This window comes from Gopherus evgoodei, chromosome 2, assembly GCF_007399415.2.
Source record: "Gopherus evgoodei ecotype Sinaloan lineage chromosome 2, rGopEvg1_v1.p, whole genome shotgun sequence".
Classification (NCBI taxonomy): domain Eukaryota; kingdom Metazoa; phylum Chordata; order Testudines; family Testudinidae; genus Gopherus; species Gopherus evgoodei.
In genome coordinates, this window is record NC_044323.1 from 258,291,013 (window position 1) to 258,410,911 (window position 119,899).

Consider the following 119,899-nt stretch of genomic DNA (forward strand, 5'->3'; position numbering starts at 1 on the left):
TGTGCTGGTTTTCTTGCACCTCTTCTAGGGGATTGTCTTGGCTGGAGGCTACTCTTTTTAAAAGTTCCTGAAATTGTTTCAGATCATCCACTGTGGTTGGAGGAGGTGGTATGACTGCCTTGTCAGGGGAGGAAGATTAGTTGTGGGCCGGTGAAATGGCTTCATGGTCTGTCTCATCTTCCTCCTCATCTGCGATGCCCTCAGGTGCCTTCGAGGTATCCCTGCTTGGGGATGGAGGAGGAGAGCAAATTTCTCCTCAGGCTGGAGCTTGGGCCCTATATGCCACACAGGGATGCCAAGGGGGCCATTAGTATAGGAAAGGGCATCAGTGGACAAATCCAGGGTTGTCCGTACCATTGTTGCATCTCGCAAGATTGGTGAGACTTGGTCTTAACAGCATCCCGTGGTGGTCTACGCTCCATGGGTGAAGAGTGTTAGGAGGAGAAATGACTCCCCTGTACATCCTCCTCTTCATCACTGGATATGAGTTGGGGAGCAAGTGAAGCTGGTAGCTGCTCTGCTATTTGGGCCGGAGGTACCTTGGTGCCGAGCAGAGGAGACTGTGGCATAGAAGCGATTGCTATGTCCTTGTGCTGAAAAAACTGTTGCGGAGCCGTCTGTTTCTGTGCCAGCTGTTGAAGATAAAGACATTGCAGAGACCATTTTGCTGGTAGCCTTGGTTGAAACAGTCAGTGCCATTCTTGGTCTGTCCATCGGTGGCAACAACTGAGTTGGTGCAAGTACTGGAGGCATTACCGGTGGTATCAGTCTCGGTGCTGACTCCTGCACTGGGGTGGTGGTGCCACGGAGGAGGAGCGCCTCGACTCCATGTCGGTGAGGTGGGTCTTGGCAGAGGTCCACAGAGGGATGGTACCGGAGGTTCCTGGAGCCTCAAAGATGCTCATTCCAGTCGAGCTTGGCATCTTGCCGGTGACCTCTTCTTTTTCTGAGTGTCCCTATAAGGAGAGGTTGTGGCACATTCCTGGAAGTTTTGGAAGACTGAGCACTTCCATTAGCAGCCGTTTTACTTGGGGAACCAGCTGCTGGTGTTGGTTTTGGTCCCTGAGAGGTAGGCTGAAGGGACTTCTCCACTAAAATCATCTTGAGGCAGACATTTCTGTCACACCATGCCCTAGTTTTCAAGTTACTACAGTGGGCACATTTTTGAGAGATATGAGTCTCCCTTAAGCAACAGACACATGATGAGTGGCCATCAGAGACTGGCATTGCCTCATAGCACAAGTCACAGGATTTAAACCCGGGCAAGCTGGGCATCACAGCTGATAAAAGTTTTCCAAATAAAGAGGGGAAAATTGCGGGGGGAGTGGAAAGTATGTCTAACTAAGTAACTGAGACTTACTAAACTATAACTAATCTAATAATTTCTCTATAGAAAAAACAAAGAGGCAGCACTGCCATTGAGCTCTGTCTGCAGCCAAGGATGGTTGAAAAGGAACTGAAGAGTTGGTTTGCACGTGCACTACCGACCGGTGCCAACGGCACTGTGAGATGGCTACTGTGCACATGCACCCCAACCGAGCATTGCTAATGAAAATCTCCGATCTGCAGTGCAGGGACACACCGACACCGAAAATGAAGCACCCAAAAGAGACACTACTTAAATAAAAACTAAAAAGTTGTGAGCTCCAAAAGAAATCTTGGGCAAGTGATCTTGGAGAAGGCAGATGTATTTGAGAGTGGCAGCCATTAACTTTCAGGATTTGTAAGATACCCTATAAAGTCATGATGGACTCAGCCCAAATCCAATCAGGATGCTTGCTAGAGGCAGGAAGACAGAAGCACATTTCTATTTAGGTACTTTCCGACACAGTACTTAGAGGGCTGAAATTTGTCATCAATATCCTAATCAAGGATGGTTCAGAAAGGGAAAGCAGGAAACAAATACATTTCCTACTGTTCTGTATTCAGAGCAAGTGCAGTTGTGCTACACACAAAGAGCAGAGATCTTGTTATTGATTCATATAGAGAAGAGTTGAACTGCAATTGCTGATTTTTTACAGTTTTGCCTTCTTCATTATTCATTTTTCTATGAAAACAGAAACAAAAAGGAAGGGAGTTAGGCTGCTGAAACAATCACTGTGGTTTTTCAGGTAGAAAAAAAATCTGTGTGAATGACTAATAAATGGAATATGACAAAAGATTGATCTAGATACTTACAAGTCCCTCCTGACGAATGCTGACGAGGTGTTTAAGTAAATCAAACTTAAAGACAGAATAAATGTTGATGTTATTACTGTTTTCAGATATTTTGAGTTACAGTATAAAACCATTAATGAAAAGTTTATATGCTGAGACAATTCAGAAAATTTATTACACAGATTTCTGTGATCTCTTCTGGTCCTGTAAGTGAAAAAAGAATAATCAGAGATACTGAAGCCATTTCATTTTCCCTCATCTAAGTCACTTGAGGCTTACAACTGGGCTTCACAAGAAGAATGCCAAAGCATTGGAAAAAAAATATAAAGTATGCTTGATATAATCACACAAGAGGGACATGACTCAAAAGAGAAATACATGGAGAATGCTTAGTTTTGGAGAAAGAGTAAGAGAAAAATCATTAAATAGCCAAAATAAATAACGTAGAAATGTTTTATAAATTGTGAAGCATTTTAATGGTTTTTCCTTCTTTTTCCAGGCTGTAGTTTTCCTTATGAAAGGGTTAGACTTCATACAGCCTTTTCATGGTTCATCTATTCTTAAGTGTTCTTCTGTATTCAAGTGGTCTCCTTTATCTAAATGAGTCCAACTTCATCTCTCCCCTTATATTAAGTGCTATTAGGTATTTTCCTTAAGTAGAGAGCTGAAAGATTACTTAGTAGCAACCATGGCTCTTAAGATTAAATTGTCTACATAGGCTGCTTCTGAAATGTGGATGCCCTTTGAAGGAGCAAGCTATCTATACTGAGAACTACTGCTTAAATTGTCAATACATAAGCTGTTGACTGAATCAGCAAGGGCTGGGGCTGTAACATGGCGCATCAAGGTCCTGATCTAACTCCCATTAAAGTCAATGGAAAGACTTCCATTGATTATAAGGGAATTGTATTGAGCCCCAAATGCACACTTTTCAGGAGATTTCACAACATACACTTTTTTAAAAAAAGTGAAATGCAATGTAGGACCCAGTGTGTTACCCTGAAAATTAGATTTGGGGACACTGCTATAACCACCTGCCTATCTCCCCCTTAGTCTGTTCTTCCCAAGGTATACATTTCTGGGGTTAAGGAAACACTAAAAGACATGGATATAACCCCCCCAATAAAGTAATTGATGCAGGCAGCATTCTTTCCAAAACAAAGTATTTTTATTAATGTAAGTAATAATCCCTACTACATTATGATCTAAAAATCCTAAAAAAGGCACAAAATCCTTGACACCAATCCCTTACGCCAAGTTAAAGAACATTCGAATTACAATAGAATATAATTCAAACGATTCTAAGTGAAGTGATTTGTTACAAGTGTCCAGTTTGCAACAAATTGCTGACAGCAATTCTTAAACATACTTTAAGTTTTACATAAAAAATATGATTAACACACACATTCCAAGCATACACATTAAATACTATGCTAAAACTATACTATTCTAAAAATTATATCAAAATCTGGCGAGCTGACTTTATAAATCCATTGGTATTTCTTTAAAATCACTGTTGCTGCTTTTAAAATCCTTCATCATCTTTGTTCAGCTCCTGGTCAGTCAGCTTTGCTCTGCCTGTTTTCTTCTCTCTTTTTCTGCAGCAGCTTTTCTGACTTCTTTACAGCAGCTCTCTCTTTTCTGGCTTCCAGTTCCCGGTCATCTTCCGATCAAATTCTCTCTCTTTCTCCAGTCCAGATCTTCTCTCCCCATCAACTAACTGCTCTGCTTTGTGTCTGGCCTTTTACACTCTCCTAGGACTTCCTTAAATACCCTTAAGCAATTACTCCATTCACACATGCTCAGTACCTACCATTACCTCAGAATTATGATTGACAGCTCTGACCTTTAAAACGAGTTGTGACCAGTATGAGTGGGCTATGACGAGCTAGCTGATAAATTAACTGACCTCTCTGTCACTCCTTACTCAAGAGCCATGCTTAATAGCAACCCATGCTCAGTAGCCACCAATCTTGCACATGCCCACTGTGGTCGTTTATCTCAGAGCTGTGATTCTGCCTGTGGCCCCTGCGCAAGGACGACATGCAAATTGGTGAAGCGTTCCACATACACGCATACCTGTCTCTTTGCCAGGGCACCATTTTAGAAATCCTAGGTTTTCACTAAGCAGGCCAGGGTCCGCAGCATCCATTTCAGGGTGGAGCAATTTTTGCTTATTCAGAATAGAGATCAGAAATATGAAGTAAAGACTGGAGAATTTCCCTAGGAATAAGTGGACTGAATGGTATGATAACATGATGCTTGATTCTGCGTTGCAGATACCACTATGCCCCTGTATCATATTTGCTTGTACAGCAAACATTGCTGATATTACTATTTGCTGCATTCACTTTAGAGTAAGGAAGGAATTTGGATGCATAAAACCGGTAATTGAGTAGAGATGGGCTTTCCAACTGGGATCTTCTCTTAAACCTAGTAATGGTACCAGCACATTATAGTAACCTAATGTTAAACAGCAGCTACTAACGTTGAACATTTTTAAATCTGCAGGACCAGATAACATTCAAGAGTATTAAAATAACTTACTATTAATGTTGATTTTTAAACAAATCCTGGAACACTGGGGAACTTCCCGAGGACTGGGGGAGAATCTAATGTTGTGCCAATTTTTAAGAAAGAGAAAACTGGATGACCCAGGTAACTGTAGTCTGACATTGATTCTGAGCAAAATCATGGAAAGGCTGATATGAGATGCAATCAGTCAAGAATTAGAGGATGGTAGCATAATACCAATCAACAAGGTTTTATGGAAGATTGTTTGACAAGACCTATGTCTTTTTTTTTTAAATGAGATCACAAGTTTGGTTAATAAAGGAAATTGTTCACATAACATATTTAGACTTCTTAAGACATTTGACGTAGCCACAAATGACATTATAAAAAAATTAACACTATACAATGTAGCCAATATTAAATAGATTAAGAACTAGTTAATTGATAGATTGTAAAAACTATAAATGGGAAATTCACATCTAAAAGGGGTGTTTTCTATTGGCGTCTCACAGGGATTGTTCTTGACCCAATTCTATTAAATATTTTTATCAATTGTCTGAAAGAAAATATAAAACCATTATTAGTAAAATTTGCAGATGACACAAAAAATGGTGGAATTTTAAATGATGGGAACAAGTGAGTATTACAGACCAAGCTGGGTCACTTGGTAAAATAGGCTTTTTTTCCAGCAACATGCATTTTAATACAGCCAAATGTAAAGTCATACATTTATGAACAGAGAACGCAGATCACACAGGATGGGGGATTGCATCCTGGAATGTAGCAACACTGAAGACAAATTAGGGGTCATGGCAGCTTGCAGTTGCACCTAAGTACCAAGTGCAATGCCATAGCTAAGAGGGCAAATGAGATCCTGGGATGTAGACGCAGCAAAATATCAAGTAAGAATATGGAGATGTTATTACACGCCATATATTACATTAGTGTGACCATAACTGGAATATTGTGACTCAGTTCTGGTACCCACACTTCAAAAACGAAAGCTGAAAGATTAAAAAGGATTCAGAGAAGAGCTACAAGAGTGATTCAAGGTCTGGAAAGCAAGTTTTAGCAAGAAACTCAAGCTCAATCCATTTAGTTTATCCAAGAGAAGGTTAAGTAGTGACTTGCTTGATCACAGTCTGCAGTTACCTACATTGAAAGACATTTCTGATAGATGTGATAGATATTGCAACAGCACACAGTATTGTGGGGACCATATTGTTTTAAGTTAATGAATGGTTTCTGTGTCACTGTGAGCCAGGGATTGTGTGCAGCTCCAGTGGGACAGGGTTATTATCACTGCTTCTCCAGGAAATAAGAAGAGTGAGTGTGGGGGTGATTAAGATGAAGAATGCAGGCTGTGAACACCTCTAGTGAGGTACCATGCCCTGAGGAGGTTTGCATAGAGTGGTTCAAACTGGGTTTTCCAGAGACTGACAGAGAAAGGGTTTTTGGTATAAAAAGGCTGAGTTTAAACTGGTCATAGGGCCTTCTTTTGATTCAGCAAATGAACAGCAATTTTTACCCAATAGGGGGCCCCTGGACCCTTGCGGAAGGATTTTGGTCTACTAGGGCCTATAAAACTGATGGGTGAGCTCTAGTAAGCTTTTAATGTGTGTACAGGAACTTTATTTTTTTTTTTTAAGTTTTCTCTGCAATATTGTTACCACAAGAATAAATGTAATTTTTTGTTTAGAAAATGTAGAGCTGAAAGGGACCTCAAGAAATCAATCAAGTTAAGTCCCCTACAATGAGGAAAGACAAAGTCAACCTAGACCATCGACAGGTGTTTGTACAACCTGTTCTTAAGAGCCTCTAATAGAGATTCCACAACCTCTCTTGGAAATCTATTCCAAAACATTACCTCTCGAGTTAGAAAGTTTTTCCTATTATCTAACCCAGGGTTTCTCAAACAGGGATTGCCGATTGAGTAGGGAAAGCCTCTGGCGGGCCGGGCTGGTGTATTTACTTGCCCTGGCCGCAGGTCTGGCCGATTGCGGCTCCCACTGGCCGCGGATCGCTGCTCCGGGCCAATGGGAGCTGCTGGAAGCGGCGGCCAGTAAGTCCCTTTGCCCCTGCCGCTTCCAGCGGCTCTCAATGGCCCAGAGCAGCAATCCGCGGCCAGTGGGAGCCGCTATCGGTCAGACCTGCGGCCAGGGCAGATAAACATACTGGTCCGACCCTCCAGGGGCTCTCTACACACAAGCGGCGACCCCTGTTTGAGAAACCCTGATCTAACCTATACGTAAGTTGCTGCAGATTGAGCCCATTACTTCTTGTTCTATCTCCAGTGAACATGGAGAACAATTGATCCCTGTCCTCTTCATTAGAGCCCTTAATGTATTTGAAGACTGGTATCAGGTCCCCCTCAGTCTTGTTTGCTCAAAGCTAAACATGACCAATATTTTAATTTTTCCTAGGCCTTATATCATTTTTACTGCTTTCCTCTGGACTCTCTCCAATTTATCCACATCTTTCCTAAAGTGTGGCACCCAGAATTGGATACACACTTTACTCCAGCTGAGGCCTCACATTGGCAGAGTAAAGTGGAAAAACTGTCTCATGTGTCTTATGTACAAAACACTTGTTAATATGCCCCAGAAGTATATTAGCTTTTTTCACAACTGCATCAGAATGGACTCTTATTCAATTTGTGATTCACCATAACCCCCACATTCTTTTCAGCAGCAATGCCACCTTGCCAGTTACTCTCCCTTGTGTAGTTGTGCTTTTGATTTTTCCTTTTATGTGAAGTACTTTGCACTCACCATTATTGAATTTCATCTTGTTAAATTCAGACCAATTCTCCAATTTGTCAAGATCATTTTGAATTCTAAGCTTGTCCTCCAAAGTGCTTGCAACCCCTCCCAGCTTAGTATATTCTGCAAATTGTATAAGCATACTCTCTTCACTTCATTATCTAAGTCATTAATGAAAATATTGACTAGCATCAGACCCAGGACCGACCTCAGCAGTACCCCATTAGATACGCCCTTCCACTTTGACAGCAAACCATTGATAACCATTCTTTGAGTTCAGTCTTTCAACCAGTTTTGCACTCGCCTGATTGTAATTTCATCTAGGCCACATTTTCCTAGTTTGCTTATGAGAATGTCACATGGGATTGTGTCAAAAGCCTTACTAAAATCAAGATATAGCACATCTACCCCTTCCCACTGATCCACTAGGTCAGTAACCCAGTCAAAGAAGGAAATTAGGTTGATTTAGCATGATTCGTTCTTGACGAATAGATGGCAGCTATTCCTTACAACCCTATTCTCGTGTAGATGCTTACAAATTGATTATTTCTTTTTCTTTCCAGGTATTGAAGTTAAATTGATTTGTTTATAATTCTCTATGTCCGTTTTGTACCCTTTAATTATTTAAAAAAAAAAAAAAAAAAAAAAAAAGGAAAGAGGCTAATATAGTACCATTCTCCAGTCCTCTGGGAACCTATCTAACCTCCATGAGATCTTAGAGATAATTGCTAATGGTTCTGAGATTGCCTCAACTAGTTCTTTAAGCACCCTAGGATGAATTTAATCAGGCCCTGCCAACTTGAACACACCTAACTTATCTAAATATTCTTTAGCCTGTTTTTTTTTCCTGTTTTGGCTTGCATTCCTTCCTCCTTGTGGTTAATATTAATTGTGCCGAGTTTCTGGTCACCATTAACCTTTTTAGTGAAGATTGAAGCAAAATAGGCATTAAGCACCTCAGCCTTGTTGATGTCATCAATTATTAGCTCTCCTTCCCTGCTAAGTAGAGGACCTATGCTTTCCTTTGTCTGTCTCTTGCTCCCAGTGTATTTAAAGAAGGCTGGTTAGTAACCGGTATACACTGTTGCAACCCCTAGAGCAGAGGTTGGCAACCTATGGCATGGGTGCTGAAGGCAGCACGCAAGCTGATTTTCAGTGGCAGTCACACTGCCTGGGTCCTGGCCACCAGTCCGGGGGGCTCTGCATTTTAATTTAATTTTACATGAAGCTTCTTAAACATTTTAAAAGCCTTATTTACTTTACATACAACAATAGTTTAGTTATATATTATAGACTTATAGAAAGAGACCTTCTAAAAACGTTACAATGTATTACTGGCACGCAAAACCTTACATTAGAGTGAATAAATTAAGATTTGGCACACCACTTCTGAAAGGTTGCCGATCCCTGCCCTAGAGGAAGGTTAACCACAGGTGCTGGTTCCCAGTCAGACCTTCTGGGGAAATCACAGTGAGGTGCAGAAGTGGGACTGCAAGAACTGCAAGCCTAAATGCCCAGTCTTGAGGGAGAGAGATGCAGGTCTCTGTCCAACAGAGATGACAGCTAGGAGCCTGAAACCTTAAGTGGGTGCCCTCGAGGAAGACTAGAGGCAAGAGGTGGGCAAGGTACAGCTAATCCTGAAACTGTGACAGATGGCTCATTAGCAGAAAAAAGTATAAAGTCCAATGTATGGAAGTATCAGAGGGGTAGCCGTGTTAGTCTGGATTTGTAAAAGCAGCAAAGAATCCTGTGGCACCTTATAGACTAACAGACATTTTGGAGCATGAGCTTTCTTGGGTGAATACCCACTTTGTCAGATGCATGTGGTGGAAATTTCCAGGGGCAGGTATATATATGCAGGCAAGCTAGAGATAATGAGGTTAGTTCAATCAGGGAGGATGAGGCCCTGTTCTAGCAGTTGAGGTGTGAAAACCAAGGGAGGAGAAACTGAAATATATGGAAGCTGATTTTAGACAAATTCAGACTAGAAATAAGGTGCATATTTTAAAAACAATAATGGTTATTACCCTCAAGAACAACTACATAGGTGGATGTGGTCAATTCTCCATCACCAGAAATCTTTAAATCCAGACTAGATATCTTTTTTAGAAAGATATGCTATAGCTCAACCAGAAATTATGGGCTTGATGCAGAAGTTACTGGGTGAGGTTCTTCAGCCTGTGTAATACAGGAGATAAAACTAAATTATCATAATGGTCCCATCTAGCTTTAAAAAAAAAATTGAATAGTCTATCTTAGAAGCATTGTCTATTGACTAGGTGGTAGTATTTCCTCTGAGTCAGTGCTTATCTAATGCTTCATCACAGCATGTTTTTAAAAACTGTAGTTTTAAAAGTGTCTCATAACAAAACCTATAGAAAATAAAGTTTTAATGATTCATTCTCTTTAATTTGCCACTGAGACAAGAATCACAACTTTAAATTTTCAAGTGATATAAAATAGATATTTTAGAAGACTATACTGAAAGTACTTTATTGAAAAATTAAGATGTTGGAAGTGTCTGGCTACATGACGGGTAAAACAAGACATTAAAAGTTTAAAATTTTTTTCACTTTTTTCAAAAAAACTTACAAAATACACTAAGTTAATTTAAGATATGTACATGAGAAATCATCAGCTTAATTATTGGGCAAAATGACAATATTACTTTCAAAATATGCATAATTAATAAAAATATAGACAAGATCAAAAATTGAGAGAGAGCAGGGAAATCTAATGTTCCTGATAAATTTAGAGTCGTTTTAAATTTCTCTTGCTTTGGGCACTTCCTGGAAGAGCATCTTTTTTATTTTGCCGCTTTGCAGATGAACTACTGCATTCTTTTGATCCGTGGAAGGTGCACAAACACAAAATACAGAAGTCAAATGCACAGGCTTCTCGGCTACATAGTCCCCTTTTCTTTAAGGGCTGATACTTAGCTGGGCACTGACACCTTGGACAAGGTTTTAAAGCTTCATCAATAAAAAGGGTTTTGGCAATCTGTGTCAAGAGGGGAGAAAACAACATTTAATACCTGCAGTTCTTGACTGCACATCTTAAGAAGTCTAAGATTCGTCTTAAGAAATCTTTATTTTCAGTGCTAACACCTGACTGCATTGCTTACCTTAAGGTACTCTTCCTGTTTACTAGTTGACTGGGGAACAGAACTGCATCCTGTAGGTGTTAAAAGCTCATTGCAAGAAGGTGGTGTTTGTGACACAGCAGTTTTAGCTTGAGCTTGAACAGGTCTTAGAGCAGATCTACTTAGAATATTAAGTCTTGTGGCAGCATCTTCAACATGCAAGAGACATCCCTGTTACAGATAATGATTATAAGAGAAATCATCTTAAATGAGTACCAAGATAACTAGGGCTTTGTTTAATATAGCTTTGTTTGTTTTTGTTTTAGAACTATTTTTATTTTTCACAATAAAGAGGTACAAAATGTGTAAATTTCTTCAAGTACAAGTTTAGTATTTAATGGACAGGTGGACAAAACAGGAGGAAATACTGTGGTCTATAAATATCAGTTCAGGGTGACCAGATCGATTCTCCTTTACCACTTAGAAGACCTCATCTCTTCCTGCAACTCTCTCCAATATCTTTCCTACTTCAGAAATCTGAATAGGAAATGCTTCCAACTGCTTATAGGATAGCCACTTCACATCAGGTCACTTTAAGGAATCCCTACCCTAGGGGTAAGTTAAGCCACAAAGAAAAAAAACCAAGTCAAACAATTGGGAAGGAGTCACAATTTTAGTCTTACTGGACCTGCAAGCAGGGATTAAAATGGAATAAGAAAAAAAGGAGGTGTTGAAATGGGGCATATGAGAGATTAAGAGGAAGGGACAAGATTTTAAACCCAAAACCTGGTTCGCTTTAAGTTTGTTATAATTTGAGAAAAATCCTATTGATTCCAAGTACTACATGTTTTAAACATTCTCCTTGAAGTGTGGCTAGAGTAAAAAAGACTAAAAATGACATTTTTTAAACTCAGAATAGGTCTCTGCATGTATTCTGAGTCATACCTACTGGGTAAAGATTTTACAACTCTCATAGTCAGCTGGGAGATTCCTGCAGTTTGCTAGGCTCTTTACATTCTTTCCCCCTCCCCAAATCTTTCCAACAAGCCCTATATTTAGAAAAATACTCCCTTTGGGAGACACATTACCCCAGCTTCCGCCTTCAGCTGTTTTATGTACAGCTTTCTCCTGAGATATGCATTTTTGTCTTGTATAACAATTTCACGCCAGTTCTTGCTTACTTTCCAAATACTGAAACAAAACAAAAAAATATCATCCACCTTTTAAATCTTGCTTAAGTTTTTACAAGTGGTATAGTTAAAGACCCTAATACTAAAAATTAACTCCTTCAATTTTATCATGACAAAATGAATCTTGATCATTTTGCAGAATGTTGCAATATACTGTAACAAACTCCACTTTACAGACTTGACTTGAAACATAACATTGCCTCACATATTCTTCTCCATCATCATGTGGAATTAAATACAGGAGATGGGGTAAGGGAGGGCTCATCTCCTGAGACAGAACACAAGGTAAAAAATCATTGACTGCTTTGCATGAGGTAGGAAAGTGGGGCAGATTGAGAGCTGAGGGGAAGAGGGTTGGAGAAAAACTAGGGGGCTGGATCAGAGCTGCTGAGCATGGTGGGGGAAGGGCTGGAGGGGACCAAGGTGGAAGGATTGCATCAGGCCTGGGGGAGCTATGGCTGGACTGAAGGAGGTAGAAGCTGAGGGAGAAGCTAGGTATCTGGATAGGCAGGGAGCTGAAGAGGAGCTAGGTGACAGGGGTGAGGGGGCTGGATTGAGGCGGGGGGGGGGGGAAGAACTGGAGGGAGGCGAATTTTGGAACTGGGAAGGGGGCCCCTAACCTATTATAACACTAGAAGTCTCTGAGGTCTTGTTATGCTACTGATATTTCTTACTAAACTAATATTTTAGACTTACAACAAAATATTGCACCATCATAAATTGGTGCGCTGGGAAATGAGCTGAGCTTAACATTTATTAATATTTTCACTGATTACCAAAAAAAAAGGGAATTAATACCCTAAGTTTTTATTATTAGATAGAACTTAATTACAAGTGACATTTTTTCATCTCTTTGTTACTTCAAACGCATCAGTAATAAATTAATGTTATTTTTGTTACATGGGAGTAATACTGTTCAGGCCATTGTTCTAGCTCCCCAACTCATTAGCAGGGAAAAAACCCTTATTTTCAAAATTTTGAAAAAAAAGAGTATATAGTCGTATTTCTTACCTGCATAGGCTTTCCACAGTCAAAGCACCTAAAACTATAGCAAGAATATGTTTTAAATCTCTGTATTTTAATTCTGTTAAAATATCTAATTTTTCAAGGCCCATTTTCTTGCCTATGAGTCCAGCAAGAATGTATTCTAATACAGACATTTCAGCTCTTTCAGTGTTCTCCAAGAGTCCATTTTGCTCTGGTCTTTTTTTTTTGCTTTGCATGAAGATTTCATGGACTACTTGTAAAGCAGGTGTTCTTGATAAATCCCCAAGATTTAGAATCAAATCTCCACTATTCTCCTCATTAAAAACCAATCCACTGTTTTCACTGTCAGGGTCTCTTACTACTTTTAATTTATATTCTGAATTAATTAGCTTAGCATCATAGTCTTCCTCTGTCTCTGACTGTGAACCCCGTTCCGGAAGGGTGGATAACCTCCTCACTCGGTCTAGTTTTCTTAACTTTCTTTTAGCATCCAGAAGTTTGCAAACTTCCTTTTGTTTTTGAAGGAGTTCTTGGAAAGATCCCTCATGATCTGAAGAAGAAACTTCTGATTTATCTAAGCCAAGGGAATTAAACCCACTGTCTTCAGGCACTGAAAGGTCCAAGTCACTTACCACATGAGAAGGGGGAGTATTTGTGTCAAGTAAATCAAAGTTAAAATCTGCTATTAGGTTGCTGACTGGAGTCAGAAATTTATCCTCATTTGTCTCAGATAACATACAAGATGCAGGGGTTCTAAGCAATTCCAGGTAGGTGCTTTCATCACTAACGCTCGTAAGGGCACTATCACTGAACTCATTAGGAGTCTTATCAATAATAGTGTCCTTAGAATTATTATGGTGAATTGGAGATAAACATTCAGGTTCTGACAACAAGTTGTTTTTACATTTGGAATCATCTACTGTAGAAGTCCTTTGCTGTGAAAAGGCACGCCTCAATTTTTGGCAAGCAGGACTAAACTCCTCAGTTTTTAAAGTGCTAGTAGCTAGAGGTTTGTATGTGTTATCTCTTGGAGAATATGAAGAACTTTTTGAAAGTCTTTCTTCAAAACTGAGAACATGAGATAATGTTTTTCTCCTACTGCAATCCAAAGAATTGGCTTGTCTTTCAAAGCATCCTACAATGCCTCCCAAAGCAGTTTTAGACAGAAGCAGTCTCCTACGCAGTGATGAGTCTTTTTTACTTACTTTAGGAGTTTCAAAATAATCTGTAGCTACATTTGCCTCTTTTCTTTCAGATAAGGAGATAGAATTCTTTCCATTTTCGATGGGAGACGACACTGGAATTACTAAATTAGGGTGTGAATGTTCAGAATACTCATGCAGTAATGATAGTTGTCTTGCACTCAGTTCATCTTTATGTTCTGCATCAGTATGATCAAAGCTAGGGTCTTTTAATGATACATTATATCCACTATCATGAAATATGGAGGTGGAACAAGAGTCTTTAAAGCTGGAGTATTTCACATTGTTGCTGGGAGAAGTCAACCTTCCTCTTTTAAGAATAGACAGCACTGAGCGACTTTCTGACATCTTTCACTTGGAATTTCTCCGATTCTGTAAAAAGTGAAGACAGCATTTTATCTCTAGAATGAGCCATAAAGAACTTATTTTAAATACAGTTACCAATGGATATCAAATTATATCTGAGATGATTTCTTTTCATTTAAATATTTTCACCATCAAAATAGTAACCATAGTGAAAAATATTTTTATTGCATCTCTGTGGAAACAGCACTCAAACTCTAGCATGATGGATGCACTATTGATATTTAAAAAAAGATCAATAGATAGTAAATATTTTACCGATGTAAAATAATGGGGATGAACAGCTTAAAAAACATGGCATAAGAGAAACGAAGTAAGTGAAAAAACACATCTGATTAGATAGCTGATTTACCAATCATCATCACCATCCATGGAGAATGGGTTCAGTCTGATCATAGACAATTGGCAAAATTTTGGCCCCATTGAGGAGAATAGCAAAACTCCTACTGACTTCAATAGGGTCAGAATTTCACCCTTCATGTACATAGAGTCCCTCTACTTTCTGCCAGTTTAGTTCCTGAGAGCCAACAGGGAATTGAAACTCATGAATTAATCTATTTTATTAGTGCTGATGGAAAGATGGGGGAAAAAGAAAAAAAACTGCCACAAAGGCTTTTGGTTTGTTTAAAGAAAAAAGGAGTCCTGGTGGCTGATAATCCTAACTAATTGTCTAGAGAGTCAGCAAGGTTCCACAGATTTATTCAGATCCTTCAGTCCTTCAACACTGGAAACAGTTGAGTTCCAGTTACACAAAAGGGACAGCCTAGTGTTGGTCACTACGCTGCTTCAATACATTTTCTTTACAACTTTGAACAGAAACCACCAAGAATTTCTGCTCAGTCTCTTGGTGATCTGGGGTAATACAGCTCCTACCTTGTGATTATACAATTTATGGGCACTGAAGAACTAATTAGCCTTCTCCCCATGTATGTGGGAAGAAAAAAATAATCTGCCTTATGGTAATCAGTTTTTTGCACCGTCAGAAAGGACACATTCTTTTCAAGGGAACTACAGAGGCTCTTAGGTACTTATGTGATTTCTCTCTGAAGGATATGATTACCTGAGGCATTGATTGCTATTTCTATAACAATATAAAAAAGTATTCCCTCTCCTTCCCAGGTCAGACTGGCAAGGACATAGACCAGGTTACTATTTTGCAGGCCCAGGACACAGCTGACATAAGAATATTTTGAATAATTTAACCATAAGGACAAAGATCTCATGAGCGACCAAAGCTAGCAAAAAGTTATACATCTTTTAATTCCGAGCTTTGCATTGGTGTATAATAGTTTCTAACTCTAGTAAATTGGGAAATATACCTAGAGATTGTCACTGGTCTCTCATATCAGACAAAAATATGTCTTCATGGGCCATTTACCAGAGTGGGATGTCTTCAGTGTATGAAGAACCCTGAGCCAGTTGCGCCTCCCACTACTAGAAAAAAAGAAGTTGTGCCACCCTCTGTTATGCAGAATTATCCTTTGATGGATTTGGGGCATTGAATTACCCAATATCCCAAAGATGAAAGGTTATTTTTTGTGTGTGTGTTTTTTTTAAATTCCATTTGCTAGTGGTGGATGTGTAAAGAGGAGAGTTTTTCTTTGTAGTAACAAGGCCACAGCACACAGTGTTTGGGGAACTAACGTTTAGGTAAAGGGCAAGGATAAGGCAGACACAGAGTACTGGCAGGTGATGAGGCAAAAAACTGAACAGTAACATGGAAGATAGGGTTTTACCAGTAGGATAATAAATGCTTGTAAGCGTACGTTAGAGTAAAGAGGAGATGATACATGAACAGGCTTGTATTGGGACCAACAGAGGGGGAGGACCACATGCAAGAGGTCCAAACACCTCCAGAGTAAGCAGATCAGAACAGGACACAGGGATTTGGTAGACCTAGATGAACATGTTGGGAGTGCTCAGAGCAGAGCCCCTACAGAGTACACAACAGAAACATGCTGAGGGAAGCAATATGAATCAGCCAGATGCATTAAAAGGCACTCTGCCCGCAAAAAGATGCAGAAAACCTTCTAGAAGGGAAGGAGACAAATCTGTTTTAGACTTAATAGTTTTAAATAGCTTTTAAAATAGCCATTCAAGGCTCCAATATTGCAAAAACTTAGATACTGTACAAGCTTACCTTTAAACACATTTATAGTTCCATTGCATTTAATGAGACTATGCATGCACTCAAAGTGAAGCATGTGCATAAGTGTTTGCAGGATCTGGGCTTTGCTTTCCAATACAGTCAAAATACAGCGGGAAAGGTGGAGGTGTGGGGTGGGGAGGACAATATTTACTTTTAGCTCTAACATTACAAATAACTGAAAGCAGAGGATATCAAAAGCTGTAATTCAGATGCTATACTTTTAAAAGAAGTAAAAGTTGATCATTTCTCTGTCTCAAAGGTATAAAAAGGTGTGTGGGGGAAGAACTCATGTAATACTGTTACAGAAATCTGAACTGGCAGAGAGATAAGGAAAAAATTATTTTTGTCACATTAAAATAATATCCCAAAGCACTACAAACTTAACCAAAAAATGTGGGGGAGGGAGGAAAAGGGGGGGCGAAGAGAAGAGCACTTCTGAGCTTCTTATACACTTTCTTGGATTGCCAACACTATATATTCTTAAAATTGTAGGAGAGAAGCACTGCAATTGAGCAGACAAACAGAACATGATCCATTATCATTCTCAGTAACACTTCCTAACCTGCACTACAATCTTGCAAACCTTTATGCACGTATTTGATTTTTATTTCAGTGGGAATACTTACAGTAGTAAAGTTCAGCTTGTGCATAAGATTTTGCAGGATTGAGGGCATAATGTTGCAAATCCAACATTAAAGGGGAAAAAAAACCTTTTCAAAACGTACTAGTATACATTTAGGCATCAAATTCATACAAAGCAAGTCTCATTTCATTTGAGGATTGATATCTCCCACTGGAGTGAAATATTTTTTCTTGTAATTCAGTGAGACAGTTTAAACCTCCCTTAGTAAAACTTCCTTTTTTCAAAATTTTCTTTATTCAAGTTATTCTAGATTTGGTGTTTTCATAAGAGAGTTCTCTTTTAACAAAAGGAAACATGTTTAAATCCAATAATTTAGTAGCCTAATGATACTTAGATGGTACACTTCACTTTTCAACCATAGATCTCAGAGTACTTTGCAAAAGGAAGCATCATTATCCCCATTTCACATGTAAGAAAACTGAGGCATGGTGAACCAGTGGCAGATTAGGGCCATGCCCATTGGTCCCAGCGTATGGGGGGGAGCTGGCCAATTGGGGCTCATGCCCCAAACCACTCAGCACTCCTGCAGGGAAGCTGGGTCAGGGCACTGGGGCTTACCCTGCTCCAAGCACCTTCCTGCTGGGTAGGGGAGCAAGCTCCCATGCCCTGACCCCACTCCCCGGCAGGAGCACCAGTGGCTCTCAAACACAGTGGCTCTCAAGTGGTGATCAATGGACCACCAATAAGCCACAGAGTGCTTCCTGACAGTCTACAGAATGAAATATTTAGAGAACCAAGCTATGGGAGGATTAGGATGTCTAGAGAGGACAAGTTCCATGTGGAGATCCCTCTTATGAAGTGGCTCAAGGGCAATGATTACTGGGAAACAAAAGAGCATAATTGCTAGAACAAAGAACTGCCACAAGCTTCTTTTAGATTAGTAATACAAAAAGTGTACATTACCGGCATCACCAAACTTATTTCTGTCCTCCTTTCACAGTGCACCTGCTATTTTCAACAAAGGGATGGAGAAGCATTCTTGGTAAAGAAATGAAGAGTCTTTTCCGGTATTTAAATCAAGTCTGGTCTCTGCAGCAAACAAACTTTACCTGAAGATGCTCCTACATTCATCAAGCTGTGCAAGTATCCCAATCTAATTGACCCCAAATGAGTCATTACAACCCAACAATATTAATTACTCTGGAGGATGCAGTAGCTAATCCCCCCCTGCACAATGGATATGCTACTTACTCAGCTTTGGGACGCAATTAGAGATCCTGGGCTGACGAAGTACTGTGTGATGCGAACAGCCGTGGAGGGCAAAGGCAGGAGCAAAAACAAATCAATGCATTCCAAAGGTATTAGGCAGCTCAGAGGCAAAATATGTTTAAGTCACAAAACAAGTGATTTAACCAGTTAGTCTATGTATTTATTAGCTGTAAGCTCCGCGGTTAGTGCCCGCAACAGCAGCAACGAGGCTAATTGACTAGACCAACCACCTAAGGAATAACACCTGGAGGACACTCAGTCACCTTGAATGATGGGCCCCAGGAAGGCAGGAGCTTCACCCCCGCATCCTTCTCCGGCAACTCAGTGGGCAAAGGGAAATCTCTTCCCCACAATCATGGGGCTTCTCCGAGCGGGGTCAATGGGGCTGAGCGATAGGGACTGAAGTTAACAACATGCTGCAAGCGGGACTGGGAGCAGTGAGGGGCACCGACCCTGCAGTCCCCGCGGGGCGCTGCTCTCTGCCTCCTGGCGAGGCAGCGCCGAGCCTCTCTCCCCCCAGCCCCACCGCGTTGCCCTGGTGAGGAGCCGCCGCCTCCTCTAGCCAGCACTAGTTCCCCGCATGCGGCTGCTGTTGGTTTCCCTCGCTTGGATTTGAACTGCCCGCCCTTATCAACCGCTGTAGCTTTCCCTCCTCCCCCTCAGTGCTGCCTTCTGGCTCGGGGGGCAGAGCAAAGAAGGGCCCAGGAGCAAACCCAGTAAAGGGAGTGGGAGATTACCTCTGTAATTCCCCTCCACCCCCCAGTAGTCAGTCAGGAAATATACAGTGCGTGTGACGGGGTCGGGGGCATCTGAGGGAGCTCTGTTGCAGAGACCGACCCCCATACTTCCAGGACTGTGTCCCTCCCCATCCCCACTGCACCTTCGGAGGCTTTTTGCCTCCTCGTTTCCTCCCCTCGGCTAGGCTCTTTTTCCTACTTCTTCCCACATGTGTAGGGCTGCTGCTTCTCTCCCCCTCTTTCCCGCACTTTTCTATGCTACATCTCCCCCTTCTTCCCCCAGCACCTCCAGTCACCCCAAGCGGATACTGCTTCTCGAGAGCCTGTCTGAGGTGACGAGGCTTCACCCTAGTGCGAAACCTTTAGGAGCCTAGCTTCGAGCGTGGCCAAACAAAATGTTTTTTAAAGGAGCTAAGCTCTGTCTACACGACCAATATATCTATACTATAGAAATTGACTTGAGTTGGATGATTGCCAATTCACTCAAATTAGCCAACACATTTGTACCTGATAGTCCCGCGACAAACATTTGTGGAGTATCCAGACTAGAAGTAAACATGACATATCAGGGTGATTTAGACTAATAATATATTCACCTCAAAACAAAAAAAAATCTCATATCTTTCTCTTTTATAAAAGGTGTGAAATAATCAGCTTTCCAAAAAGAAAAGCAAGTTTTTTTAACTTTTATATGCTGAATATTTAAAATAAATGAAGCAGTGAGCATTTTTAACCTTACTCTTCACACACCCCTCCAACCTTCTTCTCTTACAGATCCAAAGCACATGCTTTTGGCACTTAAACTACACCAAAGGGAATGTCCCAGCTAATTACACATGTCAGGGCAAAGTTTGTAAGGAACATGTTTAGTGTCAACTCTTGACACTAAACTCAACTCTTGAGGCTTTTTTCAAACCCCAAGTTCTCTCAAGGGAACAAGTTAGATAATTAATCAATTTATTGCTTAATTTATTAAACCTCATTTTCAATCAAACTATAAGGTTAAAGTGACTTTTCTTAAGGTTGAATTATGAATAAATTACCTTGACAATATGAATGGACCCTGAAGGAGCAATACTGGAGGAGGACAATTTATGAGTTTGTAAAAAACTCTAGTTTAATGCACTTAAAGTGTACTGGAAAGAAATAATGACTGAGCTAATTGGAAGAGGCTGAATGGACACTGCTGATACTGGTTAAGGACACTTACAGAGATTGGCTGGGTAAATCACCACTTTTTATTGTTAGTGTGTGACTGCAAGAGTGCACTTTAAATTTTTTCCCTCTATCAAAAATTCTGGATTATTTTAAGACTTGAAGTTTTGGTGGGGAGAGAATTTTGGTGCTATGGTAAAAATAAATATAATAATAATGGAAAAGTTATTATACATGTGAGTTGTGTGAATCTTAGCTCTGTTTTTACAGTACATTTCCTACTCCTTTGACAATATTTTAAAGATAAATTCAAATGTAGAAAACATTTCAAAAAGTTTGATAATTTAATTGGACGAAACTAAGTTTCTTTCAGCATTCTGGAATGCTGGTAGAATTCTTAATGGAAGTGCTGAATGTGCACTGAATGTTCTACAAAATTTATTTAGTATTTTGTAGTGGAAAATTTAATTATTGTGGCATTGAGATACCATGGCTAAAACTACATAATGACCATCATATACACAGGATTTATCCTAAAATTTGTGTTGAGCTTGTGAATAAGAGAGCAGTTGGCTTTTTTTTCACATTTTAGTTTGTGACTGCTGATGTATGCACTGAAACTGTTGAAAACTGATTTGATAACAAAATCCTATTCTTTTGCATTGAAAATATATTTGTATTTTAGCTTGAAAGTTTGTCTTAATTAATGTGGGAGAATATGGTAAGACACACACAATATACCTATATTTTCATTTACTTGATCTTTCTCTGTGGAGCTTAAGTGATATACTTCTGAAAATAAAAAGGAGCTTCAGGCAAAGACCAGCCATCCTTGAGTTAAAATTCTGCAGTCATGTGATCATGTCTGAGTCACATGTTTGCTTTCCACAAGCTATATAGACCAGCTCAGGTACAGTCAAATATATTCTGAGGCCAGTAGACTCCAAATTCATTGCAACTTGTAGTTTCCTTTGCATTTGCTTATGCAATCCATGTAGTTATTTATATGGAAGCTTATATTTCATCATTTTTTTCCTGTTTTCAAAATGAAAAATGGTGATACTCCAGCATCAGTTGCCTCAATTTCCCTCGGTGTTATGTGCTCAGTAAGCCAGATTCACTCCATGCTGGTGTGGACAATAGTGCAGAGATCAAAGGGTGGTGGTGGCTTGCTGGGTACTGGCCTAGCACCCTTGCACAGGTTGAGGCAGCCCTTAATTTGCATCCCTGCTGCAATCACCCTTATGAGCTGTTGTGCAGTATTTCATATTACTCGAAGTATTGGTTTGCCCTTGCCATGGCAAGCCTATCTCCGCTAGTCCCTGAAGTATCCTCCAGAATGATCCCTGCACTGGGGAGCTCCTGCAAGAGAAAGGTGACACTGCTATGCCATCTCTGTGACTTCTTGAAAGGTCCCTTAGTTCTAGGATGGTGGTGGGAAATTCATGACTGCGGTACACCTGTATATTCCCCACAATATTCTTTTTCTTGTTCAGGAGACTGATAGTGTAATTGCACTAGCATATTTGTATTCTTATGGTTTGTGATTTTCATCCACACAGATTCATCTTTATTCTCCTCTCCACTCAGAAATTTTATCTGATTACATTCTGAGGAATCTATAAACTTAAATGCACATATGTATCATGATCATAAAAGAAAACGTGATTGTAATGCATATGTGTAAATCAAGAGAGTTGAGAGGGTTGCTGTCAAATCCTTAACTTTGCTTTTCCTACTTTTATATAATTAAAATCACAGCTTTGGTTTAATGCATAGTTATATTTGCATTTATCCGGGGAAGCTTTGTCAAATTGTCTGTTACATCACCTCAAGCAGATTGTTATAATAGTTTTGGAGTTGTAGATGGTACAGAATTGCCAACATTCAACAAACATGAATCAGCCACCCAAAATCGCAAGTGACTTAAAAATCAGGGGATTTAAAATGTTATAATAAATGTGAGGCTCTTTTTATTTGCTTTCTGGTTTCTGAACCTTTAGGGTGTACTTGCTTCCTATTTGCAAACTTTTCTCCACAACCATGAACACTAAAAAGCTACTTACCAAAGTAAATTAATTAATAATAAAGTTGAGATTCTCATGAACTCTCTTGATTTCAGAAGCTGAGCCGTAGAGAAAATCATCAAATATCAGGAGACCAATGATAAAATCATGAGAGTCGGCAATACGTATTGGTATTATCCGCTGACCCTTTTGCTTCGTGAAGGAGCTACGCGGGGAGTCACTATAAAGATGAAGGGGGTTGAGAGACAGGAACAACCCACGGGAGAGGAACTGCTCAGGAGCAGTCAGAGCCCCAGGGGCAGGAGGTCTAGGGTGAGACGCGAGAGTGTAGTGGGGCTGAGAGGTTGCAGGGCACAGTAGCAGGTAGGAAGCGGTCTTCGGATGGGGATGCAGACAGCCCCAACGCGAGGGGGCTGCGGCTAGAATAACACCGCCCCGCAGCAGCTGGAGCGATAGCACCTCCCCCATGACCACCCGAGCTCGACTCCTCCTCGTCCTACGTCACCGCAGCTTGGGGCGGAGCTAGTCCCGATTGCTGCGTTTGCGCGTTTGGGGAAGAGGCCTTGCGACTCGTGTGTGCTCGCAGGGGTTTGTCGCGTCCCCCAGTCTGGGCCTGAGAGGTACGGAGCGGTTTGGGTGTCTCTTCTCCTCCCCGTTTCCTCCTCGAAGCTGGGCTCCTCCCGAATCACCCCCGCCCGTCCCTTGTGGCCCTGCTGCTATCTAGGTCTCGCCGACTACTGGCCCCGTCTTCCCCAGCGGCGGTGCCCTGACCCCCTCTTCCCTCCCCGTGCCTGGGGCGGGCGCCTCTCCTCGCGAGTGAGGCTAGAAGTGTCTCTGTGCGTGCAGCAGGGGCGAGCGGCGGCATCCTGCCCCCACCCCGCTCTGGGCACGGTCTGCGCGTTTATTCAGCAAACCAGCGATTGTCCCCTGTGCCGCGCTCCTGCCGCCGGGGGAGGGTGCGGAGCAGAGACCCTCGCCCCAGGAGCAGACGCTGGTTCTGCTGGCAGGCCAGGTTCTGAACACGTGGTGAAGCTGCTGGGGTTCTTCAGCTCTGCACGGGGAGGGCGCTCCGCAGAGGAGCGTGGTGGAAGTGGTGCAGGGTCCCGGATCTGGCCCTGTGAAGGCAGAGGCCACCAAACCGTAGGCACATAGGAGCTGCATAGGGGTCAAGCCAATTTGTGGTACAGTACTCTCACCGAAGTCTCACCCGTGCAGCAAGTGTCTTCATAACACATGATGTGTGTCTGAGCTTATCACCTTGGCTAACTACGTTCATATCGGTGTATTCTTGGGCAGCTACTGAAGGGGGGAGGGTTTGCCTATAGAACATACATTGACAAGATGCTGGCATAACGTTTAACAGAGTCTGTAACCAATTAGGGAAATGTCTGACTTTAAACATGGTTTGTAGCCACACAGTGTGGCTAATGTTTGATAAATAATGGCAGCTCTTGCTAGTGTGTTCAGTTGGCACATGGTTGTCTACCATTACCAAGTATATTATTTTGCTGTAGGGATAGGATCTCCTGTATAACTGAGTTAATTGGTCCTCTTTCCAGATCTCAGTAACCATGGTTATAGACACCACTGTGTTTAGAGCCAATGATGCAAGGAATTGTTACAAACTCTGTTAAAAGTCTGTGGAGTAGATGGGACCTAGCTCCTCTGTGCAAAAATATCTTATTCTGGCATTGTGAGGGCAGACTTTGTCCTAAATGAGTTCAACCTAACTGATTCAATATAATTAGGTGTTAATGATTATTTAAAAGTTCCTGTTAACTATTTCACTATTGATTGGTTTGGCAGTCAGATCCAGCCACCCTAGGATTGGGAGGCAAAGTACTACTGCTTTTCTGCCTGATTCTCTCCCCTGGTTTCTGTCCAGCATCTCCATCAAAGGTAGTGCAGGATTAGACAGTGTTTTAAGTGGGTGGAATAGTATGGCTGGGTTTATCCTGTATATACAAGTAGTCATGTTGTCCATTCCCGAAATGACGATAAGATAGTGTATCGAGATTTGAGTGATATATAGTTGATTATATTTTTTGTAGTTGTAGCAAAATCTTTGATTAGTGGGAGAGGAGACTAATGCTCCCCAAGCTTTATCCAAAGAAGAATATCTAGCATATTGAATGACAGTGGGGCTGGTGTTAGGGCTGTCTTCAGAGGTCTTTGTCTCCCAACCCTCCCTCTCTAATCAAGAGCATGGATTTTTAAAAAAAAATTTTCATTTTTTTTATTGACAGAATATGGATTCTCAAAAGGATGTTCAGCCTCCAAAGCAACAGCCAATGATTTACATTTGTGGAGGTAAGAATAAAACCTAACATTTAATAATATTTGTTGATCCCCAGCTTAGTCCTGCTAACTCTTGTATAATAAGAACATAAGAATAGCCATACCGGGTCAGACAAGAGGTCCATCTAGCCCAGTATCTGTCTACCAACAGTGGCCAATGCCAGGTGCCCCAGAGAGAGTGAAACTAACAGGCAATGATCAAGTGATCTCTCTCCTGCCATCCATCTCCATCCTCTGACGAACAGAGGCTAGGGACACCATTCTTTACCCATCTTGGCTAATAGCCTTTTAAGGACTTAACCACCATGAATTTATCCAGTTCTCTTTTAAACACTGTTATAGTCCTAGCCTTCACAACCTCCTCAGGTAAGGTGTCCACAAGTTGACTGTGCGCTGCGTGAAGAAGAACTTCCTTGTATTTATTTTAAACCTGCTGCCTATTAATTTCATTTGGTGACCCCTAGTTCTTGTATTATGGGAATAAGTAAATAACTTTTCCTTATCCACTTTCTCAACATCACTCATGATTTTATATACCTCTATCATATACCCTCTTAGTCTTCTCTTTTTCCAAGCTGAAGAGTCCTATCCTCTTTAATCTTTCTTCATATGGGACCCTCTCCAAACCCCTAATAATTTTAATTGCCCTTTTCTGAACCTTTTCTAGCTCTAGAATATCTCTTTTGAGGTGAGGAGACCACATCTGTACACAGTATTCAAGATGTGGGTGTACCATGGATTAATATAAGGGCAGTAATATATTCTCAGTCTTATTCTCTATCCCCTTTTAATGATTCCTAACATCCTATTTGCTTTTTTGACTGCCTCTGCGCATGCATGAACATCTTCAGAGAACTATCCACGATGATTCCAAGATCTTTTTCCTGACTCATTGTAGCTAAGTTAGCCCCCATCATATTATATATACATAGTTGGGGTTATTTTTTTCCAATGTGCATTACTTTACATTTATCCACATTAAATTTCATTTGCCATTTTGTTGCCCAATCACTTAGTTTTGTGAGATCTTTTTGAAGTTCTTCACAATCTGCTTTGGTCTTAACTATCTTGAGTAGTTTAGTATCATCTGCAAACTTTGCCACCTCACTGTTTACCCCTTTCTCCAGATCATATATGAATAAATTGAATAGGATTGGTCCTAGTACTGACCTTTGGAGAACACCACTAGTTACCCCTCTCCATTCTGAGAATTTACCATTAATTCCTACCCTTTGTTCCCTGTCTTTTAACCAGTTCTCAATCCATGAAAGGACCTTCCCTTTTATCCCATGACAGCTTAATTTACATAAGAGCCTTTGGTGGGGGACCTTGTCAATGGCTTTCTGGAAATCTAAGTACACTATGTCCACTGGATCCCCCTTCAAAGAACTCTGATAGATTAGTAAGACCCAATTTTCCCTTTACAGAAACTATATTGACTATTGCTCAACAGTTTGTTTTTCTATGTGTCTGACAATTTTATTCTTAACTATTGTTTCGACTAATTTGCCTAGTATCGACGTTAGACTTACCGGTCTGTAATTGCCAGGATCACCTCTAGAGCCCTTTTTAAGTATTGGCGTTACATTAGCTAACTTCCAGTCATTGGGTACCAAAGCCGATTTTAAAGGACAGATTACAAACCTTAGTTAATAGTTCCGCAACTTCACATTTGAGTTCTTTCAGAACTCTTGGGTGAATGCCATCTGGTCCCGGTGACTTGTTAATGTTGAGTTTATCAATTAATTCCAAAACTTCCTCTAGTGACACTTCAATCTGTGACAGTTCCTCAGATTTGTCGCCTACAAAAGCCAGCTCAGGTTTGGGAATCTCCCTAACATCCTCAGCTGTGAAAACCGAAGCAAAGTATCCATTTAGTTTCTCCGCAATGACTTCATCGTCTTTAAGCGCTCCTTTTGTATTTCGATTGTCAAGGGGCCCCACTGGTTGTTTAGCAGGCTTCCTGCTTCTGATGTACTTAAAAAACATTTTGTTGTTACCTTTGGAGTTTTTGGCTAGCCATTCTTCAAACTCCTCTTTGGCTTTTCTTATTACACTCTTGCACTTAAGTTGGTAGTGTTTATGCTCCTTTCTATTTGCCTCACTAGGATTTAACTTCCACTTTTTAAAGGAAGTCTTTTTATCTCTCACTGCTTCTTTTACATGGTTGTTAAGGCATGGTGCCTCTTTTTTAGTTTTTACTGTGTTTCTTAATTTGGGGTATACATTGATGTTGGGCTTCTATTATGGTGTCTTTAAAAAGCGCCCATGCAGCTTGCAGGGATTTCACTTTAGTCACTGTACCTTTTAACTTTTGTTTAACTAACCTCCTCATTTTTGTATAGTTCCCCCTTTTGAAATTAAAAGCCACAGTGTTGGGCTGTTGAGATGTTCTTCCCACCACAGGGATGTTGAGTGCTATTGTATTATGGTCACTATTTCCAAGCGGTCCTGCTATAGTTATCTCTTGGACCAGTTTCTGCGCACCACTCAGGATTAAATCTAGAGTTGCCTCTCCCCTTGTGAGTTCCCGTACCAGCTGCTCCATGAAGCAGTCATTTAAAGTATCAAGAAATTTTGTGTCTGCATTTCATCCTGAAGTGAAATGTTCCTAGTCAATATGGGGATAATTGAAATCCCCCACTATTATTGGGTTCTTAATTTTGATAGCCTCTCTAATTTCCCTTAGCATTCATCATCACTATTACTGTCCTGGTCAGGTGATTGATAATAGATCCCTAATCTAATATTTTTATTAGAACTTGACATTTCTATCCATAGAGATTCTATGGAACATGTGGCTTCGCTTAAGATTTTTACTTCATTTGAATCTACATTTTCTTTCACATATAGTGCCACTCCACCCCCTGCATGGCCTGTTCTGTCCTTCCGTTATATTTTGTACCCCGGAATGATTGTGTCCCATTGATTGCTCTCAGTCCACCAGGTTTCTGTGATGCCTATTATATCAATATCCTCCTTTATCACAAGGCACTCTAGTTATTTAGACTTCTAGCATTTGTGTACAAGCACTTTAAAAACTTGTCCCTGTTTTTGTCTGCCCTTTTCTGATGTGCCGGATTCTTTTTTATGTGACTGTTTATCATCTGATCTGGCCCTTACATTATGCTCTTCCGTCCTCTGCTCCTGACTATAACCTGGAGATTCTCTATCATCAGACTCTTCCCTAAGAGAAGTCTGTGTCCGATCCACATGCTTCTCTGCAGCAGTCGGCTTTCCCCCATCTTCTAGTTTAAAAACTGCTCTACAACCTTTTTAATGTTTAGTGCCAGCAGTCTGGTTCCACTTTGGTTTATGTGGAGCCCGTCTCTCCTGTATAGGCTCCCCCCATCCCAAAAGTTTCCTCAGTTCCTGATGAATGTAAACCCCTCCTCTCTACACCTATAATATTGTTGCAAGTCTTTGCTTTAAAGGCTGTTTTCTGGAAGTGGTCCTGAAAGATGAGTGTATGGTCAGGAATGACACTGAGGTATATTGGCTTTGGTTCATAATGCACAGTTTCACAACCAAACTTGACAGTGAGTGTTTTTGTGTGATTCAGTTGTCAAGGTGGAAAAAAGTAGAGACTGCTGATTTTGGTTTCAGCTGCCACGTTTGAAAGGACTCCTTCATGATCTTATAGTCAGATGTAAGAGTCACTTCAGGTTCTTTAAAGCTATGGGCCTTAGTTGGAAGTGCACTGCCCTGGTGCTACAAACATCGGCCTTGACCCTGGTGTATCTAGTTGCAGAGTACTGTACATTGATGTGGACAAGAAGCTGTCGTATCCCATTGGTGGGTAGGCAGGTGAATCGAACCATGCGAATCATCATGGGGACTTTAAAATCAGTGCTTCTACCATAGCTTTCTCTATTAGCAAACATAGAACCTCCAGCTATCCATCAAGATATAGTTTGAAAATCAGAACATAAACATGCTGAAGACTACCCAGAACTTCCCATCTGTCAGGCTATGGACAGCGTCCCACAACGATGCCTGAAATCGTGAAAACCACTGTGGACCACACGTCTCTGGGTCTGGCCAGGGAATGGCAAAGTTTCTGGACCTCATCTAAGTTCCAAACAAGTACGTTATCACTGACCCAATAAGCCACTGTCCCCACCTTGCAGACTATGGACCATGCTGAATCTCATCTGAACAAAAATCAGACATCCCTTCCTGTGACTGTGGTGAGAACATGCCAACTATTGAACACATTGTAACACAGTGCACCAAAGGTGAATTTGATGATATCCACAACTTCAGAGAGAGCACCTTGGAATGGCTTGTGGACCTACAATGGCATCTGTAGAATGTTGCTATGTAGATGCCTTGTGTGTGAGAGAGAAATAATATCTGCTGAACCTAACATCACTATTAGTAGTAAGGTGTGGTATTTGCTCAGGGTGGCATGCCATCTAACTGCAAATGGTGCAGAATAATTATACTAAGATGATGGATTTTTGCTTCATGTAGTGATGATGTGGAAATAGCTCTTTAGAACTTCCATCATTGGTTATAGGTCACACGTTGCCATTTTTTCCAAGTACCTTTATAATCCTGCTCTGTTTGTAATGTGGTGCAATGTTTGTAGAGCAAATAAGAATAAAACTACCATCACATCTCAGAGAAAAGCCTATGTGGTCACTTACTTTTAGCCAAAATTGTTATGGGCAGAGTTCAAATGCAGTAACTTGTAAACAGATTACAATACTGTTACAATTTGAGTCTGAGATACTGTCTTCTGGGGGCATATTTTTTGAAATACTGTATCTTCCATTTTGAGCAATCAAAAGGCAAAATAATTTTGTCCTTCAGAAATATCTTTGATCCAAGGAGAAGCCATCCCTGCAGGTGGTTTAGCATAGGGATGGGCAAACTTTTTGGCCCGAGGGCCACATCTGGATATGGAAATTGTATGGCGGGCTATGAATGCTCAAGAAATTGAGGTTGGGCTGCAGGAGGAGGTGAGGGCTCTGGCTGGAAGTGTGGGATCTGGGATGGAGCTGGGGATGAGGGGTTTTAGGTGCAGGAAGGTGCTCTGGGCAGGGACTGGGGTTTGGAGGATGAGAGGGGGAATCAGGGCTGGGACAGGAAGTTGGGGCACGGGAGGGAGTCAGGAGTGCAGGCTCTGGGTGGCACTTATGTCAAGCAACTCCTGGAAGCAGCAGCATGTTCCCTCTCTGGCTCCTATGTGGAGGCACAGCCAGGTGGTTCTGCACATTGCGTTGTCCGCAGGTGCCACTGCTGCAGCTCCCTCTGGCTGCAGTTCTCAGTCAATGGGAGCTGCTGGGGTGGCATCTGTGGACGGGGCAGCGCATGGAGCCCCCTGGCTGCCCCTGAACGTAGGAGTCGGAGCAAGGACATGCTGCTGCTTCTAGTACCTGTGGCATGTGTGCTCGGAGCAGCACCCAACCCTGCTCCCTGGCTGGAGTGCAGGAGCAGGGCAAGCCTCAGACCCTGCTCCCCTGCAGGAGCTCAAGGGCCAGATTAAATCAGCTGGCGGGCCAGATGTGGCCCAGGGGCCATAGTTTGCCCACCCCTGGTTTAGCAGCAACCAGAGAGGGGTTGTACTCCACAAAACATATTTCTTAACGCCTCCAACCTTTTAGAGTGAGTAATGGTTGTTAGCATCACAGGCCCTGCTGCACAGACAGTCACTTTGGTCAGCTATATAATATTTTAGATTGCACTATGTTAATACCACTCAGCTGCTAGCATAGTATGGGCAATTATTTTGTGAGCACATTTTTGTAATATCTCCATAGATTTATTCTAGGTAACTTGAATACAACATACTTTGTCATCACTAAAGGTAATAGAACGAACATTGTAACCTTACAAGTTAGCTAAAAGTGTTTATTTACCCTGAAGAAAAATCAAGCACTTGATTTTAGCAGTAATATTAATTCACTAAAGTTGCTTTGTTTGCCACAAATGCAAATCTTTAATTTTTGTTACCTTTTCCAAAAGTAAATTATAACATCTTGCATTTTGTTTTTCTTGTTAGTGATCTAAGATTTATTTATTTTTCTCCCCCAGAATGTCACACAGAAAATGAAATAAAAGCAAGAGATCCTATCAGGTGTCGAGAATGTGGGTACAGAATAATGTACAAGAAAAGAACAAAAAGATGTATCCTTTTGCACATGCCTATTAAATTGTTTGAGTGGGCAGAGGAAGACAGTGGATATAAATAAAATTAAAAATTGGGGTAGTACTGAAGAATTGGTCCAGTACCAAAAAAGTCTTACAAACTAGTATTTATGTGAGGAAGAACATATAACATCTTAATTATTTTCAGGGATCTTGTTAATTAAAGCACAATACAATAAACTTTTGTAGTCTTATATTGCAGTGCAAACAGGTAAAAAGTACACTGGATAGAAGATACTATCATGCATGCAAAATATATTCCATTTTTTAAAAGCGTACAAACAAATGCTAACTGTGGTGGTAACTGAAAAATGAGCCTCAATGCATTTTGCATGACTGATTTGTGATTTGTATTTTTTAAATTTTGTTTTCCCCCATCATTTTCTTTAACTCTAACTATTACAGTGGTTGTCTTTGATGCCCGGTAATGTGAATTCAAGATGTAGCTGTTTTGGCCTGGTTCATTTTAGTATACCGATACGTTGTGTTTGTATACACATCTCTTGTGGAGAAATATATAGTTTTTCATTCTGAGATCTGTTGTAAATTATTCAAGTAGTTAAATAAAGCTTTTAATATCAAATATTCAGTTTCACTTTTGAATTCAGTGGAGTTATGCTTGCTTACACTAGAGCTAAACTTGGCCCAATATGTCCAAGTTCCCTGATTTTTCTATTCCCATCTCAGAACCTCACTAAGACACCATTCTTGTAGAGACGTTAAACATGTTTAACTTTATATACAGAATAGTCCCATAAACTTCAGAGAGATGACTTGCTGCATAAAGTCAAACGTGCATAAATCTTTGTAGGCTTGAGGGCTAAATCTAGGCAAAAGGGCTGTAGAACAACAAATAGTGTCAATGTATGATGTGTTCTTTATAGGATGTTAATTGCAATTAACTCAAATTAATCACATTGTTAAACAATAAAATACCAATTGAAAATGTAGAAAAAATCCAACAATATTTAATAAATTTCAAATATATTGCTATTACAACACAGAATACAAAGTATACAGTGCTCACTTTATATTATTTTAATTACAGATATTTGCACTGTAAAAATGATAAACAAAAGAAATTGTATTTTTCAATTCATCTACTACTAGTACTGTAGTGCAATCTCTTTATCATTAAAATGCAATTTACAAATGTAGATTTTTTTGTTACATAACTGCACTAAAAAAAAAAATGTAAAACTTTAGAGTCTACAAATCCACTCAGTCGTACTTCTTGTTCAGCCATTGCTAAGACAAACAAGTTTGTTTAACATTTACAGGAGATAATGCTGATCACTTCTTAATTAAAATGTTACCTGAAAGTGAGAACAGGTATTTGCATGGCAGTGTTGTAGCTGGGGCATCGCAAGATATTTACGTGCCAGATGCACTAAAGATTCATACACCTCTTCGTGCTTTGACCAGCATTCCAGAGGACATGCTCCCATGCTGATGATGCTTGTTAAAAAAATAATTTAAATTGATACATTTGAAAATGTAGAAAACATCCAAAAATATTTAATAAATTTCAGTTGGTATTGTTTAACAGTGCAATTAATTGTGATTTTTTTTTTTAAATCGCTTGACAGCCCTAGTTCTTTATCATCTGAAGACATCGCTTTTCTGTGGAGAAGAAAAAAACGTACAAATTAAGTACCCAATGGTCAAGATATTCAGAGTTGAGTTTGAATAATCTGAGAATTAGTTGGTCACTTCATCAATATGGTTACAATGGCACAGATCCACAAATCTACTTAGGCACATAAGTCCTAATTTTAGGCTCCACTATGATCCACAAAACTTCCCTCACACCCTGTAGATACCTAAACTGACTTGGTTTGGTGTCTGCTTTCAGGACAAAAGTTCCCTTTGTGTCTAAGTTTCTGCCTCTGGGCATGTGCACTTCAGGCTCAATCTAGGGAGCTGGGTGCCTAGCTCCCACGTAAGAACATAAAAACAACCATGCTTGGTCAGACCAAAGGTCCATCTAGCCCAGTCTCCTATAGCTGAGTGTTTACAGCACTGCCTTTGTGGGGTATGGGAGACCCTTGTTCAAAATCTTCCTTACAGGGCATGTGGAATTGAACCTTGGTCTCCTACATACCAGGTGAGTGCTCTAACCACTGGGCTTAAAAACTATAAGGTAGTTAACACTTAACTCCTTGAGCTTTTTTGTGTGGAATGAGGCAGGCACCTAATTCATTTTCACAAGAAATACCTTAGGCCTTTATGTGCCCTGACTGCAGAGAGAGGGGTGGGGCCTGCCTGTGACCCCAGGCTTTGATGCGTATGTCCATGAAAGGGGCAGCCCTTATAACAGCTAGTATTATAAGGATAGAGCAATTGGACACAGGTACTAGGAATTGGGGAATTGCATTCTAAAGCAATTATCTTCCCCATTCATGGTTTAGGAAGCCGAAGCACCTAACTCAGACTTTGTGAATGCCAGTGTTCCTAGGATTTTCTAGGCACCAAAGTTAGGTATTAGGTGTTGTGACACTGAACATCATAAGTCTCTTTGTGGATTTGTGCCAATGTCCTTAATTGTTCATTTTCTTTCTTTTGAAAACTTGAATTTTGTAAATGATCCATTTTTCACTAATCAATTTTTTTTTAAAGGGAAACGATATTTCTAGGAGCTCTTGTGCAGCTTCCCAGTGGTGTTTTATTTTCCACTTTTCTGTTTTGGCTAAAGAAAGATACCCTTTAATTTTTTTTTTTTAATGGGACAGTATATTTCATCACCTTGCTAAATTAAGGTAGTGAGAATTGCTGCCCCACTCTGCTCCTTCAGGGCTGGTATTCTGTCCCCTGCTCCTGTTTCTTTCAAAATACACCTGCCAAAATTCATTCCATTAAGTAAAGTATCAGAGGGGTAGCCTTGTGTTAGTCTGGATCTGTAAAAGCAGCAAGGAATCCTGTGGCACCTAGACGTCTGTTAGTCTATAAGGTGCCACAGGACTCTTTGCTGCTTCCATTGAGTAAGACAGGCTAGAGTAATGATGGCTACTGTGGAGGTTTGCTTTTTCTCCTGAAACACCAGGCTTTTCCCTGACGTTGACTGGGAGATCCTGGGCTAGGATGCTCTTGCACCATAATGTTGGGATTTCTTAATGAAACATCACCCTGACATCTCCCTACCCAGTACTGAAACATCTTCGACTCTGGCCTGCCAGGCACCGTCTGTCCAGAACGTGCTGCTGTTGCCCCGACATCCGTGCATCAGTTCCCTCACTTTCCTCCCGCGCTAGAGGGGAGGACGGCGCCCTGCTCAGCCCCGCCCCCGCGGCAGGCTCTGGCTCCCCCATGTAAAGCAGGCTGAGGGACGCCTCGCCCCGCTGGTGGCAGCAGAGAGACCTGGGAAAGTTGCCGCGATTGCAGCAGCGTCTCGCTTTGGGGAGACAGGCAGACACTCGGCCCGGCCCCCAGCTCTGCGGGCGCGCGCAGCCCCGCGACTCCAACGGTAGCGCTGCCGGGCCGACCCCTTGCGCATGTGCCGAATGGGCGGGGGAGGGTCCTGCGCCCGGTTGCTCTCTCCGGACGCAGGTTGAGGGCGAAGTCGTCGACTGTCCTCCGGAGTTAGTGCGGGCACCTGGGCAGGTCGGTCGGCCTGGGCTGCCTGCCCGCTCCTTCAGGGCTGGTGTCCCGTCCCCAGCGCGACGCCTGACCCCCGCCCGTCCGCCGTTCTCCGCTGGAGCCGGGCCTGGGGTGCACGGGCCTGGAGAGTGGGGTGTGCGTGTGCAGGGGGTAGAGAGGCTGTGATGGGAGGGGTAACAACTCGCCGTGCGCTGGAGCTGCGGGCCCGCCGCCCAAAGCCCTTGCCTCGGTTGTGTGTGTGTGGGGTGGGGGGGTCGTGCTCCCCGCACAGCGTGTAGCCCCCTCCTGAAGGGGTGGATCCTCGTGGCAGCTACTGCCCTGCTGGCTGTTTCGCTGTGTGTGAAAGGGGATGGGGGGCAGGACAGCGTGACTCCTGGTGCTTCCCGATCCTCTGTGGAAGGGGCCAAGCTGCAGAGTTTATGTGTTATCTCCCCTGCCACGACCTGGCTGGGTGGTGAGATTTGGGCCTTACGCCGTGCTACTGGACTCCCCAGAAGCCATGCTGTACACAGAAACGGTTGCTAGGGTAGGGCGGGCTTTGCAGGTCTATAGTCTCCTGCTAGGGAGAGAATTTTTCTGGGATGATTCCCTTTGTTGTGAGAGTTGCAAAGATTAGCAGAAACACACGTTTGAGCTCAATTCTGCTGATGTTACATGATAACACTTCTACTGACTGGCGGTCCACCTATGCTACTTAAGGAGAAGAATGTGGCCCATTGTCTTTATTATAATAAAAGATAGAACCATGAAAAGTCTGATTGTAAAAACACAAGAAGGTTGCACAAATACATAGGTGTGAGAAGAATGAACGTTGAATATTCAACTTGTGTGTATCACCCAGTGCAAAAGAAGAGTAAGCATATTATTTGTGTTACTGGAGTGCTTAGGAGCCAGTCATGGACCAGGACACCATTGTGCTGGGTGCTGTACAAAAGATCAGAAAGAACCCCCTGCCCTAAAGATTTTACAGTCTAAATAAGATAAGAAACAACAGATGGATACAAACAGATAGATGGGGAGTACCAGGAAACCATGAGAAAATATTGGTCAGCATGATAGGTGGTGGCATTAGTGCACAGTAGTCTAACCATTGTCAAGAGTTTTGAAGGCATCGTGGCATGCGAGAGGTTTAAGGTAGAATTAGAAAGAGGATAATGAGAGCTGGTGAGGGGAGTGGTGATATGCCTCTTTTGTATTGTACAAACTTAATTTGTTTGGTGAGTCTTAATTTGCCACTGGGAATTTCCACATTTTATAAATTAGACGTTTCCTATTAAAATAGCATGGCATTTGGATTTTTTTAAAGATCACAAGAAATATGTCTGAAGTACAGCAATATTGACTCAAATTAACATTTGTAGACATTTTCACATATATCTGCAGCAACTCCATTTAAAAATGTGTGGCAGTCCCACAAAAACTCCTCCAAGTTATTCTCATCTATGCCTGTGGAATGTAAATTAGTTGCCTCAACTTGCTAGTAGTTTTAAGATTATTTTTCTTCAATACTTTTCTTTATGAGGGACAGAATAAATTAGCAATATTCATTTAACAGATATATTACCTTGCATGAGAGGAACAGAAGCCAAAAGGTTTTCCAAAGGAGAAACTTGAATATGTAGTCTATGACGTTTCTAATTTTCTTTCCATTATTATAATTATTATTTCTGCAATGCTATATGTGTTTGTGGCACCTTGTGGTCACAATAGAAGAGAGTGGTTTTTTGCCTAAAAGAGTTTACAATCCGAGATCTCAGTCCTGCAAGCTGATAGATCCTTGTGCCCACCCAGACCCCCAGTGAATTTAGTGGGGCTCTGGACAAGTGGAGTAGTTTGCCAGACCAGGGCCTCAAATTGGCAACTCCTTCATCATGCCAATGGGACTATATGCATGAGTAAGGATTAAGTGTGAATTAAGGGCTGGACTATTTCTTAAAATCAGATTTGCCTCAAAGTATATCTGAGTACCACTTCAGGCAGCAGAATAATTAGTTTTATCTTAAAAACATTTTAAGGAATGAGTGACCAGCCAGTTTCATCTTTGTGGGATCAGGGAACAACAAAAACATATCAAATTCCTATTAATCATCTGGACTACAAATTCATTGAAAAGTGCTCAGATGTTAAACACCTGGAAAAAATTCTCAGAATATTGAGGTAAATATTAAAATTTTATCTTCATTATTATTTACATTATTGCTTTTTTAATTTTGTTTTTAGTTAATAGTTTATCTATTGGTAAGATTCTGAGGATTTGGCCCAAGAGTATTGGACTCGGTACTTATCTTAAAAGTGTTGGTGACTTAACATAAGTTAAATCTCTAAATTAAAATAAAAAAGGTAACTAATCTTGTGAAAGGTTCCTTATTGACAGCACTGAAAATAGAAGTTCTATGTTAAATTCATAGAACAGGTACAGCTTGAGTAGCAGCAGTGGAAGAGTCTTCTCATTCCACCACTGTACCTCATTTGTGGCAAGGAGGGACTTGTGAGGGGGTGTGGATATTTCAGACACTGTGCTGATTTAATCCTTGCAAGTTTTGGTGAGAGTGTCAAGAATATTTGTATGTACAGTGTTCTTGTAGCTGTGTTGGTTTTCTAAGAATATTTATAGTTAGTACTAATTGCAATACTTTTTGTAATGTGAATATTTGCCCATTAGATGCTGGACTAAGGCCACCAACTCAATTTACAGTTGTCATCAAACTTCTGTAAGATGGTAATAACAACTTTCAATCACTAGGAAGTAGAAAAGTCCTCTGTAGTCAGTACTACATCATTCATATACATGAGGAGAATGCAATATTGTTTATTTGTTTTGCTCAGTTTTTAAATGATGTGAAATCGTTTTACCTTTAAGGTCTGGTGAGGAAGGATATTACCCTGATCTTACATTATTTTGTGAAAAACGCATTGAATGTTTAGCTCCAGGGAGCAGAGCCCTGCGAAAAGATAAACGTCCAGCCTCTGCATCTGACTTTACAACTGAAGAATGGGAAAAAATTAATGATGAAATGAAGGTAAAGTATAGTTTTAATTTAATATGATATGGCAATGTAAATTTATTCAAGTAATTAATTAGTTATCAGATTTTTTTTTTAGTAAATCTGTTTAGAATTTGATCGTCTCTGTTGTTCTCAGACTGATTACTGATTACGTATCAGTAATGCAGCAATTTTCAGTTGCTAATAGTTCACATGGCCTTGCACATTAGGACCTGTTTCATTAAGTGAGGAAATATTGACCAGAACTCTCTTAATTATCCTCTTTATTTGAATAGGACCCTTGCATCTTTAACTTCCATCTAACAACCACAACAAATAATGACACATTTATACACCACCTTTGATTCAGAAGAATCACAAAGTATTTACAAACTATATTCAGGGAAATGCATCACTCTCAACTGAAAAAATGTAGCATCTGATTATGTTGGGTCACATCAACACTGCATCACATGTTAGGAAGGAGTTGAAGAATTTCATATCTAGCTGAAAATGTAGAGGGAACTTAGGTGGAAGAGCCTTTAGCGTTAATGTTTTATCTTAAGGACATCAGTTCTAATAGTTTGGCATCTCAGCAGTCACAACTGGATGCAAGTCCAAGTCCTAATGTGAAATATGAACCTGTGATTTTCTGGACTGGAGTTGAATATGCTACTGAGTCCTATTGGGGTTGATCCTGAGAGGTATCAAGCACTTGTGGAATTTTTTGAATGTAATAATATGACCCCTTTGAGTTCTCCTATTTTTGGTTAGAGATTTAACAAAATTTTGAGTTTTAACATGTAAGAGATGGTTTGGAAAGGGATTTCTTACAATAATGATGTATGGGTTGATATTTTGTGTTGTTACTGGATTTTTTTATCACAAGTCATGTATATATTAGTCTAATGTGTCCTAATCACATTTACACTGTTTCTGGTTTTGATTAATTATTGCCATTTTCCCCAAAGAGGATCCGCTAAGCTCTTGTCAAAAACATTTTTTTTAAAAATGTTTTGTTCCTGCCACTACTCTCCCAAATCCCAGCTTATGATGACTATCATAGTAACAGAGAAGTGCTGGACATGACTCCAACTGGAATTCATCAATATCATTCTTTGAGTTGGGTATATACAGGGCAGTATATTATATTAGATCATCAGGAGGTCTGCATTTACTATTTTGAGGTGCAGTGATATCTGTTTCTTTTCAGAGCTGGGTGACAGAAATGAAGAATGATGATTATAAAATACAATTTCCTGTAACAGAAACACTTCATGAGAGACTAGACAATTTGCCAGCAGTTCGTGGTTCAAATAGCTGCCTTCATGGTGGCCAGGTATCTCTTTTCTTAAAAATATGTGTAACAAAAGCAGTTAAATTTTTTATTTCTGAGATGTATGCCTTTATACATAAATAATGTGTTAATTGATCCTTTCTTGACTGTTTATTGTAACCAGCGGAGTATCCGTGAGCTTAGTACTGGATCCCTAGAAAGCATAGGTGTAGTTTGACTTCTATATATGGGGAGGCAGAGCCCCATGGGGCTCAGGTCAGATCTGCATGGCAGAGCCCAGGGAGGGAGCACCACCTCTGTGCCCTGACTCACCTCAGCAGGCCACCCAGCCTGTCTGGGTTGGGGGATGACCAAAAAGTGTAATTCAAAGGTGGGGCAGGGAGGGGTCAGCCCATCAACTTTGAAAACTGCTCTGGGTTCAGGGAGGGATGTAGCTAGGAGCTGTTCCTCTGTGCCCCACTAGGGGGCTCTGGCTGGTGTGGTGGAACTTGGGAAGGGAGCAGTGCCAAATGGAAAGCAGAAATCTGCCCCCCTGCCCCAGTGTCACCGGAGGTTGCAGTTTTAGGAGGCAACGCCCATGCTTGAAAGTGACCAAAATTAAAACAAACTATCTCTTTAATACAGTACTCTACTTCTTCACTTTGTATACCCTGAGTTATTTCCAGTGCCTTTTTAGAGACCATCACTGTCCTAATATAACCATGACATATTTAATAAATTTCACAAAACATACACAATAAGTAATATTTTAAATATTTCCCTACAAAGTGCAATACTGTAGAATGGATTGAGAGAAAAATATAAGTTGCCAATGAGATGTTTGAATCCGGGGGTGTTGTTATAAGTGATCCTATCTAATTCCCATCCAGCATGCAGATTTTTGGAGCACTGATAGACCCAACTGACTCTAAACTCTTATATGTTAACAGTATTTAAATTTCTGATTTGTGTCTTTTATATAGAAGTGTTCTTTAAGTGATTGCTAGATTGATTAATTGTCTGAGAATGCATCTGCATTAACAAATTAGTTAATAATTACATGTAAATAAATACATACAGATCACATATACCTTTAAATGTCAGTTCATTAAATGGAAACTTTTCATGGAAATGAACCAATTTTGAGGCAATTTTAGTAGGAAAGGTTTTTCAGGTTGAGAGTGGAATTTCTGGTCAAAATGAGAGACAGACTGACAAAGTGACTAACGAGTAGCCCAGTGGTTATGGTATGTACCTGGGACATGGGAAAGCCAGGTTCAAGTCTTTGCTCTGTCTGTTCCAGGCCAGGTCTCTCTCTCTTTTGTTGTGAAAAACTTTAAAATGTCTCAGATGTGTCCCAATGCAGAAAGGGAAAATTTTCTGAAATTTCAAAAATGTTTATGGGAAAGGAAAATTGTTTCCTGCCCAGTTCAAGTAGGGTATGTACAGGACAGTGATTCTGAATTGTTTCCCCTATGTTCAGTGTAATTACGAGAAGAAAATTAATGTGAAGGTAAGTTTGGGGTATCAGCAGCTGAGGTGTCCCTGTTGTTTTGTTTCTATTGAGGCAGCAATTCTGGATGTGGGAACTAGGTTCCCAAGAGCATGAGGGCCTGGTTGTTGAGGGCTCTTAGGTTTTTGGGATTGGATCACTGGCTCATTCCACAAGAGGGCAAACCCTGTTTCCATCTTCTCATGCTAGAACAATGTGGAGATAACTGCACAAGTGAAACCTCACTGAGTTTTCTTCCTTTGGGTTTCACCATGTGATTTGGGATGCTTTGTCCTTAAGTTTTAAGTTTAAGACTTTCAGGTTGAAAAGAAACCTGATGATTGATACATGAGTGAATGTATAGTGTTGGAATCATGTGTATCAAACACCTCACTGATTTCCCTTAAAACAAAAGTCAAAACCAGGAGAGTCTTGAAAACTAGTGAAGTTTTGAAAACAGCTTCATGCTGGAGACCAATCATGAATAGTGTTGACCCCAGATGAGAATAACTATGGGAACAAAAAGCGGAACGGCCAGTCAGGGAATTTGTTAAATAATGAATTCTCAGCCTCTTTCTTTTCCTTTTAGAACAAAGAAAATAAACAAAGAAAGAAGAAAAATATACCACGAGATTACAGGGAATGGGACAAGTATGTTAAATCATCTTTTAATTTTGTATTGAACTTCTTTGTTTGAACTGTACTAGGTACCAGATTAGATTTTTTTAAAAAGAGAAACCTGTTTCATGCACCTAATAACATATTGCATGAAATTATAGGAATACAGGTGAGATATGTTTTTATTTAATACACCTCTACCCCGATATAATGCTGTTCTCGGGAGCCAAAAAATCTTACTGCATTATAGGTGAAACCATGTTATATTGAACTTGCTTTGATCTGTCGGAGTGCGCAGCCCTGCCCCCTTGGAGCTCTGCTTTACCGCATTATATCCAAAGTCGTGTTATATTGGATTGTGTTATATCGGGGTAAAGGTGTATAAACATTCCCTTTACAAAATAAACAGTGTAGCATGGAGCCAGTACTTGAGAACAAAAAGTGAAGCTGCAAAGTTTTATTTGTTCAAGCTAGGTATATAGACCAGAAAGTAAGCAGACAACATAAATAATAAGTAATTTAATTTTTCAAATTTCATTTTTAATCATCAAGACTTTAAAGTCTAAGGAGATATTAATAAAACAAGTAAGGACATTTAACATGATTTTTTTTACCTTAACTTTAAAAACAAAACAGGCAATACTTATTTTATGTTCCTCAATGTGGTATTTGTGTGCGTTTAGTCCTATTTCTTCATTAAGACACCAAGCAGGTGGATTCCTGCTCCTGCACTGAGCTCCATTAACCTCATAGACTTGGACTTGGTGCAGGCACAAAAGTTTGCCCTCAAACAGTCAGTTGAAGGAGCAGGGTCTTAACGGTATCTGACCATTGTATAAGGCTCTGATCTTACAAAATGTACTTATGTGCATAATGTTTACAAAAACAAGGCCTTAGTGTTTACAAGTGGTCTAGAAAATATATTGCCAAAAGATAATTTTGACAAAATTCACTCTTGTCATGTGCCCTCTAATGGGTGGCAAAATGATTTGTCAATCAATTTAAGTTTCAAATAACCTGTGACAGAATAACCTGCATAAGAATAAATGGAGCAGGTGATTTTTGTTTTCCTTGTTCACCTACACACTAGAAAGGAGCTGCTATATTTATTGCTGTGAAAAATACAAGATGTATTATAATACTTTAGTGTAATATCTCTCATATTTATTGCAGTTTTACTTATCTGCTCTGTCTTCCAGTCCTTGAATTTAATTGGGTCTACTGAAAATAATTAAATTTAGAGCTGGTTGGAAATTTTTAAACAAAAAAATTTTTTCTCAGAAAAATGCCAGTTCGTAGAAATCAAAAATGTTCATGGAAAGAGACAGTTTTGATGAATTTCTCATTCTGAAAACATTTGAAAAATAATAGATTCAAATGGTCAAAATCTCATTTTGACATTTTCTAAATTAAAAAGTTCCATTTTTCAGTTTGAAAGGACTTTTCACTTTGAAATTTAAGTGAATTTAAGGTAAAACTCTTTTAAAAGGTCAACGTCAAAATGAAATATTTTGATCTGATTTGAATTTTCTAAATTTTTGGTTCAAAAAAACTGTCAAGATTGACTTGATTTGGGTCAGGAATAAGTTTTGAAATCTTGAAAATTCTTGCAAGATGGAAAAATTTGTTTCCCGTCCAGTTATTATTAGAATGGTCTTCATTGTTTGTAGGTAGTGGATGACTTGGTTCTGACTGCATTTCTTTTCTTTTGTTGGATTGTGTTACAACTGTAACATTTACTTGAAATTAATTAATGAAATATCTTCGGAAAAAGCAGCTGGAAAGCAGCTGTGGAGTGGTGGCTGAAGCATTGTTTCTTCTTCGAGTGCTTGTTCATGTGGATTCCATTTTAGGTGTGCGCGTGCCCACATGCACAGTTGTCGGAGATTTCTGCCTTTGCAGTATTCATAGGGCCCACTGAGACTGTTGGGCCACCTGGCAGCATGTATTTATGTGGTCAGGCACGCACAACTTCGCCTCAGACCCCTTCGGGTGTGGCTGGTGATGGTCTGTGTCCCAACTTGGCAGTTCATTTAGTGGCAGGATCCCGCATTGGTGCTGGAAGGCGTTCCCTTCGCGGCCTCAGCCTCATCAGTGACCACTGTCTCCAATGCCTTGAACCTGGGATGGGGAGCCCACCTGGGCACTCTCAGCTCTCAAGGTTGTTGGTCCAGTTACGATTGTTCCCTGCATATCAATGTCAGGGAACTCAGGGTGGTTCGACTAGCCTGCCAAGCCTTTCTACCTCAGGTTCAAGACAGAGTTGTTCAGGTCCTGACAGACAACACGGCTACATTCTTCTGTATCAACAGGCAGGGTGGAACCAGGTCGTTTGCCCTCTTCTAGGAAGTCCTCTGGCTCTGGGACTTCTGTCTGCAGCACAACATCCATCTCGTTGCCGCTTATCTTCCAGGGACCAAGAACGATTTTGGCAGATCGCCTCAACAGGATGTTTTCATCTTGCCATGAGTGGTCCCTTCATCTGGAGATGGTCTGCTCCATCTTCCTCAGGTGGGGAACTCCCCGGGTGAACCTGTTCGCATCCCAGCAGAACAGGAAATGCCACATCTTCTACTCAATTGGGGGCATGGACAGAGGATCTCTGTCGGATGCTTTTCTGCTCCTGTGGTTGGGGGCTTTGATGTATACCTTCCCTTCAGTGCTGTTGCTACCCAGGGTCTTTACAAAGATCAAACAGGACAAGGCGAGAGTCATCCTCATAGCGCCGGTGTGGTCGCTCCAACACCAGTTCAGCACTCTGCTGGACCTTTCAGTGGCGACCCTGTTCCAACTACCGCCCAGGTTAGACCTGTTGTCCCAGAACCACGGCAGTCTTTTGCACCACTGCCTGGCAGCATTGCGTCTGATGGCCTGACTGCTGCGTGGCTAAACGCGCAGGAACAGCAGTGCTCAGCTGAGATTCAGCACGTGCTGTTGGGAAGTAGGAAGCCGTCCACCAGAGTGACATGCCTGGCCATGTGGAAATAGTTCATCTGCTGGATTGCGGACGAAGGTGTTCGTCCTGAGCAGGCTTTGCTTATTCTGGGCTACTTCCTGCATTTAAGATCCAGGGCTTGTCCCTCTCATCAATCAAGGTCCATTTAGTGGCCAACTCTGTCTTCTACCCATTGTTCGAGGGCAGGTTGGTTTTTGCTCAGGATATCACGGCCAGATTCCTTAAAGGCCTATCTCACGGGTCCTCTCTTCGAGCCTCTGGCTCTCTGCTCTCTCCTTCTCCTTTCCTGGAAGGTCGTGTTCCTGGTTGAGGTGATGTTGACCTGCCGAATATCTGAGATTCGGGCACTCACCTTGGAGCCACCATACACGGCCTTCTACAAGGACAAGGTCAAGGTCCAGCTAAGACCGCATCTGCCTTTTCTTCCCATCTGCCTTAGTCTCTCAGTTTCATTTGAGCCAGGACATTTACTTACTGGTCTTCTTTCTGAAGCCGCATAAGTCGGAGGAGGAGGAGCGTAGGCTACACGCCCTAGATGTCACAAGGGCTCTGGCCTTTTACATTACGGAATGGCTTGGTCCCGTCAAGTTGACATAGTTATTCGTCGCTGTGGCCAACAGCATGAAAGGTTGCATTGTATCCACTTGAAGAATTTCTTCTTGGATCGCTGCCTGCATTTGCTTCTGCTATGACCAAGTGAAGATGCCACCCCCAGCGATCATCACTGCTCACTCTACAAGAGTGCAGGCCTCTTTGGCAGCCTTTCTGCCTTATGTGCCTATCCAGGACATCTGTAAAGTGGGCACTTGTTTGTCTGGCCGTACCTTTCCGTCCCACTATGCACTGACCCAGCAGGCCCAGGACGATGCTGGCTTTGGTAGGGCAGTACTGCAAGCTGCTAAGCTGTGAACTCCGAGCCCACCTCTGTGGATTCTGCTTGTGAGTCACCTAAAATGAAATCAACATGAACAAGCACTCGAAGAAAAAATGGTTACCTACCTTTTCGTAACTGTTTTTCTTCAAGATGTGTTGCTCATGTCCTGTAACATTTCCCGCCCTTCTACCCCTCTGTCGGAGTTGCCAGCAAGAAGGAACTGAGAGGGTGCAGAGCCAGTGGCGCCATTCCAGAGGACACCACAGCTGGCTATACGGATACTACTAAGGCAGAAAGTGCCAACAACTATGCACATGGTCGCGCGCACACCTAAAATGGAAGGGACATGAACAACACATCTTGAAGAACAACATTACAAAAAGGTAGGTTTTTTTACCTTTTGTCTTCCAGTTACAATATTTAATCACCTTGTCTGTTCCTGAGAAGTGAAAAGTACTTGCAACTCCAGTTGTCTTCAGTGGGAGCTACAAGTGCTCAGTATCTTTTAGGGTTGGCCCTTTAAAACACTGTTTCTTGTATTTTGCTTGATTCTTAGAATGCTGTACTGGTTTTGAAGTGGACAGCATGGAACAAAACACACACAAAGGAAATATAAATTGTTTAAAAAATTGTGTGTTTTCCCTGAATAATTTTGGATTGTTGAACAGATTGATAGAATCTTTGTTCCCCATTTTTTTTTTATATCTGAAATATAGTATGTTGTTCTGTGGGTAAAGAAATCTTGTTTTGCTGCATTTTACTGTGTGTATGTAATTTTTTTTTTTTACTTTAAGGTTTGATGTGGAAAAGGAGTGTTCAAAAGTTGATGAGGTCTATGAAGAAAATAATTCAAAAGCATGCTTCAATATTAGTTCAAATTTACCTGTAATTGAAAAGAAAATAGACACAATAGGTAAATGATGACTTAGTATCAAAATTGTCTTTTCTTTGATTAGATACAGAATTGACATTGGTCAGTATAATGTTCATGCAAATTGAAGAAACATTATAGAGGAAAAATGTGCTTTTGCTGTATATCTCTTCCTTGCTTTTTTCAGCCATCACAGAAAATAAAAATAAACCATGTTCTTAGTAAGTCATCCCAGAAAATGGCCATTTTGCAGAAATTGTGATACGCCTTCTAATAATGCTTATTGAAAAAGATTTGCTTTAAATATAAGCATGAAATTGGGGCTGGAGATGCTGAAGAAAAATACATCATCAAGATTGATTTGTCCCATTTGTAAACAAAACATAAAGCGTATCAGGGCATAATTATGATATTCTCGTAGAGCTTAAAATCACTTTCCTCTTACTGTTTATAAAAAAAACAAATCAGTGGAAGCTTGAAACAGATTTTTATTTTTCTTCTATAATGCTGATACTACTTGGTTGTTATAGCGTTGCTCATGCATGTTGGTATGCTATGTGTGTAGTTTAAAGGTATTTAAGGGTGCTTTCAAAGAGTATTGAAACCACAGTTGTCTTTATATTATCTGAATAAAAATAATTGGGGACAGTACACACGTGCTGGCTTATTGCCCACCATGCAATAATGAGAAAATCTAGTTCTGCTTACTGTCTATTAATGGTTGCAAGTTAATGTGAAGCTTAAGGCTTGCTTGGATCAACCCTGAATTGGTCTGCTGCGAACTTTATTCACCTTCTTAACCATCCAGCTTCCTTCCTCTGATGACTTGGCTTCCCATCACCTTTCAACATGTTGACCCATTTCCTCAGATGGCCAGATAATAGAAGCTTGTCCTAGCAAAGTGGAAAATGGGTTTTAGCCCAAACAAATGATCCTTCTGGAGTGTTAGTGGTAGTTATTCCAAATATGCTAGCTTTTATTTCAAATACAGAAGGATCAGTTATTCATCTGAAAACGTTTTTCTTCATAGTTCTTATCAAAGTGAAAGCACATAGTCTTCGCTACCAAAAGAGAATTTGAAATAGAAGTAGCTTAAAGATCAGTTTAGTGTTTTGCATACAGTATACTGTATGTTTAATAATTCATAATGGAAGAAAATTGCAAAGACACTAAGCCCATTGTTTCCTGCTTGTTGTATATAGTGTATATACAGAGGGAACTTGTTATAGGGCATCCCAATGTGCACTTTATTTACTTATTTAAACTCTAAGATTTTATTGATGGCAAGAGTCTTAAGCCAAGAGGCACAGATTTTTCATATTTCCTTCCTAATGGATACTCAGTTTTGTCTGCCTTTGGACTCTGTTCATCCTAGAAAATTTCAGTACAATTTTTCCACTGAAAAGAGTCTTGAAAAATGTGTTAGTCACTTGAACCTTGCTGAATACAAAATATCCGCATACAATCTTTTATCCTAAAATATAAACATACTGATACAGTTTCCTTTTTTTGTTTCACTTTAGGAGTTTTCACACCCTTTTTAATAACATGGACCATGTCTTAATAGAGAGGTTGTCTTGTAGTCTACTCTCCATAACTTTTAAAACCAATGTACACAATATAATTAAATTAAAATGCTTCTATGTTAAAATGTCATATTTTGCATCTGTTAACTTTTAGATATAAAAACAGCTAACTATTATGTTCTAGGTATGACTAAGAAAGAGAGAAATTTTATTGCTAGTCGTGAAAAAGAAAAAGGTAATGAAGCCTTTGCCATTGGGGATTATAAAGAAGCAGTGACATATTACACTCGGTGAGTTAATGTCATGTGAACCATTATTTAAAACTTGTAATTATTAATTAATATTATGTATATGTCAGTCTAGTTCAGGGTCTTTCTTGTTGAAGCAACATAATGATCAACTTTCTAAAATAGCAAAAGATTTTACATTGGGGTATCTCAAGATTCTGCATTTTGATTAATGATGTATAAGCAACCAGGAAAAATGAGTGAAGAATGAGGTGGCAAAATTTGCAGATGACACAAAACTGTTTAGGTTATTCAAGACTAGAGGAGACTCCAGAGGGACCTCACAAAAGTATTGTATATACTCGTTCATTTGCCTTCGTTTATAAGCCAACCCCCCAAGATGGTTAGGTAAAAATAGCAAAAACTTTACTATCTTTTCATAAGCCGACCCTATATTTCAAGGGTTGGCAAACTTTGGCTCCTGACCCATTATGGTAAGCTGCTGGCAAGTCGGGACTTCTTGTTTACTCGGAGCATCTGCAGGCATGGAGCCCCTCAGCTCCCAGTGCCCGCGGTTTGCCGTTCCCAGCCAATGGGATATTTAAAACAAGTAACTTAAAACAATATGAGACTTTAAAAAGTCTTAAAATCCTTCAAAGTCTGAATCAGTCTCTGATTCACCAAACAGTTCATTAAACTCGGCTTCAGTCACAGCTGCACCTGCCCTGTCATTGTAGATGTTGGCAATGTCGTCTTCAGACTCAGATTCCTTCTCATCCTCAGCCTCTGTTGTGTCATCATCAAGTATGGCATCATCTTCTGACCCGTCGAGTACATTGCTGATATAGCATTTCCTAAATGATTTTTATATCATTTCTTAGGGAATGGACGCCTATGCGTTCTTGATCCACTGGATGACCAGATTGATTTTGTGCTTCATAAGATTCCCGCCTTTTGTCAACTTCACTATGCCTGAGCACGTCCATTCAGACCACATTTTGCGTAGCCTGTCTTTAAAGGGTTTGTTCAGGCAGACCTCAAGCGTTTGTATCCTCCAGGTACTACAGCTGAACTAGTTTTCATGTTTTTGGCCACGTTTTTCACCTCATCCGTCTTGTGTGCCCTAAACATGTCTCAAACGAGCATAGCAGGTTTCTTGAAAAGTGCTCCTGGTCTCTTATTCCACATTTTTTCCAGCCATTCATTAGTCCCACTTTCATCCATCTGTCCCTTTTCGTGTGCACGTACGATGACACCAGCAGGAAATTTCATATTCTTAGGCAAGGTTTTTCTTTTAAAAATAACAAGAGGGAGCTTTGATCCATTTGCCAAACACCATAAAACCACTGTAAAATGGTTTTTTTCATGGCCAGTGGTTTTAATTAAAGTTGTTTTTGAACCAACACCGGTTGCCGTGCTGTTGCGTGGGAGATCGAATGTCATTGGTGTTTTGTCCATATTTCCTGTTTGTTACAGTTCAAATGCATATTCCTTTCGATATTTTATAATAAACCTTTGGAAAGATTCGATTTTTTCTTCCAGATGTCTTGGCAGCTTTTGCGCTATCTTTGTTTGCTGATGAAGAGAGAGACCATGACGATTCATGAAGCAAGTACACCAACCCACTGATGCGAGTAATATTGATGGCTTTACGGACTTGTATTTGTTGTCTTTCGACGTTTGCAGAGCACAGAGACAAATTCCAGTTCTAGTGACAATGTACCCATTTTGTTGACATTCAACAACCCAATTATTGAGATCTTTTTCTAGCTCAGAAAATGAAGTGCACCTCGTAGGACATTTTTTTCTTGCTTCTTGGCATGTCTTTTAGTGTTTTATTTTTTCGCCATTCTCTTACTTGCTTCTCATTGATACAGAATTCATGAACAGCGGCGCAATTATTGTTTGCTTCTGCATATTCAACAACTTGAAGTTTGAATGCTGCATGATAAGCAGACTTTTCTTTTGATTTTATTGTTCATTTTAAATACTAGTATGAAAATAGATTATTATTATTGTAGTTATAGATTTTGTAGGACTTTATATAGGAATGTCACCTGCTTTATCACTGTCAAATTATTATTATTCTTTGTTTATTTCAAAGCAGCCCTGTAGATTGGCATGTCTTTGGGGATAACAAGCTATTTCAATTTTATTAGAGATTCCATCAATTCTGCATGTTATATTTTCATATTGGCTCGAGACTTATGAGGTCCATTGGTAGAAATGCATTAAGAGATCAAATTACACAGTAGTGGACTGACACCAGTGCTATAGTACTATCATTCATTGTATTTTTCTGATTGGTTTGTAAGTCATAGCATTTTGTGAAATGTCATGCAGATCTGCAGCACTGCTCTTTTTAGTATTCCTTTCAAGCCAATCTAGTCCACCAAACAAAGCCTTTGCAACTTTAAAAGGCTGCAGTATTGACATCAGAAAATGAGTCAGCAAACTTTGACTCCCAGCCTGTCAGGGTAAGCTGCTGGAGGGACATTTTGTTTACTTGGAGCATCTGCAGGCATGGAGTTCCTCGGTTCCCTGAGGCCGCGGTTCGCCGTTCCCAGCCAATAGGAGCTGCTGGAAGTGGCGCACTACTTCCCTCGGCTCCCATTGGCTGGGAACAGCGAACCATGGCCACAGGGAGCCGAGGAGCTCTATATCTGCAAACGCTGCAGGTAAACAAAATAACAATGTATTAGATATTCAATTCAATGATTCCATAGAGTTTAAAATCATCAAATTTTGGTGTAGACCCATTTATAAGCCAACCCCTGCTCTTTGATATATCACTTTTTTACCAAAAATATTCGGCTTATGAACAGGTTTATACAGTAGATGAGCTGCATGGTGCCAAATGAAATTCATTGTTGATAAATGCAACATTATATATTGGTAGGAATAATTTCAAGTAGTAATACACACTGTTGGGTTCTAATGTAAGTATTAACTACTTAGGAAAATGATGGCGCATTATTGTGGACAGCTTCGTTAGATCATCCTCTAAGTCAGGGGTCTCAAACTCAAATGATCATGAGGGTCACATGAGGACTAGTACATTGGCCTGAGGGCCGCAATACTGACACCTCCCCCGTGCCGCCCTTGGGCCCTGCCCCTCACTCAACCCCTTCCATGAGGCCCCGCTTCTTTCAACCCCTTCCCTGAAATCCCCACCCCAACTCCGCCCCCTCCCTGCTCCCAGGGGGTGCAGGAGAGGTGTGGGATGTGGCAGGGGCTCAGGGCAGGGAGTTGGGGTGTGGGGTGCAGGAGAGATGAGGGGTGCAGCAGGGGGTCAGGGCAGGGGATTGGAGTGCAGGAGGGGTGTGGCAGGGGGCTCAGGGCAGTGGGTTAGGATGTGGGATGCAGGAGGGGTGAGGGGTGTGGGAGGGGGCTCAGGGCAGTGGGTTGGGGTGCAGAAGGGGTGCGGCAGGGGGTTCAGGGCAGGGGGTCAGGTGCAAGGTGTGGCTGGCGGCTCAGGGAAGGGGGCTGGGGTGCAGGAGGGGTGCGGGGTGCAGCAGAGGTTCAGTGTACAGGGTACAGCAGGGGATTGGAGTGTGGCAGGGGGCTCAGGGCAGTGGATTGGAGTGCAGGAGCGGTGTGGCAGGGGGCCGGGGTGCAGGGTGCGGCAAGGGGCTCAGGGTAGGGGATTCGACTGCAGGAGGAATTTGGGGGGCGCGCGTTGGGGGCAGGGCAGGCTCCCTGCCTGCCATGCCCCTGTGCTGCTCCGAGAAGCGGCTGGAATGTGGGGGAACAAGGGCACAGGGATGTGTGTGGCTGTTGCTTCAGGTACCGCCCCCAGCATCTTCCGTTACCTGGGAACGGGGAACCGCGGCCAATGGGAGCTGCTGGGTGTGGTGCCTGAAGCAACATCAACACACACCCCTGCGCCTCTCCTCCCCCAGATCCTGTCCGCTTCCCGGAGCGGCACGGGGGTAGCGCGAGCAGGCAGGGAGCCGGCTCTGCCTCCGGTGCACGTCGGACTGGAGCCACTCTAGGTAAATGATGGGGGAGGGTGGAGAGGGCTGCGAGGAGCTCATGGGCCGCAAAAAATAACCTCGTGGGCCGCGTGTTTGAAACCCCTGCTCTAAGTGATCTGTACTGGTCAAGAATGCAAAAATATTAAGATTGGGATACAAAATAATGCTGGATTTCCACAGGATCTCTTCCTCCTTAAGTGCACAGGGTAAACTGCTCTGAAAATGAATCCTGTTGTGTAGTGAATGAAGTTGTTGTTGTGTGTGGGCCTCCTGCCTCATTTGTTACAAAAGTTGGAAAATGTGTGGCGGGGAACTGCAGGAAGATAAAGTATAGTCTTTTGGTTAAGGAAGTTGAATGGTACTCTGAAGTTGGATTCTCTCCTTGCCTCTGCCACAAATTTCATGTGTGATGTTGAGCAAGTCTGTAAACCAAAATTTTCACAGGTGGCCACTGTGTTTTCCTCATTTTGTGGTTATGTAACTTGCAACACCTAGTCTGATTTGTGGAAGTGCTGAGCACTCGCTGCTGCAACTAAAGTCAGTGGGAATTCTGCTCTGAGCATATAATTGCTTACCATTTCTTAGCACATTAAAAAAAAGTCAAGCCCTAGGCTTCCTAAATTGGACATCAAAAATTGTGAACATTTTGGTCTTCGTTTCTGTGCCTCAGTTCCCTATGTGTAAAATTTGGATAATAATACTACTTCTTCGCACAAGGGCATTGTGAGGATAAATCAGTTAATGTATGTAAAGCAGTAAGATGCTATGATCTCACAGAAAAGCCTATGAGGAAATTAATTCTGTATTCAGTGTGGAATGGTGTGCAATAAATAAAGTGTGGGGCTACACATGAAGTGATGAGTATAAAAATAAATATTGACTAGATACCCATTCGGTGAGCATCATTCATCCTTTGCACTGAATGAGGCAAAAGTAGTATGTGATCACATAATTAAAGTAATTTTCATAATGCATATACAGGCAACCTTAATTCTGGTGTTTTCTGTCTTTTGAGTGCTTGACTTTGGAACCTTAATGTTCTCTTACTGTAGTTTTTGGGGGTATAATATGGATATCAAGAACATCCACAGTTGCATTATGTAAGATATTTATTTGTTTGTTTGTTTATTAGAAGGAACATAAGCTCTCATTCTTCAGGGCCTGAGCTAACCGCTAATTTGCAGGGTTAGAAGAAACTTCCCCACATTTGACCACAATGGTTTGTTTAGTTTTTATTTTTTTCCACCTTCATCTGAAACATCTTTCATTGGTCAGAGACAAGATACTGAATGGACTACTGGTTTGATCCAGTATGGCAATTATTATTTACTTAAGTTTTCAAATTCATAAAATTTGAATAAAATGTATTTTTAGAGTGAATTGATAGCAATTTTAAGTGACTACAGTCCTTTCTAGTGTACAGCCATATAGAATAAGGTCATTATAACCTGATTATTCTATGCTGCATGTCCATCTTTTTTCCTCCTATATACCATCTACCCAGCCCTACCACTCCAAATTGAAAATAAAAAGTAGGTTTTGTTTTAGTCACCATAATTTACAAGAAAGATATAATAAGAGATGAGGAGCCTCAAAGTTCTCAAAATTGTTTTGAGATGCATCACTTTTATACAGAGCATGCTCTGCTGCAGTTCTGTGTTGCCATGATTTTAAAATAAATTGCTCTTGCATACTGTTTCACAGTCCTCTAGTTGAAATTGCATTGCTTAGTAATTTAAATTTTATTATAGCTCTTTACAATTTAAAACTGACTTTAATTAAGTTTTTGTATACTTTTGTTTTCTTTCTAGCATACAGCTCACTTTGTCCTGTCTTTTGCAGGAGCATATCAGTATTGCCCACTGTGGCAGCATATAATAACAGAGCTCAAGCAGAAATCAAACTTCAAAACTGGCATAATGCTTTTCAGGATTGTGAGAAAGTGTTAGATTTGGAGCCTGGCAACCTAAAAGGTGAAATATAAACTTCCATTTCTCAGAATTTTGTTTCTAGAGAAAAGTCTTTTTTCGGGTTGCGGGGCTGGGGTGGAAACACAGGCCTGGTTTATCATTCATTGAAATCAGTGGGAGATCTTTCCTTTGACTTCAGTTGTCAGACCTCAGATGTGGGGGAAAATAGTCCCAGATTAGCTCTGCCTATGCTACTTTAAATGACAGTTTGGGGATTTGTGCAGTTTTGTCCTGCCTATCTTTGATCCAAGATTCTAAGATTGGGCTGAAGTGACAATAGGATGACGGTGTGTGGTCAGATCATGCTTTCAAAATGATGATTGTTAGTCACATTGTATTGGTGACATGCACTGTCTCCTAATATTCACAGAAAAGCACCTTTTAACAGGCTTAACAACTGCATTAAAACAGCAGTGAAAGGTACTTGGTGCATGCTTTCTTACTAAGGTAAGTATTTGTAAATAGCTAACTTAACTTATATGGAGAGAGTGGGACAAATTGGAAAATTATTAAGAGGAGTGATAGTTAATGTATCACCATATAAATGTAGGGTATGTCATATCAAATTATGTGATTACAAAAAATCAGTAACTTAATACATAGCCATTATGAAGTGGATGAAAGGCTTTATGAAATGTAATGCAAAATTGTTTTGTACTTCACATTGTACTTTCTCTGATTAAATGTGAATTAATTGTAGTCTGCAGTATAATTTAGAACAATACAATATAAATAGTATGTTCTTTGTTAATTTGTAGCTCTTATGCGCCGTGCCACTGTACACAAGCATCTACAGAATTACCAGGCAGCTGTAGAGGATTTGGGCAAAGTATTACATGTTGAACCAGAAAATGCCATAGCTAAGGTAAAGACAAGTAACTGTGTGTATTTCTAGAATGAAGGTGTGTGTATAGAACAAGATGCATGTTGCTTGTATTATGTGTTTGACGTAAGATAAAAGTGATATACTATAGTATAATAATGGATGTATATCTAGTCACTTTTTATTCAGGGAAACGTCACTGAAAAGTTCTGTTTCGCTCACTGACTTCACTTTACTGAATGAATTTACTTTATGTTGAGGTCTGGGCTTCTACTTTTTTATAATGGCAAATATGAGATATAAACCATTAAAGATTCTATCTTAAAATACTTGTTAAAATGTTAATATATAATACATATTTTTATGACTATTTTAAAAAAAGGACCTAAACAATATAATCCTATTTGTGACTACAGATGAGATGGTAGTTATAATAAAAATGTATGACTGACTTATATGCCTAGTCTTATAGTCCAGTGGGTCTCAACTTTTTTTTCCCGTGAACCACTTCAAAATTGCTGAGCGTCTTGGCGGACCACTTAATGATCTTTCCAAATGTTGTTTGTACCATTAGCTAACTATTGTAAAGTGCTTTGGATAAAAGTGCTATATAAAAATAATAATAATTAATGGGTTTTTTTTGCTCTACAAATAAAAGCACACAAGTCGCATTTTAATATCAGTAGTCTTCTCTTTCTAATGCAATGGATGTGCCATTTCTCCCCCGCCGTGGTAGCCCCTGAGCTGGGGGTGGGGCTGGGAAGAAGTGTGGGGTGGGGTCTCTCCTCGGCAGCTGCAGCCCTGGAGCTGGGGAAAGTTGCCTCTTTCTCTGGCCGCCGCAGCCCTTCACATCCCAAATTCCCCTCACCCCCTCTACTCACCCCACTGCCCCCTCCCACCTACCCCTAATCTCCCCGAGGTCACCACCTCACATGTGCATCTTCATTCTAGTAGAGCCACGCCTGCAAAGCACCACTAATTAGGTGGGTAGCCCCTCATTCTCTCATGTGTGGCCGCCCAGGTGTGCACCTCAGAAGGAACTGTCCGAGGAGCACCTGAATGAAGCATGGTCCACAGACCACAGTTTTTAAGAACCTGTGATATAGTCAGTTGTAGAGAGGAGGCATTGCTGAATCATTTCTGAGAGTTCTTTCCAAAAACGAAAGCTTGTTATCTTGTCTCCTTACCATTATTGATATTTACATTTTACTAGGTATTATCCATAACAGTAAAAATTAAACCTCAGTAATTTACACTTTACTGTTCTTCTTCCTCTGTATTTCACACACACACAATGGCAGTCTTCTTCCTCTTCTCATCAAAGATTTGGTAGAAACAACTGTGGCTAGATCTGATGTTACTAAGATTTCATATCTCCTTGTTTAATTTTGCTTATTAATTTCCCAAAATAAGGAGTTTGCAGTTATTTTTATAGGCTTTAATGTTCTGATCATCCTGTAAGATTTTGAGCATCTCTGGAGATCTGTTGAGCACCGTCAACTCCCATTGACTTTCATGGGTGTGGAGTTCACCAGGCTACTTTGCAGCCTCACAGGCTCAGGCCCTAAATCCATGCACAGTATAAAAACATAAAACTTACATAATAAATTCATAACAATTAATCACCCTTGTCTCCGAAGTCCCGAGGAATGGAATGTCCTTGCCAGTATGCCTTTAAACATACAAACAAAGGGTTTTGCTGGACCAAGGTAGGAAGTTTGCTCAAGAACTGAAGTTCCTTCACTGTCAAAGCCCAGCCTGCAGCCTTCTTATGTATACCAGGAGGCTGTTGGCTTGAGTGCCGTGACTTAACCATCAGTGCAAATTAGCAACGTTCTGTTGTGCCCCAATCTCATTACAGTAACTTCTCGCTTAATGTTGTAGTTATTTTCTTGAAAAGTGCAACTAAGCGAAATGGTGTTAAGTGAATCCAATTTTCCCATAAGAATTAATGTAAATGGAGGGGGTTAGGTTCCAGGGAAATTTTTTTCATCGCCTGCTAGTACGGTACTTTGTCCACTACTTGCGGGATTCGCTGGAAGAGCAGCCCATCATAGTTGGAGGTGGGGGATTGGAACCAGGGTGGGCCGGCAGCCCCGCTATCAGTTCTCCTCCACCCCTGTGCCTCCCACCCACTGGTGGGCCCCGCGGAGCAGTGCCTCCCCCCTCCCTCCCTGCGCCTCCTGAACACGGCGAAATAGCTGTTTCACCACGTTCAGGATGGGGGAGGAGCTGATCTGCAGGGGCCGCCGGCTGGAGGCACTGGGGGTTTGTGTGGAGGGGAGCTAATAGAGGGGCTGCCAGCCCACCCTAGTTCCAACTCAAAACAATGTTGTAAGCAAACATTGCACAACTTTAAAGGAGTATGTTCCCTAATAGATCAGTGTTCTTCTTGAATTCTAATAATTAGCTGTAACCTCTAGGACATATGTCAAATCTGGCCTTTTAGAAGCTTTTTACAAACAGAAATTAGAGCTTTAGAATTCCTCTGATATTTTTCATATGGTTATGATAATGAAATAAATAGGAGAATTGTAGCTCTTGTAAGACCAGCATAACTTTTCATCAATCAGCAGTGTGTTTCTATTAGACTCTGCAAGAAATGATCATTTCCTATGATTGATCCTAGCTGTTAGTTTAGCTATTTGAAAAGAAAACAAAAGTCCCTAGCAGACATTGGGCTCTCTGTACTGTGGATTTTGATTAAACTACTTTTAGACCTTTCCTAAAGTTTCGGCGTAGTAATCCATTGTCTTTATTCTTTAAATCTGTTAGTCTCTGTCCTTGTAGACTGTCCCATCTAGTTCAGTTGTCAGTGTTGCACTGTCTACACACAGAGTAGACACAATCTATGTTCCAAAGAATGTATTAACAAATGGTACCTATTGGTTTGCATAATATGTATACGCAGTAGGCATTGGATATAGCATTGGAATGGGAGCCAGAAACAGTTTAGTCTTAATCCCAGTTCTGAAACTGACTCACTATATGGTCTTGAAGTCATTTAACCTATCTCTATTTTCTTATTTTAAGGTAATACTGAGTAATTATTTCAGAGGTGTGTTGTAGGCATTATTTAGACAACAAAAAGTGCTTTGCAAAGGTAAAGCACTATCTAAATGCTAATTTTTAAAAGACTTTTAAAATTGCTATTATTGCTATACTGCAGAAGAATCTGTCAGATATTGAGCAGAAGATGAAAGATTTAGAGCCTGTACCTGAGACTCACACCAAAGGAAAAAGAATAGTTATTCAAGATGTCGAGGAGTCGGATGGTGATGAAGAAAGAGGAGGAAATGGAGAAGAACATGAAAGTGGCAATGGAGATAAAAGTAATATGTTTGTCTATGTAATTATTACCTGGCATAGTGATCTTGGCAATTTGAAGGTTTTAAGTAGTGTGAATGTCCAACTCTCACTGTATCTTTAGCCTAGTGTTTTTTCCCCTGACTTTGCAGTGGCACTCAAGGCCACAGAACCAACTTTTTAATTTATTTTTCCCACTCTTTTGAGGATTGTTATCCCATTTACTTCCAGTATGGCTTTCCATTACCCTGGACTACTTGAGTCTTCGATAACTGAGAAGGACACAACCCTCCAGTTAAATGTTATGGTGCACCTCCATGCCCTCCCCTTTTAGGCCTTTATGCCATGTCTGAATTCTCTCTCTGCCCAATCTGAGTCTTTTATAGAAATCCTTCTCGTAAGTATTTTACTGTGAGAACTTGTTGCTTTCCTGTTAGAGATTAGAATAATAGGCAGAGTTAAAAGGGTTAAATGGGAATGTCTTGTAGCAGGTCATTTAGCCCTCATTTACTCACTTTGGTACCCAGTACATTTATTTTTTTTGTCTCCTCCATTCCAATGCATTTGTTCATCTCATCCACCTATTGTATCTTGTCTTTTTTAGATTATAAACTGGCACAGAGACTGTAATTTATTATTTGTTTGTACCTTGCCTGGCACAGTGGGGTCCAACTTGGTTATTGCATTTAAGCACTACTACCATATAAATGTTAATAATACCTCTTCCTTAGTGCAGTTTAGGAGGAAAGACTGCAATTGTTTCCATTCCCATGGCTAGTACACAGGCTGTCTTTTGTGTAGGATTATATTTCTCAAATGCTACAATCTTTCCTCAGAACTGACTCTGTCTCTCTTTTATATCAGTTGTTATTTTCAGACTGTGGAAGACAATATTCTGAGAATGAAGAGCACAGAGTGGATGCGGTAATGTCTTTTATTGGACCAGCTTCTGTTGGTGAGAGAGAGAAGCTCACCAACAGAAGTTGGTCAAGTAAAAGATATTACTTCATTCACCTAGCCTCTCTAATATCTTTGAACCAGCATGGTTAAACAACACTGCATACAACTGATATGAAGTATCTGCTATTCTAGCTCATCTGTTATTCCTGCTTTTGCTTTGCATGTGGCACCTTGGGTGTTCACCAAGCTCTTGAAGGTTGGTATCTTGGTTCCTGTCTCCTCTGCCAGGTGTTGTATGACAATGGTAAAGAATCCCAGAAAGAATCACTTTCTTCTGATGCTGACAAGAAACTTCATTAGAACAAGGAAAAAAGAATTATCCCAAAGCTATTCTGTGTCTCTTTCTGCTTTACTGTAGATCTGCATAGAATCTTCCCAATTCCCTACTGCCTGGATTCCTGCAGCAAATTTAAGAATTGGTATTTTCCTCTCTTATTAAAGAGCACATAGAATGCTCTAGGTGTGGGCTGATGGCAAATAAAATGATCTCTTCTATATCTTGATTACTCAAGTGCTATCTGGTTTGATTTAGGTAATTAAAAAAATTACATCAACTTGGGCATTATAGATTATGTATTTCCATATAATCTTCTGAAATATTGACTAGTTTGCACAATCGGGAATCAATACTTAAAGATATAAGGGCATGAAAGATTCTTGTGGGATTGTTGGCACCTCTGCCTGTCAGTTAAGATAAAAGGAAAACCCAGTATCTAGGCTGATGGTGCCAAGGCATAAAAAATGATTAGAGGGTACAGTTGCCTTATTGATATTTTCAAGCGTCAAAATTTCTGTTACATAAGAACAGCCATACTAGGTCAGACCAAACATCTGTCTAGCCCAGTATCCGGTCTTCCAACAGTGGCCAATGCCAGGTGCCCCAGAGGGAATAAACAGAACAGAACATTTGGTGACCCTTAGTTCTTGTTTTATGAGAAGGAGTTAATAACACTTCCTTATTTACTTTCTCCACACCAGTCATAATTTTATAGACCTCATATCCCTCTTTAGTCGTCTCTTTTCCAAGCTGAAAAGTCCCAGTCTTATTAATTGCTCCTCATATGGAAACCGTTCATACTTCTAATCATTTTTGTTGCCCTTTTCTGAACCTTTTCCAATTCCAATTTTTGAGATGGGGCAATCACATCTGCATGCAGTATTCAAGATGTGGGCGTACCATGGATTTATATAGGGGCAATATGATATTTTCCATCTTATTATCTATCCCTTTCTTAATGATTCCCAACATTCTGTTTGATTTTTTGACTGCCGCTGCACATTGAGTGGATCTTTTCAGAGAACTATCCACAATGACTCCAAGATCTCTTTCTTGAGTAGTAACAGGTAATTTAGCCCCAATCATTTTATATGTATAATTGGGATTATGTTTTCCAGTGTGCACTACTTTGCATTTATCAACACTGAATTTCATCTGCCATTTTGTTGACCAGTCACCCAGTTTTGTTAGATCCTTTTGTAGCTCTTCGCAGTCTTCCTGGGACTTAACTATGTTGAGTAGTTTTGTATTATCTACAAATTTTGCCACTTCACTATTTACTCCTTTTTCCTTTCCATTTCTGAATATGTTGAATAGGACTGGTCCCTGTACAGACCCTTGGGGGACACCACTATTTACCTCTGTCCATTCTGAAAACTGACCATTTAGTCTTACCTTTTGTTTCCTATCTTTTAACTAAATACCAATCCATGAGGGGACTTTCCCTCTTATCCCATGACAGATTCCTCTGCTTAAGAACCTTTGGTGAATGACCTTGTCAAAGGTTTTCTGAAAATCTAAGTACACTATATCTACTGGATTCCCCCTTGTCCACATGCTTGTTGACCCCCTCAAAGAATTCTAGTAGATTGCTGAGGTGTGATTTCCCTTTACAAAAACCATGTTGACTTTTCCCAAACAAATGATGTTCAGCTGTGTATCTGACAGTTTTGTTCTTTACTATAGTTTCAACCAGTTTGCCTGGTACTGAAGTCAGGCTTACTGGCCTGTAATTGCCAGGATCACTTCTGGAGCCCTTTTTAAAAATTAGCATCACATTAGCTATCCTCCAGTCATTTGGTACAGAAGCTGATTTAAATGATAGTTTACAGACTACAGTTAATAGTTCTACAGTTTCATATCTGAGTTCCTTCAGAACACTTGGGTCAATACCATCTGGTCCTGATGACTTATTACTCTTTAGTTTATCAGTGTGTTCCAAAACCTTTTCTAATGAATAAAATTAAATACCTACATGCTATGGTGATAGGCCATTCTGCTAGATGAAGAATTTGTCTAAGGTTACATCTGATACAATGATTTTGTGGTTTTTCTTATCTTCTGGACATTGTTTAAAGCTAATTTTAGGGTTAATTTTCATTATTGTCTGTCTTTAATTTGAACTCATATAAGGCTATGCTTTGTCCTTTGTTTACCTTTCATATGAAACCTCTTTTTATTGAGCTATATTGATATATTACAAGAAGATGGATTAAAAATGTCTCCTTTCCATGTTATTTGTGGGGACTTCGAATGGTTACCTAGGGAGGTGATGGAATCTCCATCCTTAGAGATTTTTAAAGCCCGGCTTGACAAAACCTTGGCTAAGATGATTTAGTTGGTGTTGGTCCTGCTTTGAGCAAGGGATTGGACTAGATGACCTCCTGAGGTGTCTTTCAACCCTAATATTCTATGATATTCTAGAGTTGTCAATTGCAGTTAACTCACATGATTAACTCAAAAAAATTAATTGGGATTAAAAAAAATCGCAGTCCATCGCAGTTTTAATCCCACTGCTAAACAATAATAGGATACCAGCTGAAATGCATTAAATATTTTGGATGTTTTTCTACATTTTCAAATATATTGATTTCAGTTACAACACAGAATACAAAATGAACAATGCTCATCTTATATTTTTTATCGCATATATTAACACTGTAAAATGATAAACAAAAGAAATAATATTTTTCAGTTAATCTCATATAAGGACTGTAGAGCAATCTCTTTATTGTGCAAGGGAAACTTACAGATGTAGATTTTTTTTCTGTTTGTTACAACACTGCACTCAAAAACAAAACAATGTAAAACTTTAGAGCCTATGATTCCACACAGTCCTTCTTCTTGTTCAGCCAATTGCTAAGACAGGCAAGTTTGTTTACATTTACAGGAGATAATGCTGCCTGCTTTTTATTTACAATGTCACCTGAAAATGAGAACAGGTGTTTGCCTGGTATTATTGTAGCTCATGTTGCAAGGTATTTACATGCCAGATATGCCAAATATTCATATTCCTCTTCGTGCTTTGGCCATGATTCCAGAGGACATGCTTCCATGCTGATAACGTTTGTTAAAAAAATAATGCATTCACTAAATTAGTGACTGAACTCCTTGGGGGAGAATTGTATGTCTCCTGCTCTGTGTTTTACCTGCATTCTGCCATATATTTCATGTTATAGCAGTCTCAGTTGATGACTCGGCACATGTTTGAATTTAAGAACACTTTCACAGCAGATTTGACAAAAGGCTAAGAAGGTGCCAATGTGAGATTTCTAAAGATAGCTACAGCACCAGACCCAAGGTTTAAGATTCTGAAATGCCTTCCAAAATCTGAGAGGGAGGAGATGTGGAACATGCTTTCAGAAGTCTTAAAAGAGCAACACTGTGATGTGGAAACTACAGAACCCAAACCACCAAAAAAGCAAATCAGCCTTTTGCTGATGGCATCCGACTCAGATGATGAAAATGAACATGCACTGGGAGATCATTATTGAGCAGACACCATCATCAGCATGAATGCATGTCCTCCGGAATGGTGGTTGAAGAATAAAGGAGCATATGATTCTTCAGTGCATCTGACATGTAAATATCTTGCAACACCAGCTACAACAGTGCCATGGGAACACCTGTTTTCACTTTCAGGTGACATTGTAAAGAAGGAGTGGGCAGCATTATCTCCTGCAAATATAAAAAACTTGTTTGTCTGAGCTATTGGCTGAACAATAAGTAGGACTGAGTGGACTTGTAGGCTCTAAAGTTTTACATTGGTTTGTTTTTGAGTGCAGTTATTTTTTTGTACATAATTCTACAGCTGTAAGTTCAAATTCCATGTTAAAGAAATTGCACTGAAGTGCTTGTATTAGGTGAATTGAAAAATACTATATCTTTTGTTTTTTATAGTGCAAATATTTATAATAAAAAATAAATATAGAGTGAGCACTGTACGCTATATTTTGTGTTGTAATTGAAATCAATATATTTGAAAATGTAGAAAACATGCAAAATATTTAAATGGTATTCTGTTATTAACAGTGCAATTAATCGTGATTAATTTTTTAATCGTTTGATAGCTCTAAAATTTTTCATGAACTATCAGTAAAACAATTTAATTTTGTGCTGATATTCTAATTCTAACATGACAAGTAATTGTGATTTGCTGATTTGAAAAACTGTAAATCTGCATTTTCATGTAAATTAAAGTATCAACTTTTTATTTAACATTCAGTATTTAAGTGATTGAATTCAGGGTAAATTCTGTACCATTCCATTATGTAAGAAAAGGGGAGCTGTAAGTTCTTCAGCAAGGAGAAAACAGATTTGACAAGAAAGTATTACATTTTTACTTTGGATTGCAAACTGTTCATTACTAGAAATTAATCTGTGTTCTGAGAGTGTTTTCTGTGACAAATCAATTTTTATAAATGAAGACTCTTGAAGTATTTTATGCTGTGGACTTTGGCATGCACCCCTTCTTTGCCTTTAGAATAGTTCCTTCCAATGATGCAAACTCTGACCGGACTGATTAACTTCCTTGTAGAAACTGGTGTACTACTTGGAGGCAAGATTGCAACTAAAAGTGAAATGGGGAATGTGCAAAAAAAGTTTTCCAGCAAAGGAGATGGCTGTAAGTCAGAGACGCAGAAGCAGAGTGAATACACTGAGAGTAGAGTGAAAAAAGACATATCAGAGAAAAAGACAACTGAACATTTACCAGACCATGAAGGTGAAGTTAATGGTTATCTAAATGGTAAAAAAAAGAATGAAAGCAATGATGTAAAGAAGGAGACCTCCAGTTCACATGGGACAGAATCTTCATTTGCTGGGAAAAGCATGTCTAGTTTGCTTCCTCCTACTGCAGCAAAACTGAAAAGTGAAGGAAATGAGTATTTTAAGAATGGACAGTTTGGAGAGGCTGTGCTGAGGTACTCGGAGGCCATTGAAAATGTCATCAATTTAGGTGAGTTGTGATACCTTATGAAAAGAGTAGAATCACTATAAAGAACCACAGTTTAACCATCATAGCCTATCCACAGATTTCTGACAGAAACTGACAGGCTGTAAATTCCTCTGTGATAAATAATAAAGTCATTTTACAAAATGAGTCACAAAAGGTACAATAGAGTGAAATGAATGGAAAGATTGATAATTCTTTGTGACAGTGATGTTTGCATATGTTTACGTACTAGAATAATTATATGTATTGTAGGTGACATACTGAATAAACAAAAGCTGCTTGAAGCTTTGCATCATCAGCAAACTGCAGCAGTGCAGTGTAACTCAGAACATACTATAGTCTTTTTTTAATTGTAATTCAGTGATATTTAAATAATGAACTTTCATTGTACTTGCATATAATTTTAGGAGTGCAAAGTGGAGATGATCTAAGTATCTTGTATTCAAATAGAGCAGCATGTTACCTTAAAGAAGGCAACTGCAGTGACTGCATTCAAGACTGTAACAGGTAAACAGCATTCTTTCTTGTAGGGAAACAGCATTCCTATTGATGATTAAACATTTTAAATCAGTTTCTCATTATTAAAATACTATTTTAACTGAGTCATTCTAAGGAAGGGCTAGTTTCTTGTCATATTGACAGGAATCTTTATCTGTTAAAATATGTTATGAATCACTCACTACTAGGGGAGAGGTAATTTTAAGAATATTGTATAAGTTGATGTGTAAAGACAATTAGATCTTCCCAAATGTACATAGAAATGCATGGAAGACTTAAATGAACAAAATGTTAATGTTAAATGAAAACAGGCTCTTTACTGAACAGTTTTTGAATGCTCCATAGTTAGTTATTTATATGTAGTCTCTTTTCACCCTAGGACTGACAACCTTGTTTGAAACTGTTTTAAAGCATGTTTACCGTAGAAATTGTTTTGCATGTACACTCAACATATTCACAATCTGTGTTACAATTGTGTTCAGAAACTGAGCTAGAATTCTGCTGTTTACTTATGGTGCGTTGTTTTACGGCACCTTTGGCTGAAGGTCAGGTACCCTTAATCTCCCCCTCCAAAAAAACCACATTGAAGTTATTACTGTTTTTCCTAAAATTTCTGTTGAATTTCATAAGAGTGATTAATGTGTATAAGGCCAAACAAATTTCCTCTTTTGTAATGCAAAGCTGTAACGTTCTGGAGTGCAATCCAGACCTGTGGAGAGTGTGGAGTTGCCTTGCCAGGAGGCTCCAGGATCCAAAGCATTGGACTAGGGCTGCCCAATATGTTGACATGAGTGCATGCTTGTTGCTGACAATGGGTGTCCCAGGCAGAGAGTCATAGTAACAAGGCATTGTGAGGCATGGGGTTATAGGATAAGAGGTGACAGAACTCTTCACTGGTCTGGATTGCACCCCAGAATGTGACATATACGCAACTAGAGTATAAAAATATTAATAACTGGATATAATATAGATTTAGCTTTTCATTTTTATTAATTAAGCTGCCAACATATTGTATATAGTTTACCATCTGCTTTAGGAGTTTTCTTAGAATGAAAGGTTTTTTTCATACACTTTCTAATACTCTGCATAATTTAAACTTTATTGTAATTAGTGAAGATATAAGATAGTTGTAAAAGACAGACATTTACTGACCAAATAAAGTTACAAAATTATAGCAGTAAATTGCTTGTTCTGTTTCTTTGACTATAACTCTGCCATTGAAAACTATACTGTGAACCTGTGTTTTGTATTCTCTCTGAGTGGAAACCTATATCATCATCATCATCAGTATAGTATTAATTTATGGTACTACCCATAATATGCTATACACTTTCTATATAGACAGAGAGGTATGGTTCCTGCCACAATGAGCAGAGACAGCAAATAGACAGAAGTTAGGAAGAATGGGAAATAGAAACAATATTAAAAACAAAATGTCAAGTGGATTTGCTGTAGGCAGCACAACAGAAATGGGTAAGGTTTGATAATGATTGACTTCAGCAAGGCTATGGATGGCATAGTGCTTGTATTCTTGATGTAAAAAAAACCACCCCAAAAATGTTTTACACATTTGTCTTCTAATATTTGTTTCTTGAGAGGCTTCCAGGAATCCTCTTAGCTCCTCTTCCCCATAAGGGTCCTGATTTGGAGTAATTTACCCTTCGTCTGTGGAAATCAGGATGTAGCTCCCTTATACTAGCTTCCACTTCCTCATATTACTGCTATGGCATAACCTGTCACCTGACTAACATTACCCTCCAGCTATACCCTGAAAATGCATGCTGGCTAGCTTCATCTCCCAGATGCTGGTAGTCCCCAAGAAATGCACCCCTTCCACCTGACTTTGTATCTACCCTTTAGTTTACACCAAATTCTTAGGTGTTATGAACCTGAAAATTAGTTAGCGTTCTCAAGGTTAAAAAAGTTAAAAGCAGTAGTTGAGCTTTAGTAGTACTATGGAGTGATGCATAATTGCTATTCTAAACAGTACTTAGCAATAGAAGGGATCTTGGAAGCTTTTAAACATAACTGTGTTCATTATTTAGATAAGATATGTACTCCTGTATATATATAACAGCTAGCTGCCTAGAATCCTCTAAATCGCAATACCTCTATTGTTCCATTAACAAAAGACACTTTTTAAATAATAATGCTTTTGTGGGCATTTTGTGCTTTTGTGAGCCCATCATGTCACTTAGAAGTAATACTAGTGCTGCACTAGAGACTGAGCTTGCTGCCTGACCGCATCAGCAGCAGTGTTATCTGGGAGACATCCTGCCAAAACAGTCAGTTTTTTCCTTGTATGCTAACCTCAGTTGCTCACAGCCAACAGGCAGTTGTGTACTACTTGTACTATTGCTAAATATTTTCTTCATGTTTTACAACTACTGAGGAACTGAAAGCTATTAAAGGAACAAGCAGACAGAACAAGCATAAATTCATAAGATCCACACAGATCTAGGCACCATTTAAACAGAATAATCATCCCATTAAGATTAAGCAGAATAACCACATTAAGATTCTATTAAGTATGGCAGGCCTTAAATATGTTCACTGTGGAAGAAGTAGGTTACTAGACTGAGTTAACAAATTTAAGTTGAATATATTATAATAAAATATGCTAGCATGTACATGGCTGCAATCCCATTTTGGGTTTTTTTAGTTGCTAATAAACCACTCCAGATCTGCTTTCCTATTTTGTTAAGATAACCCCAAAATGAAATAATGGACATACTATGTATAGTTCTTTATATCATTGAATAGCTTCATTAGGTTTACGTGACAATTCTGTTTTCAGCCCTGCACTGCTTGTAATCTTTTTTCTTTTGTATTCTCAAGAGCTCTGGAACTTCATCCATTTTCCCTTAAACCTCTTCTGCGACGGGCAATGGCATACGAGTCCATGGAGCGATATCGGCAGGCGTATGTTGATTATAAAATGGTTCTACAGATAGACAGTGGGATCCAGGCAGCAAATGACAGTGTTAATAGGTAACCTCAATTTGTGGCTTTTGTGTTCTTATAAGATGCTGAATGGAAAAATAGGATTTTATATTTTATTTTATTTGTTTTCCTTTATCTTCTCCCTCTCCTCTATGTGCCTCAGAGTTAGAAGTATATATAGAAACATCAGTTGTTTGTTCTTAATTATGTTCAAAGTAACATCATTTCCCATTGATTGTATTCACTCTACAATTAAACCATGAATCTAAACTTGAAGGGTGGACTTTTCTTTTGCTTTCAGCACCTGTGAATATACCATCTTTTTTCCTCTACTGTTCTGTTATTTTTCCACTACCCACGCTGTATTGTTCCTCCTCTCTTGTTCTGTGCTTTCCCCATTTCTTTTTAATTCCTTCTGTGTTTTGGTCAGTGTGAGGGCAGCAGCAGAATGAAACTTGTAGGATTCCTGATCCCTGAAGTGTCAGGCTAATGTTTGACATCTAGCCTGCACAGAGATCAACATTCTATTAAGTTTCACTGTGCTACCACTTGTCAACAGTAGCTTATTAGTGGCTTATGCTGCTTCCCTGAGAGTATATTAAAGATTTGGTCTTAATCCATGTCAGCAAAATTTCATGTTTTGTGCTGGATATTTCACCCTTTTCTATGTGATTTTAATTTTATAACCGAATGCAGAAATCTCCTGCAAGTTCTGCATGGCAGATATCAACTCTCAATATTGTCCTCTCTCTACTCTGCTGACCTCAATGAGAGATGCATGTATATGTGGAGAGCAAAATGTTAAAGCTGAGATTTTCCCTATGGCTCTGTGAGAATTTTGCCCTTAATACTTGGGTGTACAAACCTTTATTCTTGTATTAGATGACAAAATGCTATCTTAGTCTGGAGTAGAACAATAATTTCACATGATAGTCTTGACAGTAAGATCTCTAAGTTAGTGGTCTGCTAAACTCTTTCATTTCAGTGTCTGCATTGGTCATCCATTTAACACTGAAGCATACAAGAGAGAATCTCAATCTCTTGCCATAGAACTTAAGTGCCCCTTACATTCAAGACCAAATTCATAAATACTAAAATGTTTAGCATGTTCTACATGTGGCTGCCAGCAGTAAAAGCGAGATGGAACTCTGGGGAGTTGTATTTGTGTTTGGGTAACAATATTTTTTCCACAGTATAAGATTTGTACGTCATACACCTCGTGAGTGTAGCATCACTTTTGAAAAAAGGAATTAGTTATTGATATTCGAATACTGGACAGATTAAATATGGGAGTTACTGAGAGGGTATATACTTGGAACCTCAGTGATTTTAGAGTCATTTTTTTTTTAAACTACAACTATGTTTAAAGGGCTTTACTTTTTTATGTGGGGCTTCAGTTTGCTCCCTTTCTTAACTTTTGGGTTTGCTACCAGGTGAGATAATACTAGCAATAGTCACTGTCTACACAGTGTATAGTCTAAGAAAAATAATTTTTCTAACCTTTGTAATAGTTTCAAACCTCCATCATTCTTGCTGCCAACTTCAGATCATTAATTTCTGTAATTATATTTATAGCAACTGTATAGAATTTTGCTTGATACTTCAAACATTGTCATACTTACATTTCTTTTAACTTATAGTAATTCTATGAATCACAGAACTGTATTTGCTTTTTTCTCCTTTAAATATTGTGTATGAGAACAGAGAAGCCAGTATGCATTGAGCAATAGCCCACATATATTCAACCTTCAGTATTAGAACCTGTTTTATAAAGAGGGACGGACGGAGCATTGAGGTTATTTCCTATGCTTCTTGAAAAGTGAATGGTAACTTTAACTTCTACCTGTAGGTGTATGTACACCAGAAGGGATCTTAGGTTAACATTTTCTGTAAAGGATGTTATCTTTAACTGTAGAGTAAACTTGCCAGTACATCAGTGTCTACATCTGGTACTAGATGAGTTCCTGGTGTGGTGAAATTACAGATGTCAAGCAATTGGTGTACATGGTTTTACCTCCTGTATCACTATCTTTTATTTATAAACGGGTACTTTAGAAATTTCCTGATTGACGTTCTTGTAACTTACATAGGGTTTAAGCTTCCTATTTTTTCTTCCTTAACATTTTCCCCTTTTTTCCTTTCTAGGCCTTCCTTATGCTTTTAGCTTCACTACTCATTACTCTTTCCTCCCTGGCAACCCATCATCTTATTTCAGCTGCTTCTTCCTTCTCCTCCTTTGCGGGTAATTCATTTTTGGCTTTCAGATTTTGTTTTTAGAGTATAGCCCTCTTGCGCAAGTTTAAATACAATTTATTTTAAAATTTTATCATTTCTAAATTCAATTTAAATAGCTGATCAAATAAAGAAAATACACCTCTACAACGATATAAGGTGACCTGATAGAACACGAATTTGGATATAACATGGTAAAACAGTGCTCGGGGGGGGCGGGGCTGCACCCTCCAGTGGATCAAAGCTAGTTCGATATAACGCGGTTTCACCTATAACGCGGTAGGATATTTTGGCTCCTGAGGACAGCGTTATATCAGGGTAGAGGTGTACTCAGTTTCAGTGAAAAAGAGAAACAGTTTTAAAAGAAACAGTTTAAGAAGTGAATTGCAAAGGAAAAAAGGTGGCATTTCTACCTTTCCTGTTCCTTTTTGATGTAAAGGGATAACCTCAAAAATGTCATTTAAAAATATTTTTCTGCATGTCTTTTATATTAGGAATATCAGGTCCTGGCTTCCTGTTTTTATTGGAGAACTTTTTAAGGTCCTCAGCGGGATCTGACTGGTGATATCCCAGGAAGCTGACTAATCTGCTGTTCTTTCACCCTTAGGTGAAGGGGAATCTTATTCAGGCTATCTTCTGAGGCTGGCCTAAATAACCAGGTCCTCCAAAAATCTTACAAGCAAATATAGAGCTCAGGTCCTGAGGTTCCTATTAAGTCATGTAAAAGACAAGCAGCATTGTTAAAATAAAACTTTGAGATTATCTGTGTACATCAAAAAGAAAGCATTGAAGGGTGTGAGCAATTTATTTATTTTTGCTTTGCAGTTCCACCATTAATAAGAGAGTTTGTCATGTTGGTTAGAATATGTTGAATGACTTTTTTTGTGGTGTCCTGATACGTTATCCTGCAGGAGTGGTAGCAGGCACTGTTATTTGAAGGATCTTGCTTATGGAAACTTTTCCCTGTAATGATGTTCCAGAACCTAGGTTTGGCAAGCTTCTTTTCAGTGAGGCTTTTCATCAGTGCCATTTTACCACTGACCGCATACCATCAGGTTTCCATGGCTAGTTTTTTTTTTTAAATGTTCTGTTGGATTGACTGATATTTCTACTGTTCCTTTTTAATTATTGTGAGGCATCTATAGGCCATGGCAATGGGGACTGTGTATATGCACTTCCATTCACTAAATGGACTTCTCTTTCTAATTGACTCTAATTCCAATATGTTTCCTGTAATACCAGTTATTAAAAGCTGCAGAGTTCTTCTGGTGAAATTTGTTACAAACTTTTGTATGAAAAGTATACTGTATAAACATGGCTCTATCAAATTCATGGTTCGTTTTCATAAATTTCACAGTCAATGCATTTTAAAAATCATGAATTTCAGAGTTTCACATATTTAAATTTTAAATTTCACAGGGTTGTAACAAAGCATAAATATGTATTTTAAGTATCAGAGGGGTAGCCGTGTTAGTCTGGATCTGTAAAAGTAGCAAAGAATCCGGTGGCACCTTATAGACTAACAGACGTTTTGGAGCGTGAGCTTTCGTGGGTGAATACCCACTTCCTCAGATGCATGTAGTGGAAATTTCCAGGGGCAGGTATATATATGATAGCAAGCAAGCTAGAGATAATGAGGTCAGTTCAATCAGGGAGGATGAGGCCCTGTTCTAGCAGTTGAGGTCTGAAAACCAAGAGAGGAGAAACTGGTTCTGTAGTTGGCAAGCCATTCACAGTCTTTGTTCAATCCTGAGCTGATGGTGTCAAATTTGCAGGTGAACTGAAGCTCAGCAGTTTCTCTTTGAAGTCTGGTCCTGAAGTTTTTTTGCTGCAGGATGGCCACCTTAAGGTCTGCTATAGTGTGGCCAGGGAGGTTGAAGTGCTCTCCTACAGGTTTTTGTATATTGCCATTCCTAATGTCTGATTTGTGTCCATTTATCCTATGTATTTTTAAAATGGCAAAATATAAATATGTAAAGCTTTTAAGTAAGTGTTTCCCAAACTGGGGGTCCCGACCCAAAAGAAGGTCGGAAGGCTATTGTAGGGGCAATGTGGCATTGCCACCTTTCTGTGCTGCCTTCAGAGCTGGGTGGCTGGAGAGTAGTTGCATCTGGCCAGACACCCAGCTCTGAAGGCAGCTCTGCCGCCAGCACAGAGGTAAGAGTGGCATGGTATAGTATGGTATTGCCATTCTTACTTCTGCGCAGAAGTAAGGGTAGCAATACCGCAATCCCCCACATTAGTCTTGCCACCCACCTTTTGGGTCAGGACCCCCAGTACACAAAAGACCAGATTTTATGCGTGGTCCATGTCACATTTTTCATGGCCGTGAATTTGGTCTTGTCATAAACAGATAAGTAAGAGTTAATAGAACAGAAGTACTTCATATCTCTTTTGTCTGTAAAGGGTTAACAAGATCAGTGAGCCTGGCTGTCACCTGACCAGAGGACCAATCAGGGGACAGGATAATTTCAAATCTTGAGGGAGGGAAGTTTTTGTGTGTGCGGTTAGATTTTGGTGGTTGTTCACTCTGGGGGCTCAGAGGGACCAGACTTGCAACCAGGTTTCTCTCCAATCTCTCTGATACAAGCTCTTATAAGTTCAGAATAGTAAGTATTAAGTAGATAAGGCGAGCTAGGCTTATGTTTGTCTTCTTTATTTGCAAATGTGTATTTGGCTGAGAGGAGTTCAAATGTGTATTTTGCTGAAAGGATTTTAATTTGTACTTGTATACTTAGGCTGGGAAGGTATTCCCAGTGTCTGTAGCTGAAAGACCCTGTACCTATTCCATCTTAAATTTACAAAGATAATTTTTACCTTTGTTCTTTCTTTAATTAAAAGTTTTTCTTGTTTAAGAACCTGATTGTTTTTTTTTATTCTGGTGTTAGACCCCAGGGGACGCGGTCTGGATTCACCAGGGAATTGGTGGGGAGAAAGGAGGGAAGGGGGAGAGAGAGGTTAATTTCTCTCTGTGTTAGGATTACTTTCTCTCTCAGGGAGAGTCTGGGAGGGGGAGAGAGAAGGAGGGGGGAAGGTGAATTTTCCTCTCTGTTTAAAAATTCAAGGAGTTTGAATCACAGTGATCTTCCAGGGTAACCCAGGAGGGGAAGCCTGGGAGAAGCAATGGTGGGGGAAAGGGTTTACTTTCCTTGTGTTAAGATCAGAGGGTCTGGGTCTTGGGGGTCCCCGGGCAAGGTTTTGGGGGGACCAGAGTGTACCAGCCACTGTAATTCCTGGTTGGTGGCAGTGCTACAGGTTCTAAGCTGGTAATTAAGCTTAGAGGAATTCATGCTGGTACCCCATCTTTTGGATGCTAAGGTTCAGAGTGAGGATTTATGCCATGACAGGTCTCTATTTGCTGGCCAGTATGAATGAGCTTGCATATACATACCAGATGTATTCATCATAAGATTCTTTAATACTCTCTCAGGTATGGCTGAGGTTTGTTTAAATAAGGTATTTAACACACATTGCCACGTAGTGGCTGAACAATATAATACAGAAGAGTGTTCTGTTACATTTCCCCCTACCATTCCTACCATATACAATATTTACACTATTAGGCTATCTTTGACATTCAGTATGTATCAGTCTGTTGCATGTCTCTGAATCATACTGGTTTCTAATTACATGACCCAAACATCTAAGAGCTTGATCATCTGGCTGTCCATTAGTTGCAGTGACTGGCTGTGGTTGATTTGGAATCCTTGAGTCGTTGTCATCTTTTTCTGTTCTCTATTCTTTTCTTGGGTCACCTTGAAGAAGAATTTCTGGACAGATGCACCATGAAACCAATGATATATCTGAGATACATGATATTTTAATCTTCTGGACAGATGACCTAGACTCCCTCATAGATGTCCACTACAACTTCAACCACTCCCACCCATCGATTATACTTTTTCTAAAATACTCCCACATTAGCATCAAATTCCTGGAAACCATGATGACCTTCAGCACCCTACAGACAACTATATAGAAGAAACCCACGGATGGCTACAACTAATTTCACAGATCCAGTAAATTCCCCGAACACACCAAGAAATCTTATGTACAGCCAGGCACTCAGATACTGCAGAATATGCTCCGAGGAAAGTCCAGGATACAAACCTCAATGCACTTAAAACTGCCTTCACCAAACAAAGTGGATTGCATCATGGAATAGGCCCCCACATACTTGAGAGAACCTGCTTCAATATAGAAATAAAATCTCTTCCAACCACACACCTCTAGACCTCTAGTTGTCACTTATTGCCCCACACTGATGATACACCATATGGATTCCCAACAGTTATACTCCATACTTGATGGGGTCCACATCCAAAAGGAAATCTTTCCTGAACTCCTTCTGGCCTTCAAATAACCCCTCCAAGCTCAGCATCAGGAGCAACCTCCCCACAGATCAGGAAACACCAACTCAGCCCTACCAGAACAACAGGTGCAAAACCTGTAGACATATCTTCACTGCTCAATGATCAGCATCTCCCACAAAACACCTTTCGAGATCCATGGGTCCTTGCCCATCTATCACAACATATGACATACCTTATCCAGTTCACTGAATGCCCCAATAACCACTATGTGGGTGAAACAAGACTGTCACTAGGCTCTCAAATGAACTCACACAGAAAAATGATAAAAGACAAGAACATCATATCACCTGTGGGTGAACACTTTTCACAAAGCAATCGCTCAACTGCTGACCTCTCAGGCCTTACCCTCAAAGGAAATCTGCACAACACCTTCCAAAGATGAACCTGGGAGCATAAATTCATAACTTTTGCTAGAGGCTAAAACTCATGGACTGAGTAAAGTCACTGGATTTATGGCCTATTATAACAATCTATAACCTACTAAACCCCCCAGCTTCCCTTCTACCCCATGACTGGAGAGGTGTTAATGAGTCAGTTCACCTTGAATGGTCCCTTGAAATATATGTTAACTATTGATGTAAACAATGTGTTCTTCTTCGAGTGCTTACTCATATCCATTCCAGTTAGGTGTGCGCGCGCCGCGTGCATGTTCGTCAGAGATTTTTACTCTAGCAACACTCGGTGGGCCAGCAGGGTGCCCCCTGGAGTGGCGCCGCTATGGTGCCGGATATATACGCCTGCCGGCTCCTCCGCTCCTCAGTTCCTTCTTACCGCCCGTGTTGGTCGTTGGAACACAGGAGCGCAGCTTAGCTGATCTCCACCTCCCTAGCGATTCGCTCGTTTCTATTGTAATTGTGTATATAGTTCGATTTCTTCTAGTATAGTTAGTGTTTAGTTATTAGTTTTGTAATAGTTATTGTAAATAGTTAAGAGGGATCGGGGATTAGCCCCTTCCCCTCACCCGGTACCGGGGCCCATGCCTGGTTCACCGGGCTTCAAACCGTGCTCGGCCTGTCATAGCCGGATGCCCACAGGAGACCCTCACGACTCCTGTCTTAAGTGCTTGGGTGAGTCCCATCTTACGGACAAGTGCCGCATCTGTAAGGCGTTCAAGCCCCGGACTAAAAAAGAGCGGGACATTCGCCTGAAACAACTCCTGATGGAGGCAGCGTTGACTCCCCAGTCTTCAGCACCGCGAACAAGTGCCTCTTCGGCACCGGAGCGCACGCCAACAGTGAAGGCTCCTCGACACCAACCATCACCGGCCCAAGCTCCTACCCGGCACCATTCGCTCTCACCACGGAGCAAGAAGCACAAGCCTCCTGCGGCTGCTATATCTACACCGCAGTCTGAGCGCTTAGCCAAGTCGGACCACCCGGCATCGTCAACTGCCGCGGCACCGACGTCCTCTGCACCGTTGATTCCGGCCTCGCAAGAGCCGTCGAGTCTGGTGCTTAACAGCTCCCCGGCACGCACCGTGGTTGAGCTTATTGTGCCCTCCACTCCGGAGATGTTCTCCATGGCACGGGACTTGATTGCCTTGACGGAGCCTGAGCTGCCTCAACCCCCGGCGCCACCGGTGCGGGTCCCTCAGTCAATAGGCAAGCCGGCCCTCATGAGACCTTCTTTGCTCGGTACCATGGAACGCCGCCGGTCCCGATCCAGGTCCCACAGGCACTCCCGGTCCTGTCATCGATCCCGGTCCCGCAGCCGCTCGCAGTCCCGGTACCGTTCCCCATCGAGGTACCGGTCGTACTCGCGGCACCGTTTGAGGTCCCGGTCGCCATCCAGATACTATTGGCACTGCTCCAGATCTCGGCACCTCTTGCGGCACCGTACCTCTTTCAGCCGCTCTCCGCACGGCGATTCCAGGCACCGGTCGACCTCCTGGCAATGTGCTCGTCGCAGGTCCTGGTCCCACTCCTGGCACCGTCACAACTCTCGGTACCGTTCTCCGGCACCACGTAGGGATGGTTCGAGTGGACGCAGAGACCCATATCAAACGGTCTCTGCCCCCCTGTGGCCGTCTCGTCATACGTCGATCTCCTCCCATGCAGACAACTGCATCATATGGGGATTCGGATAACCACCAGGGACCTCATCAGTGGCCCTTTTGGACACCTTGGGCCTACCACCAAACCCAAGGTGATCCACATATACCACCGCGCTCCGGCCCTTCTGAGCATCGGGCGCCAGAGACCATGGTGAGCAGACCTCCCCCGGCGGGTACGGAGGAACCTCCAGCCCATGTACCAGACCCACAAGATCTGCCGCCTCAGGACATCCCCCAAGACCAGGAGTCGATCCAAGACCCGCTTGTCCCCGGGGTTTCATCCTCTTCTTCCCCGGATGAAGCGGTGGTGGGGACGTCTACATCTGGACCGCCCCCAATCGACCTCAGGTCACACCAGGACCTTCTGCGCCGCGTCGCCCTCAATATCAACTTGCCCGTAGAGGAAGTTCCTGAGGTGGACGACCCAGTTGTCAGTATACTGTCAGCGGAGACTCCAACCAGGGTGGCTCTCCCCTTCATCCGCTCGATCCAGGCTAGAGCGGATACCATCTGGCAATCCCCGGCATCCATACCGCCCACAGCCAGAGGGGTTGAACGTAAATACATGGTACCTTCCAAAGGGTACAAGTACCTGTGTATTACATCCCCCTCCTTGTTCATTGGTTGTTCAATCCGTCAATGAACGGGAGCGCCATGGCCAGCAAGCCCCTGCTCCTAAATCAAGGGAGGCCAGGCGAATGGATTTGTTGGGGAGAAAGATCTATTCCGCGGGAGGCCTCCTGTCATAAACAGATAGCTAAGGGTTAATGTCTCTTTCACCTGAAACACCTGACCAGAGAACCAATCAGGAAACCGGATTTTTTCAACTTTGGGTGGAGGGAAGTTTGTGTAAGAGGTCTTTTGTTTCTGTCTGCCTGCTTTCTCTGAGCTTTGGAGAAGTAGTTCTGTTTTCTAATCTTTTGTTTCTAAGTGTAAGGACCAAGAGATCAGATAGTAAGTTATATGGTTTATTTTCTTTGGTATTTGCATGAATATAAGTGCTGGAGTGCTTTGATTTGTATTCTTTTTGAATAAGGCTGTTTATTCAATATTCTTTTAAGAAATTGCCCTGTATTGTGTTATCTTAATACAGAGAGACTATTTGTATTTTTTCTTTCTTTTTTATATAAAGCTTTCTTTTAAGACCTGTTGGAGTTTTTCTTTACTTCAGGGAAATTGAGTCTGGACTCACCAGGGAATTGGTGGGAGGAAGAAATCAGGGGAGATCTGTGTGTGGGTTGGATTTGCTAGCCTGATTTTGCATTCCCTCTGGGGGAATAGGAAAGTCCTTTTTGTTCCAGGACCGGGAACAGAGAGGGGGAGTCTCTCTGTGTAGTTTCACAGAGCTTGTGTCTGTGTATCTCTCCAGGAGCACCTGGAGGGGGGAAGGGAAAAAGGATTATTTCCCTTTGTTGTGAGACTCAAGGGATTTGGGTCTTGGGGTCCCCAGGGAAGGTTTTTCAGGGGGACCAGAGTGCCCCAAAACACTCTAATTTTTTGGGTGGTGGCAGCAGGTACCAGGTTCAAGCTGGTAACTAAGCTTGGAGGTTTTCATGCTAACCCCCATATTTTGGATGCTAAGGTCCAAATCTGGGACTAAGGTTATGATACCTCCAACTCAGGGTGGTGAACCAGCAAGCCCTCCTGAGTAGGTACAGCTACAACACCTGGGAGGCAATAGGGAAGTTTGCAGAGCTCGTCCCGCAGGACTCCCGCCAGGAATTCACAGCTCTCCTGGAGGAAGGGAAGAAAGTTGCGCAGACCTCCCTCCAGGCCTTGCTGAATGCCGCCGATTCGGCAGCTAGAACTGTCGCCTCTGGAATTGCCATGCGGCGTATATCGTGGCTGCAAGTGTCAGGCCTGCCAGCTGAACTTCAGTACACTATACAGGACCTACCTTTTGGTGGCCAGGGCCTCTTCTCCCAGAAGACGGACCCTCGGCTACAGAGTCTGAAGGACAATTGTGTAATTATGCGTTCGCTGGGAATGCATATGCCGCAGACTCAAAGACGATCTTTCCGGTCACAACCTCAGCACACCTACCCCCTGCCTCGCCCAAGGCAAGACTTCACCAGAAGGCGAGGTCGGACCTCTCGCAGGCGACAGTCTGGACCTCGGGGGTAACAATTCCGGTCACACCAAGCCACCGGTGGGACCGAAGCCAAACTTTTGAGGGTGCGCCCGAGAGCACTGTACCAATGACCTCCCAGGATCCTTTTCAGTTCGCCAACCGCCTTGCTGCATTCCTCCCTGCGTGGTCCCAGCTGACTTCGGACCGTTGGGTCCTCCACACGGTGGAATGTGGCTACCGTCTTCAGTTTGTTTCAACCCCACCTTCCCACCCTCCCTCCTCGTCCCTCTTCAGGGACTCCTCTCACGAGCAACTCCTTCTGCAGGAGGTTTCGAGGCTCCTTGCGATGGGAGCTATAGAGGAGGTTCCGGAGGAATTAAGAGGCAAAGGGTTCTATTCCAGGTATTTCCTAATTCCCAAGGCAAAAGGGAATTAGGAAATCCTCCGGCCTATCCTGGACCTGCGAGGATTGAACAAATTCATGAGAAAGTTCAAGTTCCGCATGGTATCTCTGGGAACCATCATCCCTTCCCTGGATCCCGGAGATTGGTACGCTGCTCTCAACATGAAAGACGCGTATTTCCACATTGCGATTTACCCTCCGCACAGACGATACCTACGCTTTGTGGTGAATCGTCAACATTACCAATTTGCGGTCCTTCCCTTTGGCCTCTCCTCGGCCCCTCGGGTATTCACGAAGTATATGGTGGTAGTCGCCGCCTCCCTCCACCGTCGTCGAATACATGTCTTCCCATACCTCGACGACTGGCTTATTTGAGGGACCTCCGAGGCTCAGGTCACCACTCATGTAAATGTCATCAAGGCCCTATTCACCAGTCTAGGCCTGATAATCAATCTGGACAAATCCATTCTGCTACCTATGCAGAGGATAGAATTCATGGGGGCCATGCTGGACTCCAATCTTGCAATGGCCAGCTTGTCCCCACCATGGTTTCAGGCTATAGTCTCCCTTATACAATGACTACAAAACTTCCCAACAACCTCTGTCCACACCTGCCTCGGCCTCCTCGGTCACATGGCTGCGTGCACCTTCATTACGAAGCACGCGAGACTGCGCATGCGTCCTCTTCAGACTTGGCTCGCCTCAGTCTATCGTCCATGCAGGGATGCCATAGACATGATAATCACGGTTCCACCACGTGTTCTGGGCTCCCTCGACTGGTGGCTGATGCCCTCCCTGGTACGTGCCGGTCGTCCGTTCCATCCGTCGCAGCCCTCTGTGTCCCTGACAACAGACGCTTCCTCTCTCGGCTGGGGCGCTCACTTAGGACACCTTCTCACCCAAGGCCTTTGGTCCTTTCAGGAGCTGGCGCTTCACATCAATGTCCGCAAACTGAGAGCGGTCCGACTGGCGTGCCAGACCTTCCAGCATAACCTACAGGGCCGTTGTGTTGCAGTATTCACAGACAACACAATGGCCGTGTGTTACATAAACAAGCAGGGAGGGACGCGATCCTCCCCCCTTTGTCAAGAGGCGATGCAACTGTGGGACTTCTGCATAGCCCACTCAATAGACCTGGTAGCTTCCTTTCTCCCAGGAGTCCGGAACTCTCTCGCGGATCACCTGAGCAGGTCCTTCTTGTCCCACGAGTGGTCCATCTGCCCGGACATCCTCCTTTCAGTATTCTGGAAGTGGGGCTTTCCCCAGATAGACGTCTTTGCCTCCCGAGAGAACAGGAAATGCCAGGTGTTCTGCTCCCTGCAGGTTTGCTCCCCAGGCTCCCTCTCAGACGCGTTCCTAATTCCCTGGGAAGGTCATCTACTTTATGCCTTTCCACCCTTTCCCCTAGTCCACAGAGTCCTGCTCAAGCTCCGCAGGGACAGGGCCCAGCTGATCCTGATCGCTCCGGCGTGGCCGAGGCAGCACTGGTACACCATGCTGCTCGACCTATCTCTAGCGGACCCGATACCTCTGCCACTCTGCCCGGACCTCATAACACAGGACTTCGGCAGACTTCACCACCCAGACCTGCAGTCCCTCCACCTGACAGCATGGCTGCTGTCTGGTTAAACCAATCAGAGTTGCTCTGTTCCACCCCAGTGCAACAGGTCTTACTGGGAAGCAGAAAGCCTTCCATGCGGGCGACATATCTCGCCAAGTGGAAGCGCTTATCCCAGTGGTGCGCCCAGCATAACTTTATTCCCGAAGGTGTATCGGTCCCCATTATCTTGGACTACTTATGGTAGGAGCAGGGCCTGGCGCTCTCTTCGATAAGGGTGCATCTGGCCGCTATTTCCACCTTCCATCCTGGGGAATCTGGCAGTTCGACCTTCTCTCACCCTATAGTTTCCAGATTCGGTAAGGGCTTGGAGCGGCTCTACCCTCAGGTTAAGCGCACTTCCCCTACGTGGGATCTCAACCTTGTATTAGCTAGGCTCACGGGCCCTCCCTTTGAGCTGTTAGCCACATGCTCGCTGCTGTACCTATCCTGGAAGACAGCCTTCCTCGTCGCTATCACCTTGGCCAGACGAGTATCGGAGCTTCGTGCTTTGATGGTAGATCCCCCATATACGATATTCCACAAGGACAAGGTACAGCTGTGACCGCACCCGGCTTTCCTTCCCAAGGTGGTCTCTGCCTTCCACATCAATCAAGACATTTTTCTACCAGTCTTCTTCCCGAAGCCGCACGCATCGCGCCGGGAACAACAGCTACATACCCTGGATGTCCGCCGGGCCCTCACCTTTTACATCCAGAGGACCAAACCTTTCAGACGCTCGCCTCAGTTATTTGTAGCGGTCGCAGAGCGCATGAAAGGCATGCCTATCTCTTCCCAGAGACTCTCATCCTGGGTGACGTCCTGTATCCGGACATGGTACGACTTGGCCCGCGTTCCAGCTGGCCATCTCACCGCCCACTCTACTCGGGCTCAAGCCTCGTCTGCCACTTTCCTGACCCACGTTCCCATCCAGGAAATATGTCGCGCAGCCACCAGGTCTTCCGTCCATACTTTTGCATCCCACTATGCACTGGTCGCGCAGTCTAGAGCTGATGTCGCCTTTGGCTCAGTGGTCTTACATTCCGCAACATCTCACTCTGACCCTACCGCCTAGGTAAGGCTTGGGAATCACCTAACTGGAATGGATATGAGCAAGCACTCGAAGAAGAAAAGACGGTTACTCACCTTTGTAACTGTTGTTCTTCGAGATGTGTTGCTCATATCCATTCCACACCCGCTCTCCTTCCCCACTGTCGGAGTAGCCGGCAAGAAGGAACTGAGGAGCCGGCAGGGGTATATATCCGGCACCATAGCGGCGCCACTCCAGGGGGCGCCCTGTCAGCCCACCGAGTGTTGCTAGGGTAAAAATCTCTGACGAACATGCACGTGGTGCGCGCGCACCTAACTGGAATGGATATGAGCAACACATCTCGAAGAACAACCATTACAAAGGTGAGTAACTGTCTTTTCCACCTTGTATTTAGCTATGACACTGAGTACATTTCTCAAGAAGAGAGCCTATCTCCTAGAACTGGAAGGGACCTTGAAAGGTCATCAAGGCCAGCTCCCTGCCTCCACTAGCAGGACCAAGTACTGATTTTTGCCCTGATCCCTAACTGCCCCCCCCCCCCAAGAATTGAACTCACAACCCTGGGTTTAGCAGGCCAGTGCTCAAACTGCTGAGCTATCCCTTCTCTCTCTGTGGAATCTCAAAAGCTTGTCTCTCTCACCAAGAGAAGATAGTTCAATAAAAGATCCTGACTCATTTACCTTGTTTCTCTGATATCCTGGGACCAACACAGGTGCAACAGCACTGCATACAGCCTCTTAGAGTCTTTTTGTAGACCTCTGAGGGTCTTGTGGGAGTGAGGAGACTGGGATTGGGCCCTAACTGTTCATCTTCTGTAGTTATACTGTAATATTAAAAAGCCTTTCAGTTTATAAATACTGTACTGTAAACATTTAAAGAATAAAATCAAGGGCAGGAAATATGAATCTGGATTACTTTCTTCCATTCCAGCCTCATTTTTAATGTTGCATCCAACATTGTTGAATCCTTTTCAGATGTATATCAATTGTTTCTTTTAATTAAAAATGACTTTTCATATATAATATTAATATATTTTTGCATCAGTGGTGGGAGTAATACAGCTGCATATTGCAAGATTATGAAATAAAATTTGAACATAGCATAATTTACTGGACAGTGCCGAATTTTCCTTCAAGAATTGGTTCCTAGGCTCTTCCTGATCTTTTTTCTCAGTGTAGAAAATTTTCTAATCAGTTTTCATTAATATTTAATATTTTCTTTTTAAAAGATACTATAAAATGTATAGCAGTGTTGTCATGTTTTTTATAGGTTAGTTTTCTTTATTTAGGTCTTAATCTAGAACCCACTATGATCAATCCGGTGACTCCGAATGACTTTAATGGGTTTATTTTGGGCCTTCTATGGTTTGGAATAATCTAGTTGCCTACAGTTTGTGAGCACTGAAAGTACACTTTCATAAGAAAAGGGTCAAGTTGAGACCATTTTAAATGTATTTTCTGTACATTTTTAAATGGGGATAATGAATTCATGCTTAGAGACTTACAGTGCAAGAATTTCTTAAAATACTTTGAGTTGCAGTAATATTGCAGTAAGTAATTGTATGTATTTAACGTGGTATCAACAGCTGTAAAAAGTACATTTTGTGTCTGAAACTCATGTATATAATATTATCACAAGCAATACCTTTAACTTCACATTTGAGATAAATTAGCAAAAAAAAACCATTGTTTTCTTTTCAGTTTTAGTTTATACAGTAAGCAGGAGTCAGGGCTCAATCCTGCAAGAGGCTGAGAACTCTCAGTACCCACTTGCTGAGGCTCTGACCCAGATAAACACTTAATCACATGCTTAAATGCTTTACTGGCCAGGCCTAACTGAGTTTCTCCTTTGCTGAAAAGACCCATATAAATACCAACAAAGAGCATAAAAACTCTAAGGGGAAAAAAAAACCTAAGGATCTTTTTGTAAAAATTCAGGACAATACTACTAAAATTGGGCACTATGGGCAGGTCTACACTAGAAGCGCTACATCGGTGCAATTGCACCCCTGTAGCGCATCTGGCGAAGATGTTTTATGCCAAAGGGAGAGAGTTCTCCCATCCACATAATAAATCCACTGGCATTGTCCACACTGGCACTTAGGTCGGTGTAACTTACATCAGTTGGGAGGTGGCTTATTCACATCCCTGACCAACGAAAGTTATACGGAAGTACGTGCTAGTGTAGACCTGGCCTATCAGAAGAATTTTATTAGAAGAACTGAAGGACAGTGATATTTTTAAAATTGAAGTTAAGCTGTAAAAAGGAAAAAAAAATGAAAAATCATGTGTATGTTTTTGTCGTCAGAATAACAAGAACTTTAATAGATCAAGATGGTCCAAGTTGGAGAGAGAAGCTACCACCAATTCCAGTTGTCCCTGTTTCTGCTCAATTACACAAATGGGATGGAGGAAGCCTTACTTCAGAGACTAAGCGAAAGAAGATTGCAGACTTCAATGGAGATAGACAATCAGAGATGAACAGTATGTATGGCATATGCAAATATGTAGAGGTAGAAAAATGGAAATATAGTTTAACAAAAGTTAAACATACCATTGCTTTTCAGAATATTATCTGAAGAAGCGATATACTTAAATAATATGAACAGCAAATCTTTCTGAAAGGAAAAGTTGGATAATGGTCGAGATTGGATTTAATAACCTGTATAGATCCATAATATTATGCTGCTTTGCCACCTCATGGATGAGTTTTCAATGTGCATTTCCTTGAATATATATATAATGTTGGTAAGAATATTGATCAGCAATATGTTGATACCCACTGGAACTGGATATCAACATTTACTTAAAGGCCTATTTACTTAACCTTTAATTACATCATTTATTTTGAAAGTAGAGTCATGCTCTACATCATGATAGAATGTTGCTGTGACTACTGCATAGCTTCTCTCCACCAATAATGTTACCTCTTAGCTCAAGGATGATTTAGTTGGGGTTGGTCCGGCTTGGAGCAGGGGGTTGGACTAGATGACCTCCTGAGGTCTCCTAATCTTCTGTGATTCTATGATAAGTATACAAAGTTGGTGAACCTGTAAGAATGGCAAATGTATGTTTCTAAAGCATGCTGTCTTTAGGAGACTCAGGGCTTGTCTGCACAGCCCCGTAGTTCAGACAACAGGGGTGTGAATTGTGGTGGGTGCTAAGTGCTGCGCTGTGTGGATACTGCAGGTGGAAACTAAAAGGTACCTAATTTCTATTAGCACAGCCCTCTTCAAATGGGATAATGTTAATGTGAACTAGGTACTTTTCAGTTTGCACTAGCAACATCCACATGGGATAGTTATACAGTGCATTCTTCAGTTCACATCCCCCATAGTCTGAACTACATGGCCATGTAGACATAGTCTCAGTTACAGGAAATATTTTTTTCTCTCCTAAACTCCATGGCATTAGATGATCTAACCATAATTCATTACTGGAAAAAGGCATGTCCTCAATCAACCTCCACTCCTGAAGCACTAAAGAATTAATGATGTTATTGCTGTCTGAAAGATAATTTAAAGTATTACTCTTCACCTTTTGTGTATCAACTGGGAAACAAACACACCACATATTTATAGTTATAACAGATCTATGTACAAGATGAATTAACTGAGCAAAAAATAAGGGGTGGAGGCAGATATGTTGGTAATATTAGGTAATATTGAAAATAGATATTAGTATTAGTATTATTTGTTTGTTGAATACCAACAACGTGCATTAGAATTTTGCCTGAGAGAAGGAAACTTGACTCAAAGAATAAGACTAGGCAGTAGTAATTTACAGTAATTTGGATTTTATAGGGAAAGGTTAGTATTGCATACTCAACCACAGTATGACTATGGAAAATCACTTTCCATGGAGGGAACTGTAGTGAAACGAGTCTCACTGGCGAAGCGCTTCCTGCTGGTTAACCTGGGAATTAGCTCTCCAGCATATGGAACGCCTCCTACTCTCCGGTGTCTCACCTGCCTCAGGCCCTTGTGTCCCTCCCGTACCCCAGTGCCCTTTACCTTGGGGTTCTGCCCCAGCAGTACCCCATCATGCTCTGGGTCTCCCCTCCCAGGGGAACCTCCAACCCTCTCACCCACCATGCCTCAGTAGCTACGGCCAGTCACCATCTAGCCCCTGTTCACTGGAGTAGACTGTAGTCTGTCAAGACCACTCATCACTGGCTCGGAGGTTAGACCAGCTGCCTCTGCCTATCTCTGGGCTGCTGCCTCTGCAACCCCAGGACCTGTTTTGGCCCTTTAAGCAAGGCCTGCAGCCTAGGGATTTACCAGGCTGGAGCTCCCCAGCTCCTCCTGCCGTTCCTCAGTCCTGCTCCATTCTCTGTAGCCTGAGCTCCCAGGGAGCCAGGTCCTTCTCCTTCAAAGGCTGGAGAGAGATTGACTCAGCTCCTGGCTCACAGCCCTTTTGTAGGGCCAGCTGTGGCTGCCTTTCCAATCAACCTACCCTATTGGCTCCCTGGGGCAGCCCTTTCCCAGGGCCATTTTAACCTCTTCAGAGCTGGTGCACGGTGACTGCCCCCACTACACCCTCCCCCGTCCTTTTCCCTCCCCAATCCCACACCTGGAGAAAGAGGGGGTCCTCGAGCCTGTGCAACCCGGAGATGTCCCGCCAGTCGTACTCACCACTCCTCATTATCTTTCAATTTTAGGGCCAGATCTTCTTTTTCCCAGTGGGCTTTTTGTAGCTCTGCCTCCGCCATCCAACGGGCTTGCTCTGCAGCGTCCAGCCATGGACACAGGCCAGAATCCCCCGGGCCCTCTTCCTTCAGGGTCTGGGTTCCTACTGTGACCTGCTCCACAACAATCTGGGTCCCGGCCTCTTGGTGACTCTGTCCCAGTCTCTTTGTCCGCCATCCCCTGTGGGTGGCTCTGGGGCAGGTTTACTGCCATCTCTGCAGCAGCTACCTGGATGGTTCTTGACCCCTTTGGGTCCTCAGGCCCTTCCACTTGAGTTCACCCTCTTCTGAGGGGGCAGTTCCTCTTTATGTGGCCCCGTTCGTGGCAGCCAAAGCAGGCTTCCCGCCTCCTTGCTGCCCTGGGTCCCGGCTTCTGCAGTTGGTCCTTCTCTGGGACAGCCGTCCCTGGGCTGCCCTGGGTCAGACTCCTTGAGGCAGGACACTCCCTCTATAGATACCCCCACCACCCACAGGCTCAACACCTACATTGCCTCCTGACTTCCCTTGCCAGGTGACCTCTCGTAGGGGCCTGTCCCTTCTCCAGTTCTCGGTCAGGCTTCCTGCCCCCATCCCACTAGGGACAATCCACCCTTACAGGTCCACGCCACCCACAGGCATAACAAGCCCCACACTCTGCCCTGGGTCTTCTGGCCCCAGCACTAGGCTTTTCCCACTAGTCTCGGCAGTCTTTTTGGAACTCCTTCTGCAGAAGTTTCACGAGGGCCTGCTGCTTCTCTGCCAGCTGCCCCAGTTGTGCCTGCAAGGCCCACTGTACCTCCCACTGTCTCTCCTGGTTCTCCCCAAACTCTTGCACAAGTCTCTCAAGCCTCTCAGGCTGTCCCTTTCCTCACAGGACCAGACCCTGGTTTAATACAAACAAGAGGAAGTAAATAACTCACAGTTAGCCTGTGGAATTCATTGTCATGGAATGTTGTGATGGCCAAAAGTGTAACTGAGTTAAAAAAAGAAGTAGGTAAGTTCATGGAGGATACGTCCATCAGTGGCTATTACTCAAGATGGTCAGGGATGTAACCCCAGGCTCGGGTGACCCTAAACTTCTGACTGCCAGAAGCAGAGATGAAAAGACAGGTGGATCTCTCCAGAATTGCCCTGCTCTGTACGCTCTGACTGCAGCTCTGGTACTGGAGACAGGCTATTGGTTTTGGAGACAGGCTACTGGGCTAGATGGACCTTTAGTCTGACCCATTATGGCAGTTCTTATGTTCAGTTAGATACATTGCTTGATAAATGTTTAAATTTTTAGCCTGAAAAGATGCTTTTGGTAAGTATTGGTTGTATAACTTTCTGTAAACTCAGGAATGGAACTTGCTGTTTGTTTTGAATTAAAATTTAAAAATGACCTATTTAGTATAAACCTTTCTAGTTATAAGAATTAAAATATTGGCTATATAACCCTGTAATAACCTTCCCATGAGGAAGAGTTTGCAGGTAATCATGGAGAGAAGTAGTCAGCTTAGTAGTGATAAGGTCCAACCTGTTCTGAAAATTAATCAAATTAGTTATAATTGTCTAAATCAAAAGATAATGCAATTTGTGGTGGTCTGGTATAAGATTAAGTCTGTTGAACCTAGTGTGCAGATTTGGCCTTGTTTGCATTCTTCTTTGAGTGATTGCAGATGTCCATTCACTCTGTGTGTGTGTGTGTGTGTGTGTCCAGTGCACAGTTGTCAGAGATTTTTCCCTTAGCAGTACCCACTGTGGTGGCACATGCGCCCTCTGCTGCCTCACACCACTACACAAAAGTACAAAGGGCAGATCCACCCCCAACCCCACCTTGTTCTGTTTTACTGGCTATGATGGTTAATTGCAGTATCATATTCCAACATCTTTCCCTCATATTTGTATACAATTGGATTAGTTTTAGTGTTTGTTAGTTATAGAAATAGGTTTTCTTTTAAAGTGTTTTTAAACACTTCAGTTCCCACTGCCAGGGCATACCTCGGTCACTGGCATCAAGCTCTGACATTCCTGAAAAAAACTGATGCCAGTGAGTGACCCACACTCCAGTTGCCTGAAGTGTCTCGAGGAGACTCTCACGTCAGGAATTGGTGTCAAATTTGCTGGGATTTTAATCCAAACCCCAAGAAAGACAGGGAGGCCAGGCTTAAGTTTTGTTTGATGGAGGCGGCCGTACATCCACTTTTGGAGCCTTCCTGATTGGAGTGGTGTGAGCACATCTGCATCCATCAGAAATGCTCCCCCAGTTTTGACCGAGTTTTGGGGCTGATCACTCTCTCCCCATTGCTGAGGAAGAGGCACCAGAATCTGGGAGACTGAAGTCCAGCATATGGACAAGGATAGCGGAGTTTGCTCGAGGCCAAAGCACCCTCCAAAGCAGTCTTTTGTCAACTCTGATGCCAGCACCAGTTCTGTTGAGACCAACTCTGAAGTGGCTGCATCTGATTCAACAGTACAGAAGACTGTCTTGATACTGTGTACTCCAGAGGCTTATGTGACAGCACAGGATCTGCTGCATTTCTCTATGCAGGCTTTGCTGGCAGTCCAAGAGTCTTCTCGGCCAGTATTAGCACCTACAATACCTTTATTGTCATCATCCCAGCATATGATACCATAGTGCCTCCATTTCCCTGCATGCCTCTTCATGTGGTACCATCCAGAGGGAAGCCAGCCATTATCTCACAAGAACCGCGATCTCCAGGCTGTCTGGAACCTCAGCACTGATAGGAACAACCCTTCCTTGGTTGGAGGAGGTGGTTTCGTATGTGGATTCTGAGGTTGGTTCCTACATGTCATACCTGCACTACAAACATCACTGTTCCCCTTCTACTGCCTATCATTGTTGGTATCCCCTGGAGGCTCGGTCTTGGCCATCAAGCAGAGACCCATGCCTAGGCAGAGATTGGGCTCTGTGACCTTACTAGTGGCTGTTATGAATCTTGTGAGGGTTTCTGTATGCCTCCATGTTGTCGCCACACCCTCTCTGCTCTGCTTCTTTGAGTAGGCACCAAGATTTACCACACCAGGTCCCATGGCAGACCATTCCTGATACCAGGCTTGGTACTGAGCAGGAGAAAATCGGTCCATTCTGGTGGATCTCCCTTTAGAGGAATTGATGGAGGCTCCACCACAGTTGTTTTTGTCTTCCTCCTCTTCATTGCATGATGAGGCAGTCGTGTTGGAATGTGCCTCGTTGTCCCCTGGGGATTATAGGGTTCATCAGGACCTGTTAACCAGGTGGCTTCCACTCCACATATCCAGCTGGGAGAGGCTGGAGAAAAGTTTGAGTGGCTGGTTGACATTTTAGCTTCTGTGGAACCATCTAGGTTGGCACTCCCAAATAATGAAGCTATCTTGGAGCCAACTAACATGCTGTGGCAGACTCAAACTTCCCTGCCTTCAGCCCCTCCGCCCCTGGAAAAAAGGACTGAATGCAGATATTATATCTTCTCACAGAGATATGAACATTTTTGCACCCACCCCCTTCCAGGGTTGTTGTTGAGCTCAGCTGCCAATGAGAGAGAATGCCAGGGTCAACAGGCATCAACCCCGAAAGGAAAGGATGCAAACCAGGTGGATCTCATTGATAGAACACTTTATTCAACAGCAGGTCTGCAGCCCAGGATTGGTAATCAGCAGTCTTTGCTGGGACACTGACATTAGCCTCTGGACAATATATTAAAATTTAAAGACAAATGGCCAGAGGATGTGAGGCAGGAATTTCTCACCATGGTGAATAAGGGTAAATTAGTGGCCAGAATCTCCCTTCTGGTTCATTTGGATGCTGCTGGCTCTGTGGCTAGAGCCATGGCATTGTCCATTACAATATATGCAGATGCCCATGAATCCAGTCATTGGATCTTCCTTAAGAGGTCTTCACAGATGATACAGGATCTGCCCTTTGAATAGTCATCGCTCTTCTCTAAATAGGCAAATGACAAACTGCATAGCCTAAAAGACTTCAGGTTGACACTCAATCTTTGGGCATTTACACACCTGCACTAAGGAGCTGTTTTGTCCTTAGTAGGTTTATTGTTATCCTTCTTTCACATCTCATCACAAAGACTTGGCCAGGAAAAAGGGCAGATGTTATAGAAGACCGCTCTCTCCTTCTGCAATATATGCTTATTCATCTAGACTGCCTGGGAGTTCTAAGCAAATATTTTGATGTGTTTTGTCGAGGTCAGCCTACAAGTTTCTGGATTGCCAACCTCTCCTACTTCACGGTTTGCCATTTGGTTATCTCCCTACCTAAGTGTTTGGTGCAACATCACTACAGACCAGTGGGTCTTATGCACAGTAGAATTGGGATACACTATTCAGTCTTTTTCTATCCTTGCTTCTACCTTCCTTCCCCATCCCTTTTAAGAGATCACTCTCATGAGGAGAGAAGAAGCAACCTCTTCTCCAGTTGGGAGCCATAAAGACAGCTCAACAAACATCTGAAGAAAATAAAGTTTTGCATGGTTACACTGAGTTCCATTATCCCCATCCTGGAAACTAGTATGCTGTCCTTGAATTAAAAGATGCATATTTCTATGTGGCAGTGCATCAAAGCCGCAGGAAATCCTCAGGTTTTTGGTAAATTGGTGCCACTGCCAGTTTACGGTGCTGCTGTCTGGCCTGTCTTCAACTCCATGGGTGTTCACAAAGTGCATGGCAGTGGTGGTAGCATTTCTGAGGAAGTCAGAAGTTCACATATTTCCCTATCTAGGCGACTTGTTGGTGACAGGCCAATCTAAGTCATAGGTACTGTCTGGCGTGTCTGTCATCCACTCAAACTCCACTGGAGTTGCTTATCAGCACAAGAAGTTAATCCTGTCACCTCTATAAATTCTGTCTTTTGTACGAGTGGTCTTGGGCAGTGCCAAAGCCAAGGCCTTCCTTCCCCAGATAAGATTTCAGATGATGCTGGCCATTGTATTAGACCTGAAGGCCCATCCTAACATGACAGTTCACACTTGCCTCAGACTTCTGGGGCATAGGGCTGTCTCCGGAAGCTGCAAGGGTGGCTGTTATCTGTGTACTCTCTGATTCGTCACCCCCTAGACATGGTGGTGCAGGTGCCCATCAGGACCGGTGCAAGCATATTTTGCGCCCTAGGCGAAACTTCCCTCTTGTGCCCCCCTCCCCCCCCAAATCACATACATTATAGACAATACACAGTCACAGAGTAACATGTTATAATTTAGAATTTATGTTTCTGCGCTTTAAGTTTAGCAAATTTAGAAACAAATTCCTCCAAGTCAATGCTGTGAGCAATGTCATGTTCTAGTGACAAGGTAGATAGCCCAACAAGTCGTTGTTGCAACATTGATGTTCGCATGTATGTTTTTATCAATTTGAGCTTCAAGAAGCTTCGCTCACCACTGGCCACAGAAACTGGGAGAGTCAAGAGGATGCGAAGAGCAATAACTGTGTTAGGGACACTATCTGTCAGCTGGGGGTCAGGGCTGTGAGGAGGATGGGGTCGGGGGTTTCCAGCTCAGAGAGACTGGGCTCGGAGCTGGGGGTCAGGGCTGTGGGGGGGGATGGGGTGAGGGGGTTTCCAGCTCAGAGGGACTAGGCTCGGAGCTTGGGGTCAGGGCTGTGGGGAGGATGGGGTCAAGGGTTTTCCAGCTCAGAGGGACTGGGCTCGGAGCTGGGGATCAGAGCTGTGGCGGGGATGGGGTCAGGGGGGTGCCTGGGGGCACTGGGGCAGCTCAGCTCTGCAGGCTGCTGTTCTCTCCAGCCATCCAGGCACAAGGGGAGCAGCAGCAGGGACCAGCCAAGGACCAAGGGGGCAGGAGCACAGGCACCTGAGGCCAAGCCGTGGGGAAGCACTTGCTTACCTTGCCCAACACATGAGCATCGGGGTCCTCTTTCTTCCTCCACTCCACCAGACCACCGCTGAGGCTCTTTTCTTCTCCATGCCCCTCGCTGGGGCTGACGTGGAGGCTGAGCCAGGGGCAGCCCCTGCTTTCCTCAAGAAGTCCTGGTGTTGTGCTGCCCTCGCAGGACTCCTGCCACGTGCCCTAAGCAGAGCTGCGCAGTTCTGCCCAGCCGCTGGCGCTCCCGCCGGCAACGAGAAAAATGGCACAGGCTGGAGCCCCTGCTCTGGGAGGGAGAGGGATTCTGAGCCTTTGCCTGCAGCCCAGAGATTCCCCTGGGTCAGCACGCCGCAGGCAGCCCGAATCTCTGGGCTGCCGCAGCGGCGCCCTGATCCAGGGGGGGCCCTGGGCTGCCGGCTGCTGCTGCGGCGCCCTGACCCAGGGGACCCCCTGGGCTGCAGGCTGCCGCGGCGGCGCCCTGACCCAGGGAACCCCGTGGGCTGCAGGCTGCCCTGGCGGCACCCTGACCCAGGGGAATCCCTGGGCTGCCGGCTGTCCTGGCGGCGTCCTGACCCGGGGGGGCCCTGGGCTGCCCACTACTGCTGCGGCGCCCTGACCCAGGGGAACCCCTGGGCTGCCGGCTCCCGCGGCAGCGCCCTGACCCAGGGGGAACCCCTGGGCTGCCGGCTGCCCCGGCTGCGCCCTGACCCTGGGGAACCCCTGGGCTGTTGGCTGCCGCGGCGACGTGCTGACCCAGGGGACTCCCTGGGCTGCAGGCTGCCGCGGTGGCGCCCTGACCCAGGGGACCCCGTGGGCTGGCGGCACCCTGACCCGGGGAACCCCTGGGCTGCCAGCTCCCGCGGCGGCGCCCTGAGCCAGGGGGGGCCCTGGGCTGCTGGCTGCCACTGGCAGCTCAGACTCCCTCTCTGTCCCAGCAGCAGCGGCTGCTCAACCATTTAAAAAAAAATTGGGGGGCGCCGGTTTTTGGCGCCCTCAAATCTTGGCGGCCTAGGCAACCGCCTAGTTCGCCTAAATGGTTGCACCAGCCCTGGTGCCCATTCAAATCTTGGCCTCTCTATATTGGTGGACAGACACTTCAGATGAGTGTGTGGGGTTCTGTTTGCTCCTTCTCAACAAGCTTTGACCCTGGGGGCTCAGCTGTGGTTCCTGCAGATTCAAGATTTATGGTCTGCTCAGGATTTAACTGTACATATAAATGTCAGAATTGAGGGCTGTCCAGCTAGCTTGTCAAGCCTGCTTTCCCCACATCAAGGGAAGAAATCATACTCTCAGACAATACAGCAGCCATGTTCTATGTGAACAGGCTAGGAGGGGCCCATTTGACTCTGCTATGCCAGGAGGCAATGTGGATTTGGGACTCTTGTATTTCCAGTTCACTCCATCTCAAGGCCTCTCACCTTCTGGGTGTTCAAAACAATCTTGCAGGCTGATTAACCAGATCTTTCACCAGTCACCACTAATGGTGTATCTGTGCAGACAAGGCCAGATTCATTTTCAAATTGGGGGAGACTCCCCGTACAGACCTGTTTACAACAACCATCAACAGAAAGTGTCATCACTTTTGCCCTTGAGCAGGTCACAGTCTGAAGTCTCAGATGGATGCTTCCCTGTTGCCCTGAACAGACAAGCTCCTGCACTCCTTTCCTCCAGTTCCAATTCTGTCTAGAGTGTTGATGAAAATCAAGCAGGACCACGCTCGAGTCATACGCCTAGTTCCAGTGTGGCCTTGGCAACATTGGTTTTCCACATTACCGACCATGTCTCCCAGAGCTCCTTTGCCACTACCACTGGACACATACCTGAACTCTTAGGATCCTGGTTGCCCCCTTCACCTGACTTCCTGGATGCTCTGAGCTAACTCCTAAGGAGGATGTTTGTTCAAAGGTGGTTCAGGATGTACTTTTAAACAGTAGAAAGCCTTCTACTGGGTTTACTTACCTGGAAAAGTGGAAAAGATTCTCCATTTGGTCATACCAAAAAGGCATTTCCCTGGTCTGGACTCCAATCCGTCATGTGCTGGACTATTTTTGTTATATCTGTAACAGCAAGGTCTTGCCATTAGTTCCATCAAGGTCCATCTAGCAGCTGTCTTGGCTTTCCACCTGCCAGTTGATAATCACTCATTTTTCTCCAGTCCTGTGACAGAAAAAATAAAAAATTCTGTGTACAATATTTTAAAATTCTGCTAATTTCATTTGTCAAAATAACACTATATAATCATGCCAGTTTCAATTATTTGGGTAATTTATTTCAAAATATCTGTCAGCAGCTATGTGTGTAACAATACAGACAACAAAAAAATTCCCCCAGGAGTAGAGAACTAGAGAAACCCCTACGACACCACAGTTCCTGTTCCTCTTCCTATCTCCCCCTCAGAGCCCAGCTGGGGGGCCAGACACCTGTACCCCTTTCCCCAACAGCCCAATCACAGGGCCCCATGGCTCGGACACTCTTCCCCCCCACCCCAGCCCAGGGATCCAGAGTGAGAAACAGCCTGATGCTGGGTCTCGGACTTGTATGGAGTTTCCTGCACATGCTGCCTCCTTTCAGGGTGTGCTGGGAACTTCAGCTGCCAGGAACCCTCCAGCTCCTCCTCCCCCTCCCACTGGCAGCGTCTGTTTGCAAGCTGGGGAGCTGGACTCTTCCGGGTCCAGTGGCCCCTAGTGGTGGCCTGCAGCTCTGCATTGCCAGTACTGCAGGGAAAAAGGAATTTCTTCATAGAACATTAATTCTGCACAAATTCTGCATTGCACAGTGGCGCAGATTTCACCCACAAGTAATATCTGCAAAGAGGCTGGCTGGTCATCAGTGCATGCCTTTGCTTCACATTATGTCATCTCTCAGCAGTCAAGAGATGATGCCAGATTTGGATGTGTGGTCCTCCAATCATTATTCAGGGAGACTCCAATCCCCCAGCTCCAGATCGAACTGCTTGAAAGTCACCTGAAGTTGAAGGATATGTGCAATCATATGAAGAGGAAAAATGATTACTAATCTGTTGTTAGCAATAACTGTTTTTCTTCGAGATGTGTTGCATATATCCATTCCACAACCTACCCTTCTTCCGCTCTCTATTGGAGTCTTTTGGTAAAAAGCAACAGAGAGGAGTTGGGGGCAACTCTGCCCCCTTTTTTTGGTGATATGAGGCAGGTGAGGGTGCATATGCTGTCCCAAAGAATACCACTGAGGGAAAAATCTCCGACAACTGTGCACTGGGTGGGCACGCACCTGAAGTGGAATGGACATGGGCAATGCATCCTGAAGAACAACAGTTACAGAACACGTTCGTAACATACCTTTATTTATTTATTTATTTATTTACTTACAAAGGGATTAAATTATGTCTGCATAATCACTTCCGCTGGTGAAGGTAACCGAGAAGGTGATAGTCTTTTCTTAGGGTATGTCTACACAGCAAAAACTGAATGGGCAAATCTCTCTGAGGTAGCTTGAATGCACTTAGTGCAGGCAATAACAGTGAACACAGTGCAACGTAGGCTTCAATGCAGGGTAGTACAAGCCTGGCATAGACTCTGAATATCGACTCACTAGCCTATTCTGAAGCCCATGCTGAGCTGTCTTCATTGGTATTGTTACACACACACTAGCTGGCTCAAGCAGGCTAATCCCTGAACACAGGGCTACTGGACAGTACTTCTTTCAGATACAAAATCTGTGGTCACCTGGCACTCTTAGCAACAATTGGAAGAATTAGTCCTGGTGTCCTGGCCACATTCTGACTCAGGCAATTTACATGCTGCCTATCTAATTCCCCTCTGATTTCAACTGGATAAGTTACTCTTTATTTTCCCCTAAGTACATTAGTGTGTAGTGTTTCTAGTGCAGAATGGCTGCCATGTTTTACCTGTAGACCTTATTCAGTTTCATTATTGGCTAAAATGATCCTCGTGTACACAATCTGTTAAGCATGTGGGTCTCTTTATATTTGGTTTACTGACTCTCTAAGAAATTATACACATTTAAGCCTAGCGGGATTTTTAATAGCAGTAAATTTAGATTTTCATTGCTGCACACTAAGGGCTATGATGTTATTGTTAATTGTTATTTGTGGGGACTGGTGGCCCACTGTGTTGTGCATTTTACAAGCACATAGTAAGAAAGAGGTCTTTCCCAGAAAATCTTGCAGCCTAATTCAGGACAAAATGCAACAAGAGGATGAAACAGAAAGGAGGGAATGTGGGAGGGAGGCAAGTGTAACCAAGGTGGATTGATTAAAATCAAAGTTATTTAAATCATTGATTTTAATCATGATTTAAATCAATTTTAATTTTGTTTCGCCTTTGTACTTTGTAGTTATTTTCCTAAAGGAAAGTTGATTCTTTTTGGTTTGTAACCATTAAAACATGTTGATTTGCAACTAAATGTAGCCTTTATGCTAAATTTGGTGCTTCTTTTTGCTAACCAGGGAGATATACTGCATCTATATACACTTATTTAAGGCATTATATAGTTTAATTTACATGTATTCAGATTCTTAGTTTTTGGATTTTTTTATTATGTTAAGAAACACATCATTCAACATTTTCTATTTAGTATATGATTATTTTTTTACTTCTGATTACTATGATTGCTGTGAAAAGCTGGTTTAGCACTTCAACAAACTCAGGTTCCAGTGACTTTCACCAGTTTAGTGATTTGACTTTCTTTAAAACTTGGCACTTTGGCTCTGCCCTTTCTCCCAATGTATAGCAGCACATTTGGAGAGCATGCACTGTGCTGGGTTTATACATGGTACAAATTTGTTTCCTCCTGGGAGCAGTGGGGAGACAAGGAGACAGATTATGACTCAGGGAATCAATATCGTGACCCTCCAGCTACTCCAGGGGCAGTGTATTGTTGCTTAATCTGGGTGGATTATTAATCTACCCTTAATAAACAGATGGTTTTTTAAATAACATTTTAGTCCTTTTGTTACCAAGGTGAAAAAACTGAAGAGAATTTCAGGACCCTTAAGAATGAAGGAAATGAATTTGTAAAGAAGGGTAAATACAAAGAAGCTCTAATGAAATACAACGAGTGCATGAAATTAAATTCCAAGGAATGTGCTATCTACACTAACAGGTAAAGAGCTGAAATCTCTGCCACACTTTGTAAGTACACTAAATAAGAATATATGATGATGATTTTCTTTTGTGTCTGCAGATACTAATTTTGTGCCACCTGAGTCACCTTTTTATATAAACAGAGAATTAGATTTTTCCCATGATTGAGTTGTGGTTCAAATAACTATTGTTTTTATTTTAAACCTTCTCTCTCCTTCTTCAAGTGGTTCTGCATATTCCCACTTATGGATACTGCGCTGTCTTGTGATAGAACCTCTTCTAGCAGTGTCAGCTACAGCACTCTCAGTTCTCCAACTGGTTTTTGAATGTTATAATTTTTGATGTCTGATTTGTGTCCATTTATTCTTTTGCATAGAGACTCTTTGGTTTGGCCAATGTCAAATCATACACAAATCAGACGTCAAGAATTATAACCTTGAAAAACCAGTCGGAAAACACTTCAACCTCCCTGGACACTCAATTACAGACATAAAAGTCACAATTCTCCAACAAAAAAACTTCAAAAACAGACTCCAACGAGAAACTGCAGAACTGGAATTAATTTGCGAATTGGACACCATTAAATTAGGCTTGAATAAAGACTGGGAGTGGATGCCATTTCCCCGTGCTAATTTTTCCCCTGCTGTTACTCACACCTTCTTGTCAACGGTTTGAAATGGGCCATCTTGATTATCGCTACAAAAGTTTTTTTCTCCTGCTGATAATAGCCCACTTTAATTGATTAGTCTCATTAGAGTTGGTATCACAACACCTATTTTTTCATGTTCTCTGTGTGTATATATATCTTTCTACTGTATTTTCCACTGCATGCATCCAGTGAAATGAGTTTTAGCCCACGAAAGCTTATGCCCAAATAAATGTGTTAGTCTCTAAGGTGCCACAAGTACTCCTTGTTCTTTTTGCTGATACAGACTAACATGGCTACCACTCTGAAACCTGAGATTCAAGAGGTACACTTCTTGCCTAACTGTCTTCCTTGCATCTGATGAGAGGAGTGGGGTCTCAAGTGCCTGAGAAGAGGATATTCACCTTCTGGATGTTTGATTTCTCAGACTTTCACTCCCAGAGCTTGCAAGAACAGGGTGACTCATTTGCAGTTCTTCCATCTCAAGATAGCTCTCCTGGCTAGACTCTTTGGATCCTATCAGTCCTCAGATCTTGGGTCTAAGGGGTCAGTCTCAGCTCCTGGGGCTTCCAGTGGTTCTCAGTGACTGAACGGTTCCAACAAGCTGCAACCCCTGTCAGGGCCATATCATGTTCCTTCAGCTCCCCAAGTCAAGCCCCCCAAGCTATGCATGTCCAAATTGAAGACCATGCAGTCAGATCTAAATAACCCTGTTCTGGAAGAGAAGTTGAGACAGTTTTGCCACCCTCAATAGTACCAACCCTCATGCTTGCAGATGTTGACCCTGGCTGAACTCCTGAGGTTGCAGGACCAGCGTCATTTCCAACTTCCACTTCCAGATCCAGGAGGATGGAATGAACTGGTGACAGAATGGGGGCCAACAGCTCCTTCAGTTCCATCTGTCCTGGCATTGAAGAAAAAGCAGCATAGGGACATAACTGTCTGGTAGCAATGCCAGTTCCCATGCTTAAGAACTTTTGGATCTGTCTGATTCTGACAAGATCTCTACAGTTATGAAGCAAAGAACTATTCCATCCCCAGCTTCAATAGCAAGGAAGATGGATTAGTGTATAATGTTGGATTTGATGTTGTCCACTTCTTCATATACATTGTTGTCCCTAAGTCAGTTCCAGCTACATCCTTGGTCCCAGGGAGCACTTTCACCTTGGCAGCCCAAGTTCACCTTCTGGCTCTGGTATATTCATTGGTTCCAAATATGAAGTTTCAAAAGGAGGTATGTTTCCCCGGTTCCAAGATCATCATCCTTTTCTCCTGTTAGGAAGAATTGGTCAGAAGGTGCTTCTGGTTCTTCCCTAGAACACCTTATGCTTCTTCCTCCTATGGCTCTACAGGATCCCCACAAAGAGATGGATCTTCATATTCCCCTGTGGAGCCGCTGTTATCCCTGTTTCATTCTACCTCTGATCCAGACCTGGATCTTTATCAAGAGGAAATTAGAGGAAGAATGCAGACACCTGTGGCTCGATTTATATCACCCTATCATCTACAACCCCAAAACCAGTTGCGGGGGAGATTGGCAGTCCTGGGGGCCACTTCAGGAAATTTTCAGTTACCCTCCACATGGAGGAGAGGAAATGTTTCTTCTGAAAAGGATATGGCAGTCTTGAGATCCTCGGATCTGGCAGCTTTACAGATGGTTGTGCCAGAAATGCTTTCTGAGGAGGAAGATGAGGAAATAGCTTTCCCTTTGAGCAGGAGCATTTGGAAATGGATTATGTTTATCCCAGATGAACATGTGGGAGTGGCTACTTGCCTTCTGAGGATGCTGTGCAGTTCCACAATTTGGTGGATCATGTGGTGTCCTTTTTAAATCTTCCTGCAGTGCCTGTGGAAGAGACTATTCAGCCAGTGTTGAATATGCTTGGTGCCATTTTGAAGAGTAGGATATCCCTACCTATTTCGGATGGCTAGAAACAGCAGTGCAGCAGCATTCATTTTTAAAGAATTGCTTAAACCTGCTGTAATCCCATCAACTCTCACAAATTAAGAAGGATTTGACTGGGTCAGTACTTGGATGTGACCTGCAAGTAATACCTGGCTGCAAAGTGCTACCAAAAGTAGTGGTAGTGATTTACTAGGTGGCACTCTTTTTTCCATAGCCACTATTGAACTAATGCCCCATTGCAGTATTAGGGTGTATTATGCTGACATAAGCCTTAATACTGCAAACATTTACCCATGTGTTTAATTTAACTGTAAAAGTCTTATGGAGTTTTGTCTGGCAAAAGATTGCAGGAATTGGCCATGTGGAAATATTATAAATCCAATGCTGTAATAACTTGTACTACACCTCTACCCTGATATAACGCGACCCGATATAACATGACTTCGGCTATAACGCGGTAAAGCAGCGCTCCCGGGGGGGTGGGACTGCACACTCCAGTGGATCAAAGAAAGTTCGATATAATGTGGTTTCACCTATAACGCGGTAAAATTTTTTTGGCTCCCGAGAACAGCGTTATATTGGGGTAGAGGTGTATAAATATTTTTGAAGAACTCCAGAGTTTAAAAAAATCAATTGATGCTGAATTCTAACAAGCAACATAGTTAACCTTTGAGAGTCAAAAACGGTTGGCACTGCAATATGTTACAACTTAAACTGAACTGTTATTTTATTGTATTTTGTTAGGGCTCTCTGTTACTTAAAATTGTATCAATATGAAGAGGCTAAACAGGATTGTGATCATGTTCTTCGGGTAGAAGTCTCTAATGTCAAAGCTTTTTACAGAAGAGCTCTGGCATACAAAGGACTACAGGTAAGAAAAAAGAACAAGGCAGGTATTCCTAAATATTTTTAAATTTGCAGCTATTTCATTCAAATGTACTCACATAGTTACAGTGGATATGTAAATACAAGGGAGATGTGGAATGTTGGTTATTTATTAACGTTGGTAAAGCACTTGGCAAAAGTAAAGCACTGTACAAATATTTTGAGGCCATAAGAAATATTTGAATAATGCTTTCATGTAATTTATTCATGCATGCAGTAATGTCAGAAAGTAACTCAGAATTTTGGTTAGCTGGAATTGAGTTAAATAAGATTCTACTGTTTTTTTAATTTTTCTCTGATACTCGTACAATCTCCTTCCCCTGCTGAGGTCTCCCAATGTTGAGCATTGCTGAGCATGCAGGTAAGGAATGGCTTGAAACCAAGTAATGCAGCAGACTGAATGTACACTTTTTTTCCTTCGGTTGACTTCATATCTACTATGAGTTCCAAATGTAGGCTTTAGGAAGCATGATGACAAAATCAGATTCCTTTACTTATTAAAAAAAAATGCAAAATTACAGCAGCAAAAAAAAAAAAAGGAAAATTTTACCTCTCTGCGAAACCAATGGGAAGACAAAGTATTGCTCTGTGTTAAATGTTTTCCTTAGCTCTATTAAGTAGCCTGTAAATTGATCAGCTTCAGTTGACCTCTTTGTGTCATTGTAGTCCATAGAAATTAATATAGGTGACAGTGAAACCTGAGAGTGATTTAACCAGCCAAACAGGTAGTCAGAGATCAGTGATGCATTTATTCTTCCTAAAATAATAATATAGGAAGAAATACAAGAATCTAAAAAAACTTTCCCATTTTTTGTGTTCTCTAGAAAAATGTTTGCAATGTTATTGAAGACATAAGCAGAAATACACTTTACATAGTGTATTTATAGTGTGTGTATATGACAGGTCTCACAACATGGGTGGACCTAGCACATACACATTTCCTAAAATCATCTATCACTGTGTCCAGAATGGGTCACAGGTCAGAGAGTGAGAAAACAGGGCAGACACACCCAGATTGGAAAAACAGTATCATTTAATAATGCATTCACTAATGGGGGTGGATTTTCTGAGCAAATTTATTCACAAATTGGATATTTACAGAGATCATCTGTAAATATTTGGCTGCATAACAATAGTTTAAAAGAACAGAGAACCCATTCTTAGCTTTTTATTCCTTTAGTAATATTATACATGTTTAAATCTAAATTTAGATTTATTCTGCTTGTTTGTTGTCAGTATCCCAGCATTTTTCTGAATAATCGTGAATAGGAGTGTAGCAGTTAGCTAATTCTCCTAATTCGTGGCATCTGGAATTGTTTTATGAAAACAATTTACTTTTCCTCTTTGCCTTTCAGAATTACCAAGCCAGTGTTGATGATCTCAGCAAAGTACTTATAATAGATCCAAATGTGGCTGAAGCAAAAAGGGAGCTACAAGATATTACCCAGTTGCTTAACATTAAAAATGATGTTGGAGCCAGTAGCCAGCAAAAGCAAAGGAAGAAAATCAAAATACAAGAGGTATTTCCCTTCTTTTGCAAAGCAGGCAGTATTGAAGTCACACTCTTAAGATTAAAATAGGGCTTTTGTTCTGTAATATTGACAGATATTTTGAACTAATATGTCTTACATATAGTGCGTTTATTCATGTGCTTGCTAATTTTGAAAACATGCCAATTTACTCCTATCTTTAATGTGTGTATTTGGTGCCAATCTGACTCTTATAATTAAGCCTGTAATGCTTCGGGCTACATCCAAAATTCCAGCAGAAATAAACTGACTGTAATGCCTAAACAAGAAACATTCAGATGTTAAAGTTGAGGACATGTTCTTTGAAAAAAAAACCCAACCCCCCCTCCCCAAACACTGTTCAAAATATCTGTCATATCTAATAATGCAACATTTCAAGTCTCTTTCAAATGTTGCTTTTGGGGAACCAGCAAGAGGCTGTGCTGTCCAGGAGTCCCCTGTGGCTGTGTGTGCTGTCAGAGACTATACCTTCAGTTAGGCTTGGAAGTTTGGTGGAAGAATGGAATACTGAATATGCATTGGAGAAGTAGAGTGGGGGTGAAAAATCTACAAAATCATCAGAGAATGCTGTTTTCCCCTTGATTCTTTTACTGCAATAACTAAGTGATGTAATATTACTAGGTTAAAACAACTGCACTCAGATATACTGAGTCACTGTTGTTAAATACTGAATCATTTGATGGTGGTATTACTCTGTGACTAAACGTTTGTCGTCCTGTAAGAATGGGTGTCTTTCTTGTTTTATTACAAGAAATATTGCTACTGCTCTATATAGTGTGAGATTAGAATTTGGGTCTCTCATTTTAAAACTGTTGTATAACTTTTATTAAAATTGGAACTGCAGATGGTAATATAAACCATTAGGGAGGGACCCATTTGTGCAAATGGTCCCATGCAGGAATCCCATCAAAGTCAAAGGGATTAGAGGAACTTCATGTAACTGGCATAATCTAGAAGTTGGCTTTTTCATTTTAACCAAAATGTACTACATATGAGATCAAGAAACCTCCCCTAATAGTAAGAAGTAGAGAACACAATCAGATTATTGAAGAGAGAAAAGAATAATAGACTAGGCACAAAGACGTTATAACATACCCTAAAACTTTTTTGAAAAGATGTATTATAAATTTCAAGAGACTTTGACCCCTGAATTTTCATTGTGTTAACCCAGTTTCTTGATTCTTCATGTTTTGAAAGACAGCCTATTTATAGTAGATATTTACTATGACTAAAATACAGTATGACTATTCTTGATCTATAATTCATGTAGCTAGTATGTATGTTTGAAATTACGATGTTATTGGTCCTATGTTTAGTTTTCTGCCAAAAACTTTCAGTTCTCTCCTTAAGAAGAGGGTGCAAAATACTGAAGACAAGTGTAAAATATGCATTGCTAATGAAGAAAAACAACCTTTTAACCTGCATGAATATTAGGATACCATTTCTGTAAAGGGCAAAGTGGGACATGGAGAGGAGACTAGCCATCATGTTCCAAAAAGTCTTCCCACAAGATGAGGAAAGTGGTAAACTCTAATTTAGTGATATTAGTTCTGGTCATACTGTCATCTGGTTTATGAAACTTGAGATATGATAGTATGTCAAAATTAAAATTATTTGTTGTTTTCCTGTGAAGGTGAATGAGGGTAATGAAGAGGAGAGACAGACCAGTACCTCAGAGGATGCTGTGCTTAATTACCAAGTTGCCAAAGGAGGAGCTGAAAACAGTCTGCCACTGAAAATCTCTGAAAAACTGCTCATTTCAGAACCATCTAATGCCTATGAGTTTGGTCAGATTATAAATGCAGTGAATGCCAAGAAGGATGAAGCTGCCTGTGCAGATCTTTTAACCATTATTGATCCAAAAAAATTGCCAATGCTGCTTAGTAACAAACTAGAAGGGGATACCATTCTGATCTTTATGCAGGCACTGGAATGTCATCTACTTGGGAAAGATCCTGGTCTTGTGTATCAACACCTTCTTTATCTGAGTAAAGTTGAGAGGTTTAAGGTAAGAGCATATATTCAATGCAATTTCTGTGAAAATGTTAAACTCAAAATGTAAAAAACTCAATACAATATAAAGCTTATTAAATTTAGCACTTTACAGAAAAATAGAAGACTTATACCTATGTGCACTAACTATAAGAAATATATTTTTTCAGGTAGTGCTGACACTTCTTAGCAAGAATGAAAAAGAGCAGGTTCAGCAATTGTTTGATTCTCTTTCAAACAAGCAAAGTCACCAATTTTCTTTAGAAGACCTGGAGAGCCTTAAAAGGGTTTATGAACTTTAAACAGAATTTTAACTTTTGCATGTATATAGTTGATGTTGGTAGACTGGGTGTATGAACTGTGCAGACTTGCATGGGTAAAGTCAGTCTTTTACCTGGATTGTTCAAGCTGCTGTATTTTTTTACAATCTGTGCACATTTAAAAGCTGCTGCTCTTTTATCTTGTAACTATAGAACTTTTTACCCTATAGCATACTAATGCACGTTTGTATTTAATAACATAGGTCATATTATTTGATGCTATATTGATCAAATTGGAATATACATACATATATATATATTTATGCACTCCAGCAGGGTCAGTGTGGGCCAGTTAGAGTGCAGCACGCTAGTGTGCACTAGAATTCACACTCCGTTAGTGCGGACTAACACATTGTATAGACAAGCCTTGTCTTTACAAAAAATACTTTGTGTTAATTTTTTTCTGATGTTAAATAACTGCTTAATGTCATCTTTCTTGGAATGTACAAAAATCATATTTTATACTGTTTGTGCAATACAGGTTAACAACAGGTGAATCAAAATAGATAGTTTGTGGTGCAACTGTTTGAAGCAATATAATTGTTAAATTGTGAAGTTTTTGAAATGGAAAAGAGGAGAGTAATTTATTGTTATACATGTGGAAATTTTTTGTGGCAGGATTGCTGATGCTTTTGTACTGTTATTGAAAGCGGTACTTATTGGTAGTAACAAATTTTCATTGATAGACCAACCCTCTCTTATATTCTATTATTGAAATACTATGTGCTATCGTAATGTTTTATTCTGTTGTAATTAATTTTTGCCTAATTTATCCTAAGAAAAAGTGGCTGCAATTAGAAATAAAGATATTCGACTCTTCTGAAACTCCTATAAAAACTGTTTAAAACACCAGTTACTCTTCTGGTCAGTCATGCTTGAGAAGACAGACACACAAATAGTAGTTTCACAAACTCAATTTAAGATAACAGTTCTGCTTTATTTTGAGTTGTCCTATACCAACATTTTCATATTTGAAAGCAGAGGAAGCTCTCTCTTTCAAAAAAAGTGTTTTTTCCCCTTTTACTCAGTTTCTTTGTTTAACTTAACCACACTCCATCCCCAGTGTACGTTAAACCTGTAGGTGCTTTATGAAAATGAGAGAGATTGGGAATGTTATTTTCATGTAAATTTGTCTCAGGCATATATTAGTACAAAATACATTTTTCTCTAAAGGTATAGAGAAGCAGCAGCACCAGAGCCAGCAAACAGAGTAGTAAACAGGGGAGTTTAAGTGGGAGTTCTGTTGGAGGAAAAGGGAGAAAGCAAGCCCCTGTTCCTTAGGGGCAGTGTGTGTGTTTTTTCTGTTTTGTGGTTTGCGTTTTTCCTGTTCAGTTTGCAGAGCCTAGCAGGGGTCAGTGTTCTGTGAGAGAAACTGAGCCCTGATTAAGGGAAGAGGTTTCCCTGATTAGGGATCCTCTGAAGGCAGCCATACAGTCAGTCAGCAGCACAGGAGCCAGCAAACAGAGCTGTAAACAGGGGAGGTTAGGGGAAGGGGTGTGTGGTGGTCTGGTTTTGTTTTGGTGTGGGTGTGGTTTTTTGGTTTGTTTTTTCTTCTTCCTTGGCAGGTGTGTAGGTGGGAAGGCTAAGACAGGTAGAGAGGCAGCAGTGGCAGTAACCCAAGGAATGGAAGAGATAATGAAGATGACCGGATGTGGAAGCTGCAGGATGTACATGATCCTGGAACAGGTACCTGAAAAGAGCCTTGTTTATATGAAGTGCTGCCTGATAGAGATGATGGAGGAGAAGGTCTAAGGTTTAGAGATGCAGGTAGAAACTATGATTGAGTTTTGAAGGGGATTTGAGCAGATGATGGAGGAAAGGCGATAGGAGGCTGAAGGAAAAAGTCAAGACTCACAGATACAAGCTGGACTGAAGAGCTTTGAGGAGGAGACTGCTGGGTGAGGAAAATGCCCAGTGAAAGCATGTGACTATGAGAACCAGGCATAGGAAAAGACTGCTAGTGAAAGAGAAATAGAGCTCAGGAAACAGGTTGTTTGAGTTGGAAAATGAAGAAGGGGCACAGCAGGCTGTAACTGAAGGAGAAAGGGCAAGGAAGAAGAGCAACTAGTCCTATAAGAAAAGAAAAAGAGCCAGTGGAGATACCTGAAGTTCAGAGCTCCAGGAGAATATAGGATGACTTGCAGAAGATTGCAATGGAGAATAAAGGACAAGAGGACTTGTAGCCAGAAAGAATAGGAGGAAGGCTGGAGAATCACACTATCACTAGGAAAAGGCAGGACTGCGTGGCTGGTGACTTCCTTCTATGAAGAACAGACAGGCCTGGCATTAGAGCTGATCCAGAGAACAGAATGATGCACTGTCTGCCGGGAGCTAAGATGTGGCATGTGGACCCGATGATGAAGAGGATCCTAATGGCATCAGCAGAGAATTCACTGATTATCCTTCACGTGGGAACAAACGATACAGCTAGATTCTCGCTGGAATGTATCAAGGGAGACTGTGCCACGCTGTAGAAGACACTTAAGGAAACTGAGGTTCAGGTGATCTTCGGTGGGATTCTACCTGTTTCTAGAGAAGGAGAATGAAGGTGAGACAAGATTATAATGATCAACAGATGGCTCAGGCAGTAGTTCTGTAAGAAGTGCTTTGGGATGTTTGACCACTGGGAGGCATCCATGAACAGAGGACTCTTCTAATGGGATGGGCTCTGCCTGAGTAGGGAGGGAAATAGACTTCTGGGTTGGAGGTTTGCACAACTGATTAAAAACGTTTTAAACTAGGAATTCAGGGGAAATGGTTGGGAGATGCTCATGTAATTGCCACACCTGATTCTAACACTGAATGGGAGGAAAATCAAAAAAAGATACAGCAGTGGATAGGAGAATGGATGTTAAGAGGAAAGATAGTGTTGATACCAATGAAGCTAACAGGTAGGTGAAACTAGCAATAGAATACCTTTACCCAGTTCAGTGATGAATGTGAGTGAAGCCAGACAGAAACAACTAAGATGTTTGTGCACTAGCGCAAGAACCCGGGGTAACAAAATGGATGAGCTAGAATTACTTGTGCAGGAAGTGAAACCTGATATTATAGGGATAACAGAAATATGGTGAAATAGTAGTCATGACTGGAGTACAGGTATTGAAGGTTTGTGCTGTTCAGGAAAGACAAATATAAAGGTAAAAGTAGAGCAGCATTGTACATTAATGATGAGGTAGGCTGTAAAGAAATTAGAAGTGATGGAATGGATAAGACAGCATCTATTAGGGCCAAATCACTTTGAGGAAGAAAGCTACTAGAAGTTCCCCTAATATATTGCTTGGGGTGTGTTTATAGACCACCCAATCTGATTTGCATTTGTTCTTTTCATTCTATCCAAAATGTTAATTCCTTAGGGCCTCAAAGATGCTGTAGACAAGATGTAAAAATCCTGCACCAGTTGACATGCTAGACATCTTGGAAACTATTCATAGAAGTCCCTAGAGGCAGTGGAGGGAGAGTGTATGAACCACATCAGAGGAAGATTTGCAGAGTAAGATTCCATTCCTTTACAGAAGTATCCTTTGGTAGTAAGGTACTACTAGGTTGATTCCCACATAACTTCCTTGTTTATAAAGCTCTTGCTTTAAATGGGACAAACTTCCATTCCTGCCTATTATTCTACAATAATTATTCAACTCTGCTCATTCCACCCGTGGTCCCCACCCCCAATGCTGTGGCTCACTATTTCCAGTGAGTAATGAATGAGGAGAGAAGCTGTGCAACAGAATGAGAAATTACTTACCTGATAATTTTCCGTTAGCAGTGTCTCTCCTCATTCAGCCCTCTCTGGTAGTCTGATAAATGACTAAGTCTGTAAGAAAATCAAGGACCATGATTTTGTTGCTTGAACCACAATTTTTAGCAGATGCTGCAACTTTTTATAGCTGCCACAATTTTAACACAGCCAGCCCCTGGATGCTGCTGCCAATAGCATGGACCAACTTCTCCTCAGCTGGCTCTGTACACCTCTGCTCCCCCACAAGGAGAGCATGTACGCCTGAGGGAATTGTGCCAAAAAATTAAAAATTCTGTGCACAATATTTTAAAATTCTGCATATTTTATTTGTCAAATAAATGTGGAGCCTCCAGCTTGGCAGTGAGGAGCAGAGGCCACTCGCTGCATGGAGGTGGGAGATCACCCAGGACTTCTCCCCTCCGGGACACTGACTTGGCAGTGAAGATGCACCCACCCCTGACACAGCACAAGTGCACCAAGATAGCAAGTGAGAGGGATAGTCTCACACACACTCCCAGCCCTGGCCCCAATACAGGTTTGGGGCAGGCAGGCTCAACCCAGCAAGATCCAACTGTGGAGGGGCTTAATGTGGGGGGATTCAGGTGTGGGGTGAGAGGCTTTTGTGTGTGGTAATCTGGGTGCGGGTGCCTCGATTTGGATGGACAGGGGCTTGTTGGGGGGGGGGGGTTTCTGGGTGCAAGAGGAATGGGACTCCAGGGGGTCTAGGTGAAGATGGTTAGGGCTCAGTGGTGGGGGAGGGGGGTCTGGGTGTAAGAGGTTCAGCGAGGGGTCCAAATGCTGGGGGAGTGGGGCTCAGTGAGGGTGGGGGTACAGGTGCAGGGGCCTTGGGGCTCATTGGAGTGTGAGGGGCTTAGTGGGAGTGGTCTGAGTGCAGTGGGGAGGGGCTCGGCAGGGGTGGAGCTCATCAGGGAGAGTCATTGCAGGGGGACACTGGATGAAGGGAATGAAGCTCAATGGGGTGGGGGTTCAGGTGTGGGGGGCTCAGAGGGGGGTTCTGGGTGCAGGGGGATGAAGCTCAGTGGGTCTTGGGGGGGAGGGGTTCAGATGCATGGAGGTTGGGTGGATGGGGAGCAGCTTCTTGTACAGCAGCTGAGAAGCAATGGGGGCAGGAAGTGGGAGGTTTTGGAGGGTGGGGGTTCTACTCTTACTTATTTCTAATCCCAAAGAAGAGAGACATTGATGCCCATTCCTAGATCTTCAATGTCGCAGTGAGTTCATCCGTTGTTTCAAGTTCAGGATGATGGCTCTGACCTCTATAACCTCCCTCTTTAGATCCTCAAGACTTGTTCGCAGCTTTAGAACTTCAGGACATCTATTTCCATCTGTCCATACACCTGACTATGACACATGACCAGAAAGGGTTAAGCATCTTGCAGGATAAATGACTCAAATTCAACCCTTAAACCCTTAAACATTATCTACCTATATGTCTATGCAGTTTTGTGTATTTACATATATATTGACAGAGATCAACAATGTAATCAACAGTCCCTATCCTGTATTCTTTTAATTCAGAGATCACAAGACTATCTTTGAATGTATAGCAAATCATCTGTGAATGGCGGAAAAACAGGCAATTGCCTTATGTGGATCTGATGCTCAGGAAATGTATCAGAGGGGTAGCTGTGTTAGTCTGTATCCACAAAAACTGAGGAGTCCAGTGGCGCTTTAAAGACTAACAGACTCCTCGTTCCTTAGGAAGCGGGTCCACTTCAAAGTTTCCATGAGTGCCTATTGTTCGCCGAGGGACTCCAAAACTGTATAAAAAATGGCTTGGGTCCTGATCCTGTCGTCTCAGATCTGCTTGAGGTTTCATGCAGGGGAAGTCTAAGCCACTGAGATCCCGGCCCACCCTGACTATAAACATTGGGCTATGACCTTTGGACTAAATTCTAAAAGAACTCCTTGCAACTACAAAGCTCACCACCTTCAGTATGAATCTGAATCTCAAGCATTGTACTCATGTCTGTGTGTATATTGATTTTTTAACCAATGCTCTCTTTTCTTTTTTAATAAATTCTAGTTTAGTTAACAAGAATTGGCTGTAAGCCTGTATTTGGGTAAGATATGGAAAAGTCATTAAGCTGGGCAGTAATATGTCTGATCCTTTGGGATTGGTACAATTTTTTTATATGATGAAAAAGATTTTCAGTAATCCTCATCATATTTGACTTGGGTGTCTGAGTGGTGGCCAAAAGCTGGGTTACTTTAAGAGAACTGTGTTGTTGGCTTCTGGATAACCGGTAAGGTATTATAGAAGCTGGTTTGTGCTGGCTTGGTAAATCTAAGTATTGGAATATCCACGAGCTTTGAGGATTGTCTCCCCATTCTTTGCAGTTCACTCTAATTGAATGACCTTAGTTGGCTCCACTTGCGATTCCAGTCACACCAGCATATAGAAATACCTCTGCTTCCTGGTAGGGAATATTCACTACATTACAGGGTCCTGCCTTTTGGTCTGTAGCACTGACAGGTTTTCACTAAGTGCCTTGCTATGGGCACCTGACTTGAGATGACAAGGTATCTAGGTCTATTTGTATCGTGATGATTGGTTCATCTGAGGGGAATCACCACAGCAGGTGAGCAGCTTGATCCATGTAATCCAAAGGCTCTTTGCTACTCTGAACCTCCAAATAAACAGAGTAAAATCCATCTTTGTTCCAAGTCAAAGCACAGAGTTCAAATGATCTGGGTTAGATTCAAGGTCAATGAAGACTTATCTTCCACAAGAAATATTCCAGACCAGAGTGGACCTTGTCAACCAGATGCAGACTCACCCAAAGGCATTAATAAGAGTGTGCCTCTCATTTCTGGGTCATGTGATGCAGTTTTCCAGTCTTCAACAGCTTCATGCAAGAGTGGTTGAAATCAGTGCATCTTCCAAGCAAACATTACATGGACACATAGGTGAAAGCCCAATGAGAGATCCTCTTCCTGTTAAACTGGTGGAAAGGCCTTCTATAGGTTTGTAAGGTTTCCTTCTTTTTATCTCTGCTTGCCAAGCCTCTGGTGACAGATGCTTCCATTCAAGGATGGGAAGCTCATTTAGGTGTGTGTACAGACTCGGGGCATAAGGACTGCACATACATATTCTGGAATTCAGAGCCATCCACCTGGCATACAAAGTGTTCCTTCCCTCACTTCAGGGATATACAGTCCTAATGCTGACAGTGCATGGCTGTGACAGTGTCTGTCTCAAGGGCCATGGGGACCAAGGTCATCTCCATTCAGTCTAGAGTCTGTTTGTTTGGCTTTGAACTTGGTGTATTCATCATCAGATTACTCCAGTGGTTCTATATCTTCTGCATCTTCAGAATTCCCTACCAGATAAAGATGCCTTCATCTTCTCCTGTACTCTTGTACTGATGTACACCTTTCCCAGCCTGGGCTAGACAATCTGGTATCCTGGTCTGATCAACCCATCAGTGTAGCCCTCAATCACATTCTCACAGAATCATGGCTGGATCCAGCATAGTTACATTAATGGCTGCTGGTTAACTTATACAGAAAGGACCTGCTCAGCTAAAGTTCAGAACGTCCTAGTCCATAGCAAAAAACCCCACTGTAGCCTCACTTATAATGCACAGTGGGATGGCTTTGAAAATGCTATTCTGAACTATTGTCTAATCCTAAAACAAATGAGGACTTTTCATCAACTCCATATGGGTACACTTAGCAGCAATTTCCACATATCATCCTCTTCACAGCCATATATATTTTCTCACCTTACTATTGCTAGGGTTCTCAAGAGTCTCATACACATTTTTCTCAGTTCAGGACCCCCCCTCCTTTGGAACTTCAATTTAGGGTTGACAGGCTTAATGGCCACCTCCCCCAGGGACTCTTAGGAACCAGTCCAGGAAAACGGTCTTTCTACTAGCCATAACTTCAGTTTCAAGAGATGAGTAAATTCAGGACCTGATCTGTGCTACATAAAGATAAAGTGACTATTAGACCTCTTGCCAATTTTCTACCCAAGCCTGTTTCAAAACTGCATTTGAATCAACTTATTCAACTCCCAGGTTTCAACCCCAAGCCCTATTCAAATTAAAGGGAAGCTAAACTTGATGTGATAAGGGTACTGTATTATCTTGATAGGACAAGGCCTTTCAGGAGCTTTCCTGGGTTGCCTTTACACACCAGGTTAAGGGTCAGGCGCTATCTTCTCCAAGACTGTGTAAATAGGGAGCTAACTATATGATCCTGCCATCAGTTAACCAGGTTAGCTCCACTGATGCACATTAGAGCCTGCTCCACATGGGCTCAGCCAGCTTCAACTGCTTCCTTAAGACTCATTTCAGAAATTTGCAGGGCACCTATGTAATGATCAATCCCTATGTTCACACATCACTAGCACTGGGTTGAGGCATCTGGCCATTTCTCCCATGCAGGGCATATATGCACACTCACACATGGGATCCAAGTGGCCAATTACTATAAGAACCACAGTTACTGTAAGTTAAGTAGCCATTCTATTCTAGATCATTTTCTTACCCAGGGGTGTCTCTAGCTTTTTTGCAGCCCCAAGCACGGCAGGCAGGCTGCCTTCGGTGGTGCACCTGTGGGATGTCCCCGGTCCCACAGATTCAGCGACGTGCTTGCAGGAGGGCCACCAGTCCTGTGGCTTCAGCGTACCCACCACCGAATTGCTGCTGAAGCCGTGGGACCGGTGTACCTCCTGCAGGCAAGCCACCAAAGGCTGCCTGACTGCTGCCCTTGGATGGACTGGCAAACAGCCCCCCGCAGCTTGCCACCCCAGGCATGCGCTTGTGCCTGGAGCCGCCACTGTTCTTACCTCAGCCTTAAACCTTTTCATCACAGCAAAGCTACTCAGACTAATTATCAGCTGCCTGGGCTTTTTAAGAGTTGTAATATAGCTTAAAGTCTAGATTTTATAAAGCTATTGATTTCTAGAGTGCCAGACTTTTTGCTGGAAGGGCTAAATCTAGGTCTTGATTTGACTCACTATAAAAAACAAATTGTATTAATCCATTTGTCTAATTTTTACTTTCAGAATAGGTTTTGGTAAGCTCTTTTTTGATGTCCCTGGAGCCCCTCGAGACATGATTAATCCTGGTCTATGAAAATGTGTATGAGAAATCATGATGCTGATATCCTTGTAAATAGATCTATGTCTCAGCTAGGGAAAGACTGATTTTTTTCCACCCCCCAGAAGCACCTTGTGAATGGTTAAAAGGCTATATATTATGTAGTGCTCCCCTTCAACAAGAATATTCCCTTCTTTTTACAAAGAACTATATAACCTTCCACCATCAATTTTGCAATTGACAATTACTTAATGTTTTCATATTGGCCCAAAGTTCTCTGCTTTGTAGCTTAAAATAGGCTTTTGTGAGTCTAAGGCAGCAGAAAACAAATCCATTTCATGGTGAGCAAAACTTTCTTTTTAAGCAAAAAATTGTATGTTGGTGTTTGGCCCCTATTCTGTTCCAGTCAAAGTTAACATTGGCACAGGAAGTGTTAGTGATACTTTCATTGGGGTAACATCATCTGCCATAGCATATTAAGCTTCTTCAAATATTATTGCCATTAAAAATATAGAAGAAATATGCCAAAGGCGGTGAGCAATAGTAATTTCCTCTTCATTAGGCTGTTACCGAAAGCCAATCATTTTATATGTTACTGTCGATTGAGGTGTTTATTTTCAAGGATAAATTTGAAAAGACTTCAGGAGAGGAGAAAATCTTAATAGAGCAGGAATTGTAGCCTTTATTAAACCCCATTTTAGAGGGAGCTTTTTTTCCCCCTTGTTTTGTATGACAGGAGTTGTTTTCATCATCTCACAATACCCATGTGATTTGTTTAAAAGAAACAAGTTGTAAGACATCACTGTAACTTTTGATGTAGCAAAATGTGATAACCAGATGATGTTACCCAAGTCAGGATTTCCTGTTGCTCCAGCATTCAGCATTCTTTTCTGTTACTGGCTGTAATCTAGCCACTAGAAACAGTTTCTCTTGGCTGTGTATTAATCAACAAACCTATAATTCACGATTGGTGCAGCTCCATTGGCTGTAGTAACAATGGAAGTTGTTGCGTAGCTAAAGTTCAGTTTTTAACACCGTGACAAAGTTTAAAACGTCTGAGCCCTGTTTACACTGCCGCTCCCAACATTGCTATTGCCAGTGGAGAACTGAGTCCTAACTTTCCTAATATAAGCAATGTCCTTGTCAACTTTACTCTTATTCTTTGTTCCTATTCTGAATTCTTGTGTTTCTCTTAAGCCTTTGTGGTCTCTTTCCTCCCAGGGTCATGTTATCAATTTCTTTTCCGCCCTTACCCAAAATGTTCTTTTTCCATTCTCCTCCCCTGCTATTAGCAATTCATGGCTGTTGTTTTCAGAGGGTGCTAACGTGGCTCTGTGGGGAACAGTGCCACAGCTGGGGAGAAGAGGTACAAGGTGCTCAGTGCAACAGAACGCTGAGTACCACAAGCAATGATGGGCAAATGAGAAAGGTATCATGCATGGTAACCCACCTCAGTTTTAGGGCAGTACTATAGCAACAACACATATTATTCTTAGCTTTGTCAGGATTTGATTTAAAGTAATGGCAGTAAACAGCTTTCAGCTGACAAACTGAAATGGATGAGAAAAATCCTTTGCTAAACGTGGTTGTGAATATAACCTCTCTCTTCTCCCCCAGTTTGTGTCTGCAGTGACTGGGCAGTAGGTAGAGACTGTAGGGGATTAATGATTTTGCTGCCCCTAGGCCCTGAAATAATTGTTGCCTGCCTGCCCCGCCCTGCCTCCACCCTTTCCCTGCCCCCATTTCAACCCCTTCCCCAAATTCCCACTCCAACTCCGCCCCCGCCCTGCCCCTATTGGAACCCTTTCCCAAATCCCCGTCTCTTCCCCCAGAGCGCAGCGTCCCCCCTTCTTCCCCAAAAAACAGCTGTTTCGCGGTGCAAGCATGCTGGGAGGGAGGGGACAGAAACAGGATGCGGCAGTGTGCTCGCAGAGGAGGTGAGCTGGCCCAGGAGATGCTCAAATTTGCCACCTCAGGCCTAGGCAATAATATGCCGCTGGGTAGAGAGCAAGTGGGGCCATGACAGGAGCTGCAGATGGCTCCCTACACAGCTGCAGAGCCAGGGACACTGGATCCTTGAGGCGCAAGGTGGAGGGAAGGCGGTAGTCCTCTAGGGACAGAACAGAGAGCTTTTGCCAGGGCTGCCCGGAGGAAAAGCAGGGATGGGCACAAGGGGGGACAAGCAAGGGCATAGCCCCCCCCCCCCCAATTGTTGAGGGCACAGAACTCCTACGGTGGAGGGCAGGGGGAGTGAATGCCTGGCCCCATGTGTCCCTCCACCCCAACTCAGACACCCACTTCACCCATCCCCATGTGGATCTGTACCCCCTCTCCCATCCCCATGTCTCTGTGCCTCCACCCAGCCACTCCTTTGTTCCTATGTGTCCCCATCCTGCCACTGCGTCCCTGTGTAGCTCTGTACCCTATCACCATGTGGCCCTGCACCTCCCTCCCCTCTATGGCCTGTGCCTCCATTCCCATTCAGCCCCGCCCCCACCCATGAGCCCTTCTCTAACCCCCCCATCCCAGCACCCCATGCTGTCTCCCTATAGCCCCTGTCACCTGACCTGGGCTGATAGACGCTGCCTGGCAGCTGCTGCTTTGGTCTATCATCACAGCGCCCTCTTATGGGCAAAAGGCAGAACTGCAGCAACATTTCAGCAAAAGTTTTTTTCTGCACAAAAAATTAAAAATGCTGGGCTCATTGATTATGTATACACACAGTAGTGCAGAATTCCCCCAGGAGTAGTTTAAGCAACATGTGATGTGTTTTGCTATTGAGGAGTGATTCTGGAAGATCAGAGCATGCAGAAACACATTTTAACCTCCTTTAAATAAACATCTGGCCGCTCAGACGTGGGGCTTATACCAACAAAAGTGATATGTAGACAACTGATGTTGCTCAGGAATATGAAAAAAACACACCCAAGTGACATAGTTAGAAGCGCCAGTGTGGACAGCACTACGTTGGCAGCAGCACTTCTCCCACTACCACACCTTGTGGAGGTGGTTTCATTATGCCAACAGGAGAACTCTCACCTGGGCGCATGGAGTGGCTAGAGATCTTACCCCTGTGACATTGTAAGCTCGCTCGTGTAGTTTCATGACTACAGACACAACTTTAGTATGTAAATAGTGCCAAGAGTTAACCTAGTTCTAATTCAGACTAATGAGAAACAGCTGTGTGGTCTTTCCTTTTTTCTTAAAATAAACCCTAACACTTTAAAAAAATTGATTCCTCAGGGCTGAATGGGACATGTTCTCCAGTGTGTGTGGAAGCCTAGTGCATTAAAGGCTGTACACTGCAAGCCATGTTTTCATAATCCAAGTTTGCAGACCATTTGATTGTAGACACAACCTTCCAAGTGTACATGCTGCTCTGCTCTCCTGCTGGGTCTGCACATCCCTGGTATCACTAGTGCTCTGGGGTATAAAGCAGCAGAGTGAATTTAACACAACCGGACGTCATTACTGTGAAGCGGAACACAGCAGCCATCATCTCACTTTTAGGCTCTAGACAACAGCAGCCTCAGCCCTAGGTACTTTAATTTAGGATGGAAGTGAACTCCTCCCCTACCCCTCAAATAAAAATCTAGTTGCAGGACCCGTAACTGGAGATTTCCTTCAGTCCAGTAGTTATGAAGCAGGGGAGATAAAGCAAGGGCCCCAGAGGCCTTTAATGGGTGTGGCATGGCTTCTCTTCCTGTGTTTTAAGAGTACATAGCACTGGCTCCTGGATAAATGGTCAGTCTCTCTACTACCCCTAAACTCATAGCACTTCACAGAAGGAAAACTTCAACATTAATAGCAATTTTATGTTGCAAGCACAGGCTTGTGGCAGGATTAAATAAGGCCAGCCAGAACCCTAGCCTATCACACACTAGGACAAAGAACACAAGGCAGGAGTGGTGCCGTTCAGTACTTGTGCAGCTCCCAAAGCAATTCCACATTCACCCATGTCTCTCAGGGTCTGATTCCAAAAGCAAGGATAAGGAGTCGCAAGTGGCCTTACTGCTTGCGCTGCATTTAGGCTTCTGCTGTAGCTGCTGCTTCTTCCCCTTTCCTAGCTTGATTTTATTCCCTGCAGTCACAGAGAAATACAAATCATCATTATTAATCATTGGTACAGCATTTTACAAGCTACTGAGACATTTTCAGTAACACTACTTAGTGTATGGTCACCTAGGAGCACTGCTACAGCTTCTGCACAGCTGGTTCGTTCTAGTTTGGCACAGGAACCATATACCAGGACTCAGTCAGTCATTAATGCCCAAGAGCCTGACTCATCAGCTGGATGTGATGCTGCTCTATTTAGAAGGCTGCTGAGTTTGCAAATCTCGCCTTCTCAATGCACTCAACCCATTTGCTTCAGGAATACACTCAGTTCATGCTACTTTAGTGGATTGTACTGATCTGAGTGACATTCCCTGTACTTAAAATAGGGAGAGACATTGGGTCTAGTCATAGTCTCATAGAAAGTGCAAACGGTACATGGATATGGCTGAAGTGCTACCTCCTGGCAATGATGCATGTTAAAATACCCTCACTTACACCAGATGGGCCTAGGTGATCACTCAACATCATACATGAATGGTTCCAAGTACCTTAGATCAGAAGCAGATCCAAGAAAGGCACGATCATCCTCCACTTCTTTATGACTACATAAGGTGAGGAACCAAAGCTAGCTTCTGCTTTAAACGTGGTCACACTATGGCAGAGATTGAAAACCACTGCCCTCGACCGTGGCATGAAGCCCACCATTAGTTCTCACAGGGCTAGTAAATAGACACAGGCAAGGCTGGAACGAGGTAAAACTTGGCCCCTCAGCAGGGGTGAGAATTCCTCTTCTCTGTGCTTGCACTCCTGATTTGATCTCTCCCTCAAGTTACAGTCCAGCAGTGGGATCACATCAGATAATGAGGCAGGCTTAATAAGAGCACAAAAGCAGACACTCCAGGAGGAATTGCGAGACCATTAGTGCTAGTAGGGAAAGGAACTCACGCTAAGTAGACTCAGCTAAACCCTGACGGCAGCTGTATTATGCTAAGCTAAGAATTCTGTTTAAATTGAAATAGAGATTGAACTAGAGTAGGGTAGTTTGTGTGGAGGTAGTACAGGAAGCGGAAGCCAATGAGAACTAGAGAGAGGACTTTCCAATGCAGTCAGAGCAAATCTCTGTGGAAAGTGAACACCATTCAATACCTAATAATTTTACAATTTATATGAAGGGCCAAGATGGTCTCCAGTTTTAGAGCTGAACTGACAACAGAACTATGCCCTTCCATAGTGCTTCCTGGACAACTTCGCAAACAAGTTAACTCTCTCATGGGCTGAGATATGACTCAGATACTTCTAATGTCACAAAGAAGATGGACAGGGACTGTTACATTTTGCAGGAAAAAACAGCAAAAGCAAAAAACACTTAGCTCTAATAAAGTGATTTTCATTCACAGGGCTGAAAACACTTCCCAGGGAAAGGTAAGTACAGATGGGGAGATGAAGCAGACAAAAAAATTGACTTGCCCAAAGTGCCACAGTGTGTCAGTGGCAGAACCATATTTCCTAATGCCCAGTCCAGTTCTCTATCCTCTGTATAACACTGCCATCCTGCAAAATACATGGATTAGAATCAGCATCTAGGAGCCTCTTTGGAAGTGGTCAAGAGCTTACTACACACAATATAAAACCTCTGTTCACATAACTTGGGCAACAGATTAAAACCTGTAATGCTGCTTCCAATTTTTAAATATGGGGCATATATTTGAAATAGAAGAAGTGCAGCACAACGTACTGAGTCAACTACTACATTGACACTGAAAATCAGCACTACATCTACAGTGCTGGTACCAGAATACCACAATGAGTAGCACCTTGGAAACGCCAAAATAGCTAAGACGCTTGTGATGGCTGACCTAAATAGATGCAATGATCAACAATGTAATGCAATGATCAACAATGTAAGAGTGCTTGCCGATTCAACTATTTAATGACCTAAAAATCAAAAAGAAATCCTACCAAAAGTAGAATTGTACATAAATTTCTGAGTACAAAAGAACAGCACAAGCATGTGGAGACAAAATCAGAAAGGGAAAGGCATAAAATGAGTTACACCTGGCAAGGGACATAAACAGCAATAAAAAGGGGAATGAGGAGGGGTTTTGTGGAGGAGGTAGCACTGCAAATTTGATCATATAGCCAGAGTTTATGATGTTCCGTGCCCAATTGTCCATTATCGCACTCCACGTGTCAAGAAAAAGAGTGCTAGACAACCCCTGAATGGGGTATTGAGATTGTGGTGTGTTGGGCTCAGTGATTCACAGCTCTCAAACTCACATCAAAAACAACATCAGGCTGGAGGCTGGGACTCAGATGTCAATGCTGATGCGGTCATAGGGAAGCGGGATTTTTTAATCCTTGCTTTTTATGCAGCAGTTCATAGGGTCTCTGATGGTAGAAGTATTGAGGCCCTATACTGGTTGATTGTCTGTGGACCTTATTCTTGGGGCAGGTGTGTATATACCCAAGCAACAAAGGGTAGCCCTAGAGTCTGTGGGAGACTGTTGGTAAATTCCTCAAACTTATCATAATTCAAGAAATCATATTTAGCCAGTAGCACTTGATAATTGCTCTCCTAAAGACTGGAGGATGAGAAAACCATTTTCCTCAGCAGGTCTAAGCGTTTACCCTCCTTGTCCACAGGAGCTGATCTGTGATGATGTTGCCTGGACTTTTCCAAGGCAGCCTAAACCACCAAGAAGTTGGGCATTGGGTAAGAGAATAAGAACTCTGAACCCTTAGCTGGTACATAATAGCATCTTTCTGCCTCCAAATATTTCCCCCTCTCATTGAGTGAATCCGTACTCTAGTTTAATTTATTTAACACTCACAAGAAAGCTACCTGTTTAAGCATATAAATTACTTCAGCCTGGCATAAATGCAGGAAATATTTGCTACTGCAGGGGGGAACAAATACAATGATCATAATGAAAAAAATGTTTATCTGTAACCACTAACTAGTCTTCTCAGGTGAACATAAATTTTGCAGCTGATCTAATTAGAGGTGGTATTAATTTTTGCGCAACGTTTCAAATGTTCCAATTCAGAAACATATTCAAACATGCATAGAACAAGTATTTTAATGGCTTAACCTTTATCTCCTTGTAGGAAACACTGAAACAATATCCAAAAAGGGAAAAATTCCAGTGACAGTCACTGGAACAAGAGTTCAAGTAATGCCCAAAGCTTCCTAAAGGTACCATACTGAATTATTTTTTACTTATAAGCATCAAATAAAATGCTGATCCATCCTATATGTGTCCTTGCTATACAATTATCAATCCTCTAATATAGTGGACACTACTAGGAATTCAGTTTCCTTCCAATACACAGCTAAACTCCAATTGTAAAACAGCTCAGAGAACATGATCGATTCGGAGTTAATCTTAGAATAAATGAAAGCCAATAACAGATTTACATTCTTTGTTAAATGCAACAAGAAACTCCTGCCTCAAAAAGATTGACTAAAGACAGCCATGTGGTTTTTGCACTTGAATTCATGACCGTGATGTAGAGATTTCATAATAGTTCTGAAAATAACTTCCAAGATATGCATATTAACTTCATATTTAGATGAACATTGACAGCTTCACTTCAGTCAATTTATTATAGTTCAGTAAATCTTGATGTTCACCAAAATAAGAAGTTATTATTCAGT

At 42.1% G+C, this 119,899-nt stretch overlaps 3 protein-coding genes across 6 annotated transcripts; 2 read left to right on the forward strand and 1 right to left on the reverse strand.

Moving 5' to 3' along the window:
* Positions 1 to 10,184: 10,184 nt before the first annotated feature.
* FBXO43 (F-box protein 43) lies at positions 10,185 to 14,255 on the reverse strand. The gene is made up of 4 exons (XM_030549464.1): positions 12,717 to 14,255; positions 11,604 to 11,706; positions 10,558 to 10,746; positions 10,185 to 10,433 (listed from the first exon to the last, which is right to left on the reverse strand). The coding sequence occupies exons 1-4, from the start codon at positions 14,240 to 14,242 to the stop codon at positions 10,185 to 10,187; spliced, it is 2,067 nt and encodes a 688-aa protein (XP_030405324.1). The 5' UTR covers positions 14,243 to 14,255.
* Positions 14,256 to 22,679: 8,424 nt separating this feature from the next.
* Positions 22,680 to 31,216, forward strand: POLR2K (RNA polymerase II subunit K). Its single transcript, XM_030553570.1, has 4 exons — positions 22,680 to 22,797; positions 24,424 to 24,487; positions 30,518 to 30,610; positions 31,037 to 31,216. The coding sequence occupies exons 2-4, from the start codon at positions 24,427 to 24,429 to the stop codon at positions 31,057 to 31,059; spliced, it is 177 nt and encodes a 58-aa protein (XP_030409430.1). The 5' UTR covers positions 22,680 to 22,797; positions 24,424 to 24,426; the 3' UTR covers positions 31,060 to 31,216.
* Positions 31,217 to 33,804: 2,588 nt separating this feature from the next.
* Positions 33,805 to 104,578, forward strand: SPAG1 (sperm associated antigen 1). Of its 4 annotated transcripts, none has more exons than XM_030553572.1 (19): positions 33,805 to 34,094; positions 36,244 to 36,385; positions 37,089 to 37,248; positions 38,426 to 38,551; positions 40,570 to 40,631; positions 45,223 to 45,341; positions 47,010 to 47,115; positions 52,872 to 53,002; positions 53,758 to 53,864; positions 56,992 to 57,154; positions 62,903 to 63,322; positions 63,727 to 63,826; positions 66,656 to 66,808; positions 82,848 to 83,023; positions 95,977 to 96,118; positions 99,396 to 99,522; positions 100,892 to 101,056; positions 102,699 to 103,073; positions 103,228 to 104,578. In XM_030553572.1, the coding sequence occupies exons 2-19, from the start codon at positions 36,246 to 36,248 to the stop codon at positions 103,357 to 103,359; spliced, it is 2,904 nt and encodes a 967-aa protein (XP_030409432.1). In that variant the 5' UTR covers positions 33,805 to 34,094; positions 36,244 to 36,245; the 3' UTR covers positions 103,360 to 104,578. The 4 variants fall into 4 exon arrangements, with proteins under 4 accessions (XP_030409432.1, XP_030409431.1, XP_030409433.1 ...); XM_030553571.1 differs by lacking the exon at positions 33,805 to 34,094 and adding an exon at positions 34,131 to 34,231; XM_030553573.1 differs by lacking the exon at positions 33,805 to 34,094 and adding an exon at positions 34,277 to 34,363.
* Positions 104,579 to 119,899: the final 15,321 nt, after the last annotated feature.

Excerpts from the sequence above, each read along its gene's own strand:
- POLR2K (XM_030553570.1), top strand. The coding sequence starts at position 24,427 with ATGGATTCTCAAAAGGATGTTCAGCCTCCAAAGCAACAGCCAATGATT. Across the intron at positions 24,488-30,517 it reads AATGATTTACATTTGTGGAG|AATGTCACACAGAAAATGAA; the intron begins GTAAGAATAAAA and ends TTTCTCCCCCAG. Across the intron at positions 30,611-31,036 it reads CAAGAAAAGAACAAAAAGAT|TGGTTGTCTTTGATGCCCGG; the intron begins GTATCCTTTTGC and ends TAACTATTACAG.
- SPAG1 (XM_030553572.1), top strand. The coding sequence starts at position 36,246 with ATGAGTGACCAGCCAGTTTCATCTTTGTGGGATCAGGGAACAACAAAA. Across the intron at positions 38,552-40,569 it reads GCTGCCTTCATGGTGGCCAG|AACAAAGAAAATAAACAAAG; the intron begins GTATCTCTTTTC and ends TTTTCCTTTTAG. Across the intron at positions 96,119-99,395 it reads TGTGCTATCTACACTAACAG|GGCTCTCTGTTACTTAAAAT; the intron begins GTAAAGAGCTGA and ends GTATTTTGTTAG.
- FBXO43 (XM_030549464.1), bottom strand. The coding sequence starts at position 14,242 with ATGTCAGAAAGTCGCTCAGTGCTGTCTATTCTTAAAAGAGGAAGGTTG. Across the intron at positions 11,707-12,716 it reads ACTGTGGAAAGCCTATGCAG|TATTTGGAAAGTAAGCAAGA; the intron begins GTAAGAAATACG and ends GTTTTGTTTCAG. Across the intron at positions 10,434-10,557 it reads AACAGGAAGAGTACCTTAAG|ATTGCCAAAACCCTTTTTAT; the intron begins GTAAGCAATGCA and ends CTCTTGACACAG.